This window comes from Populus nigra, chromosome 18, assembly GCF_951802175.1.
Source record: "Populus nigra chromosome 18, ddPopNigr1.1, whole genome shotgun sequence".
NCBI lineage: Eukaryota > Viridiplantae > Streptophyta > Magnoliopsida > Malpighiales > Salicaceae > Populus > Populus nigra.
The window spans coordinates 1,111,653-1,243,700 of record NC_084869.1 but is presented as its reverse complement, the minus strand read 5'-3'; the positions used below and the strand labels follow the sequence as shown (position 1 = coordinate 1,243,700).

Below are 132,048 nucleotides of genomic sequence, written 5' to 3'. Positions count from 1 at the left end.
ACCTCATGCACGTTTTGGACCTACATCAATAATACAACAACGTTAATTTATATTTTAATATAAATCAATTCTCACGTTAAAAAACTGAAATTATTGGGTTTTTTATAGCTTTTTTCAATGCAAACTTAGACCTTATAACAAAAAATAAATAAATAAAAAATTCAATACAAAGGTTATATAATTAAAGAATACCTATCAAATATGATCTTTATACGAACATATATGCATTTTGCTTCAAATATAAGAAAAAAAACTTAATTTCTTTGCTTTTAATAACAAATAATTTTCCAATTAATTAAACTAATCTATAAATCATTGATATATACTTTTGAGAATTATCAAATGTAGGCTAAAATAAACTTTCGGGCCATTATCAAGAGACCATGTCTATATAGCTAGGCTGCATTATCATGGGTATGATTCAGCCTAATTATTTAAGATTTTGACCTCGTGATAAATGCAAACTATGACGGACTCAGAAAAAGAAAATCATGTTGTCTGAAAGTATAAATAACGTATGTGTATGTTGTCTTGATGTATTAATATTCTGTTTTCATCAAATGTGGTGTGCTGGGCAACTGTTGAAGAACAGTGTCTTGATTATTTTTTATATATTGAGGAATTGATTGACAGAAAGCAGGACCCAGAGGCGAAGACAAATATAGAAACGCAGACATGGCTGCTCAAAAGCATTGCAATTTGCAAGTGCATATTCACAAAAGGTTGCGAAGAAGTCCTAGAAAAACTTCAAAGGATTCCTGGCTTTGTCAGAGCAGATGAACTGGGCTATATTAGCACAGTGTGCTGACACTTGCAGAACAAACTCTTTGATGTATGTTAAAATTTTAAAATTTAGATCAGTATGATCTAAATTCTATAGCTTTGTTTGGTTTTTTATCCTCAATCTTTGTTTTTTTTTTTTTTAAATAATTCCCTATTCTTCCTTAAGAGGAACTTTAGTTCACCTTAAAAAAGGTACTAAACTTCACACTAGCTTTGGAACTGATTACTATCTTGATTCTCCTATCAACTGAGCCTGATAGTAATACATGTTTTTCATTGATTAGTGGTGGTAATTAAGAGATTTCCAGGATTGAGATGCATAATGAACAATCTAAATGAACAATCTGAAAGGTCTCTAGATTGAAGATGATAGATAAGATACTATAAGTTTCAATAGTTTTTGATATAGTTAGCAAGATAATTTTCATTTGGTTAAATTTATATATCATCTTTATCATTCTTATTTGAGTTTATAAAAATTGTAATGATAATATACAATTAGTATCAATTAAAATGCATTTTCATATTAAAAGTTAAAAGGAGAGTTGATTTGGTGTATTTTTGATTTTTTTTAAGGATCTAATGAGTCTTTATAGCCCATTATTCTTACCTTTATTTATGGGGAGGAGGACTAAAAAATTATTTTTTTCATATAGCGTTAAAAATTTCTTATTTGTAAAAGAGAGAAAATATTCTTGACTTATCAGAGGAAAATATATTTGACTCAAAAAGAAGTCTAATAAGATTTCTAGAACCACATGTATTTGAGCTCGACGTTTAATTGAGTCCGAGAGTAATGGGTATGACAACTCGTCAGATCCATTTATGTATGGGTTTAATGCTTGGCTAAGCTTAAAGATACTAAGTTTGTCAGCTTACCATACTCATGTATGCTTGAGCTTAGTTTGACAGATCCCAAGAATGGTGTTTAAGCGTAGTGTTTAGTTGAGTTCAAAAATATTAGGTCTGATGGTTCATCAGATCTCATATATGTTTGGGCTTAACATTTAACTTGATCTCAAATTCAGATGCTGAATTTGACAAGTTGCCAGACCCGTATATACTTGAACTCAGTGATTAATTGAATCAAAGAATTTTAGGTTATTACTATGCATATGATTCTTTTAAATAAAAATAAAACAGTCAATTCATCAATATAAAATTTTAATATAAGTGTCACATTAAGGAAGTAAAATATTTCCATAGGAAATCATTGTTCTAAATGATTAATAGAGCCTCTATGTAATTATATTGATAATATCATTAAAATAAAGTGATGTTTGATGATCTAAAGATGCTTCGTCCATTAAGATAATAATAAAAAATGATCAAATTGAAATATTCAAAGTTGAATTTCAAGTGGTCACGTTCAAAGGTATGTGAGCATTAAATCCTCACTTCATGAAGTTCGAATATGAGCATCCATGGACGAATTATAATAGATTTGAGTGAAGGATCAAGTAGATCAAGTTAAATTACTTTTGACACCCAAGCTATAGATCGATTAGCAGAGGTCTTGCGAATTCGTTTATACTGTACAAATTCTGTTTCCAAGTCTACTAGCCACACACACACACACACACACCTTTCAATACTCTTGAGTGTTGAGTGTTTTGCCTAAACAATCATGATGACGGTGATGATTCCAAAATTAAGAAAGTGATATCCATGGAGAATTGCTGCCAATCAAGCAACAAATCGTGTGATGGGCTTTGGATATTTGCTTTATGTTCCCACCACACCATGTAACTAGGCACCTCTGCACATGCTTATTAAATTATGTGTTGCTTTCACTTCCGTTCATTTTGTGGGCATGCGACCGCTCTCTTTCATTCCCTTTCATCGGCGAGAACTTGTTTTCTTTCATTCCTGTTTGTGAATAATTTGCATAAGAGGAGATTGGAACCTTTGAATTGTGTGGCTAGCTGTGTATTGCTGTTCTCCACGTCAGAATTTGTACATTCCTGCTCTATCCAGATAAATTGAAAGGAATTGGTTATAATAATAATAATTAATAAAATTCATTTACTTTCAGGTTGTGAGTTGCTCTCTAATTGAGTAGAAAGCTTTAGCTGATGACAGTGTTAAATGTCTATGATTTTTTTTATTTTCTATCAGATTTATGATTCTCTTCTAGTTTTGTCATTATTATATGGTGAATGCTATTTATTTTTCTATAAATCTGATTTTTCATGTTCATATAGAATATGTTGAGGGTGATTAATATTTTGTTTGTGACAAAGTAATCAAAAGAAAGATTTGGATTCACTTTATATCCTCTGATAATTAATTAATTGATGTTTTTACGAAGCCACTGTCTCCCTCTATCTTTACTCATCTACAATTCGAACTTCATGTGAATACCCACCTGTGGATATGTACATGCATGCAAATCATTTCATCCATATTTAAATTGAGCAAACTTTAAGATTCAATTCAAAGTTTGAGGGCATGGTGTAAGCATAAAATCCAATTTAATCTTTGAAAATAAAATTACAGATATAATATGTTTGCTTAATTAATAATTGAAATAAATTTGTAATCACTGGACTAACAACAATTGGATCAATTATTCGTCACTTTCACTGTATAAATATAGTTGTCACCCTGTAGCAGAAACGTTTTCTACATTGAACAGTATTAGCATGACTTTAAGCATATAGTACATCAATAATAATTAATTGATTGCATATCAATAAAAAAATAATCATGAAAGGATGCAGTAAATAAATACGAATTAACTTAGGTTAAATTACCAAATACATAATAACTTTTCTCTCATACATAATCATACAGGGTTAGTGATGTAATGATAATTGATAAGAAAAGTCACATAGCTAAATTAAGGTGTTTTTGTCATTTAATGATGACTTTGCTTAATTTCTTTTGGGTGGCGAAGATCAATGATTAGAAAGAAAAAAAGTAAAAGAGTTATCTTCCTTAATTTCAGAGATATTCACTCATAGAATGAATGAATCTGAAGAGTTCCAGCTTCTTCACCACTTTACTGGGCAGGACCATCATGATAACGAAACTTCAGGCCACTAAATTTCTTATTGTCCTTATTAAAACCTCTGGTAGGTGTTTATTACTAAATTTCAGACCACTAAAGAAAAAATTGATTATGAATATATCAATTTCAGTGCGGAAGCATTTCACCTTTTGTTTTTGTAGTTGGAACTGCATTTGAATATAATTTAAAAATATATTTAGCTTAAAATATATTAAATATTTGTAAAAAATATTTTTTAAAAATATCATTAATCATAACACCAAACCTGAATATCCAATCCTTGAAATTATATATATATAATTCTTTTTAAGGTGCTAAAATTCTTACATGAATGCACTGAATTGACGTTAGAGATGTGCCTATGAGCTTCACAGAAAAAAAACTTAATCAACGAGTAATCATGTCTGAAGATACACATGATCATCGATCGATCAAACAAAAAAGAAATGTTTATTCGACAAATAACAAGAAGATTTGAAAAAAGAAGAAAAATAATGCACGTAAGATGCAATAAAATTAAAGGCCTTAAAGTTTGGTTTGTTTCTCAATTTACAGCTTCAAACTTTCAATGTTGCAACTGCAGAAACATTACACATTCAATGTCATTGAATTTACACCAACTATATGCTCAATTAGTATTTTCTTGTCTTTAACAATCGACACAGACTTTTGTCGGTGGATTTGAGTGGACCTAATCTTAATAACGGTTGAAAATAGCCTTCCCTAATGACAATTACATCGATCTGTCCATCTCTAGCTGATCTTGAAAAGTTGCCTCACTGCAACAAATAGTCAAATTAGCAATATATATATATATATATATATATATATATATATATATAAAAAAGTATTGTTTCCAACAGTAATATCTCTATTGCTTGAAAATAAAAGGTAATGTTTCCATCGCTGTAAATATTTCTGTTTTTTCATCGCTGGGTTAGTTAAGCTAAATATTTCTGTTTTTTAATTTAAAATTAACATTTCAATCCAATTCTTGTTTTGTTTTTGAAATTAAACCTTTTATTTATATATATATATATATATATATATATATATTATGCATACAATCAAGTTCCTCAAAGAAAAAAAATATCTTTATAAAGTTACTGAGATCATCCACTACCAATTATCAATTCATAAAAGTTTTAGGTCTATATCTTAGTTTTTCATTTATATAAACCAGATTTAAATTTATATTCTACATCTCCAGTTATGATATAATAACCGAATGATATTTTAGTTTTAATTGAACCTATAATCAAAATAATTGTTAACTTATAATGATCTTAATTTATTTCGTGTCATACTCAGTCAATAAAATTTATTATCTTGCAATTTAGCTCGACAAATAAAGCTTTTCACATATATATTTTAGTGGGTTTAATTTTAAAATTAATCATGTTATTTTATAAGAACAAACGAACTAGTTGAATATTTAACATTCAGTATTTTTGTAAAGATTTGTATAAAAAATTATATATATATATATATATATATATATATATATATATATATATATAAAAGGTTAAACTTAGCTAATTAAAAAGATTGTAGATTACAGAAATACACTATTAAAATGTTAGGAAGGGAAAATAAATTATTGAAAAAAAATACTTCTTAATTAACAAATTTGTTGATTTAATTATGCAAGTCCAAGGAATTTCGAATGAATAACAGGCACAACATAAACATAAAAGATGATCTTATGATTGAAAATTATTAATGATATCACATTGCTAACATTGTGACCTAATTAAAGAAAAATATTTGATTAATTCGACAAATTCAAAGAACAAGATTTAACTGAATGGGTCAAAAAAAATATAAGAATTAAATAACCATATTAAAAACACATGAGTGAAAATAAATAATTAATACAAACACAGTAATTAATTTAAGGGTTTTTATCTCGATGGGAAAACTTGCTTGCAAGGTTTTTATCTCACATCATCTAATTTCCTCGCTCCTGTTTAACCGACAGTTCTTTTATCTTTGCTTTAAGGCTTTTTTTTATTTATTTTTTAATGTATAAAGCATGAATGTCTTTCTCATCTAGTAGTTTACTAGATGACAGTTAAATATCAATTAACTGTTGACAATTGCCTTCTTTAATGACAATTTAGAACGGGTTTAAGTTAAGGATTATTTAGACAACGATTCAAATTCTTTATTTAATAAAAAACTCCAATGATAAATAAAATATTTTTATTAATCATACATTATGAAATGAAGATTGCCTAGCTCCACTTAATAAAAGAATTCAAATATAAAATAAAAACTATTCAATGCCTTATTTATAGAAATACATAAATCTCAACCCAATAACTTAATTAAACTGTTAGATAAGATTTCAAGATATAATTTATATTATTCTCTAACACACCCTCTCAAGTGAAAGCTGTTTGGGCTTGAAAATTGCACAAACATACATTACCTTGTGCTTGATTTTTATCAAATAAATAGAGATGGTGATGATGAAATTCGAATTGATGACTGCTTGGTCATCAAGACTCTGATACCATATTAAGGAACTATCTCAATCTAATAGCTTAAACTATTAAATAAAATCCAAAGATATAATTTATATTATTCTCTAATAATTTTGTAAAAAAAAAAAAAACATTCAGCTTTAGCACTGCCACGTGAAAATTACAAATGTCCAGCACAAGCAATCTCTTGAAAAGTTGCTTCACCGCAACAAATACTAAAGTTAGTGACAATATATACAAAAGTGTTTTTGCCAACAGTTCTATCTTTCTTGCTTGAAACGCAAAGGTTATATTTGCATCACTCATATTTGGGTACAGTTAAGCTAAATAATATCTCTGTTTTTTTTAAATAAATTAAAATTAACATTTCAATCCACATTTTTTTAGTATTTTCTGAAATTACTCAAAAAATGTGGATTGAAATGTTAATTTTTAATTAATTTTTTAAAAACAGAAATATACACACACGCACACGTAAATTGGACCCAACGTGAATGAGAAAGGACAAAGATCCTGAATTTACTTTTTTGTGTGTTTATATTAGTTATTTATTTATAACACTTATTTGTTTTTAATTGGATCAATTAATTCATATATTATTTAAATTCCTTTTCAATTAATCACTATGTTTTCTGAATATGTTTAATTAATCAATAGCTAACTTATAGCTAGTAAATCTCAATATTAACTGTGCATGTTGTTTATGTTGAATAATCAAATGTTTTTTTTTTAATTTATGAGATGAGTTTTTTTTTTATTTATTTAAGTTTTATATCACTTAATTAATAAATTATCTTAAGAGATATATTGAAATTGATTTTAAATAAAAGTTCAAGGAAATAAAAACTCTATGATTAAATCATAATTGTTTTTTAATTACTAATCTGGCTTGGTTTTGTTTCAAGATTGATTTATGCTGCATGTGGTTTGTTTTATTAGAAAGATATTTAAACCATTCTTTGCTTGTAAGAAACTACGAACAAGCAGCTGGAAATAAACCATTTTTATGATTTAAAATTAATTTAGTTTTTTTTTTCTTTTCAATTTCTATTAAACAAGACGTGTAAGCACCAACTACTAGTAAAATCTATTTTTTCTAATATATTTTATGAGAAAATTTATTTGATGATATATGTACAACATAAATATAAAGATCATCTCATGATTGAAAATTATTTAATACTAAGGATAAATATTTGGTTAATTGGGAAAATTTAAAGAGCAAGATTTAATTGAACGGATTAAAGATATAAAATCAAATTAAAAACACATAAATAAAAATAAAGAATTTAAGGGTTTTATCTCACATCATCTCTAATTTAATTTCCTCCTATATAACTAACCGACAGTTCTTTTATCTTGCTTTAAGGCCTTTTTTTTCCTAATGTATAAAGCTTGCACGTATCTTTCTCATGAAGTCGTTTACTTTTGATGATAAAACCAAAAGATTATATAGTGAAATCGATCTTTCTGCGAGGGAAATCGATCTTTTTGTGAGGGCTAAAGCTGCCAACCACGAGGCTGACTCTTTTTGTAAAATCCCACCTGACGAAGCAAACGGGAGCGAGATTAACTTGGAACAATCACATAAAGTAAAAGAAAAGGAGAGTCCACAGAAAGGTGAGCAAAAAGAGAGGCCGAGACGATGAGGTTGAAGGAAGTATATATGGCTAGAAAGATCCAATATTGTCCAGAAACAGGAGGACGAAGCAGACATATGATTATTTATTGTTAGAAATCAACTCTGTGATAATTTTAACTTGAACTTTCAATAAAAAATTTACTCCCTAATCTAACTAAAAACTTTTGATGTCTTTAGCTCTCGACAGGTGTAAAAAAGCAACTTATGCCTGCCTCTTTTCTTGGTCATTATTGGGGTAATTATAGTTTCCTCCTAATTAAAGAGGTGAAAAGGTCATACCTTTCTACAATATTTAATTACTTAGCATTAAAAGTTCATCATGAATCACAATTAATTGTACCATATTAATTAATTATGGTTATTTATATGTAGCATAATGATGAATTAATTAATTTGTTTATAAAGTGATGAAATGAATTTTTACACCATATCAAGTCATCTTATTTTAAAATTAAATAAAAATATATAGAAATTATCCCATTGTCTTATTTTACAACTTGATTTATTTTTTTCTGTTAAGCACGTTTGAATCTCAGTAACTATATTTTATTTGATTATTATATAATAACGAAGAGTTACTTTCACTGTATAGTTCAAGGTTAACAATCATCCTAATGAAAAGAAGAAATAAAAAACATAAATTAATACTCTATAAAAAATTTTGGCCATGCACTAACTGTTGCTAGCCTTTCTGAGTAATGCACACAAAATTTTTGACAACTTCAATGGTAAAAATAGGTTTATTAAGTTGTACATGTTGTTTTTCATGTGTTTTTAGATAAAAAAAAATTAAAAATAGACTTTTTTGTCTAGTTTTTCAGCTATTTAAATTGTAAAAACTAAACAAATAAATGACATGTTGTTTGTCACAATAAATAATGAGTCTTTCATTTTAATTTTTTTTAATAAAATAAAAGATTAATAACATGTCATTCATGTCATTCACCTCTTAATAAAAACAATGAAGCAAGGTTAGACGTGTGAGTTTGGCTTTCAAGTTGTGCATGTCTAGCCTTCTACTGGAGGGCAGGTGCTCCTGCTAACCCTTTTACTCTCTCTTTTTTTTTTTCTCTTTTGCACTAAAAAACGTTTGCTATATTGATTCACTTTTTCTTTAGCTTTTACATAGTTCTTAAATAATATTATAAATATTTATTTGAATTTTAATAATATTTTTTAATTATTATGTATCTAACATTAAAATAATAATACTAATAATAAATTATAGATGAAAATTCAATTCAAATTATCATTTTTTTTTGTTTTTAAAATTTTAAATAGAATTTGAATATTATTTTAATAAATTTATGATTTTTTAAGCCTTCAATTACACATTAAATATGAATATAAAATTTTTATTTTTATTTTTATTTTTATTTACTTTAACAATCATAAAATATCTTTTTTAATAGAAACAATGATTTCATTTTAAAATCTTGTGTTCAATAAATAAGAGATACATTAATAATAAAAATTATTTCAGACTTGAAAATTATATGTTTTTTGGTTATTTAAAATGACCTACATTCTTTAAGAAAAAAAATTATTGTTCTATAATTAAATTAAAAAAAATTGAAAAGCTACATGCAACGTGGTATTATATATATATATATATATATATATATATATATATATATAATTTTTAATTTATTTTATTGAACGCATATATTAGCTTTATTTTGCAATGAAAATTTATCCTAATAAAAAATATTCTTCAAAAAATTATATTTTCAGGTTGAATAACCATACTTAAGAAAATTTCTATTTATAAACATACAAAACTTTTATATTCATAATTGTTTTTGGTTCTTTGTGGTGCAGGAGATATACAAAATAGTGACTTGCTAGAGAAAAGGCTTTAATTTTGGATGAAGATGGGTCCAGCTAGCTAGCATGATAGCTGGGGGAACCAAACCATTCTTCTTCTTGCTTTTCTTCCTTTTTTTTCACCATGGCTTTTTCACTTTATTTCATATTCTTCTTTCTTCTTCTTCATTTTTTCACACAATTTCAATAGCGTTTCCAAGCCCATTAACTATTGATCCAGAATGTTTAAAGTAGCAGTTTGAGAATCTATTTGGAATAATATTTTTTAAAATTTTAATTTTTTTGTTTAATTTTTTTATATATATTTTTGAATTTTTTTGATATACTATATAAAAATATAATTTTTTAATATATAATTTTTGAATTGTCTAAATATAAATAGACATAGACTCCTGTATTTGTACCAATGGATTGTTTTATTAGCTGACTTACTTTTTGAGTTGTTTAGTGGATACGTGTTAGACTCCAAAACTTCGATCATAATGATTTTATTCAATCTTTTTTAGTAAAATGATTTTATTAAAAAAAATCAATTTAAAACTTGATTTAGATTAAGTTTTTAATTCCGGTTTCTCATATTAATTCACTAAATTATTGGCCAGAATTTAACAACTACAATTTATTATATCATGAAAAATTAAAATAAAAAAATTTATAAATGGCAAGCACGATATTTATTTATTTTCGAAATTGGGGCCATAAGACAACCTTAAAAAAGTTCAATTGTTATTAGTACAAACAGCATGTGGCTGTGGACGAAGAATCCAATAATTGAACAATGTTCGAAAGTACTTTATGTTTTATAATTTTTTTTTAAAAAAAATACTTTATGTTATGATGCACATATTACGTAATATTATGATGAATCCAAAAACTGAGGGGAGACCTTTAAATAGTTGGACTTATGCCTTTGAACCTAAAATAATCAACAAAATCTAAAAGCTGATATGCCGTTCTTTATGATTACTTCAAAAGGAAGATTAGTAGACTTTACCAAGAATTTTTTTAACATTACGTTAGATATTAGCTAATTGATTCCATGAAGTAATCATGTAATTCGCAATATAACATATGCATGGATCTCATAATCTTCTGTTTAATTTCTAATCTAGCACATGGTTATTAAACCAGTTTATTTGTTGATTTTCGATAAGATTTAATTTACGAGCCAACGAATTAATTCAGGTTAGTTTTAATTTGTTTTAAATAGTTAATATATTGTTTTTTTATTAGATTTAAGTTAAATTGTAAATAAATTTAAATTTTTAATCGGATTATACTAAATTAATTTACTTCTCTATCAGCTTTTGAAGCCGATTCGAGATTAATAAACGGTATTATATCAACTAAACATTAATGAAAGGCTAGCCATCCTTCTTATTAAAAAAAAAAAGAAATAATTTTTTTAAATTCACTTGGTCAAGGTTAAAATCTTTTCTAATTTAACTAGATATTCAATACAAATCAAATTTAAAATCGTAATCTCTCGGGTCAATTCTCTACACCAAACTAGTTTTAAAAACAATGCTTAGTTCTATCAAGGAAGATTAAATATAGTTAGTTGAAGAAAAAGAAGAAAAGCAACCAATATTGGAAAGGACTTTATGTTTTATAATAATAATAATAATAATAATAATAATAAAAACAGTACTTTATGTTATGATGCACATACCACGTAATACCATGATCGATGAATCCTCACGATGTGCGTGGACCTTATAAATAGTTGGACAAATGCCTGCGAACCCTATACTAACAATCAACACAATCTAAAAGATAATACCATTTATTTTTTATTTATTTTTTTTAACATGACATTCCATAGTTAATTGATTCCATGAAGTAATAATGTAATTAGCACTATAACATTTGCATGGATGTCATCATTTTTGTTTTCTAGTTAATATTTTTATTAATCCTGATAGGAATAAGTCTTGGTCATAGTTTAAGTAGATTTATCTATTTTTAAAAAATATATTAAAATATTATTATTTTAATTTTTTTATTTAAAAAAGTTAATGAAATTTTAATAAGATTTCACCTGAGTTGACTGAGTTATAACTAATTTGAGTTTTTAACGAGGTCATGTCATTTTTTGATAAAACTTGAATTAATACGAGCTTTAAATTCTAAAATATCTAGCTCGGCCAATCTAAATTTAATGAGTATCATCTTGCACCCACTGAAATCAAAACCATTGGCTTCCAAATAAATACAAGTAGAAATCCTTCATCCAATTATATTACAAATCATGGGGTCAGTATGGCTGTTTAATCAGTATGGAATTTTGTATGAATCATCTTTAATTAGAAATATAGATTATGATTTAACTTGATTCGAAGTTCGGGTTTAAAACGACCAAGTGTAACAAATGGAGGGACTAAATTCCACCGTTATTGAAGACGAACGCCATGAAATTGGACTCACAAGAAGCGAGCAGCATTCAAATTAACTCGCCATTAATTTTTTATTTTTCTTAAGGAAAGCAAGTACGCATACAAGATCACTCAAATTGTCGTGTTTTACTCTATGGATTCCATAAGCTGTATGTGTTTGCCTTTTGTCATCCATAATATATATAGATTCTTCAATAGCAGAAAAAACTAGTATTAATTGTAGCTAGAATTAGAAGGATATTTTCTTTCTAATTAATGGGCATAAACAATGGAAACCCACCTTGATTTTATCACAATCTCTTCCCATTTCCTAAACCCTCTCTATTGCAAGATGACAAAAGGCAAGAAATTGTAGGAATCAAACAAAATAGAAGAATAGAACAAGCAAAATAAAGTCACTTTACATAACATACCAAAGCACAAATCCCCCCCAGCACCCTCTCTCTCTCTCTCTCCCTCTCCCTCTCCCTCTCCCTCTCTCTCTCTCTCTCTCTCTCTCTCTCTCTCTCTCTCACACACACACACACACACACACACACACGAGACACTAGACGTCCCACAAGCAATGGGCATGCAGTGAATGAATGGGAAGTAGAAGCCAGCTAATTCTTTAGATATGGACTTCACACCAAACTCTATTACTCCCTTTCTCTCTCACACCCCCACCTCCTCACTACTATATTTATACCCATCTTCCTACACACACATAGACACCTCCATTTTCCTTATAAACAAATCCCACTTCTCTTCTTTTCTTCCCCAAAAAAGAAAGAGAAGAAAAACACCCACATTTGTCTACTTACATGCATGTAATTTTGCAGGAGTGCATTAATTAGACCTCAAAGTTTTTAGTTTTACGCAAAAGAGTCCTCGATTGTTTTTTTTATAATAGACCTCCGCGTTCTCACCTGTCTTTCTACCTGGGCGGTCACTCTGCCACGCTAGAGAAATTTCACTAAGCCAAGATGGGTTACGGTAGACTCGGGCGAAAGGAATCCGACCCGGGAGAAGGGTCCAGTAATTCATTTACTATCAACCAACCACAGCACGCCACGTCACAGGTTTCCCCGACGAGAAAAAAGAAAATCATCTTCCTTACCATCTTCTCTGTCGTATTGATAGCCGCCTCCGCCGCCTCCGCCGTGATCCTCCTCGGGGTCCGAGATAAGGCTTCTGGTCAATCCGACCCGAACAGTCTTACTCACCGGAAACCAACCCAGGCTATCTCCAAGACATGCAGCAAGACTCGGTTCCCGGCCCTTTGCGTCAGCTCGCTCCTCGACTTCCCTGGCTCAATGACTGCGTCCGAGTCAGACTTGGTTCACATTTCCTTCAACATGACTCTTCTGCACTTGGATAAAGCTCTATATCTCTCCTCGGGAATCTCCTATGTCAACATGGAGACACATGAACGGTCAGCATTTGATGACTGCCTCGAGCTACTGGAAGACTCCATAGACGCCCTCACTCGGTCCCTCTCCACCGTCTCACCATCCTCCGGCGGTGGTGGATCGCCGGAGGACGTAGTGACGTGGCTGAGCGCAGCGTTGACGAACCAGGACACATGTAGTGAAGGATTCGAAGGAGTTAACGGAACTGTTAAAGATCAGATGACAGAGAAGTTGAGGGATTTGACGGAGCTGGTCAGTAACTGTTTGGCGATATTTTCCGCGACTAATGGAGGCGATTTCTCTGGAGTGCCGATACAGAATAAGAGGAGATTAATGACAGAGGATGGGGACATATCGGAAGAGGACAATTTCCCGAGTTGGTTAGGGAGGAGAGAGAGGAGACTATTAGGCCTGCCTGTATCGGCCATACAAGCCGATATTATCGTATCGGGAGATGGGAGCGGAACGTTCAAGACAATATCGGAGGCGATAAAAAAGGCGCCTGAGCACAGTAATCGGCGGACGATAATTTATGTGAGGGCAGGAAGGTAAGGTTTGGTAAAAAATTAACTACTTTTTAAAAGTTTCAGCGTTATGATTCTGTTTTAACCGTTGCTGTTTCGTGGTAGAAAGACAAAAACACCCCTACAAGTTTGGTGGAATTGACTTCTCTTTTTTAAGAGAAATAATTTTCTACGAGAGTGGTGGTGATTGTATGATTGACTTCATTGGAGCAATCATGAAAATAAAAAAAATTATCATAAAACTATAATTATGTGCATAAAAAGATTATTGATGTGTGTTTTGACCTTTACATGATTTGTTTTCATAAAAAAAGAATTATTTCATTGCTTCATAATGTTTGATCAGTGATTAGATAATTAAGCTCATAAGTATTTGATAATTAATATTTTTTTAAAAAGGGATTTATTCCATTGCTTCATAATGTTTGATCATTGATTTGATTATAATTAAGATTTTCATAATTATCATTTTTTTTTCAAATTACTATAGTCTTTTTGATATCCCTTTTGGGGAGAGTGGGAGTGAGGCATCATCTTTTGATATCCCTTTTGTGCTAGCTAGCCTCTCTGATAGTGGAAATTATTGGTATATTCTCATACTTTAAGCATTTTGAAAAGGTAAAGAGAGAAATATAATTTATTGATGCGTTGATTGTGTTTATGCTAATTCAGATATGTAGAGGACAACTTGAAAGTTGGGAGGAAGAAATGGAATTTGATGTTCATCGGAGATGGGATGGGAAAGACAATAGTTACAGGAGGCAGAAGTGTTTTTAACCACATCACCACATTCCACACAGCATCCTTTGGTAAATTCTATATATTTATTTATTTATTCTCCTTTTAATTACATTAATTAATTTAATATTGTTTTGTTTTAATCACTTCAATTTGTGTCAAAATGATGAGGCAAGGTTTCTTGACTTTTAGCTCAAAAGAGAGATCGTGGGTCAAAAACTTGTTGTCTACGCTGTTTGTGACTGCCCTTTCTTTGCTGCAATAATGCTAGCAGATAGACCACAGCCCCTTTCCTTTTATTCCATTTGATCACATCAGAAAGTAAAAGAAATTGGTGATTTTCAACTTTTGTAGAGCATCAATTGTAGTTAGTCTTGCTTCAAGCTGTTCTTATTTGTTAGCTATAGTCTCTACGATTGACTGCTGAAGCTTCCAAATTGATTTTTTTATGTAGTATGTCACTGTTTTATAACGTGGTGGTGTCGTACATGATATTTTTTTAAAAAATAATTTTTAATTAAAAATATATATTTTTAAATTTATTTAATTTTTTACATCAACCTATTAGAAGCATTGAAAAACATGTAAAAAAATATTAATTTTATGTTATTGATTTAGACCGTGGTAATTAAGAGCAGCCGCCCTAGCAGTTGTTTTGTGTGGATCGTTGATTATCTAAACTGCTCCTCGCACAAACCTGGTTTACTTGGATTCACTCATATATAAAAGAACAATCAAGCTTTGATTTTTTAATTTTTAGTTTTATGTATTATCAAATTACAAATAGATGCTCCCTTCCTATGCATATCCAGCTGCAAAATCATGGACACAATTTATCAAGTATTGTCTGTTTGTTTTAAATATTAATTAAGAGCTCATAAAATATTGTACAAAATTCAAGTGACGGATACAATTTGTACATTAATGGAGGTGGGCCAGGTGCATCACATGATTAACAGGTGGACTCTTGGTAGTGACACTACTGCATGAACCAATCTGCAATAAGATAATGAAAGCAACTAGTAATCACACAGAGTGGTTTCTCACCATTTTCCTCTGTGCTCATATTTACTGTTATGAAATCTACTGTTTTATCGTATTAATCATTGTATGTGTGTGTGTGTGTGTGTGTGTGTGTGTGTGTGTCAATTGTACAGCTGCAACAGGAGCTGGTTTTATTGCTCGTGACATGACATTTGAGAACTGGGCTGGTCCAGCCAAGCATCAAGCTGTGGCTCTTCGAGTTGGTGCAGACCATGCTGTGGTCTATAGGTGCAGCATCATTGGTTACCAAGACACCCTCTACGTGCACTCAAATCGCCAATTCTACAGGGAATGTGACATTTATGGGACTGTAGATTTCATATTCGGCAATGCTGCAGTTGTGTTACAGAACTGTAGCATTTATGCCCGTAAGCCAATGGCCTCCCAGAAAAACACCATCACTGCCCAGAATCGGAAAGACCCGAATCAAAATACTGGCATATCAATCCATGCTTGCAGGATCCTTGCCGCGTCGGACCTCGCACCGTCAAAAGCTACCTTCCCGACATATCTCGGCCGTCCATGGAAGCTGTACTCTAGAACTGTGTACATGTTATCATTCATGGGTGATCACATTCATCCAAGAGGGTGGCTCGAGTGGGACGCATCATTTGCACTGAACACCTTATACTATGGTGAATACATGAATTATGGACCTGGTGCGGCGGTCGGGCAAAGGGTAAAATGGCCCGGGTATCGGGTCATCACATCGACCGTCGAGGCAAATAAATTCACTGTGGCACAGTTTATTTATGGCTCATCTTGGTTACCTTCTACAGGGGTGGCATTTTTAGCTGGACTTTCAGTTTAAAAAACACTTTTTGTACCATATAGCTCGATATAAGTGTTCTTAATTGCCATAAATGGCTATAGGCTTTTCTACTCTGATTGTAATTGTATGCAAGTGTTAATTTTTCTGTACTATTTTTACTCATATATAGTGCAATTACCATAGCAACGATCTACATTAATGTTCCTTCCTTTAGAGTTGCAACTCATTTCAAGTGCTATATATGTAGAAAGCCAAGGACAAAATGCTTTCTCTCTTCTAGCTTTTCAAAATCACGGAATGCTTTGCTTCCATGTGTTTTATTCATTGAGAGGCTCTTCGATTTCAGACTCTTTCAATAAAAGCAAAAGCCAAGGACTAAATGCTTTCTCTCTTTGAACTTGAATATGCAATGTCCAAGCTGCAACTTGTGCAAACATATTTTCGTAATTTTTCTTGGGAGATTCAATTCATTTTGTGCTACACAATATAAGGTAATTTTCCGCTTTGTTTAAATTTGACAATCGTTTTTTTTAATAATTTTAACCTCATATTTAATTGATGTTATGCTACACAATGTGAAGTCGTTTTTATCTTCTTATTAAATCCAAATCGGCCCAATGGGTAATCCTAGGACCCAATATATTCGATGCCTATACCAGTGTGGGTTTCATAAAAAATAAAAGAATTGACCAGTATGATCTAGTAAAAAACCATGGTTGATTAGCAACCCGATCGATCAAATTAAAAACCTATTTATTTTTTTAAATTTTATCAAAATAATATTATTTTGATTATTTAAAAAAATTAGATTAACTTATCTAACTCGTGATCAAGAGTATGCCCATGTTAATCCTTAGATTGGATTTAATAAATATGATTGCAACCATAATTTTCATGATTTTAACCTCAAGTTAAAATTCTAATTTTTAATCATTGGAAAATCCATATAGGTAGGGCATGTTTTCTTAAGTTATGAATTGGAAAATTGAAAAATCACAATATATATAAAAAAATATCATGTTAGTGATGAGTTAATATTTTTATGATTTGAATAAGTCTAATCTTGTAATAAAATGATAACCCAATCAAATATTGGTATGACAATATATTTAAGTTCGGCTATGAACTAAAAAATCATTAAAAATTATTTTTACATGTACTAAAACTAAGAAAAGAAATAGTGACATGAATATTTAATTAATTACTATCCAACCTGTTACATGAACATATTGGATTTTCAGACATGTATTTGACCTTTTGACATTGATTTCATGTGGCTGGCGGGTTGTCGCTTGCTGGTAGCGTTCAACACTTTTTAATACTTGAAGAACGTGAGGCTACGATTTTTTTATTGAACATATATGAGTGTCGGTGGATTTACAAATATCAGTGTCCAATCTTACTGACATTGTTAGTGGCCATCGCTGTTTAGAATTACATCGTAATCATTGTTTTATAAAACTTAAAATTTTTTATTTAAAATTAATTTATTTAAAATTATTTTAATATATTAATTTTAAAAATAATTTTTATCAAAAAAGATTAATTTAGTAGCGTGATTGATTTTGCTAGGTTTTTAATTTAAACAAAATGCTATCATATTATATGAAAATTAGATAGTTCAGAGACAATTTTGAACAAAATTAAAGGCACCGAGAAGAAATAAAACGTAAAATATAAGGACAAAAATAAACTTTTTGCACAAACTTTGAAGATACCACCTGGTTTTTCCACTTTCATCCCCATTTTTCGATTTTGTCTTTGTTCTCAACAAATCAGAGTCAATACCATCATCAATTCGGCCATGAAAGAATTATAAATTGAAGATAGAAAAACAAAACTGATGGAAAAAGTGAAAATAATTATTTCCAGGGAATAGTATTTTCCCCACCACAGTGTTCTTATAATAAAAACAGCTCGAGCAAATCCTCAAAGACAAGACTACCGCTAACAGTACACATATTAGATTGTGTCCTATCGCTCATGAACCACTGCTCCTATTGATCGCAGTACAGGGACATCACGACAAAAAAATTTTTTTGAATTATTATGATATTTTGATCAACTTGTATATACTTTGATAAATTTTACGGATTTTAAAGTTAATAATTATATATCTCTCTAGTGACCCTGCAATTTATAAAACTCGAACTAATAACCTCTAAAAAATAAATTTAAAATCTAATTAGTTAAATTATATTTTTTTTTATTAGAAACAAAAACTCTACATGTATGGGTGTTGAATGCATGCACCGGACAAATGCACACTTTGAAAGTAGGTCAGGTTCAATTCCCTAGCCAGATTTATGTCCCACTTCACTTCCTATATATGTAATGTAATGTAATGTAATGTAATATATATGGTCTAGTAGACTCTAGATCTAGTCCCATCCCATCGAGCTCATCCCTTCGTCAAACGCAGCCACACACCCACTGTCTTGCTACGAGACAATGTGGTTTCTCCATGGCCTGTGTTCTTTGTCTCACCTTTAAAGAATGAAAGAACTTTTCAAACTTGTCCCCTTTTTTTACCCCTGAAGAATAAAATGGGGTCCGTATCGTTGTAGCTTCTGTTTTTTACTCGACTATGGAGAAGAAGAAACGGTTAAAAGGATAATATATTAATGTAGTATTTTTTTAATGTAGAATAAATTTTTTAAAAAATAATATTTTAAATTTTATTATTTATAATATGTATATTTTATATTTATATGGATTATTTTTTAATTTTTTTATATGAAATATTAAAATTTTAAATTTTTTTTTTGTTTTTTTAAGTATTTGGGTTGACCTGTATCAACCCGTGTAACCCAGGATCTGGTTTCTTAACCAGATCAACACCGAATCGGGTTTGATAACTATGTCATAAATAATTGCTTTTCAAATCTTTGTTATGTTAAAGTTAAAATAGTCATCATTGCAACTATATGTTAAAAATTTACATACAAAAATCAATCATGTTTTTAAAAATTTACTTTTCTAAAACAACAACTAAAGTTGTTTTTTTTTTTTTAATTTTTTATTTTTTAAACTGGATCTATAACACTTGACAATAAAGCGAGGTACCTTGATTCTTACATGTTTTTGTCCCTTTCCCCATTTCTTTTTGTCTAATCCAACTCATCTCTGGATTTTGATCCTATGTGTTCAAGAAGTTAGATTTTCCTTTAGAGTATTCGCATCTACCTTCTGATAAAATGCAGACCACAAAGAAAAACATGAGGGGTGTTGGATTGGACAGAAAGCATTGAAGTGAACAATTCTAGTTCTAATTTACTAACGACATGGTACTGAGAGTAGTAGATTTGGGTTCTCTGCTGTTCTGAGTCAACAAACGTACACGGTGCCAGTTGGGTTGGGTTGGGTCGGCTCACTTGAGTTAGGCAGGAAAGGACATGTTCAGGCCACCTTTGATTGGATCGTCGTCTTATCCTTTCAGTCATTCTGATGCCAACCACCAAATGCCAAATTAACCCCTTTTACCGAAACTGGTCCAACTGAGCATTTCATCATGGCAACTATCTGTCAAGAAATTTACTTCAAATATTCCTACTGACTTCCATTATTGACCCACCTCGAAACACCATCTATTTTGCTCCCGCGTACACGGTATATATATATATATATAGTGTATAATTCAACTATCTATATAGATATGATTGGAAGTACGATTATAGTTACTTTTTAAATATATTAAAATAATATTTTTTATTTTAATGATTTAAAAATATCAAAAAAAAATTAATTTAAAGCAAAGAAAAAAATAAAAAAAATTAATTTTTTTTAAAAATACTTTTGAAACGCAAAATTAAATAGAACATAAGAGATTATGATTGTGTGACCTAGATCATTGCATGTTGCAATTCATCAATCCATCATTTTCAACAGTATAATAAGAGATTGTGCATAACTTTCATTCATATACCAGTACTGTTTTCAAAACGGGCAAATGAAAAGTTTTTTAGGGTTTAAATTATATTAGAGTTAAAGGTGCTTAGGGTATTTTAGGGCTTAGAATATTTTAGAGGTTATAGTTTTTTAGGGTTTAGGATTTTTTTAATTAGGGGTTAGAGTTTAGGGTTTTTTAAGGGTTGAGTTTTTTAGGGTTTAGGGTTTTCTTAGTTTATCTAGGTTTATAGGTTTAGGGTTTTTTAGAGTTTTTAGTTTAGGGTGTTTTAAGGTTTAGGTTTTAGGGTTTAGAGTTTAAAGTTTAGGTTATTTTAGGGTTTAGGGTTTAAGTTATTTTAGCATTATAGTATTTTAAGGTTTTATGGTTTAGGTTATTTTAGAGTCAGAGTATTTTAAGGTTTTAAGATTTAGGTTATTTTAGGGTTTAGGGTATTTTATTTTAGGGTTAAGTTTTAGAGTTCAGGGTGTAGGTTATTTTAGGGTTATTTTATTTTAGGGTTAGATTATTTTAAGATTTTAGGGTTTAGGGTATTTTATTATTTTAGGGTTTAGGGTTTAGGTTATTTTAGGGTTAGAGTATTTAGGGTTTAGGGTTTTTTAGGGTTAAGGGTTCTAGGATTTTAGGGTTTAGGGTTTAGGTTATTTTAGGGTTAGAGTATTTTTAAGGGTTTTAGGGTTTAAGATTTAAGAGTTTAGGGTTTTAGAGTTTTTTAGGGTTTAGGTTAAGGGTTTAGGTTATTTAGGGTTTAGGGTTTTAGGGTATTTTAGGGTTTAGGGTTTAATTTATTTTAGGGTTAGAGTATTTTAAGATTTTAGGGTTTAGGGTATTTTATTTTAGGGTTTAGGGTTATTTTAGGGTTAAGGGTTTTAGGGTTTAGGTTATTTTAGGGTTAGAGTATTTAGGGTTTAGGTTATTTTAGGGTTTAGGGTATTTTATTTTAGGGTTTTAGGGTTTTAGGGTTTAGGGTTTAGGGTTTTATGTTATTTTAGGGTTAGGTTATTTAGGGTTTAGGGTATTTTAGGGTTTAATTTATTTTAGGGTTAGAGTATTTTAAGATTTTAGGGTTTAGGGTATTTTATTTTAGGGTTTAGGGTTTAGGTTATTTTAGGGTTAGAGTATTTAGGGTTTAGGGTATTTTATTTTAGGGTTTTAGGGTTTAGGGTTTTATGTTATTTTAGGGTTAGGTTATTTAGGGTTTTAGGGTATTTTAGGGTTTAGGGTTTAATTTATTTTAGGGTTAGAGTATTTTAAGATTTTAGGGTTTAGGGTATTTTATTTTAGGGTTAAGGGTTTTATGGTTTAGGGTTTATGTTATTTTAGGGTTTAGGGTTATTTAAGGGTTAAGGGTTTTAGGGTTTAGGGTTTAAATTATTTTAGGGTTAGAGTATTTAGGGTTTAGGTTATTTTAGGGTTTAGGGTATTTTATTTTAGGGTTTTAGGGTTTAGGATTTAGGGTTTTATGTTATTTTAGGGTTAGGTTATTTAGGGTTTAGGGTTTTAGGTTATTTTAGGGTTTAGGGTTTTATGTTATTTTAGGGTTAGGTTATTTAGGGTTTAGGGTTTTAGGGTATTTTAGGGTTTAGGGTTTAATTTATTTTAGGGTTAGAGTATTTTAAGATTTTAGGGTTTAGGGTATTTTATTTTAGGGTTAAGGGTTTTATGGTTTAGGATTTAGGTTATTTTAGGGTTTAGGGTTATTTTAGGGTTAAGGGTTTAGGTTATTTTAGGGTTAGAGTATTTAGGGTTTAGGATATTTTATTTTAGGGTTTAGGGTTTTATGTTATTTTAGGGTTATGTTATTTAGGGTTTAGGGTTTAATTTATTTTAGGGTTAGAGTATTTTAAGATTTTAGGGTTTAGGGTATTTTATTTTAGGTTATTTTAGGGTTAAGGGTTTTAGGGTTTAGGGTTTAGGTTATTTTAGGGTTAGAGTATTTAGGGTTTAGGTTATTTTAGGGTTTAAGGTATTTTATTTTAGGGTTTTAGAGTTTAGGGTTTAGGGTTTTATGTTATTTTAGGGTTAGGTTATTTAGGGTTTAGGGTTTTATGTTATTTTAGGGTTTAGGGTTTAATTTATTTTAGGGTTAGAGTATTTTAAGATTTTAGGGTTTAGGGTATTTTATTTTAGGGTTAAGGGTTTTATGGTTTAGGGTTTAGGTTATTGTAGGGTTTAGGGTTATTTAAGGGTTAAGGGTTTTAGGGTTTAGGGTTTAAGTTATTTTAGGGTTAGAGTATTTAGGGTTTAGGGTATTTTATTTTAGGGTTTTAGGGTTTAGGATTTAGGGTTTTATGTTATTTTAGGGTTAAGTTATTTAAGGTTTAGGGTTTAGGTTATTTTAGGGTTTTAGGGTTTAGGGTTTAGGTTATTTTAGGGTTAGGGTTTTTTTTATGGTTAAGAGTTTTAGGGGTTTAGGGTTTTGGTTATTTTAGGGTTGGGTTTAGGAGTTTAAGGTTTTTTAGGGTTAAGGGTTTTAGAGGTTTAGGTTGTTTTAGGGTTAGGCTTTTTTATTTATTGTTGTTTTAGGGTTTATGTTATTTTAGTATTTAGGGTTTTTTTAGTTTATGTTGTTTTAGGGTTTAGGGTTTTTTAGGGTTTTGTTTTTTTTTATTTTAGGGTTTAGGGTATTTTTAGGGTTAGGGTTTTAGAGCTTATGGGTTTAAGGTATTTTATGGTGAAGGGGTTTATGATATTTTAGATGTTAGGATTTATTATTTAGAGTTTAAAAAAGGTTAGAGGTTTTTAGGGTTTATGGTATTTGAAGGGTTAGAGTAGTTTTAGGTATTAGGGTATTTTTGTGATTGGAGTTTAAAGTTTTGAGTTTAGTGTTTTAGGATTTAGGTCTCATAGTTTTTTAGAGTTTTAAGTTTAAGGCTGAAAACATTTTAGAGGTTTAAAGTTTTGAGTGTCAGTGTTTTAGGATTTAGGTCTTATAGTTTTTTAGAGTTTTAAGTTTAGAAAATTTTAATTTTTGTTAATAATAATGAGAAGTACAATGTGAATTGATTTTGCCCCTAATTCATAGATTGAAAAGTGCCTTTTAACTTTTAGGCTATGCATGTTGAAAAGGGATTTGAAATTCATAAAACCAATTTTCATCTCAAATTATATCACAAGTGATCTTTTCAATAATATAATATGTAGTTTGGAGTAATCAAATCATGACCGCCAAATAATATCTCAAATGTTGTTGATCTCTGTAGATACATACATCAAGACACTTATCAACCTTCCATGAATGCACTAGTAAAAAGATGCCAAGCATTCTTCACGTACATGAACTTCAAAGAATTTAAATTTACTGCTCAAAAGATGAACAGGAAATATGTGAGAAGTGGAAAGCCAGGGTCTCAAGGGAATCAAACTCAAAAGATGATCGTGTCTTAGAAGATGGTAACATGAAACATTAATGTCCTCTTTTGAGAAATTTGCTAGAGCTAGAAAGAATATCAAGAGATATTAGTTACTAAAGTACCATCAACCATGTCCACAATATTAGTTACTAAGGATTTGGCCTCGAGAAATTGCCACTGGTAGGATTAGTCCCCAAGCTTGTAATAAGAAGGGCAGATGCTAGTTGCAAGGACAAAAGTTTGTAACCCCTTATATACAATAATAACTTTCAAGGATTAAAACAGAGGAAAAATATGCCTTTAGTGGTGCAAAAAGAAGATATTAGACAGCAAGATTACATACATGGAATCACTTGAAACCAGCACTATACTGTATGAAAAGCACTGCTAGTTTTCCTCTCTTTCAAGCATATATGCAAACATCTACATACATGAGGTACTGAAATAGCATCTAATAAGCAAAATAGCAAATGCAATTGTTGAACATGGAATTCAGCTAAGCAAGAATGCAAGATATATAAATAACAAACAAGAATACCATGTGTACAGTGGGAGGATTCATCATTGTACAAGGATCTAGTTTCTCAAGGTCCGCAACCTCCAACAAACCAGAGTACATAACAGTTAGAATGCTAGCATTCTAATAAAGAATCAAGAGAGGGAGAGCTTCAAAATCTAGAAACAGAGAGAGGGACGACCAGTACATCAAAGAAAAGACGGGACAAGAAAAACAGAGAGAACATAGAGTCCGTGAACTTCAAAATCTAATGCAACAGTTAGATAATAGTTTAGCCCTTTTCTGTTTCTACAGTCCTACTATTCAATATAAGAAAAGACAAAACTCTCAGCAAGCAAATCTTATTAACTGAAGTGCTTAAGCATGGAATGGTGTAACAGAACAAAAAAGTGATTTACGAAATCAATTTAGTAAAAAATGCTATTTATGTTAGTAACAATTTTTATGTTTGCTTACACAAAATAACACACTGAAGAGTTGCTCCATCAGCTCTCATCCCCTTGATTCCAGAGCAAGAATTCAAAAAATCAAAGGAAGAGACAAATGCCAACAAACATAACTCCCTACAGCCACACCAACAATGTATCTATAAATAACAATATCAGAAGCATATTATCCATGTGACCTTTCATCTTCAAGAAGTCTGAAAAAATGTAGAGAGAAAAATGCAATAAAGTTGAATGAATTTTATCCGTCAAAACTTAATCATAAGGCTTTTATATAAATCATATATGGCATAGACCTTTTCAATACATATTTTCACATGCAATAGAAAGACTATTAAACAGGATGAACAGATGACACACACCTCACACAATTGATTAATTAGATGAGCAATACTTTCAGCCCTTGTGATTAATCAAATGCTATAAAGTTTGATCTAAACATACAAGTCCCAGCACACCCTACATTAACAAGGAAAAGAAGAGGTAAACTTTGATCTCAACAGCTTTGTAGAGGACTTCAACACAGTAAGCAGTCAACCTTTCAGAAATAATCACATTAGTTTTAGGATGATAGTTTGTAGTTGTGCTAGATGACATGCATGCAAAGAGTAAGGAAATGACAGCATTCTCAACAGAAACATACCATCAATGAAGCGCTCTCTCTTATCATCTATTAGAGATCTGACAAGTTCACTAATATATTAAATCACCTAAAAAAATCATGTATATGTAGAAACTCAATTCTAAATATAAGTCGAAAAGAGAAATATCATATCACATCACATCAGCAAATCAATTTACCATATCCCTGGCCTTATGAGAATGGCAAGTTGATGATTGTTAGATTCTTCATTCCTTAGGTTCTACGAATTTCTCAACAATTTTACTATCAAGCAAAGTATTTATTCATATATAAATAAATAAAATACATGAAAAGAACCCCAAAAAACACATGAAAAAGAAGATGGGCAGAAGATTCAAAATTGATTTTGGATAAATAGCAGTGTTTAGTTATGAAAAATTAAGGACAACTCTTTAAGAAAATAAGACAAGGCAGAAATCACTCCCAAACCACCTGCCTATTCCAATCAAATAAGAATCCCACAATTCAAAGAAGCAGCATGATATTTTTAGCTTAGCTGGGTTTTCTTCAAATAAAATCAGAAGTAAGACTTTAAAGTGAAATCGAAGAGCAAAGGGAAAAGAAACTGACCCCCAAAACCCTGGCCTACGCCAAAGTAGCAATCAACTTTAAAGCAAGGAATGGTGTTACAGAAGTGATTTATGAAATCATTTTACTAAAACAATACAATTTATTTTAGTACCTTTTATGTTTGGATAGACAAAACAACACAATGAATTGTTGCTCCATCAGCTCCCATTCCCTTTATTCCCATAGCAGAAATTCACAATTCAAAGGAAGAGACAAATGCCAATAAACATATTTCTCTATAGCCACACCAACAACAATACAACAATGTTGGTTCAAGAACAACGGCTATGAGTGATAGTTTTACTAGTATGGGCTAGTTACAACAGCATTCAGTGAATCCAAAAGAGAAAAATCATCTTCTTTATTAAAAATCCGATTCTTCTTGCTAAATTAGGAGAACAATTGGTTATTTTTTGAAAATTGTATCCTCTACGACAGGAAAACCAACATGCATGAATAAGACTTTGAAGATTTTGCAATTAATTGTAAAATATTCTGAGGAATCATGATTTGCAATTAATAAAAACAGCAGCTCAATTTTGCATCTACGCTTCAAAAGTCAAACACAAACATTACAGCAAAGAAAACCTATCATGAAACAAAGTGATCTTACCACTTCCATCAAGTTTGAAATTTGATCTCTCTCTTCTGGTTCAAATGACCGTATTTATTGATCTGCTTACGTCTTTTAACGTGCATCAAGAGCACAAGGGAAACGTTAATGGGGAATTCATTTGCCTGCCATGGATAGAGCTTTAAAACACAAAAGAAACAGAAATTCCAGTCAGATTTTTTTGAAAGAACAGGAGAAATCAATTTCAAAATTTAAAACCAATTAAATAGAAAGTGAAATTAAAATCTTGCCAAGAAATAAAATCCAATCAATCAAAAAGTTTAAGAAGGAAATAATAGAAAAACTCACCGTGAAATCTAAAAGATCCAAACTTTAACTCTGAAAATCCTCCAATCCCTTAATAAATTCAAGAAACCATACGTTACAACGAACAGAAAATTAAAGAACACATCAAACAGAGAAACGAGACAAAGCTTACATGAAAATGTCTATAGTATACTTAAAAAAATCACAAAAAGTTAAAGACCCATCAAAGTCTAACCAAAATAAAAGCAAAATCCAGAAAGAAGAAGAATAAATTACATATTTATAGCGAGAGAGGAAGAGATGGGTACTACAGAGAACTTGAATGCATGAAGATTCTCTCTTTGATCGAAATTGAAATTCCATATGATTACAAGAAGAATCAAACCTTCTTACATAGAATTTGAACGGCTAAAAATGTATTATTGCTTCTACTTACTGGGAGAGAGAGAGAGAGAGAGATCTTTCGAGATTGAAAAATGTTGAGATTTAGAGAGAGAGAGAGAGAGAGAGAGAGGTGCTGGATTTATTACGGAGAATTCAAAAAAAAAAAAGACCGTTACATTAACTGAAAGACAGAGAACTTGGTTTTCTCTTGTGTTGATTGGTTTAGGTTTCTCAAACGACGCCGTCTTATATGACCAGACTTGCTGTGTTTTTCTTTGCTAATAATTGAAGGTTGCATCTTGTCGATAGAGGCACTCGGAGATTTAACTTATTGTTTTATCCATTGTTTTTAAACATGATGCTGGGATACACCTGGAACAAGCTTATGATCATATATCAAGTGGGTTGATATTATTAATCCAAGTTAATTAATTTTTTTATTTTATAAAAATAACAGTTTTTTTTTTTAAATAATAGATTTTGATTGGATTTTTTCTAGACTGATCAAATTATGAATTAATTTAAATATTTTATCACATCATACACCATTAATTCTTTTTATTTTTTTTATTGAAATTCAACCTAACATTGATCTAAAATAACAAATCAACCTATTAGGTCAATATTAGTTCAAGTCGAGTTTTTTTTTAAAAAGTGATTTTATCCCTTTATCAGTTACAATTATTCAAATGGTTTATGTGTTAATAATTTGTTTGAGAACACACTCTATTTGTAAATAAATTTAATTGTTATGATATATACAAACAGTTTTTATATTCTCTCTTTTTTATTTATCTAAGTGTGAGAAATAGACATATTTATTCTAAAATTTAAACCCTATTTTCTTTCATTATACAATCAAAAACCCTTTTCATTTTTTATTAAATCGAGACACAAATTAAATTCATTCAATTTTAGAAGAATATTTTCACTTTTATAAGTCTTTAAAGTTTAAACCACACAACTCAATTCATATAACATCATTCATATCAACAAGTTAATCCAATTATAGCATTTAAAAAAAAAATATTTGTCCAATTTGTACCAAATCACCGAAGCAATTGAATAACGATTAACTATTTATTTCAATTGAGTCAAATTTATAAATATATAATATTGTTGAATAGATTATTAATGTGGGAATGATTTTTGATAATTAAAAATAATATAAATTATATTTTTAAGTCTCACCTAACAGCTTAATCTTTTAAATTAGAACTTGATAATTAAATTATCACAAGCTCTTAGTCAACAAAATATTAAATAATAAAATTAAAAAAATATAGAAAAAAAAATAAAAAATAAACTTAATTTAATTTGGGTTAACCGACCAAACTTGTAACTCAGATCATTAGATTAAGATAACTTCATAGAAAATAAATTAAGATAATTATGAAGTTTAATTTATAACCAATTTAATGTTGAAAGATAAAATTAAAAAAATCTAAAAAATTGACTCGAGTCAACTAGATTAACCCACTAAATTCATGATATGACTCATAAGATCAGAATAATTTCATAGAAAGAAAATCAAAATAAATTTTAAATCATAATTCTCAATCAACTAAATATTAAAGGATAAAATTTTAAAAAAAATCAATTCAAAAGACAAAAAATAAAATTTGAGCTAACTAGATTAACCCAATAAACTCTTGATTTAGGTTATAATATCAGGATAATTCGATAAAAAAATTAAAATAAATTATAAAGTTCAATCTTTGTCAAAAAAAAAAAAATTAAATGATAAAATTTAAAATTTAAAAAAAAAACGAAAAAATAATTGTTGAGAAGGGAAAAATGAATTCCCCTTAATTAGTTTACATGCACGCACTAAACAACGCTACAAGTCGATAACTTTGTCTGTCGGATCTATGTGAAAAGGCAAATCTTTTTTTTTTATTGCCAATATTCAGCTACTACTAATTTACTAATTCTTAGTAAACTTTTGCAGTGGCTATAGATTCTCAGAAAAATTGGATTCATGAAGATTGACGGTTGATATTTTTTCCATTCTCTTTCTATGACGTGGAGCTGTTAAATTTTTTTTTTAAAAATACACTTATAACACTTAAAGTGTATTTAAAAATATAGTTATAGTTTCTTTTTAAAATATTTTTGATTTAGAAAAATATTAAAATAATATTTTTTTATTTATAAAAAATTATTTTTAACATTAGTATATCAAAATAATCGAAAAACACCAAAATAATAAATTTATATATTAAAAATAAATTTATCTATTAACTTTGTAGATTTAGGAGTTATTTGAAAACACTTATAAAATGATGTTTCTTGAAAATTAAATTCTATTTTTTTAATATGTTTGGTTCACGTGCTAATTTAAAAAATAATTTTTTTAAAATAAAAAATATTATTTTAATATATTTTCAAATAAAAATCACTTTAAAAAACAACTATTACTATATTCCTAACACCTTCTTAAATTAAAAAGGCCTTCAAATTAAGTTTAGAAGATTATTTTTCTGGTTAATTTTGAATATTTAACTTAATTTTAAATTTTATATTCTTTCTACTATCTAATTTTTCCTTGTAAAGATCCATCTAAAGCTTATTTAAAGAAATGTAATCCCAGTTTGTGAGGCAAACAATTATAGAGAAAATTATTCAATAATAAAGTTACTATTAAAGCTCTTGTCATTGAAACCCTTTTCCCTTTTCTGAAATTATTTTTCCTTGTTCATTAAATCCTGATTAACTTAGGTTTGGCTGTGTAGTATGACCTCATGCCATGAGAGTCCATGCCCAAAGGTAATATAATAAGATAAAATAATAACCCAGTACAACAAATATTTACAAATACAGTAGCTTTTATCTCTTTGAAGCTTTAAGCCACAGTAAATTTTTTCCCATGAACAGCAGCAAAGTGCAAGAAAATATTCAAACAGTACAATGAACTCGAAAATGAAATCAACAAAAACATATTATTTCAGGTAAATTGTCAAAAGCCATTTTCATTCAACACAGGGACAAAGGACAAGCACAAGAGACTGAGGCTTGCTGCACAAGGTCAGATGTATGAACAACATGAAGCAAGTGATGGGGCAATGAGTTCCAGCAACCAATCCAGATTACACAGAACCAAACGCCATTAAAGCATGGATAAAGTTCCATCATTCATTCTCCATGCACGCGCATACTAGCTAATGCAAACAAGTAACATATCTACAAGTTTATCCTGGACTCATGAGGACAGCTTATCAAGCCGACGATCCATGATTAATGATAGAGCTTCAAGAAAGGCAGCCTCACTGCTTCCTGGGAGAACAGCATCATAAGCTTCTTGAACAATCTGCTCAATCACGGATTCCTTCTGCACTGTTTCCCTGCACATGATGCTTCCAATGGCAAAGGGAGTAAGACCTCTCTCTACTCCTTTCTTCAGAAGCATAGTGGAAATGCGGAGGGTGCGGGCACACTCAGGTGGTATATCCCACCCATGAAACTTCAGAAGTGCGATGTCCTGCTCAGCATCCAGAGCTTTGATGTACTCAACAGTGTCAGGAGAGTAAGGCAGTTGAGCTTGAGGCCAGTAAAGCCACTCAAAGGTGCAATCCTCAAACTGCAGGGAAATAAAGCAAATATGAGAAGTAATAGGCATGAATTTGAAAGCACTAAACATAGGTTGAAACAGGAAAGCATGTCAGACAGTACAGATAAGCTTTTATCCAACTGATACTGATGCTCAAAAATATAAAGCAGCCCTGAGACGAAAAATTCAGATAAATTAACGTAGTTTGGAACTCATTCCTTAAGCAGTCAGAAGCACCAAAAAAAGACATGCTTTCATGATAAAAATGGTAGAAGTGCAAGTAAATTGTTATGGAAACTCCTGGAATTTACTTAGGATGACAATTTATGAGAAAAACATGTGACAAGCATATGCCTCATAAGAATCAAAGATAGCTGAAGGCCAGTCATGAGGAAATATCCAACATACACTCATTTCTAAACAAATACTCAATGGTACAGAATGAGGACAGTCATGAGGAAATATCCAACATACACTCATTTCTAAACAAATACTGAATGGTACCGAATGAGGACAGTCAGCACACCATACTTGAAATCTTCTCTCCATAGTTATACACAATTATATTTTTCCTGGTTTTGGATAAAGTTTATTCCTCACCTATTGTGTAGCATATTCAAAAAGATGAGATGCATGCTTTGTGAAATATAAGGGGAAATGGTAGAAGTTTTACTAGGACATATCCAGCACATGTACATTTACTCAAGGGATGCTGCTCAAAAGGAATGGATAGAGAAGACATTAATATAAGAAATTGAGATAGCAGCATTAACACTGCACATCAAGAATAATACAAAGTGGCACAACAGTTAAAAACAACAAGAAGACAAACAGAAGGTAGAACTTACATTTGTAGGCAAGCAGTAACCATGATCAATTGGAATAAGCACAATCTTGCCACGCTCACCATCTTTACTGACCAATATGTTCCCAGCATGCCTATCTGCATTTGCCAATCTAATATCCAACACTGAGATTTTGTGCACCTCAGCTACAGGGAAAGCACAAGGACCCATATCTTCACAATTTCCATTATTCTCTATGAACATCTGCAATGAACCAATTTTGATATTCTTGGAATCAAATTCATAACCATCAGGATGATTGAATCCTCTGTGGAGGCACTTGACCATTGCTGTGGGTGGAACCCCAGCAAAGCCTCTCTCCTCACCAGAAAATGAGTGTGGTCCACTCTTTGGATGATCCAGAATGTAAGCTGCAACTTCCCGCAATGCACCCTGTCCTACTCTAGTGCCTTTCTTCAATCCTTCACCATCAACTGACAAGGGTAGCCCCTGAGGATTATTTACAGCCATTGGCTCCTCATCAATTGGCTTAAAGACAGAAACATATTTCAGACCAGATGAATCTTGCATGAAATAAGCTCCTCCAGATCCCTCAGAAGATCGAATTGGTTCATTGCCCCTCTCCAGCCCATTTAAAGTTGACTTGATTAGCTCTCTGATAACCAATGGCAGTTGAATTTTGGAATTAACAATTAGTGGTTCCAGTAAGAACTGTTGTAATAGTGGTTTCCTCTCTATACCCCTATATCCCATAGATAAAGCACCCTGTTTGTGCTCTCCTACACTGCCAGCTTCCTTATCATTCAAATCTAATGCCTCAACAGACAATTCAAAATCTTTCTCAACAGGTTTTACCCTCACTTTGGCAGATTTCCGAATGAGCAAATGAATCACAGAATCATTACTTTTGCAAATATCAGTAATAAGCCTCTGGTCTTCGAGCTCCTCACCATCACATATCAGTTCTTGTTCAACAAGTTCAAAACATTTCCCTTTCCTAGCTATCTGCTTCTTAACATAGCCTACACTTCTACCCCTATCAACACGAAAGTCACACACTTTGCCACAAACAGTCCTGACAGTTATAGCTTGGAGATCCGAAATCCTGAGCACCAAATGCAGAACTTTTCCATCCGCAACACCATAATCTCTTACTTGTGAATTGCTCCGTGCTAGTTCCCTCCCTTCAAAAACCAATTTTTGCTTCTTCACAAAAAAACCTTTGGAAGCTTGAATCCTCAGCTTCACCGAAGCAATTGAATCCGACTCCATAACTCGCATTGGAATGACTGATCCCCCAACAGAAAGAAATATTACAATAGAGTCACTAGAGCGCAGACCACACAGCCAAGGGAAATTGCAACGAGAATCGAAAGACTCTCCACACATAGGACTAAGAGCTACACTAGCCACCGACATTGTTAGTCCTGTCAATCTAAATCCTAGCTTCTTACACTAATATAAAACTCCAAAATCCTAAATTTTACAATAAACCCCAAATTCATTCCAAAGCTCCTAACCAAGAGCAAGATCCAAGAATAACAATCCCCATTTTCCACAAAAACCCGGGGAGACACACGTCAAAACCCAAAGAAACACAAGAAACAATACTTTCATCAAACTATTCAAGCTAAAGGTTCCAAAGTGTGGACCTATCACCGGATTCTCTTCTTGTGAAAGATCAATACTTTCGTCAATCACTTCAATATAATCCCTGCAAGAAAAAACAATATCTTCAATTAGAAACAGTAAAATTTTATATCCTCATCAAAACCAAAAAAGCCTAACTATTTAGTTCCATTCGAGTATTATTTAATTAAATGAAAAAAAAAGAAATTAAAGAAAAAACCATCAAAAATTGAATATTTATTTTCTCAATTTCCTACATTTTGAACCATAAATCAAACTCATAACCTCAGCAAGACAATAAATTACAAAATAAAACCATAAGTAATTGAATCTTTATTTTCTCAATTTCCTATTTTTGAATCAGAAATCAAGCTAACAACCTAAAACATTCAAATTAAATTAAATTTCTCAAAATCTTATTGAATTTCTTCAATTTTTCTCGGATTTTCTTGGTAACCAAACAGATTACTCAAAACACGATCGTAACATAAGAAATCAAATAAAAACTCTTCTTCTATCTCTAATCCGTCAATTTCCTTCGCATCTTCTCATTTAACAAAAAATAAAACGAATAAACATACAAACATCAAACCAAAATTGATAAAAAAAAATCCAAATTTCATCACCTGAAGAAGCTGAAATCGAAGGTGAAATGACGACGATCAAAAGAAAAGGAAGAGAGGTTTAATTTTTTTTGAATTTTTTTCTCGTCATTTTTTCGATTTTGAAAATTAAATTCTCTCTCTTTTTTCTTTTACTTTCTCTCTGTACTATAGTTCTTTTAAAATGTTTCTAGAGAGATGAACAGTGTTCTACGCTGTGGGATATTTATAGTGATGAAATTCTTGGTGTTTTGTTTTTTTTTAATTTTAATTTGATTATCTGATTTGTCCTCCAAGTAATTGATTAACTACTAATACCCACTTTATGGATTCAAAATGATGAAAGAAAAAAATCATATTTATGTTCACAAAAATATTTTTATTTTGATTAAAAAATATATTTTTTATTTTCACTTTCTTATTGAACAAGTATTGTTAGTTACTCATGTAGTGCTGCTCTAAAATAACATTTGGTTACTTTCATGTGATAACAAAGACCATAAAAATGAATATTACATGTTTAGTTGAAAAAATAGAAGCAAAAATAAAAAAAAATATTATTAAAATAATTTTAGAATAAATTTAAATACTTAGAAAATACAAAAATGAGAGATATATCTGCAGAAATAATATATATTACTTTTTCCTCTAAAATATCATTTTAAAAATATTTTAATTTCAAAATTATTTCACACCTTTTTAAGTAAATAACCTTAATTGTTTTGGGTTATAAAGCAACAACCATCTTCTTCTCTTCTAGATCAAAAATCCTTTCACTTTGCTAAAAGTATTTTTTTTAAAAAAAAATAATTGTTTTAAAAAGTAAATTATTTTTTGATATTTGATAATATCATAAAAAATAAATTAAAAAATACTCTTCAGTGTTTGGTTATGTCATGGAAAATAAGTTAGAAAATAACTTATTAATATTTTTTAAAAAATTTATTAAAATAATGAGGAATAAATCTTACAAATTAAAAAGTTAAAATGAGAATGAAATTAAAAAAATATATGATTTCATAAATTATCTCAAATAAAATAAATAACAATAAAAAAATAGAGATCAAATCTAATAGATAAAAAAATTAAAAGATGATAAAATTAAAATAATAATAATTAAAATTTCATAAATTATTTCAAATAAAATGAGTAACAATCAAAAAAATAAGGATCAAATTTGATAGATAAAAAATTTCAATTAAAAAAAAGCACCATAAAAATGAGAGTTAAAGTTAATATAAAAATCAAATAAAATAAAATTTAAATGGGTTGAATTGAAAAAAAATATTCAAAACAAAATATATAGTAATCAAAAGTTTGAAGACCAAATATGTTATAATCAGTAAATTTTTTTTCTTCTTATTGTTTTTTTAATTAATTTCTTAAATCTTTCTCCCATCATAGTTTTGTGCTTTAACATATTAAGTGCAAATATCAATCAAGAGGTTGAATGTTAGTCTTTAAAACTCTTTTTTTTGCCCCCAGAAGAATCGGTTGGTGGCGTGTTCCATCTTTAATTGTTGAGTTTGGTAGAGAGAATTTTCTTGGCTGGATCAAGAGGTTAAAGAACATGGACACCTAAGAACAAAGATGAATATAAGATCGAGCTAGCCATTCCTTTTTGGGAAAGGGATTTTAGAAGGATTCAGAATGGGGAAAATGTTTCACATAAAAAAATAATATAATTATTTTGCTATATAAATTCACCTAAGAGTCTGGAAAAGCCATTGAAATAACTTGCTGTATTTCATTGACTATGTATTCATTTGAGCATAGTTTTTCCAGAGCTTTATACATTTACCAATTTGACTTGTTTTCGCTAAGGATTTGTATTTTCTGAGGAAATATATATTAAAAATAAAATAATTTTTTTTATATTTTATCATGTCTCACAATCAATTAAAAAAATATAAAAATAAAATATCACTACCAAACATAAATTTCAAAAAAAAAAACAATTTAATTTGTTGTTGCTGCTGGTTACTTAAATTTCTATTATCTGCAAAATATATGAAAGAAGTGATTTTATTCAAGAACTTACTTCACAAATATCTCATCGATGAAATAGGTTTTCTTGAAATTCACATTGAATATTTAAAAATATAAAATTATCCTTTTAGTTATTGATATTTTAATTTATGTCTTAATTTTTTTTAATTTTTAATTTTTTTGATAAAAATTATTTATTTATTTTTGATTTCATCATTCACTCCTATTTTTTTATATATTACTTTTTTTAAATTTGGTTATTATTCTTTTAATTTTTAATTTTTTCTGTTTTTTTATAGAATTATTATTTATTTTCAATTTCAGTCTTCATCCTAATTTATGATTTATTATTTTTCAATTTGATTCTTACTTTTTTTGTTATTTTTTTTTGTTAAATTGATTTTTCTTTTTAATTTCATCCTTGTCAATTAAAAAATAAGCAACTATAGTAGGTCTTTTCTAATTTATTTTTTATTTTTATTTTTTAATTATTATTTTTTTAATCATTTTGTATAATTAATTTTTTTTTCAATTTCATACTTCAACATTTGATTGGTTGAGTTTTTCAGATATGGTGTTTCCAGTCTAATAACTCAGATCATAAATTCATATTTAATGATTTTTTTTTCAATTTCACACTTTAACATTTTGCAACAAAAACAATAGCATAGTTATATCATTAAATACAAGGATATTAATTATTTGGAGAAAAATCAAATGAAACTTTTTTTATTTATGATATTACTAAGAGAGAAACAGAGTTTTCTCCGGATCGAGCTCTTGTAAACATTCCAACGAATGAGAGCTGAGCTTTTTCATTCTAGATATGTCTTGTCTTCACTTCAAACAGGAGCATGCTCTGCTTCAAGATTGTTTGGTCCATGAACTGAGACTAGACTTTCCACATAACCATCCAGATGATAGGAACTGAAATAGGGATTAAGAAAATCATAAATTATCTCATGACTAATCGGATCATAAATCAAGATGTGGCCATCCCTTTTTCCGTTGACGATCACCTTATCTCCCCACGTAAATACTTGATGTAGAGTTCCTAAAAATGGTATGCTTAAGAATTTTGTCCAGCTCTCTTCATTGCCAACGCCTGATCCACTCTCATCTACGACCCAAATATCCATTGTTATGGACGTGGAGCCATCGTAGGGAAACACACAGCAAGCAAGCGAGTCCTTAATCCCACCTGAAACCAGCCTCACCTCTACCAGAGTCGACTGGTTCCAGGGGGGAAAATTAATCCATCTAAACACATACTTAGCCGTATCAAATGCAAGGATAATGTCCCGTAAACCATCCAGGTGCCAATAGAACTCACCCTTCAGAGACACTGCTTGACCACGTGAACAAAAATCATCAGCTAGGATCCTACAATCATATACTAGTCTCCAAGAATCTGTTCTCCAAGAGTACACCAGAGCTCGAAGAACAAAATCGCGTTCTTCCTTCTCATACAGTTGATCATCATCAACAGCATCGAAATTCGGTGAGTGAAAGAGCCGTCCAATTTTCACCAACATGTAATCGTTCATCTTACCATTATGCCCGAACCCATCCATTAAAAGTTGGAAATCCTGCTGAGGATGTTTCACGTATTTGAACTTTCTGGTAGCAGGGTTCCACAAAACATATTCTATTCCATGGTAGTCACAAAGCTTGATGCAGAGCAAACCACCACTAGAACCTATCAGAATAAAAGAAAGGTTAGGAGATATTTGCGGGTTTAAGAAATAATTTCTCATGAAGGTATGATTATACATCAGGGATTGTGGTATGTGTAGAGAATGGAAAGTTGTGGTATCTTTGCGGTGGAGCCATGATAGGGTACTGGAATGTTCCGGCCAACGGAATCCTCGTAATAAGATAGAGGATTTTTGGGTGGAATATTTGTGGAGGTGGGCGGCGATAAACTCAGGGTTTGTGATGAGAGAATACCAGTCTTTTGACACTAATTTGAAACGGAGTAGGGATTTGACAGGTAGTCTCGTAAGAATTTCGGTGATAATCTCTTCGGGGAGGATGGGAACAGAGCCATCAACCTTATTTCCTCCGCTCATGGGGATGGATTTCTTGATGAATTTACAGGAAGAGTAGTCGGCTTAGGGGTTCAACTAATGGAGAGGAGGAGCAAACTAGGTAGGGTTGAAAGGAAAAAGATATTGATGCCAATATATAAGTTTAGTGTTTCAATAAAGGATTTATATATATTAAATATATTGCCGATCTATTTTTTATTTTTTTTTGGATAATGTTATTTCACTCTCCTCTCCTGTTTATCAACCCCACCTCAATTGTTAAATAATAATAAGAACTCTAAACTTAATATAATACTGTTGAAAATGTAATTAATTCAAACTTAAAAGTCAAAAATACAAAATTATATTTTCTTCATACTTTTTATAAGTTAATTAAATTATGTTTGTTTTAATTAGGTAAATATATATAGTTCACCATTCAAAAATATATATATTTGTGGTTACTTTTCAAAGTGTTTTTCGTGACGAAATGCATTAAAATGATATTTTTTTATTTTTTAAAATTTATTTTTAAGATCCACGCATGCAAAACATGCAAAAAAAAATTATTTTTAGCAAAAAAAAATTAAATCTTTTAAAAATACGGTTTGCACCACGTTTTCAAACAGTTTCTAAATAACAATTGGATCCAATAATAAAAATTAATTTACCATTGATATATGGTGCAATCAACATTTAATTTTTTCACTAAAAATTAATTTAATCGTGTTATCTTTTCCTTTCTATATTCTATTCTAGAAAATAAATTTTATTTAATTAAATTTATAAATTTATCTCTTAATTTGCATTTCAAATATTGTTGGTTGTTGATTCTTATGTTTTTGCTATTGATAATCCTTGAGAGGCTACAAGATAAGATTTCTCTTACATACTCAACAGTAACTATATTGTTAATCCATGTGGGTCCCATCTCCGCCCTCAGAGTTTGTCATTGCTGTCTCACCGGAGAGTCTCTCCGTTGTGTAAATCTGCTTGTTCTTTGACCCATCAGTTTGATAAATTGGGTTCTATATTTGTTGCTGTTTGAATTTTGCCCTTCTTGTCTTGCATATTAGCAACTGTAAGTATGAAATGAACAGGATTGTTGATCAAAATCTCATGAGCAACGAGCTAACCTGAAATTCATGAAAGGAGACTATCCTTGCTGATATGGATTTATGCTACAAAGGGGTGGTATTTTGCAGGTAGAAGCATGGATATGCTAGCATTAAATTCAGCTTTTGAGAAAGAGGAACATCTGAGCGGCCACCTAATCCACTATCATCTTGGCCTCCTGAAGAAATTCATTGTTTTATATGAAGTGTTGGTTCCTTGAGTGCCAGATGCAACTGAACCTACTTAGAGCTTCAGACTGAACCGAAAGCCCCCGCTAAAGCATGCCATACTTCACTTCATACATACCAAGTGTTTAAACCCAACGACGCATGGGAATACTTCCTCACTTGAGAAAGATAAAATCCAGCTGATGAGCGCCTGGTCCTTCTGAAACTACTCTTCATACAGTGGGTTTGGATCCAGTAGATTGTGTAATGAGAGAATTGCAGGAGAAAGGGAAGATTTGGAAGAGGAATCTGTAGTGTTTGCCACTAGAGGCTCTGATTCAATAACTAGAGAAGAAACCTTACCAGCTAGTTCAAATACAAAAATCTACACTGATACAAGTCCTTCAACATGCTGGATCATTCTATATATAATTGCTGTTGTTGGGTTTTGCTGCTGAAATTTGGATGGCGGTTTTAGATTGAGAAAATATCACCATTAAAGAAAACACTCAAACACCAAACACATAAATACTTCTCTGCTTCAGGACAGGACAGGTTTAAGAATATGAATATTGTTGGAAAGCTTTGCAACTGATTTGACTTCATTTTCCAGGGCCTTCTGACAGAAATTCATACAATATTATTGCTTACAACAAACATTCTATGTATTCATCATGAGTTACAATTAATTGAATACAGGCCGGGTTTTTTTTTTCTGCGTTACCCTCATCCAAGACCTGTCCCGCTGCGTCTTCTCTTCTCTTGGTACTTCATCCATGCTGTCCGATTGGTGGACTTCTTGCGGGAGAAAAGATTCTAATAGGTATTTCCCTTGCGCTCCGATGCACTGGAAGATTTTCTGTCATTTAATGCCATTGGTATAGAGAAAATGTTAGAAATAAAATGAGAAGCCAAAACACAGTACATAGAACTGAAAAACTCTTAGGGATATTTGACGCAGATAAAAATAATACATGAAGAAAACAAGCACAAGCAGCACATAATTCCGCTGATTAGTGTGATTAGTGTCATTGTACAGAAATTATAATTCAAAGTTTTATTACTAGATTTTTCTTTTTAAATAGTTTTCTGAAATACAAACTAAACAATCTTATTTATACTAACAGTAAGCCTAAGATGAAAAAGGAAAATCTAGGTTTATTACCTCATTATCAAAAGAAACTAGGGATACGAGTAGATCAGAGGAGAGAAGTAACATATTATTACTTTAATTACTTTCGCACCTTGAATAACTGAGAAACCAGAAATTCTTGCTTCTGTAAACAGAAAGTAAGAACATATTATTGTTGATAACAGTAATACGTAAGCCACAAGCAAAGCCCTTGAAGCAGCAATCCGAGGAAGCCTGAGCATTTCGTTACACTCTCAAGATTGTTTGGTGGTCGTGTAGGGATGAACTTTTAGTGCCTCTTACTTATAATGAGTCTTGGCTTCCTGTTTGAAGTTTGAAACCGTGTTTCTGATCATTCAACAGATGACCATTGAGAGATTTTCTATACAAAGAATACCGTCCAGTCATGGATGATGAAACAACCTTTATTTTTCTCATGGTGGACGATGACTTCTTTTCTTTCTGGGATTTAATTAGTAAAAAATAACAAATATTCTAAAAGCAGAAAAAAAAAATTCAGAATAGAAGCTTTATAAATTACTAGGTGGACCTGAAGATTAATCAATCAATTTCTTATTGAAGACTTGATTTATCAAAAATTAAATGTACTTATATTAGAAGACTTGATGCGTGGGAAATGCTTGCAAGAAATTAAGCAGCCTTGCTTTGCTGACCCTGGATGTACTTTCGCAGAATTGGGTATTTCTTTTGTAAAAAGTGCAAATTAGTCCTTCAAGTCTATTGCATGTTATATTTGAGTATGTTATTTTAATTGTTAATCATTGAAAGAGTGTTTTGGAACAGATGTATTTAATTATAAAGTTTTTGAACATAACATAGAGCGTGTTTGACAGTGTGGTTGCGGGTGCTTTTTAAATAACTTTTCGTGCCAAAATGCATGCCAACGATGTTTTTTTATTTTTTAAAAATCATTTTTGATATCAGCACATAAAAACGATCCAAAACATACAAACTATATTAAATTTTAGCAAAAAAAAAAAACAAAAAATTTTCAAATTTTTTGGGAACGCGGCCGCAGCCGCGTTCCCAAACGGTGCCATAATTCAGTAGAAAAAGGTTTAAGCATAGCAATTTGAACCCAAGGCGCTGCTTTACTCGCTCTAGGTTAAAGACTAGCTATTTGACTTGTGTGGGTTATAAATTTTTTTTTTGTAAGAAAATATATATGCAAGGCATTCTCAACGTATATTTATACATAAAAAATTATAACTTTAAATTAAAAAGTATATATATATATATATATATGTTTAAAAATTAAAAAAATCATTAATAAAAAATAAAGATACAAATAAAAAATTAATAAATATATATAAATTTAGATATTTAACATTACAACGTAAAAAATAAATTCCTAGAGCATCTTCAACGTACCAGTTAAAAAGAGAGTCAAAATAAAAAAAACTATATTTTTATTTTTTATTTTATTTTTTATTTTAATCATTTTAATGGTTAAGTTATATGAATACCTAAAATATTTATTCTTGTTTTGAAAAGCTTTTTCTATATTTTTATGTAGAGAAGCTAAAACTAAATGAAATGACATGTATTCGTTTGCAATCTTTTTTTTTTTTGTATTAATAAGATTATGATTGTATTATATAAAAAATAACTAAATTAGTTATATAATTATATTAAAATATAATTGGTTTTTCTAAATAATTTTTACTATTAAAATGTATATAAAAAAAAAATTATATTTACACTACAAAAAAAAATATTTTATCAGTTTAGCTATTTAATAAAGCGGTAGATGCTCTTAGAGCCAAAAGGGTAAGATAAAAGTAAAATTTTCTTAATTAATATGACAACCACAGCTTTGGTCTGGATCTACGTCCCTCTAATGGCTTTCCAAAGTCCATTCATAGTATTGTATGGAATTCTAAATTCAATTCCCAGAGAAGTTCTCTACAGAAATTACCAGCTAATAGGGTGCAGGATTAGGACAACCTCAAAACACTGACTGGGCTCTTTCACTTTCTTGAACTGTCTGGTAGCAGGATTCCACAAACCATAGTCTAACCAGCTGCAATAACTAAATCATCCGGCAAGTCATCTGCATCATAAACTGCTAACCTCTTGGCTTTTTGTTTGCTGCATCAAGATATATAGATTTGATAACAGAAGCTGTGTTCCTTAGTTTTTCAAGCTCATCCTTAACACCCCGTTTCAGTCCTATCTCTTTCGAGGTTCTATAGTTTTCCCAAGATTCTAATAGTAATACTGAACAAAACAGCTTCTATCATTTCATTTGCTGGTTGATTAAATTTTGGGAGATGGAAATCCAAACTATAATTGTTTTTCGTTTTTTTTTAGCGGCAGGGAAATTTTTGCTATAAATGCCTTGACAATTGATTAGCAAGAAATAGCTAACAAGACAAGAAAATGGCGAAGATTGTGCTGAAAGGAACTGGAGCTGTGCAGAGGATGAAGAAGCATACAAATCTTGCATATGAAGGTGGGGGTGATGACGGTTGACTTCAATTGATGACAAAATATGTCACCTATTTATAATGGGACCAACTGCAACAAACTATGAATGTAATATGCTTCTGCGAACATTATTCATCACTGTTATCATGCTAACGTTCTCATGATCTACCATAAAAATGATAATGCATGGCACTGGTTTGTGTTTGCAGTCGTGGAACTATGTGTAAAATGGTGTAGTATTTTAGTATTTTTCGATATAATCATTCAGGTTAACAAAGCTTTGGATTTGTATTTGCAGTCTGACAGCCAGAAGTCCAGCACCTCATATTCAGTTTTGAAAGGATTAGCCAAGAGCTGAATGACTTCAAGCTACCCGGGTGTGATATCCAACCCAAATGCAACCTTATCATAGCTCTACAACTATGAACTTAAAAGCAATATGTCTCTTCAGAAAAAGAAAAATGTGCCAAAATTTTAGCATAAACAGCTCGAAAGTGAAAATCGCATTCTACGACTTTGATCCCAGCTGAATATGAAAATGCTAATCAATTTGACACAAAGCTTACAGCAAAAATAAGAAACGCACAGTACAGACATTATGCATTGAAAGTTGCTGTTACAAAGGGACTGAACCCCAGATTTTATGATTTGAAAAAAAAAATATATATCGAAGCAAAAAGATGCAGAATTTTTTCTACAGCGACATGAATCTATAAATAAAAATTACTTCATAAACTTCTCTGGAAGAACTCCCAAATTCTCTCTTCCATGTAAATTCGGTCATTATGCTGACGGGGCATGTGTCGTTCATCAGGGAAAATTAATAGTTCATAGGGTTTTCCAGCTGCCACGAGTGCATTGACAAGCCTTGCAGTGTGTCTAAAATGCACATTTTCATCAATCATGCCATGCACCAGCAACAACCTCCCTTTTAACTTGTGCACATGATGCATCACAGAGCCGTACTCGTAGCCCTTTGGATTATCAGAAGGCAATCCCATGTACTTCTCAGTGTAAAATGTGTCATATCCATCCCAGGAGGTTACAGGTGCACCAGAGACAGCACAACAGAATACATCAGGGAACCTTGCCAAGATCACAGCTGACATATATCCACCATAACTCCATCCACACAACCCAATGTGGCCAGCTTTTGCCAATCCTTGTTTAATGAGCCATTCTGCTCCTGTAAGCTGATCCTCTGCATCAAAGCGGCCAGGATTTCCTTTCAGAGCACCTTCAAACTTTAGCCCACGGCGAGCACTTCCTCTATTATCCAACTGTCAAGGGAGAAACAAAGAGGGGCTCAGGGTAACGAGCTTTCACTTTAGAAAAAGGTGAGATGTTAATGCGAGGCATGGGCTGGTTTCTATTTTCATCATTATCCATCGAGCAACTAATCTATAAGCTAGTTATAAAATGTCATTACTATGAGATCTCTCCAAATTAACATGCATATACACTAGTAAAAGGACAATTCCCAGTCTTTTTGAAGCTCGACACACGTTAGATTTCTGTGCATGATCATTGAAACAACCACCAATTTCAGATTTGACAGCATTCCATCTCCAAAATTTTGAGGACTGAATGAATTCAACATCTAAGTATGCACCTATGTTAAAACAAATGAATCACAAAAATGTGAGCTTCCATTCAGCAGAATGAGCAGCATTGTTACAAATAGGGAAAAAACTTGATCAGGGATCCGAACAGGCAATCTGTGGGCATAAATGGCAGAATTCAACCATATATGTAATTTTAGGGAAGAAGGTAACAAATATACTCATTAGTATGACTAGACTAGGAATTAAAAACAGTAAAATAAAAATCAAATTACGTATACAGTCAAGATGTCTAAGTTGAAAATACTAACCTTCCACACTAAGATGCCTTGGCTCCGAAGATATTGAGCTCTCATGTCAGCTGTACCTATCCAAGAATCACATACATACTGTACACCGGGGCCTCCATACACACTGATCATGGTTTTGTATGGTGGTGGTCCAAATCTTGTAGGGTCAGGGTCATATAAAGCCCCATACAATATGGTCCCGTCATTTGCTTGTATCTGAACTATCTTTGGAGGCTCAAGTTCCAGCCTTTTATATCTTGGAATGGTAAAAGACTGCTCAAACAGAGGCATAATTTCTCTTCCATCAAACAGGGAGCAGAGAGAAACTCTTGGGGGAGAATCAAGGGAATCATGGATATCAACAAAATTCTGCAAGTGGTGATCAAGGACAACCGAGTGTTTCCCTTTACCGTTTGTTAATCTCACCGGAGCCTGCAAGGGATTGTTTCCAATTGGATACAGTTTAGCACGGTAAAGATGTGATTCCAAAGGCCCATCTAGAGTTGCAGTAAAATATATGATCCCTGCAGCCTCATTTACACCGGCAATTTGCTCAACCATCCATTCACCTTCAGTAATTGGTCCTAAGCATGTCCCATTGGCATCATGCACACACAAATGCCTAAATCCTGACTTTTCACTCGCCCAAATGAATCCTCCAGAATATTTAGTGATTCCTTTGTCCAAAGGAGTGAAGCAGTCATGTAAATTAATCCATGGGAGTTGTTCTTCTGCATATAACACCTCTTTTTTCCCCGTCTTAATATCAAACTTAAGAAGTTTTAATTTTGAATGAGACCTGTTCAAAACTTGAGCTATGAGAACATTTCCATGCATCCAATTGACTCGGGCCAAATATTCATCTTCATTATCTGATTCTTTTGTTCCTCCACATAGAAGATCCATCCAAGTTATAGAATCACCATGAACAGAAACTACCCCAAGGCGAACTTTGACATTTGAAGCTCCAGCAAAGGGATAAGGATGATCTTCCTGTGCTTCTGAACCTACAGAGCTTTTGCCTTGGTGCATAATTCTAAAAAGAGGTATCTCAGATGAATCAACTTGTGTAAATGCAATGAATTTGCTGTCAAGTGACCACCAGTAACCATTCTTCCGGTCCATCTCCTCCTGCAATCAACAAATTAAAAAACCTCCGGTAAAAAGTTTAATTTTACTAAAAAAATAAAAAAACCACAGAATCTAGTAACATTATGAAATCAACCTAGCAACTGAAAAAAAGTAAATTAAATTTTGCTGAAAAGTAAAAGTATTTGCAAACCATCAGTTTCAAGTTAACATATATGTGGAGATGGAAAAACAGGAGTAAGGATGAAGTTCTCACCTGAGCTATATATTCAGCAAGGCCATGAGTCTGTAAAGCAAGAAAAAACAAAAGCACTGTCATATTCAAATCAAAAGACTGGTGCAGAACAAATAAAAATGAAATGAAAAAAAATTCAATTACCAAAACCAAATATTATTATTTTGTTTTTACATTTTTCAATGTTTCTAGCTTATAGTGGTGGCCTTATTTTGAGTTTGAGCATGATGTAAAGCCGTCAAAATAATTCTATTGTAGAGAGGAAGAGAAGAAAACCAAAGCTGGAAAAACTAACAATTTCTATTCTGTCCAAAGATCTGATGGGCCAAATTGCAAAGAAAATAATTAATTAACAATGATAGTGGTGGTTACAGCAGTAGATAGGGGAAAACGCATGAGCAGATCCCACGTGGTTGGAAGTTCAAATTCAAAGCATACATTGAGTGATAATTATTCTGTAATCTCTGTGTATATCAAATTTTAATCACTAAGGCAGTTGAAGAGAAGTTGATCGATTAATTTTAGACAGATCAATGACGCAGTAAATAAAGACTGATGGATACATGTGATCATAATGATATTGGTAACTCGTAAAATCATATATTACTCTTGGACAGAATCTATAGCTCTAATGGCTAACACAAATCACAGATAAAATAAAAAATTATCTGACCTCCAATGAATACAAATAATTGGAAACTTACCACTGTATATCCCTGAGCACCATGTGTTAATTGTTTGGACTCGTTGTACAATAAATTTAGAACATGCAGCTCACTGTCCCTTATATAAGCAAGCATGGTACCATCAGGAGAGACATGTGGATCGATAACAGGGGACAATGCAGAGCTGGGAAGCTTGAGCTCTGGTTTTGAAGAGTGCAGTTCCTGTAAATAAAGCTGTGCATATAGAAAAGGTCCTATCATCAGCACAGCTGAATAATTTTAACTTGCAGCATTGCTTGCAACAGTTGAAACTTTAGTTAAATTTGATAATCACTTTTGATCCATATGCAGTCTATACTATCATACCTAGTTCTAAAATCACCAAGTTAATTGAACTGGCTGGACTGCATTTGATTGTATTTAGAACTGTTATACTACCCTGACTCACAAGGGAATAGAAGAGATAATTCTGGCAATAGGCAATCTAAAAGATCAGAGAAGACCTAGCAAAATGTACAAATATAGTTCCGCTAGCACAGTTAAGTCCAAATACAGTTCCGCTTTGAAAATTTGAGTTCAAGATCACAGAGCAATGACCAAATACAGTTCCGCTAGCACAGTTAAGTCCAATCAGAACACTTCTTCATTCCTTCGAAGTCCAAACCTTAAGGACTGTAAAGTCTATGTTCATTGTACTTTACAGAAAATGTACTAAAATAAAAGGTTCCAACAACCAAAATGCAAATGATTAGAAAGAGGGCATTAACTGTTAAAAAATCATTACTGGAAAATCATACAAAGTGATAAGTAAAAGAGGCGAGGGAACAAACCCCTGCAGGCAGTGGCACCATAATTGCTTTCTTCTTCGAACCTGTCTTCACCCATTCATAACATGTCACTCCCAGCCCACGCTGCCTTAACCTCTCCCTTCGCAACTTCTCTTCCGGTGATATATTACTCTCATCAAGTCCACCATCAGGGGGGCCAAAAAACAATTCTTGCTTGCCACTCTTGAGATCAAAAGCAAAAACCTTCCTACTCAAGGTGTGATCAGGACTAAATAAGTAAGTAAGTAAACTATCATCAGCACTGAAACCTATCGAAGTTGGCGCCTCATATCCAGGCAACGGGGATTGCACTATCTCTTCAATAGGAAAAAGAATACTGTCCTCAACATTTTGTGGGATGGTGTTATCAGTCAAAGGCATATCGTTAATTAATGATCTCAAAATCCTTAATTTCTTGTTCTGGCTCTCGTTCTCATCAACTGATTGCATCACATATGAACTAAAATTCTATAAACTAAATTGCAAGGCAGCATGAACCTAAACCACAAAAAAAAAAAGAAGGAAAAAGAGCAGGAAACCAATCAAATATTATTTTTGCTACTTCAAAATCTATGAAAAATGGAACTAATTAACATAATTTAAGCTTCTGAAACAAATCAGCTTCGATTAAAACCGAAACTTTTACTGAAACAAACCAACATTGGATACAAAGTAAGAGACTTTAGTACTTCTAAATTTTTACCCCCATTTTCTCGTCACTCAAAATGAAACATAAGCAAAACCACTTTAGAATTAGGCAGAATTGATCAAAGTTCCAGTCTTTTTATCATTTTCTATGTATTTTCTCAGAAACCAAACAGAGAAAAGAAAAATAAAAAAATTGAAAGAAACAAATAAAAAAATCAATAGTCCAAATCACCATTACCTGCTAAGAAGCTCCACTGATTGGTCCACTATCAAGAGAAACAATCCAGTGGATCCAATCACATGCTACTAAACTGCACTCAACAAGCTTTTCCCAGTAAGAGGAATGGATTCTACTATTTACCTCAAAAGAGAATTGATTTAATCAGCCATGAAAGTGAGCTCAAAAGAGAGAGAAAGATTTTGATTCGTTGGAAGCATCAAAGTGTAAGTTAGATTGAGAATCTTGAATTCCTAGAGGAATTGGATTCTCCTTGCAAGTTTCAGAGAGACAAATGAGATATGTTAAACGAAAAAACACTGCAATGAATTCTGATAAAATAGTTTTTATGAGGTTGTTACACGCGTTAATAACGGCGCGTTGTGTTTAGATGTTAGGCAATGAATTCTGGTAAAATAGTTTTTATATGTTAAAAAAAAGATGTTTTATTCTTAAAAAAAAATCGATGATTAAACTTGATTAGATAAACTAAATTATTAAAAAAATTAATATTTTATTTTAATTCAAATTAAATTTTAAATTTCTCATATCAACTCATTATAATTATATTGATATGAGTTTAACCACTATACTAATTATTAATATTAAAAAAAACAAGAAAATAGTTGAAGAAATGTGCATGACATAATTTTGGTGGAAGTGATAGTATAATTTTAGGGGGGAAAAGAATAAAAAAATGTTTTATGAGATTGAATCTCACTAGAAAGTAAATTTATCAGCCACATTAAGTCATTAATAAAGTATTTAAAAAGATAATGTATAACTATTTAGTAGGTAGTTTAGAGGTAAAAACTTGAAATAAAAAAATTTATTTTTCCTGTAATTTTAGATTTGAGCCTTGTAGCTATTAATATAATGATCACTGGAGCTTTACATAGCTGAATGTTAAATTTTAAATAAAATTTGGATTGTTTAGCTTTCTAATTAAAAAAAATAGATATGAACTATTTAAATATTTATGCCATATATGGTATAGAAAATAATATTATGAGAATAAATAAGAAAATAATAATATTGTAGGAATAAATAAATAAAATTAAGCAATAATTTTATCAGGCACATATATGGAATGTGGTTTCTCCCTCTTTTACTTTCAATTCTTACATTTTCACTCCCAACTTTTTAGCTTCCAAACACATTGTAAATATCAAGTTTTTGTTTTTTTGAAATGTTATATTTATTTATATTTATATTTAATTTATGTATAAATTTAATCCATCTATGACCTCTCATAATAAATGAATGGATTTTCTCATAATTTTCCATTAAGTTTCCTTTTAAAAAAACTATTTTCTGTATAAAATATTCACATCAACATGGAATGTTAACGGCCATGGACAGACGGATCAATAGATGAATTTCAAACAATCAGAACCCAATTGATAAAATTTCATGTATTAGGATGAGTTTGGGAGTTTGATAGTAAATTAAGGACCAAAACCAAGTGTGTGTCTTTATTTGTTTTTTTTTTAAAAAAAAAAAGACACGACAGACAAACAGAATATTAGGTAAAACCAAAGTGCCAGTGGTGATTCACTGCCCGTACGACACGTGTATGCCTATACGACTATAAAAGTCAAAACGGAGCTTTTTGTTGGAAGATATATAGAATGAGGGCTCCGTTGATGTGGAGTCCTTATCAAATCCTTTACGTGTGCTAAGGGGGGGCTTGATCTTGAATTGACCAATCAAGGGTTGCCAAGTATCATCTTTGATCTTGAAGTCATTGTGTAAAGATTGGACCCACCATGGATAATTGTTTTGTTGCTCATTTATTATTTATTATTTATAGGAACATAAAATAATAAATAATATGCTTTAGACCATTCTCAAGTATAAAACTGACTTGCTAATAAAGATTTTATAATTGACTGCAAGAAAAAATAATTAAATATATTAAAATCTTATATCACATATAATGGGATATTATGAATTCTCTTGAATCACCGATACTGATTTTTTAAATTTGATGTTTGGTAGACAAATATATTTTAGACCATTCTCACCTTCATGTAAATTCTATGAATAAATTATTATTTTTAGTTTTCATATATATTTCTCTTTGTTTTTTTAAAAAATTATTATTTTAATATTAGTTAACCAAGGGTCAAATACGCTGCATAATTTCAATTCCATGCTCCTATCTGATTAATTGAAGCCCAGCCCACAGTGTCTTAGACAAGTCCAGTTCCCAAAAACAGGCCCATATATTCAAAGAGACGAACCGGAGTTTCTTTACTTTTCCAAGCCTACCAATCCTGATTATGGACCAATCCATCTTTAAGTGCAAGCCTATTAAGGCTACGATTTTGATACAAAAATTCAAGGAACAGTTGATATTAAACCCGGGTATACGACCGGATCACACGGGTTAATCCTAATTAATCTAAAAAAATTTAAAAATATTTGAGATTTTAATATTTTATATTAAAAAGTTAAGAAATAATTTATATGAATGTAAGTTAGATATATTGTAAATAATGAAGTTTAAAATAGTATTTTAAAATGTTTTTTTTTATCTCATATTAAAAAGATATTATCTTATTGTTTTAAGCTGAATTATTTAAAAAAAAATATTTATTATTCCATATTAAAAAAACATAACTTTCTTCTTGTAAACATAAAGTATATATATTAATAGGCTTTCAATCTCATACTATAAAAATAAAACTTTCTTCTATTGTTTATACAGTAAACTTTGATAAATGTTAGTAATTAATAAGAAAAAGATGCTAAGCTTATGTGAATAAGATGGGGCTAAGCAAGAGGAAAACATCTTATTGCTCTCATGAAAAAAGTGGACGTGAAAAAAAAAAGGGGGTTTATGCTCAAACCAGAATGACCTAACAAGTTATATAGTTTTCTCCGTACCATAGTTTTCAGACCTCGATGGGATCTTACCTTATTAAGGTCCAAGCTATTGGGTTGTCGAGTCAATCCATGGTTTGTTGGATAAACTTAGGTTAAAACTAAAATGGCTTTGTTTTAGATACAATTAAAGAAAAACAATGTTATTTTGGTTAAAAATTTTCTTGGAGTTAACTTGATTATATCTCACCCGGATTTAAATAAGTCAACCTAGCTGTTCGATGATATTTCAAGTGATATTGGTTTGAACAAATCAATGTTTAAAATGATTTTTTTTAAAAAAAAAACCTACCCAGATCAAGCTCAAGCTCTAAATCAACCAATCATGATTAGCCGGGTTTCATAACAATGTTGTGTAACAATTACTACACAACCTATTGACCCCTGCCGCATGAGGAGTGCCATGATTTCTTGCGAGATAGGCTTGATGGTTAACGACTTGCTTAAGTTGTGCAGTTTAGGTGCGCACAACAAGAGCTCAATTTTCCAAGGCATGAACAAGCCCATCAGGTACGTGTTCAAGGATCCTTGTCTAATTCAAGAAAAATAAACATGGGATCTAAAAGCCTTCTTTCTATATCATACATTAATTTGAAAGAAATTGAACCTGCTTGGAAATTTTATTTCTTGAACATTTATGACAAGCACCACCTTAAACATTTCCGAAACATGTTACCACAAACATTTCTGCTGCTGCAAAACATGATATATTTGGTAAAGTATCACAAAGACAGCTCTATGATTGACAAACCTGCTCCTCCTATCTGACACAGACAAGCATCATTTCAACAATCATGCACAACTTTAACACACACATCAAGTTAAATCTCCACCCCTCCTCCTTTTCTGCCTTTCCAAGCAAACTAGTGGCTGAAGCAGTAGCCATATCTCAAGTAAGATAAGGTGCTGGCAACTAGTTTATGCAACTAAAATCACACTTTGCACCTAATTTCATCCTCTTGGAAACATAATAAAAACCCTCCCTATCCCCTCTTTGGGACATCGAACACTTGAACAAGCATCACTTGCATAGTTGCATTTCGAACAATTGAACAAGTATCACTTGCGTAGTTGCATTTGCATTTTTGCAAAGCTTCCAAGCTGTGCAGAGAGCAAAACCTGAAAACCACAAAGATGAAGCACCATTTTTCAGTCTTTTTATTTCCAGCTATCCTTCTCTTGCTCCACTGCACCCAAACACTATCCCAGACACCTACAGCAGCACCAGCAAAAGCACCTGCTGCAGCCTCTGCACCTCCGCCAGCTGCGACCTCGTCTGCACAAGCCTCCCCGCCAGTTATGGTTCCTGTACAAGTTTCAAAAGGTCCTGTCAATGTCATTAAAATCCTCCAGAAGGCTGGCGGCTTTGCGGTCTTTATCCGCCTTATAAAATCCACTCAAGAGGACATCCAAGTATTCTCCCAGCTCAATGACTCGAGAGATGGCGTCACCATCTTTGCCCCAACCGATGGGGCCTTTTCGGCCATTATCAAATCAGGTGTTCTTAACTCCCTAAGTGATCATCAGAAGATTGAGTTGGTGCAGTTTCATATTATACCAAGAATTCTTACAACTGCTAATTTTCAGACTGTTAGTAACCCTGTAACGACGCTGGCAGGATCTGGTAGTCGTTTCGTTCTTAATGTAATAACCACAGAAAATATGGTGAATGTAACTTCAGGACTTACCAATACAAGCGTATCGGCAATTGTATACACTGATAGCCAGCTTGCTATCTATCAGGTCGACAAGGTGCTCCTTCCTCTAGATATTTTTGCCCCTAAAGCTCTTGCTCCTGCACCAGCACCACCAAAGCCTAAAAAGGATGATGGCGCAGAGAGTCCTCTGGTTCCTGAGGATACTTCCAGTGCCGTAAGCTGCATCCCGCTTGACTCTCTGGTCATCCTTGGAGTTGGTATGGTTGCTGCAGTTTTTACTTTGTGACCATGAAGTTGAGGACAAGGTATCTTGCGATGAGGTCACTTCTTCACCAAAGGTTCATGATTTTGCTCGATAGAATGAATTGTGATGTTCAAGAGGTTGTGCTTTGAATAATTGTCTTCTTCTCTCAAATTTGTTTGTGTTTTTTCAAGTTTGTGAAGAACCTTCCATTTAACTATGGTTTTTCATTGTTTATTCATCATTTTTTTTCTTCCTTTTTCCCTTCTTTTGTGTGTTATTTGGGATGGTAATTTATATTAGAAAAATAAATTCTATGCTTATTGTGCTTTATTTTGTCAAGATTACATTAATTTGGATTCAATTAAGCTTGCTTCAAATTTTAATCTCTAGTGTATTATATGAAAATTGTTACCAATTCCTTCGAAGAAAAATATCAGTACAAATAAAAACTCACCTGTTCAATCTATCTCTTTGATATGGAAAACGCTACCGACCACTTCAAACATATACGTTCTGCATGCATTTTCTACTTACGCGACCGGAACTAATATACAGCAGTATATAATCTGATGTGATCCTAGAAAACATAAGGCTATAGATGTTATGTGAATCAATAATTTAAAACTCAAGATGAAAAATAATGATGTAAAACTCAAACTCAAACTCAATTCATGCTTGGCTGCGTCAGCAAGTTGATCAATGAATCAATAGTAACCAAAGAGGAAGACTGAAGGTGTGTGTGAGGGTTTTAGAGGTAAATGAATGGAATTCATGTGAGAATAGTTCACCGCATGATCCAGTGGTTCTTAAGCAGACGCAAATTTTGGGGCTGTATAGAGAATAATCTTGACTTCTGGAGTTAGTTAATCCGGATGCAGGTTTCCTTTACGCCATTTACAAACTGAGTTCTCTGTTCGAAATAGAGAGGGAAAACAAGATCAGATACGCTAATGCATAGTAGAGATAGTGTACAAGGAAAGTCAGTGTACATTAACATATTGCAATATAGAGAGTGTAAATTGTGGAAGTGATACCGGTATTATTAGGATTTGAGGGACTATGCAGCTTATAAGCTCCAAGTCCCACCTTTTTCTTTAAAAGAAGCCTTTTTAAGATAAAATTCACCTTGAGACCGTAGGGATAATACCTCTTAAGAGGCCAGCCATATATTAGATTTGGGCTAACATCATCATTGACGCACTTTATGGGAATGTAGGCTATGTGCTCTCGACTCCCAAGCCCCTTGACTAGAAGGCTATGATGATACCAGCATTCCATCAGCTAAGAGTCGAGGACATAGGCAGCTCATAAGCTCTAGGTATCACCTCTCTCCTCAAGAGGTGCATTTTCAAAACAAAGCACGCTACGGCCCGAACAGGAGACAATATATCTTGAGGTACCCGCCATGCAGCGGGTTTGAGCCAATACCATCAGTAAGGAAACTGCACAAGATAGAAGATACTGCACAATGCAAGCCATGATCTAAGACATGCTTTAAGGATTAGATACAGTCTTAGTTAAAGGACTTGCTTGGAGCACCGAGTCTGCAGAATTATGTAAATTCTCGTAGAATCTGCAGAAATCCGCGACACAAATTTGCACATATCTGATCTGCCATCTTCCTTCTTCTCTTTGTTGCTAACATTTGGAACATGCTACTCACTTTAAATATGGTAGAGTCATGTTCTTTATAAGAGAAGGACTCTTCAACACAATGTACCTTGCACTCTTCAGGATTTTAAATTTCCCATCACCTTTAGTTCAGCATCACAAAATGCCAGTCAAGTAATCCGAAAGAGAGAAGAAGCATCAGATATTTCAATCAAATAATCATGAAAAAACAGCTTCGACAAGGCCAAACCAATTGTCACATTATCACAATCATCTCGTCGACATCATCTAATAGTTCCAGATCCGATTCTTGAAAGTTGACAGCACCATCTCCAATAACTATCAAATATTTTAAGTTGATGAAGCAGAACATACATTTGAAAAAACATAGTCGCTGCTAAAATCATTAGTTTTGGTTAAAAACACATCCTTCTTAGTTCTATTATTCAATAAATTATCAAACTATAGCCACCTCTGGACTTTGTGAATGTGAGATTATTATCTGAAAGAAAAGAAACACAGAAAAGAAAAAACTTTAAAACATCGAGGACTGTATGCAATGCAAGAGAAGGAAATGGTAAAACAAAGAATTGCAGTTCATCTCCTTTCTGTTCAATAAAACCAGTTTGTATTGGGTCATATAATCTGATAGAAATTAAACTGCAGAAAAATTCTCTCCTTAATAGTAATTTATTCAGGAGTATATATCTGCGAAAAGCTTTGCGTGAGTATCTTTCAATAATTATGGTTCAAATGACCCTATTTCGAAAAGCTTGTTCCAGGGCGCACACCGCTGTATAAGCCTAACTTGTGAGCTATTTCAGTAATAATTATTCCTTAAGCCATGTGTTCATAGGGGTTAAACTCACTTCATGTCCCTGTACCATGTCGATTTGGTTAGATCAACTTCTTAATGAGAAAAAGGATAAAATTATCATCTGCATTGGACCATTTTCAACCTCTTTTTAGTAGGATCAAAACAAGTGTCGACATCTAATTGGCCTGCAATTGGTCAACAGACACCATTCAGTCTAAATGCTTCAATCCATGTGGTGAAGGGGTCAATTATAGCCCTTTTCATGTAGAATGGTTGATCTGATTAAATCGGTACGATACAATGATGTGTGATGATTTTTATCGTGTTCATATTATTTTTCATTTTGATGCTCCGACTCTCTCATTCAATGATAGAAAATGCTCCATCCGAACCAGTAAAAGATGTCTGCAACGAATTCAAGGAATTGATGGCCAAAATTTATGGAATTTTGGAAACAATGATGCATGTGCTGGTGTTTCTTCAAATGGATGCTAGAACTGCCTCAGCAATTATGTCCACCTTTCTAACACAAGTATCCAGTTAGCAATTTCCAGCACAAAATACACAAATTTTAATAGAGCTTGCTCGATACAACATCTGCTGCTTTACAAAAAAACTCTTCGGGCTTGTTTCTCCTCAAACGAATCTGTTATGAGAAATTTCAAAGCTGTTGCTTTTGTGGCTAAGTGAAGATGAACTTAAAACAGCAAGCTATGCTGCCATGACTACTACACAGATTATCTCAAGGAATGTGAAGGTGAATTGGCAAGCAACAAGGCTCACATTATGAAACTTACAACCAGAATCCACCATGCACGCCAGTGCTTAACGTTGCAGATTTGCTCATAACCCATCTTCAACTTGTATCTCCTGATCAGCCATAGCTTAATATACAAAGATATGCAAGCACATAACCTTAATAAGGTTCCATTGATGGTTTTTACAAGCAAGGTTTAATCCTTCTTTGATCTGGCCTGTTCAATCTAAATTATTTTCTAGTATCTCACAAGAAAAATCTGAAAGAAAGGACTTCTGCATATCCCTTTTCTCTAAAATAAACTTTTCCTTATCTTATCAAGCATGCTTCAAATTTTTATTATATCATATATAAAACATGTTAAGTGCTAATTCAAAGAAAAATACAGGTAAAAACACACTTCTTATACATTTTATATATTACATTGCAAAATTTATGATGCAGTAATGCAATGTACCATGCAAAACGTGAGCCAAACTAAGCTTTACCGTTTTGCATTGGAAAAGTTTACGATGGCAAATAAGCTGCACCTTGTCGATCAGATCTTGGCTGCACTTAGGAGTTTGTAACCTCAAGTCTGTCTAGCTCTTGTATTGACATATGTGAATTCAAGCATCTCTCAAATAGAGTTGATCCAAAATGAGCGGATTACCTTTGCTAGAAATGACGTGATTGATACCTTTCTGCTACACTTCTGAATCTTCAACTTCAGTACTTAACACGAAGCTGGGAAATGCCAAGGTTATATCCCTGGAAAGAGAAAAAATTGCAAAGCCTAAAGTTAAAACACTTGAATTGCGGAGTTACATTCTATATTGATCTTACTCAAGTAATAAGATGTAGGTGCAGTGTGCCTGTGCACAATTTACAAAATGAGTATGGAACTCGCTCCTCACTTTAAATACGGTAGAGTCATGTTCTTTATAAGAGAAGGGTTCTTAGACACAAATTCCTTCCACTCTTCAGGATCAATTTTTCCATCACCTTTTAAATCTGCATCACAAAATGTCTGTGGAAAAAAAGGGGGGAAATAGAATAATTAACCAAACAAGAATGAAACAAAGGAATTTGAAACAGCAGAACCAAATTGTACCTTGTCAACAATTGTTTCAACAACATCATCGGACAGCAATAGATCCGATTCATGCAAAAGTGCCAATACCATCTCCTTCAACTGTTTAATAACTTCAGCTCATGAGGTAGAATATACATTCGGAAACACACACACACACTGCTGGTAATCATTATTTCCTTTTTTCATCAAATTCCCCTTAATTATCTCATGGTATAAATTGTCGAATTTAGCCACTTTCTGGAATCATATATTTTTACCAGAAAGAATAAAAAAGCAAACCTTAAAACATGTCTGCAATTATCAGCTTGCTGCGTGTTATGGTATGTAAGAGAAAGAAATGGAAAGAGAAGAATTGCAGAACTCACCTCCTCTCGCTCAATGAAACCAGTTTGCCTTAAATCATATAATCTGAAAGTAACTGCAGGAAACTCCCCCTTGATTAGTAAATTATTAAGGAGCAGGTGCAAAAAACGGTTAAGTGACATGCAGAAAAAAAAGTGTCTTTGTGTCTGAACTCAAGCCCCTACTTGTATATCATCCTAGAGGAACATTAGGCTTACAATGGATCTTGTCTTCAACTGGTGTATTTGGATGAAAGACACCCAAAGATCGAACGAATTCTCCAAACTCAATTACTCCATTGCGCTTGACATCAAATAAATCAAAAATCTGCAGAAGTGAAGCAAAGAGATGCAACTTAGAAAGATGGAAACATGACATTGCTATATTATACGAAAAGGTTGCACTACATACCCTGTCTGCGAAAAGGTTCCTCCTGTTTTTGTTCCTGAAGAGTGCAAGCTGAAGTTCTTCCTGATGAGAAGGAGACATTTAAATGAGATCACACATGGTATTAATGAAGTCATGATTGTAAACATAATTAGATCAACATCCTTGGATTATATACCTTGTGAATAAGCCCATCATCAATGACTGAACTACTTAATTTCTTAAAGAGTTCGTATAAAGCCTCTACTTCGCTAACAGTAACTGCAATAAAAAAAAAATTAGGAACAGGATCTAGCTGAAACTCAAACTAATGATTAGGAAAAGCAGCATTGTTTTCCTTTCTTTTCTTTTCCATGACAACATGACTTTTATGCTTCTTATGCCTTTCAGTGCCAATGGATTTGTCATTGTTGTAGTGACCAACCACACCTAAGGTTGGATTCACAAACCGTTCCATGTACTACTCTCTAACAGACTCAATTTCATTTCTGACAACTAGTTTTAATCTGCAAGATTGTGGGTGATTACAAAAATGTCCTAATATAACACAAAAGGCAACACTTCTCAAAAAATAGCTGGAACACATTGAAGAATAGCTAGGAAGTAAGCAAGGCAGCTTACAACTAGGATGTTGCAACAATGAGCCTCTTGAAAATGCATACTCACAGGGTGTTTCAGCAGCAAGTACCGTTGGCTCCTCGTACCCCGGTGTCTCTTTAGTTCTCTTTGAAGGGTAGCAACCCATGAAGACAACCAGCACCAGTCACTAATAAAATTTCTTGGAAATCAGTGGGCTCATGCCAATTGAACTATTTGAAAACACCAACTGGTAATTTCACAAAGTGTAGAGTGATTGGGGACCGAGCTTGATTATCTGCAGCCTTTTCGCAGCTCAAAACCTCTCTGTACAAGAGGCCAAAAAAAAGGCATCACTATACCAAAAGGTCGTCACGATTGATACCTTAAGAAAATGATTCTGGCATTTCAAAAGCAAACTTTTTTCCTTTCATTTCAGAGAAACTTGGGAGTTCAAGCACTAACTAGGGGTGAACATATCTTAGAGCAATTAAAAAATATTATAATATTAATTGTTTTCCATAAACGACGCAGGAAAACAAAATGTCTTCATTATGTGGGACCACAGGCCTACAACAACAGCATGACCTGATTTGATTTAAGATCTCAAAATCTTTATTTTCTGGTATATTCCTCAGTTTTCTCAGAAACCGAAATGGGGAAGCGATGAATCTGGTCAAAATGTAATTTATCACTGTGTATTTAGTTCAAAAAAAAAACTTTTCTAGCGCTGAATTCAAAAGTTAGGTTATGAAAATCAATTTAGTCAATTCTCTACCAAAAATGAAAATGAAAGATTCTTTCCATGTTTCAAACTTATGAAACCCAGAAATCTCGTCCTTTTTGGTTACTGAGAAAATGTAGAAGTGATAAAGAAACTCTTGACTCTAAAGAAACAACCAAAAGAACTGCATTAACATATAGAAAGTAGAACCTCCTCCCTTCCCTCGATCTCCTCTCACAACAATCAGAAGCAAGATTCAAGAAAACCCAATAAAGAAAACATAGACAACAAAGGAACCAACCAACCAAAATTCCATTATATGCACGCTTGCCATGCAGCCAAAACAATAAATAAGAAGGAAAAACCATACCCTAAAGAAAGATTTCTGCAACGAAAGAGGAAACTATACAAACCTTTTGCGAGTGTCTTGTGTAATCTTGGAAAGTCTGAAAGACAGCACTTTAATCTGTCCTTTCTTCACTGTAAAGTTTTCTTTATAGGAGGAACAGCATAAGATATTCAGGATCTTGTGTTTCTTGTAGCTTTAGCATATAACTTCAACAGCTTCCCTCTCTTTTATGCATGATTCCTGTCTCTGTCAATGCATTTATTGTTTTAGTTTTCACCCATCACTCTCAGGTCCCCAATTTGGATGCATTGCATCTTTAAATTAAGGGAAATAAATAATATCACAACATGATTTTTTTAAAGAAATAAAATAATTGAGATGTGCATGCCAAATTTCCAGGAAAAATAAAATGTGTCCAGCCCCACTGTTCCTAGCCTAGTTATAAACTCTATCACTCTAATGGATCAACCCGGGATTCCGCTAATCTAAAGTTGGACCAGTCTAAATTAAGAAAAAAAACAAAGAGTTTACTAGGTCTAACTTAATTAAAATCTCGAATTCACCTGTAACCCAATTAAGTAGGCGTAAAACTCAGTTAAATACATGCTAATTCTTTTTTATAAAAACTGTATCAGGCTAGGTGATTTAAAAAAAATAGATAAATTTATAACTAAGTGATTTAAAAAATAATTAAATCAATTTAAGTTAATTCTCTTAATATGAATTAGATTTTATGCTGAGAGTGCAGGTGTGATAAAGATGGTTTTTTAAAATATTTTTTATTTTAAAATATTTTAAAATAATATTTTTTTATTATTTTTTAAAATTTATTTTTAATATTCACATTAAAATTCAATAACATGAAAATATAGTAATTAGAAATTAAAAATAATATTTTTTTAAAAAAAGGAGCTTTTTATAACTATAGTTTATAGAGATCTCTACGTACCATACCTGATTTGCAGCCATCGAGAAAAAGCTGTTGACAAGACCTGATCCCGTACAGTATATCAAACTCAAATCACGTTTTTTTCATGAATAAATTTTAATTTAAATCTTTGAAAAATAATATTTATGAAAATATCAAACGCTATTATTATTATTATTATTATTATTATTATTATTATTTGGATGTCTTGAATATCTATCAGCTCGTTTGACTTCAGGGATGGAGTCGGCAGACTGTCATGTTTTCTTGTTCGTCGTATAAAATAATGTAAAGTCAGAACTTTGAATGTTTCCTTACGCCCACTTCTGACTAGATGAGGATGCAGATATCATTCATTATTGGATCATTTCCCCCTTTGCATGAACATTTAGCACTGTTTGTTTGTGCCGCTGTACTTCGCTTTTTAATTTTTTAATTTTTAATTAATTTTTTATTTTTAAATTATTTTAATATATTAATATTAAAAATATATATATATATTATTTTAATGTAATTGAAAATCAATTTTATTACACTGTTAGTCTCCAATGTCACAGCAAAAAGCTACTGATATTTATTTAGAAAAATATTGATAAAATTCAAAAGCATCAGTCACCTCATATTTTTATGTTTGAAAATGTTTTTTAATTGTAAATCATTAAAATAAATATTTTTATTTTTAATATTAGTATATTAAAATTATAAAAAAAAACATCTAAAAAATATTAATTTAAAAAACATTTTATAAAACATGATGAACCATAAAAAATCAAACACTACGGGACTGAAAGTGATGCCTAGATACTTACAGATGATGTGCTCCAGATTGCAGAGGCTAAATACCTATAAATGAATGTATGTATTGTTTTTATTTATTTATTTATTTATTTATTTATTAAGAAGAAATTATCAGTTTGAACCCTTATACATTTCATCCATGCCTTTCTTTTTATTTCGGATGTTAATGATATTATTAAAATTAAGGGAATAAATCTATATCTTTTCTTAAAACTATATAAAACATGTATATTAAAGGGTTAAATTTTATTTCTTTTTTTAAAATATTTTTTTTAAAAAAAAGTTAAACAAATTCAAAACTCAGGATTTTTATAGTGTATGAAAATGATATCTAAAATATAAAAAAAAATCATACAAAAATATAGGTCACCAAGGTTAAAAAAGATTAATACCTCAATAAGTATTTACGATACTTCCATGGAATTTAGAAGTTACGATCTTCTTGTGTTCCATTTATACCTTTGATTTTATTCAATATGTTTATGATTTTATTTAGATAAAAAAATAAAATAAAACTTTAAGCTCTGACTTGTTACTAATTAATTATTGCTTGGACTCCTTCATGTCATCATGAAAAAAAATATTAGAGTCAGTTTTTTAAAATTTAAATACTCCTAACATGATTTATTTTTTCATATGTGATTTATGAAAAATAATATTTAAATCGTGATAGTCCGGAGTCATTTTCTTATCAAATCATGAAAATAAGAACCTTAATCTTTGATCAAATGAACATCACTTATAATAATTTTTATATCAAACCATCATTTATTATATTCGTGATCTAAGAAGATCTTAATTCAAGTCTTAGGATTTCAATTTTGAATTGTCATCCAAATCATGTTATACTAATACATGAGAAAAAAAAAACCTAGTGTATTATTATTATTATTATTTAGCAGCTTTGAAACAAAAGGCAAGAAGGGTATGTATTCCACTCGTGATCTTATCCCGTGTAAGATGTATTTCCACGTCAACTTAGTGTATTCATATGTATAAATTTCTCTAGATATTTTTCAAGATTTTGATAGTGCTTGGAAGTATGATAATAATTGGTTTTTTTAAGTATTTTTTATTTAAAAATATTTTAAAAAAATTCTTTTTAGTATTAACAAATCAAAATAATCCAAAAATATAAAAAAATAATTTTAAATAAAAACAATTTAAATTTTACCAGTTTTCATTTGAAATACAATACCAAACAGGACTTCAACTCAAAAGGTCAAGAAACAGAGCTAGTTTAAGGTGAAGGAAGAATTTGAACAAAACTATAAATAGGATTTTTTAAAATATATAATAAATATTCTATTATTATTATTATTATATTAATAAGTGAGTAAATTCTTTAATTCATTTCATTGATAAATATACTTTATTTATTTTTATAATTTTTTATTCAATGAGGGTTTTGGTTATTAACCTCAAATGACCCTAACCAATAAATCAAGCCTTCTTGATTATCAAACCACCCTATTAGGATTGCTTAGACAAGAATATATATTAAATCAAATAAATTAATAAAGGGACTGTATATGACATCTTCATTACATTATTTAATTTCCAAAGTCTAACTTCTAAAAAAATCCGAAGATCAACATAATAATAATAATAATAATTAAATGAATGACAACAACATTATTAATAGAAAAGGAAACTCAAACGCATCTTGATATGGACATTAATTTCTCAAATAATTATATAAGAGCACGACGGGCTATATATGGAGTGCAGTCTATAAACAAGAACTTGGGTCGTTGTTTAGCTGATTTTATAGCAACATCATAAGCATCTGACTGCCAATTCTATAATCAGCTAGCTGTATGAAAATATATTTGGGATGATGGTTTTAAAAAAATTAATTTTTTTATTTAAAATTAATTTTTTTATTTGTTTTTATTATTTTAATATGCTAATATCTTTCAAATATTTATTTAGCAAGTCAAGTTATGTACTTACAAGAAATCAGTCAATAATACCTCAACATAAGTGTGCAAGAAATTATCAAGAATAAGCTTTTTGAGCTAAAAAAATTATTTCTTTTAGATATAAAAGATCTCCGTCCAAGCTGTACACATGACTTTCATCGAATATAACTTTTTTTAAAAATAGTTTTTTAAAAAATAATTTTTTTAATATATTTTTAAATAAAAAATATTTTAAAAAACAATCGCCTTGCGCACCGTCTAAATCTAGCTAAGCCAAAACATACACATCAAACTGTTTTCTTGCAAGTTTTGTTAGCTGAATTTGGATAGAAATTCGATCAAATTAATCACTAAATTATGTTTGCTTAAACAAAATCAAGTGAAGTTGTGTTCCTTGCACAGCTGGTGTCAACTTGTGGATGCCAAGTTGTTGTCTTATTGAATTAAATAAGAAGATTTCACGATCAAACTGATGCCAACTTTTAAAGATTTCCTTCGAGTTTTTCCATATTTGAAAAGGTTCAGCCACTTTGTGGTTGATCTTTCACATCATTAAAAAAATCATAATTTTTTTATCCTCACCTAATATATATATAGAATGCGCCATCTTGTTTATACAGTTTCCCCTTAATTTTTAGGGGAAAAAAATCAATCGGTTAATCTATCCTTATATTATGAGTTACTTTTCAATAGGGTAAAATAATATTTTCCTTGAACTCTTAAGTTGCATTGAAATATTTGCTTCCGAAAATATTCAAAGATCAAGGATAGCAATAATTAGCGGTTTTCAGATATTTATATTATATCTATTACTTATCAGATAAAATATTTAAAAATTCATATTTTATCTATCAGATCTCCATTATTCAACTTCTATTTATTATTCAATAAAAAAATAAAACAACAATATATATATATATAGAGAGTTAGATTTAGATCGAGTGTGATAACATCCCTAACTTATCTATTATCTATATAGAGTAATTATCTAAAAAAAAATCACTTATTTAGATTTGTATGAGTGATTAGTATCCGCTAAATTTAGATTAAATTGCCTTCATCAAGGATTGAACAACATATTTTATAAATATATAGGGCTCCAATGTGACTTTGTGAAAACTTTGAAGGGCTACGACCCCTTTATGATGCAATGTATAATGTGGATAGGGTTGTTAATTGATCCTTAAAGTTTTACAGTTATAAATTATAGATAAAAAAATATAGGGTTCTCAAACCTAAAATTACTGCCTTTAACTATAAAGAAGATTGGTAAAATTCTCTTAAGAAAATAATCTATTTTTAAAAACAATAAAAATATTTTAATTGGTAAAATTCTAATTAAATTAAAATTTCTAATCTAAATAGAAAAAAACCCAATTACAACAAGAAAAAAAAAACATTAATTTCTAGGCTAAATTTAGATATGTTCCTGAACGCTAATGAAGTTATCTTCACAAGCTTGTTTGAAGTAAGGTTTCAGAAGACTGTAGTGAAATTTTAACTCGATTTAATATTCGAAACAAAAGTTACAACTCCTTTTTTTTCCAAAAAAGTTATTTAACTTGTCCGGACAATATTTCACCATAGTCTCATGCATGGTCTATACCTCTACTTCAAATTATTACGAGTTAGAGCCATGAAATGTACACGATGTTGCCTGCTACTTGCTAGCTAGCAATCAATAATGCCATGAAAAAACCAAGAATAAAGCGAGAAACATGATCAATAGGAGGAGGGGTTCCACCCTAGTGAAAGTTGCTTTCCTGTTCATAGAACAAAACTTGTCTCATCGCTTTTACCGAACCAATGGAGAAGCTTCTTCTCCCCAAAATGATAAGAGTTTTGATCTGAAAATCTCAATTATTAGATGGGATTTATTGTTACTTTATCAAAGTAATGCTTTTTCCCCACATTAAAAGTTGTCAACAACAGAATTCGATAGCTTCTGTTGAGTCACGTTGTTACTTTTTATTCCTTTTCTCATTATGGAATAGTCCATCCCATCAATTCTTAACCCCCCCCCCCCCCCAAAAAAAAAAAAAAAAATTCTAGTAAGAGATGGTTTTACTTTATCTCTTTTACAAAACTTTATTTAGGTTAATTCTAATCCCAATAATATCATTATGGGATTGGTTTATATTTTTTTAAAATTTATTATTTATGAAGTTATTTTAATTTTATAATTTAAATTATAAATTTAATGGGTTAATTCAGATTAATAAAATTAATACTAATAACATCTTAAAAAAAATCAATCCAATCAGCACCAGCTAATTATCTATTATTATCTAAAATAAATCTCATTTATTGTTCCATAAATCTTGTTAAGGACCGAGTTGTCATCCACTCATGCGGATGTGATTCACATGAACAAATGATCTCGAAGAAAAATTGATATCAACAACCCAATTTCAAGGGTACCATTTCTACAATCGGAAACTGTTTGCAGCTGGTTAGAATAAAGCAATTAGAAGATATAGGTGAATCTCTATAAATCAATGCCCTTAGTAAAATCAAAATTTATTAATTAATTAGGATATTATTTAAATTGAAATAATATCTTGGAGTTGGAGTTGCCAACAACACCTAAATAATAGTAACTAAATTAGTATATAGGATTAACTTTATTTGATGCTTAAATCTGCATTTAACTAATTAGATCTCATATTAGAATCATATATGTTAAACTTGGACGGATGAGTTGATATTAAAAATTCATGATTTAGATAATGTTATGAGCTGGCTTTCAAGTTAAATTAAAAATGATACTAATCTTATAAAAATTAATTGAGTACATAATATCTAATCCAAATCTAAGTATAATTTAGAGAGGTTGAATCAATTTAGCATGTTGTATTTTTTTAAAAAAATAGACATTGTTGCTTAGGTTCGATCATAGAAAATTAATAAAGAGAGAATGTTTTTCCACTCCCGGTCTAGATAAGCTATTGGAAAATTTTTTTGAAAAAATTAAATTTTTTTTATTTGCTTTAAATTAATATGTTTTTGATAATTTTAGATCATTTTGATGTTCTAATGTTAAAAATAATTTTTAAAAAATAAAAAATTTATTTTAATATATTTTAAAATAAAAAATACTTTAAAAAGCAACCGCTAATATTTAATACATTTTGGGAATTAATAACTTAAATAATTATTAATTTATCCGTTCACAATGAAAGCTTCAAAATTATTGATATATATATTTGATGGTACCTCAAGGAAAAGATTCACAAAGAAGTCATTTAATAATTTAAACTTACACCTGCAGAGATTAATATATATATTTGATGGTACCTCAAGGAAAAGATTAATTCGATCTTTTCATTCTGATAAAAGCTAGGAATGTAACAATTTATGGTGAAATTAATAAGGGATTCATGGGAATTAAGCTCAATTAGAAGCTAGCTGACATATTGTAACTCTTATTGCTCGCCTATAGTCACAATATTTTATTTTTTATAGGTGCCTATGCCCACATTTTGCGCTTTATCTATCTGACCAGCCTTTGAAATTTGACTTCTAGCGAAAGTAATTGGAGTTCGAATTCGTTTTTTATACGTTACGTGATAGAGAATCAATATTTTATTATTATTATTTGCATTCTACGTGTAATTGTATTATTAAACTTAATCCGGTTTTTTAACTTTAACTTAAGTTGTATTTTAAAAAACCTTGTAAAAATTAATTTAATGTAATGATATTTTATTTTAAAAATATTAGTCATATTTCAATTTAAATCAACTTAAAATATATTATTTTAATATTTTCAAAGATAATAAATAAATTTGGACTTGATAATTTGGACATATAGACCGCAAAGGCAATAAAAAGGACACGTCACCACGCAATCTTGTGCCAGCCAGCGACGTGGCTGTGGAATTATTTTACTGAATTATATTGAGAAGTAATTTTCAACGTTCAAGTTGAACATATCGTCGTCACATTGCGGACAAATCCAAAATGCAGAAACGTTAATGAATCAAATTATCCATATTATTCTAACAACATGTGTCATATGATATTTATTTCCTTGCTAAATCTGTCACAAGGCCCGATAGTCTCTCTATGATAATCATAATTCACAAGTTATCAAAAATAATATAATATAATATTCATAGTATATATATCAGCAATGACATAACCAAGCAGGATAGGTTTTCGTCTCTACATGTTGTTAAGCATCTCAGTATTCTTCAGATTTTTTTATTTTTCACACATGTATTTCTATGGTTTTTTTATATATTTGCATGCTTTTGTTTAACCATAAATTACCTGCCTTAAATCTAATTAAATAATATTTAAAACCCATTAAAAATACAATAAACTACGCGGTTAAAAAATATTATGAACATTAAAATCCTACAAAAAAAAAAGTCCTGGAAAGTGAACATTGTAAAAACGTGAGTTGATTTGATGAATCGATTAAAACTTAATTATTTAACTTTTAACTATGTTTTTTCATTAAAAAATAATTAAAATTCAGGTTGTAATTAAGTTTTGATTGGATGAACTATTTTTTTTTTTAACTTGAATTAATCTAAATCTAGAATAAATGAGATTTTTAGATAGATACAGGTGGGTTTGGATTGAGTTTTAAAACAATGGAGAAAAAAGAAGTGTTGACATTCTAATAGTTAAGGCTAAATCCAAATACTGAGATCCACGGGCTTCCAAAGGGATCCCATTTCATTACTAATTAGGTTTTAAGGTGTCGTGAACCCAAGCCCATATTTTCAACGAAAAAACCTTAAAATCTGCTCGGTCCTCACCGGAACTGTCCAAATATCATCCTGGGTGACCCTAGACTAGTCCCCATATATAACAAAATTCACAATTAGACCCTAAAACTATAATGTTAACCAATTGAGTCCCTTTGATTCCCCATAATCATCAATCGGATCCTTCTGTCAATAAATTTGCTTGAGAATTTTCTCAATCCAGTCACCAACCAATGCAAAAAGTTGGACATATTTTTTTGAAAAAAGATCAAGCTGAGGGTTATTCGTCGATACAAAGGGAGGGACCTATATGAAAACAAAAAACGTTAAGGAATTTAATGGAGAGAAAATTAATTATTTGGGGACTAAGTTGGAGGTCATCCCCATCATCCATCTCTTCCCCCTCACAAAAATATCTATAGCCATAAACCCTACACCAAAAATCTTCATTTCCTTGCCAAAACCTTAAAACCCTAAAAAATGTCTTTCTCTAAACCCACAACTTTCCTAGCCCACCTCAAAACCCTAACCACCAAAACCCCTCTCCACCACCGCCACGCGCCACCATCCCACACCATCTCCGTCCGCTTCCTCTCCTTCTCCTCCCCGGAAGAAGCCGCAGCCGAACGCCGCCGCCGCAAACGCCGTCTCCGCATTGAACCCCCACTCTCTTCCCTCAACAGAAACCAACAACAAACCCAACAAATCACTAGACCCATCCAAAACCCTAATGCCCCAAAACTCCCTGAACCCATTTCCTCTCTTACTGGCAACCGCTTGAATCTTCACAACAAGATTCTAACCCTAATTCGTGAAAATGATCTTGAAGAAGCTGCACTTTATACCCGCCATTCGGTTTATTCAAACTGTAAGCCCACAATTTACACTGTTAATGCTGTGCTAAATGCGCAATTACGCCAATCAAAGTACTCTGATTTGCTTTCTTTGCATAGGTTTATTACTCAGGCTGGCATTGCTGCAAATGTGATCACTCACAATCTATTGTTTCAAACGTATTTAGATTGTAGAAAGCCAGACACGGCGCTAGAATATTATAAACAGATGGTTAATGAGGCTCCTTTGAGCCCTTCACCAACGACTTATAGGATTATGATTAAAGGGTTGGTAGATAATGGGAAGTTAGAGAAGGCTTTGGAGTTGAAAGATGAAATGATTGCGATTAAAGGTTTTTCACCAGATCCGGTTATTTATCATTATTTGATGGTGGGTTGTGTGCGGAGTGGGGATTCAGTTTCGGTTTTTAGGCTTTATGAGGAGCTGAAGGAGAAGATGGGAGGTGAGGTTGTGGGGAATGGAGTTGTGGTTTATGGGGGGTTGATGAAAGGGTATTTTATGAGAGGGATGAAGAAGGAGGCGATGGAGTGTTATGGTGAGTTTTTGAGGGAGAATTTGAGGGGTAAGTGGAGTGCGGTTGCGAATAATTCGGTGCTTGATGCATTGTGTAAGAATGGTGAGTTTGATGAAGCATTGAAGTTGTTTGAGAGCATGTTAAGAGAGCATAACCCGCCAAAGAGTTTGGTTGTGGATTTGGGGAGTTTTAATGTTATGGTTGATGGGTATTGTTTGGAAGGGAGGTATAAGGATGCCATTGAAGTTTTATTGAAAATGGGTGATTATAGGTGCAATCCAGATACTTTGTCATTTAATAATTTGATTGATCAGCTGTGCAGCAATGGAATGCTGGTTGAAGCTGAGACAGTTTATGGAGAGATGGATGGAAAGGGGGTTAAACCAGATGAGTATACTTATGTTCTGTTGATGGATACTTGCATTAAAGAAAATAGAATTGATGATGGGGCGGCTTACTTTAGGAAAATGGTTGAATCAGGGTCGAGGCCAAACTTGGCAGTTTATAATAGATTGGTTGATGAATTGGTTAAAGTGGGGAAGATTGATGAAGCAAAATCATTTTATGATATGATGGTGAAGAAACTCAAGATGGATGATGAGAGCTACAAGTTTATGATGAAGACAATGAGTGATGTCGGGAAATTGGATGAGGTGCTTAAAATGGCTGAAGGAATAATTGATGACGAGGAAGCTGAGTTTAGTGAGGAGCTGCAGGAGTTCGTTAAGGGAGAATTGAGAAAGGACGGGAGAGAAGAAGAGTTAACAAAGCTTTTGGAAGAAAAAGAGAGGCAGAAAGCTGAGGCTAAGGCCAAAGAGGTCGAGGCAGCTGAGGCTTCCAAGAGAAGTGCAAAAGCTGTCATCAACTCTCTAATTTCACCCATTGGAAAAAAGGAAGCTGAGACAGAGTCCGGAGCTAATGAGAATGCCATTGAGGCGACCTTGGCTAACAAAGAGGCACAAGCTGAGAAAGGAGAAAGCGTTGAGCAAGCTACTATTGCAGAGTTTTCTCCCACTGATGTAAACACAAAGGAGGGAGAAAATAAAGGTGATGATTCAGATGAGACTGAAGCTACTATTGCAGAGTCTTCTCCCACTGATGCAAACACAGAGGGGGGAGTAATTAAAGGTGATGATTCAGATGAGACTGAGGCTCAAAGTGATGGTGCAACTGGGCAGCAGGTTGCTCCTTGAAATGGTAAAACTTTTGCGCTTCATCTCACGCACATGAAATAGTTTTGAAGTGTGAGGCTGATCTATTCTTATGTAATTAAACATGTTGGGAAATAACGATGATTTATTTGCCTATCCTTATTGTACTGTCTGCTGTTTCTCAGAGTTTGTAGAGCTGATCCATATTTGGTCGATTTCTCTTTGATCTTTGTGCACAATGAGCGTGTGATTCTTGTTTTTTTTGTCCTTGCTAAACGCAATGAACTTTTAACATCCATCATTTTTTGATACAAATCTCGTAATATTGGGGCTATCAGTTAACAGTTATCATTGATCAGGAATTCTTAAGATGGATGTGTTAAATCTATGGTCCTCGAATCCCAGTACACAGGACGCTCTATAGGAGTAGATTCTTTTAGCTTGCTGAATGATTCAATAGAACAACTTTGTGGTAGCAATTAAAATACGGAGTTACTTGGATTGCTGTCTTTGTCGACATGACATGACATATTCCTCTACAAATGGTGAAGCATTATCCATACGGGAACTGAACAAATAGCAATGATGCTGTCTCTAATTAGATTTGCCCGGTACCGCATCTGATGTAAATGCGGCTCTGTTCTATTACTTTGTTCATATGTTTATTTGGTTAACTAGACCTTGAACACCAAATGGGTAATGAGCAGGAGTTCCGGTAATTCATGCATGCAAACTCTTTGAATCAAATTGATAGTATTCATAACGTAGATCAGCAATCACATAAGTAGCAGGATAAGTTATAAGTATATGTTGTTAAACATCTCTGCATCTATGAAATTTTGAGTAAACAATTGAGTATCATCACAATGGCGAACTATAAAATTCAGCATGACAAATACGAAATACCAACAGCATTTATATCATGTGAGCAATGAAAATCATTGTAGAAAAAAAATAGTGCAGTGGCTTGGAAGCAAGCTAGCTTGATCTCAAAAGCCCCTCAATACGCCTAATTTGTTAGCAGAACGGCTTGTTCTGCCTGTCAATTGTCGTGGTCATTCTCTTCTACTAGACTGAGCTTTTGTGTTACAGATTCCACCACACTTCTTCAGACCTCCTCCTTATACTTTTCTGAAAATATGATAAGCTCATTTTCACACCTCTTAGGTGTGTGTGTGTGTGTGTATATATATATATTATCTTAGCAGTATAGTCTACGATACACAGCAAAGATCCTGTAATTGGCTTCATCCAGTCTAGCTTGAAAGCCTACTTTTTGTACTATCAAGCAAAAGTTGATGGAAGAACAGCTGTTTATTATACAAATTTATCAAAAACTGTAGAGTTTCATCAATTGCATCCATTACAAGATACAAGAAAAGGATGGAAGAAGTAGGTACAACACACAACAGTCTCGAACACACAAACCGTGTAAATGTCTTCAAAATCACTTCGCCTTTAGCTACAAAGGTTAGGTATGCACACTCCTGTTTCTGGACTTTGTTGTTCCTTCCATATCCTCCCGGTAACTCTAAGCTTCAGCTCCTTCCTATCCCCACCAGAGAAGAAAAGTGCCATATTTCGTTGAATTATGAGACCGTCATGACTATCCCTGACCTTCCGGTGGCTATCTCGGACACTTCGCGGGGTACCCTCCCATATAAGTTTCCTGCCATTTCCTCCGACCTCAAGGCTATAGCTATAATTCCGAGCCTCAGCCTCATCACCCATGAAACGGAGGAATGCCATATAAACAGGGGCCATGCCAAGCTGGAAAGCTTCAAAGTGAAGGCAGAAGTATTGACCAAAACAATGGAAGACCTGACCCAAAAAAAAAAAGGACAAGCCATCCAATCAGGTACATAACAGCAAATAAAGAACGTGCAGAATCCATTAGTGAATATTGAATCATAAACTCTATAATAACTATGCAGGTCATGGCTTAATCCAGAAATAGGCAAGTCAAGGTTGCTCAGTCATTTTAGGGGCTGGTAGTCTAGAGAGACAGACTCACATGAACGCATGCCAGAAAATAAAAGGAAGTGAATGTCTCTCATATAGGCTACACAATTACACAAATTGAGTAACCAGATGCAATCAAGCCTGGCCAATGTGCTTATGAATAGATCAAAATTAACAGAACTTCTAGTGGAATAGTTTAAGGGATGAAAATCAAAACATGATTGATTTGGAAATATCTTTACCACCTAGGTTAACAGTTAGTAATGAAATTTCAAATGGCATCCACTATAAAGATTGAAAGATTTCATTTTCCAAGGGAGGCCTAGGATATTTAATAATGCCACCATGTCATGTTATCCATATCACGTTGACAGGTGACAGCCATATATACTTCCTTCCTTTCTTTACTTCTGATAGTTGGGGAATCCACAAGTCATTGCCAAATTGCATGCAGAAGAAAAAGCCTGCAAACTAATTTATTTCACCTAGCTTCGCCAAATCTGTCTAGGTGCTATGATCTGAACATGGTTGGTTGACAGCCAGTGTAAAACTAGTGAAATCTTATATGGCAGGATCTGAATATGGTTTGGGCTACGGTTTAGTTTGGCGGAAATAAGTTGGCTTCAAGTTTAACATGTCAGCATCCCATAGTTAAGAGAAATATTCTATAACCTATTTAACCATGACTTGTGAAATTGTTCATGCAAACCCAGTTTAAAAAATGTAAAAAACAATTGCAGAATTACCGTCAACATCCAAGTGGCATTCTCCACTTCGCGGGGATTAGACTTCACATAGCGATGGTTGAAAGTGCATCCTATGTGCATGTCCACCTTGTGATCATCCCTTAGATGTGCAACCAGGAAAGGGATGTCCCCAACAACAGAGCATTCTGATCCAGCATAGGGGCAATTATATGGTCTGAAGTTGCAAATTGCCTCGTGCTTGAGCTTGCTGTAATATGGAAATATCTCTGGGCACCCCAAGTTGTAATATTTGCAAGGCAGTTCTAGTGACTCAGCCACCTTTTCTAGGGCTAAACATCTAATGTCTCCAAGCTCCTGCCTACATGTGGGGCAGCGATTTTGTACCCTTGTTTTACAGGTGGAACATAGCGTGTGCCCATTGTGACACTGCAAGTAAGAGACGGTTAAAATCCATATATTAATGTAGGTTTGTAGGCATAGTTTAGCAAAACACAGCCATGTTAGCATTCCCCTCCAAGATTAACAAGAGAAAGTTCAGTGTAGAGGCAAGCATACTAAGCAAGACCAAGAAATAAATAAGAAGAATCAGGTAAAAAGTTGACAAGTCAATGATGAAATGCAGCAGGCCAACATTAGGCTGCATACTTCAATATCTCTACCTATATAGCACTGATATACGTCTTATTACCCATTTAATTTGCAGCTTGGCATGAGCCATCATTGCTTCAAAAAATCAAAGTATTATTCCAGAAAAAACTCTCAACATAAAAGAATCACATATGAAGTAAGAAAAAAGAAGTGAAGCTTGATCTCCAGATAACATAACTGAAACGAAATTCTCTTCAATTCCAAAGCAGATATAGTACTTGACAGCTTATGTTGCAATTGATAAGAACCATTAAAGGACAATAAGAAAGCAACAATCTTAACATAGGGAAGTTCAGATATCACTCGAGGCAAAAGAATTAACTTCTGGAAAATGGATCAAGGATCTCACAGAATGGAATCACCTCAGCTTCAGGAATGCTCAAAGAGGATCTCATAGCATTGCAACCCTTGCAAAAGCGTCACTAGAATGCCATCCGTTCAAGTCAAATTCCCTCACACACTCAAATTCAGCACTAATCCATTGAAATCAACTCACCAAAAACCCAAAATTGTTCTCACTAAAACAGCCCAAAAACATATCCAATTCAACCATCATCAACTCTAAAACAACACATCATCACTATGCGCCTGAAATCACCAATGTCCTTAAAACCCAATTATCAAATCCAATAAGATCTAACATACACCTATCAAACATAAAAAACATAAAAAAAAAAGACAGCAAGCAGACAAGACCAGATAAACACAAACCATAAAGTACACATCTTCACAACAAATTAAACACACAAAGAACAAACCTGATGAATTGGTGGGTACATAGAATTGGTACAAACAGGACATTCTAGGAGCTCATGAACACTAGTTGCAGGAGCAATAACTGTAGGACCCCCAACAACATTGGCATTACCATTGCCGTTGCTGTTTACATGGTGAGGCTTTGGTGATGCAAATTGATGAAGGTGATGATGTTGTAAATTATGGCGATGGATCTCATCCTCATCAAGTCCATCTGATGATGACACACATTCAATATTATCAAAATCCATTGAAGTACAAATTTTTACAAAAATAAAAAGAACCCAACAAGCCTAAAATGGCAAAAACTCAATATTTAGACACGAACCCAATTGAAAAAGATCGGATTTTCAATAATGGGTCTTTGGTATCTTTCTTTCTTGTATCTAAAGTTTCAAGCTTTTTTCTGTTTTCTTGAGAAAGTTTTGAGTGAGAGAGAGAGAAATAGAGGCTTGTTTGGTTCCTCAGAATCTCTCTCTCTCTCTCAAAAAAAAAAAAACATTCTTTTCTTGGCTTGTAGTCTCTATCTTGTCTGTTCTCTCTCACTTCCAAGGTTTGTAAGGACAGAGAGAGAGGAGGATGACCGTTGGATTTAAAATGGGACAGTTGGATTTGAGATCAACGGTTGTTAGAGGTTTAATGCTTGTTAAATTTTTTTTAATTACAGTGATTTTGTTGATAAATTGAAAAGGACGTTACTTAACAACATTTTAAGCATATTTTCAATAGGAAAGTTATCCCAAATACATAAAATCCATTTTTTTGGAGAATAACCAGAAGAAAATAACTGTTTAAACAGCTAATTTTTTTCACACTGCAATTAGCTGATTCTGTTTTCCAAACCTATTTTTTCCATAGAGTAAAAATTACTTTTTTGGGTAGTAATTTTCATCACTATTAAAAATGATTGTTGAGGAGACGAGGAAGCAATCAATGTTTGTATCTAATGCAAAGAAGAGTTGATCACATCACCTACCAAAACATGACAATTATAGAAGCTTTCTTTTTAGATGATTAGGTTAAAGATTCAGAAGTAGTCCAAGTTTCTATTTCCATCCTGTAAGTATTTTTTTTTTTCCCTTCAAATTTTGGTTTCAAATTGTTGAAATTACACCATGGATCCCGAAGTGCTAAACAGCCTAAATCAACACCCTGATTCGACATATCTACCTTCCTGTCTACGTGAATTCGGCATCCTCATGATATGATCAGTTTATAAGAATCAAATGCTAAATTTCCAGGCAACAAATTTCCATGACATTCAACAAAATGAATTTTATCAATTTAGCAACAAGTTTTAGAATAAAATAATGCTAACTTCTCACAAAAAGATAATTCATGAAGTTATTAAACCCCATTTAACTTATTGACGTGCTTTAAATTAAACATGATGAGAATTTATAAGAAATAACTCCGTTAAAATTTAATTTGATATTTTTTAAATAGTATTTTTTTTAAAATAGTATTATTTTTTTTAAAAAAAACCTTAAAATAATATTGTTTTAAATTAATTCAGATTAACTTGTTTAATTTATAACCTAAATCAGAGCTAAGTTTAATAAATTTAATTTATTGGATCATTGAAATATGAATCAAATTTTTTCGGTAGATTTTTCTCTCAATAAAAGTAGCATTATTGTTCAAAATGTAACTTCTATATACAATGAAGGAAGGAGTGGAAGAGAAGGGAGACATGACATGATACTGTCAAATTGAGTAAGCAAACAAATGTAAAGGCAGCAACGACAACGAAGGCATGATGCTTAATAAGGCCACATGATTGGTTTTGTTCTTTAAACAAAGTTTTTTTTTCCTTTTCGAACTCTAACAATAATTATTTGGAGCCTATGTAAGGATGTTCTGCTTTCTTCCTTGCAATAGCTTTGGACTCAGCAATAAGTAGACCTACTTTCTTCCAACTTTCACTTTCCCTTTACAAGTTTTGACTCGATAATGCTTGATGTAATAAGAGGATAAAAGGATACAAGCTAAGAAGATGTCACCTAGTCACAGTGTTCAAGCATCAAAAGTTGTTAAAAGAGGTAGTCCCACATGTGGGTTACCTTTTGTCCAGTGGAGCAGCTCTGCCCTATTAAAGGTCATAGAGCCCGAGTGTTGATGAAATTGTGTAAACATTCTTCCTATTGTATGGAGTCCAAGACTCCACGGTGCTAAATGACACCCCAAAATTGCAGGACCAGAGGGGCACAAGATTTGCTGAGAACTTCAGCCAAATCCTATTGCAAGTTCTATGACAGCAGATAGTGCTGGACTCGGGCAAGAAAAATAAAAACAGCTGAAAGTGCCACAGCAATAATTTAATTCTCCCAGAAAATTCATGCTGAAAAATGGGATGGAAGAACTTGATTATCTTTGGCTGACTGATGTAGAATACAGCAGTGATATAAAAAAAATCTGAACTCTCTGGTTGGGAAACTGAGCAATTGTAACGTGTATACAGAACTTAGGTTTATTAAATTAATGCGAGCTTATAATGTACAGGTATGTGATGTGAGGAGGCTACAAACAACATTCACCAGTAAATTACATGCTGGCAACTATCTTAGGAAGCTCTGATTCCACCTCTGGTTCTCCATCAGAACCCTCCACAGTTGCCTACATAAACATCAATTGATTAGACATGAGAACTTTGGAGACAAGGATCATCAATAAAGATTTTTTTTATAAAGATGCATCCAAAGATTAATACACCACCTCAGATGACTTTAATTTGTTTTTTGAAAGATAGTGATCCAACGCACCCCTGCCGTACAGGATTTTGGCTCCGGCTCCACGTTCCTTAGGTCCAATAGCCTCTTTATCAACTACAACAGCATCTATAATATCAGCCCCCCTTCTTACATCAGGAATCTGCACAATTTAGGAGGTAGAATTGCGTTATCTAACTGTTTTCTGAAATACAGAGAATAGATGCATTTCCAGTCAATAAACATCACAATCAAGTTGAAACCAAAAGAGTCCCAGAGCCTTGCTTCTGTTTCTCACAGGACACATTTGGGAAGATTAGGCCCAAGGTCTGGGATATAAATAAAAACGGAGAAAAATCTTAGAAACAATTGACAACAACCAATGCAAAATCCCTATCTCAGAACATGAAATCAAATGACACTATGAACATTGAAGGACCAGTTAGTTGTAATGAACCCTAGAGGTCCACCTCATGGTAAAATACTATTCAAGGAAGATAATGGTTGTCAATCATATATGAGGTACTTCTTCTTTGTAGCTCTTTCTTTTTCCATTTTCCCTCAAGAAAGTTATACTTACCCCACCCTGTGGATGGACTCACTTCCAGTCAAATGCAAAGTTAAAGGCATTTTAACCTGGACCACCTCTGGGCCATTGGCACATGGACGAATCCAATAAATTCAGTTTACAAAGGGTCAATACTAAAAGAAGAAGTTTGGAACTGGAAGAGACTAATATATGATGCTTTAATTATTAGTGTCCATCTTTCAAATATACCGGGACAGGCTTCTTCTCATAAAATAAACTTTCCATCAGAATCAGGAATTGCCCAAAAAAACAGAGAGGGGAGGGATGTCATACCTCATACATGGAATCCATCAAGATGTTCTCTAATATGGACCGCAAGGCCCGAGCCCCAGTATTTTTGGTTATTGCTTTTCTAGCAATTGATCTCAAAGCATGTTCTGTAACATGTAGCTTGACCTGAGGGGGGGAGGGAGAATTGGATGGCTTTAAAACTAAACATGTTTACTGTCCAAGAGAATAAGCAACAAATTCATTAAGAGTACGATGTTTATCCAAGAAAACATCTAAAAGAGCGTGTGGCTTGGAAAAACACTTACACCATTCATTTGGAATAACTTCCTGTATTGCTTCCCGAGGGCATTCTTTGGTTCTGTCAGAACCTATAGAACATTATTTCCAGTTAGGGAGTGACAAAGAAGTCCAAATAAACAATAAGGTTATAAACAATGAGGAAATTCTTCACGAGCATATGTAGACCAAGCGCATCAATTACTTTGTTTCCACCAAACCACCGTAAATGTGGAAAATGGAAAGGGGCAAGTCTAAGCTTATTATCCATGATATCAAACAATTTTCAAACCTCTCCATGATTCCAACAGAAACCTAGCATCATTAAAGAGAACAAACATGTGTTGATTTATTAGACAGGGAACATTTCGACAATATATACCTGGACAAGTTGATCCTCAGTGAGAGCTGATAAACTGACGAGGATAGGAAATCTTCCAACAAATTCAGGTATCAAACCATATGAAACGAGATCACTGCTTTCAGCCTGGCAAAGATTTCAGTTCAAATAATATGCAAGTATCTAAAAGCAGTTAGAAGCAAAGACAAACAGTGGCAGCTGCATAAAAGTCAAAAGGGGGCCATCAAAGCTGTTGCTAATTGAAGACCAGTTTTCACTTACAGTCTCCAATAAAGATGATATCATGGCAGCACTCGTAACACCACCTGTCCTCATGTTTGCACGTACTGGTGCACCAAACCCAATCGATGAATCTTGGCGCCTGCAAGGATGTCATAAATATTTACTTACATTTCCCTTTTCGAAAAAAGGATTCATATTTTACCACATGAAGAGGGAGCAAGGGAGAGAAGATGTATGTATGTAAAACCTTTCAGAAATGGTCTTCTCCAAATCAATAAAGGCACCCCCACATATGAAAAGAATATCCTTTGTGTTGATCTATTAAAAAAATTGATCATAAGAGATTAAGAAAAAATGCAATTGCAGCAGCTGACTTTTCACAGTCACATGAAGACTTGACCGTGTCTATAGTTGTCAGGAAGTTTTAAGAATAGCAAAACATGTCCATGGATATTATTACGTGGATAATTTGCAAACCAGTCAGAAGCATTTGTTACAAACCACATAGTATCTACCTGAATATTGTCTCCCCTAGGATGCTTTCGAGCTTCCTTATCTGGAACATTGACTACCTAGATCAGGGGGGAAAAAAACATGGCTGTAAACATATGATTGGAAAAAAATAACCAAATAGAAGTTAACAATTCAATAAACTAATCTTTCCGTACATAACTAAGGGTACAGATGGATCATCTAGCTATGTCAGTAGCAATGGTAATAGAATTGAGCCAGCAGAGATATGAAGTAATTCATAATCATTCTTCTCCAACAACTTTTGGCAGCACTTACTGTTCCTTCAAGCATTTTCAATAATGCTTGCTGTACACCCTCCCCCGACACATCTCTACTAATGTTAACACTCTCAGCCTGCAAATTTAAAAGACAGGAGATGGAGAGATAATGTTAGAAGGGGAATGCAATTTTTTAAGAAAAGAAATAAAGATGAAAGTAGTGATGGTAAAATGGCGGACATAACCTTTTTTGTGATCTTGTCAACTTCATCAATGTAAATGATGCCTTGCTGAGCAGCTGCCACGTTATAGTCAGCAGCCTGAGATACAAAGAAAAGAAAGGAAAAATTAGGGCTTGTTCATTCACAATAGGCAAGATATTAATTCAGTGTCCAACTTGTGCAGCAGAGCCATGATTATTGGTACAGTGGCCCCACCGAAAATTTGAACAAGCCAAGCAAAAAGAGTTTATAATTATCACATGTCAACTATATCCTAATGTGTATGTGTAAGTTCTGAGAAGAATTTTTAGTTGCAAGGGATCTAAGGACCGTAAACAATGAAATGATTGCTCATATGAAGACTGCTCAATTTTTCCCTCTCCCTATGAAGAAAAAAACCAGTTAATATATGAAAATAAACAGAGTCTCAGTCTCAGGCAAAACCAAAACCATATACCACAACAGCTTATCATATATCCACGCTAAATCAGGAAGACATAAGATACCAGTTCACAAGTTTTGAGAGAATAGGCTACGAATCTAAGACAAGCTATGGAAGCAACAAGTTAATGAATGACAATTAAAATAGCACTGGACCATATATCACGGAGAAGAGCAAGAGCTTTTCCCATGTAGAAAAGTGCCTGAAGCAGAATATAGATAAGATTTGTGAGAACTCACTGTCAGTAGTTTGTATAACATCGACTCCACATCTTCCCCGACATATCCTGCCTGCACATAAAATTTCATGGTAACTTAAAATCAGCTTCCCTAACAAGATTTTCTAACATGCATACATCAGCAACCAATATTCATGTACAATACCGAAGAATTGCAGTAATAAAACATATCAATTAATCATATTCCAATTTATTTTTTCTTAAAAAAAAGGAAGAGGGGAGGGGGGGATCTAAGAAGTGAAACCCAAGTGCAAACATCTTATTTCAGATGCAAAAGCAATATGATCATGTTTGTCCCCCTCAAGAGACGTGGCCATTTGATTTCAAACCATCAACATCATAGTGATTTTTTGCATCTTCACCAATCCATAAAAGTAAATGCCAAGGCAAAATACACAGCAGTACAGGACTAATCTAGATGCGAGTTGGGTAAATGAATTAAATTTTAAAGAAAATCCAATTGAAGGTGAGAGAAAACAATAAGCGACAGAACTAACAGGTCAACAACAATAAAGTAATGAAAATCACCAACTTGCCTGAGTCAAAGTAGTTGCATCTGCAATAACAAAAGGAACATTCACAAACCGCGCCAAGGTTTTGGCAAGTAATGTCTTCCCTGTCCTTGAAATGACATAAGAAACAGTGAAGTGAGAACAGTAACTAACAGTTTCTAAAACAATCAATTTAACAGAAATTCTATTCCACACCACAATTTATATTTAGGATGAAAAAAGACCAAAAGAACGTTGAAGGAAGCAGTACTAATTCTTCTGCAATAAGAGAAGAGCGGGGAAAGAGACCATAGAAGCATCAATTTTTTCTAATGTCCACAGTCAAATCTTTGGCGTAAATTGAAATAAAAATTAAAACATCACAAAGAGTAGCACAAGTAAAACTTTGACACAAGGTTCCATGACCAGACTAATCATCACTAGCTATTCTATCAAAACAAAATCATCAACAACTAGGGACCTTTATCTATGCATGAGGGACCAACATCTGTAACAGATTATCAGTCAATTCAATACAGCATATTAACAGAAGAAGCATCTAAAGAAGAACGCTGGAAAAAAAAATATCATAGCGTAAGGACAACTCTAGAGAGCTAGGCTATTCTTGGGACCTTGTTACTAGTACCATTTAAAAGTAACTACATCATCGAACAATCAGAATAAGGACAACAACAAATTACCTGAACCTGTTGGACCCATTAGAAGAATGTTACTTTTCTCAAGTTCAACTTCCTCCTCGTCCATGGTTTCTGCTTTTTCATTGCCTGAATCTGCATTGCACCTAGCTTCCCAAGTTGTACTAAGCATGTTAAAACAGACAACTCTCACAATAAGCATAATGAATAATAGCATTGCAACTCATGTCTGCACAAAACATGAACTAGCTATCGAATATTGACCCCATGATCCAGTAGACTTTCCAGCAACCTCTGATGAACAAAACAATGTCCCCAAAGAGGATAATCAAGTTTGCTAGCTTATTATATGGTGAAGGGTACGGTGCATTCCATGCCCAATGGACAAGGGAAGTACAGACAAACCATTACTGTGACTGGGAAAGGGAAGAAAGGATTCACCAATGCCACTTCATTTGAGTGAATAGAAATGAAGAAAGACAAGAAAAGGTACCAAAAGAAAGTCACTCAATCGATAATATTAATAACACATGTTGAATACTGTAGTAGTTTGCATGCACACTATGATATTAACCTTATCAGCAGGAAATCCAAGAAAAAAAGAACAAAAAATGGAAAAGGAAAGAAAAAGGGTGTACTTTCATATCGAATAAAAAACCTCTGCTGTAATTACAGTTCAATGCTATTCACCAGCTCTGGAGCTAGGTATGAAACTAAGGCCAAAATATTATGTGGTTTAAAAGATATCAAAAGAAAAACTTTTGCAGCTACAAATACGGTGAACCACCAGTACATTCAGTCAGAGATGAAGTTCCATGGCATGACTGTGATTTGTGTTCAATTGCTTATTAGTAAATCAAAAGCCATTGCATTTTTGAATGGGCAATTAGTGCCTGGCATATGATCAATAGGTTTTCTTTTCAACTTATGCATATGGAAAAGGAAGAAAACAATGGAGCAACATTTACTACTAAGGAATAAAACTGACCAGTTTTTAACAGACTCTAGATGGATCCTCTTGTAGTGATTGTAAACAGCAACAGAGAGCACCTGTTCACGATACAAAATTAGAAAAATGAGTAGAAAGGCAGATAGACAATACTAAAATGAAACAAGATGTCAAGCAAGCAAAACAAAGCATTGTCCATGTGTGGTTGCATACCTAAACTCCTATGAAAAATAAAGAAAGTTCAAAATAAAGACAGTTTTCCTTTCTTCACTTCAAAAAGAAACGACAATTATGAAAACATTATGCTTTTATAGCCATCCTCCAATAAAAGGCCATATAAAAAATTTCCATTAAAGCAATGAAGCATGTCCATTGTTTTGCTATTCTTCAGCATCTAATAATTTAACAAAATATTACATTCAAAACAAGAACTATGAACAATTTAGACAATCTAAAGACAGCCTCTTCCTTCTGAAACTGATTCAAATTATAATGCTGGCCACAATAACCAAAACTATGATGGCACTGATTGGTAAGCTACTTCATCTAAAAGCAAAAATAACTCTAAAAACAATAAGTAGCCAAATGCCAAACCACAATAAAGAAACCCCACCTTCTTAGCTCTCTGTTGCCCAATGACAAACTTATCAAGTGCCTTACAAATGTCCTTTGGCGTTGGAAAGCTACTCCCCAATTTTGATCCACCCCAAGACCCATCCTTTGAACCAGACCCATCTCTACTCCCTACCTTAAAATTCACTCCTCCATCAGTCACCTTTAATTTTGCAACACCATCACCAGGTGGTTCCCACACCTCTGGTGGGTCGCCATAACCAGACCCATCACCACTATTATATCTCACTTTCTGATTCCAATTCCTATCAAAGTCTTTACTTGAATTACCGCTACTTCTCATATTTTCCAACAATTGAGTACCCTTTTCAACAAACTCCCCGCAAAGCGAAACAGGCTTGAAAGAAGTGAAGTGATGAGGAGTATTTGCAAAATGGTCATCCCATTTTGTAGTTTTGCTAGCACATTGAGCACTAGACAAGCGACTTCCCACATGCATGTAATTGAACATAAAGTATCTGAATTGAGAAGCAGTTTCTTTGGTGGGTTTGCCTCTAACTGCAGCAACGGCCATGGTGGTCGAATTTTCCCAGGAAACTGAGGGAAATTTAAGCTAAAGAGAGTGGAAAAGATTTAGTGTTCATGAGTCAGGATTGAAAATTTGCAGATGGATGTTGGATAATTGGGTGTGAATTGAAGTGTGTATGTTTTAGATTTTCAAATTATCAAGCATTTTTGGAGGATTTTGTTGCAAAAGAGAGAAATTAAGGGAAACAGGGCGGGAAAATTAGGGTTTGTAGAGGGGTAAAGATTGGAAATTGAAAGAGGGGTTGTGGATAATTTGGTGTGAATTAAAATGGGTATGTCTTAGATTTTTTGAGTATCTTGTCTCGGTGGAGATTTTTATTTTCACTTTTATTGAGAATTATAGGTGGAGAATTTTTGCAGTAATATAAAGGAATTGAAAGTGGAAATAGAGAATTTTAAGGAAATATCTGGCGAGACCAAAAGTTTCAAGAAAATCCACAGTTTCAACCTTAACAAAGAAAAAAGAAAAATCTTCAAATTCAAGGATAGCGTATAGATTTGGAGATTGGCCCTCTGGGCGTCCGGTTCAACCACCAGAGAATACGCATTGAAAATTGTTATCTTCTGCATTAGAGTACTTGCATACAGCGAACTTCCCTTTACAAATGATGCCTTTGGGCTCTCATGTCTGTGTTTGATGAGCTGCCCTCTCGTTCTTTATACCAGTCGGCCTCATTGTTTTCTCACCAGCATCATTACCGTAAATGGCTTAGCCAAGCAATCCTTGATTACTACCTGCAAGAGTTTTCTTGCTCTTTGACCCCTTTGGATGGCATGGCTTGTGTTTTGGAACAATCCCCTCTCCACTACGGTCAGTGGCCTCACCATTTTCACCTTCATTTCCATGCATAACTTCACGAGGCAATGCTTCGTTACCGTCTGCAAGATTTTTCTTCTTGTTATCACCTTTGGTTGGACACGCCTAGACTTTATGGTATCATTCGCCTCTCCACTGTGGCCAGTGGCTTCAAAGGGAATACCTGATCTTCTTCACCTGAAAGAGCAGTCACCCTATTTCTGAACCCATGCAAGGTTTCGCCAGGCAATCCCTGACTACCACCAGCAAGAGTATTCTTGCTCTTTGCCCCCTTTGGATTGCCTGGCTTATGTTTTGTAACAATCCCCTCTCCACCACGGCCAGTGGCCTCACCAGTCAATGCTTTATCTTTTTCTTCGAAAAGAGCAGCTACCGCATTTACTAAACCCAACAACCTAACAGCATTCTCACCATGATTGACATGCATAACCTCACCAGGCAAAGCCTGATTGCCGCCTGCAAGATTTTTCTTCTTGTACACCGAGCCCTTTGGTCGGCCACACCTGGACCTTATGTTATCATTTGCCTCTCCACTATGGCCTCACCAGGCAATACCTGATCCTCTTCAGCTGAAAGATCAATCACCCTATTTTCTGAACCCATTAGACTAACGATATCCTTGCCATCATTACCATTCATAACTTCACCAGGAAATTCCTGGTAACCACCAGCAGGATTTTTCTTCTCCACTGAGCTCTTTGGTCGGCCAAGTGGCCTAGGCTTTCTAATTTCATTCCCCTCTCCGCTATGGCCTGTGACCTCAATGAACTATAACCTTTCTTCTTCACGTAAAGGAGCAGCCATCCTATTATCTAAAATCACCTGCCTAGTTATGTTGTCAGCATTTTTGTTTCTATCCAAAACATCACCAGGCAATTCCTGCCAATCACCTGTTGGCTTGTTTTTCGAGCCCTTTGGTCGGCCAAGCCTAGGCTTTACAATTTCCTTCCCCTCTCCACTAGCACCGGTGGCTTCACTAGGAAATTTCTTATCCTTTCACCCAAAAGAGCAGCAATCACGTTCCCTAAATCCATCAGCCTAGCTTTGTTGTTCCTCAAGCCCTTCACTGTGCTGCGCTTGTCCTCAGGCTTTATAAGTGAGTTCCTCTCTTCACCACTGTTGGTGTCACTACACAATGCCCTGCCTCCATCAAAAGGAGAAGTTGTCCCATTCTCCAAACCCATCAACCTAAGTACATCATCAGCCCCTTCATTGCTACCCATGATGTCACCGGGAAATTGTTGGATATTACCAGCAAGATCTTTCTGCTTATTCTCTGAGTCCTTTAGTCAACCTTGATTATGCTTAGGGTTTTTTCATTATTGCTTCCAATATTCTCATCAAGCATTGTCCTTGCCCCGTCATTTTTCAAACGCATTGAACCAGTAGTCTTGTTGCCACTATCAGTAACACATTGATATGTCCTCTGCGCACCTGCGAGAGTTGTCCTCTAATTCTCCAAACCCATTGGTCTAGCAGGCATAAACCACTAACAATAGAACCTTTGGTTTCACCGGTAATTTATCGATTCTCACCTGGAACATCTCCATGGTTCCCTTTTCTTTTCTAGTTTTCAAGTAGAAAACTAGAAAGTCTCCTCCCTTCTGTAAGTTTTAGGGCAGTGTTGGTCTGGTGACCTGGTCCAGACTCCAGGCTCCAGAGTCCAAACACCGATTGTTGTCTGAACTGTGAGGTGACCAAACACACACCAATACAATCCTTGGCTATACTTTTCTTTTGGTCAAGACCAAAAGATCAATTTATCCAGGTGACTGGTTCAGTGAACGCTGTTGTAAGGTGAAACAGTAATAGTTTGCTGCATGCATCTGTACAGATCATGTGGCGTGTTTGTTCATATATGTGTGTGTATTTGCGTGCACGCATGACAAATGGTTCCATGGTCTAGTGGTCAGGACATTGGACTCAATACGAGAGAACTCAATACAACCTCCATCAACTTATCCTGATATAACATTCTATTTAGTTTCCTTAAACCATGGAAAAACATTGAAGCAAACCAGAGTAAATGTAAGTTACACAAAAATTCTTGCTGGGAAGGAAAACGCCCTACTATCAATGCAACTTTTGACAACAGCTACTACAAAAGCAGCTTGGAAAAAGAAACAGCATTGAATTGGAAAATGTTTATTTATTTTTGTCTTCTTCCTTCATCTTCTTCTCCCACCTACGTTTCTTGTATGCCAGCAACATTTCTGGCATTTGCTCCATCAGCTTGGCAGTATTCGCCCGTCTCTCCGCAGCAATCCTATCACACTTGTGTCCTTTCATCTTGGTTCTCATTTCCTTCCTTTCGGGATCATATGGCCAGTCTTCTCCTGCGAGGAGGACTTCCTTGCGAAGTCTAGCTCGCCGACGAGCACTAATATGGAGCGGCGTCCATGCCCCCAGCTTCCAGTAACCCCACACACCTTTGGACAGCTCATTCTTGTGCTGTGCCAACTTCTCCTTCCATGGGTACTGGTACTCTGAAACGGCTTTTGCCACAGTTTTCACAGCTTTGCTTGCCATTCTTCAGGTCCTCTAGCTTACTGCCACAAAATAAGAAACATGTGGTACTTAATGGATGTATACATTGCACTAAGATACAGCAATGAAAAAAGGGATAGGACAAAAATTGTGCAACATCCACAAAGGAAGTGAAGTCTCTCTGTTAGTTCCAAGAGCCAGTCCATTCATCAAATCTCAAATCAATACTTGTAATCAAAGATGAAGCTAGTTTTGCCCTCAAGTTTCACTCTCGTCTCAATCAGAAATTTAAAGGAAAAATGCATTTAAGGTAAACAGATATCACTTCATCAAAAAGAAGATTTTTTACTCAGCCTAGAAGCAGCTGTGATGGCAAATGGATTAGTATCACAAAACATCTTACTCTGGAGCCTAGCAACATCCATCCCAGAGTTTCAATCAACAAAGATTAATTTTATTACAGGACGAATGAGAAATTATATCCCCTTGTAACAACAAGAAAGGCTGAATGAGATTTATATTTCCTTGCAGCAACAACTTCTGGAAAGACCCAACTCATTTAGTATCAAGAAATTTGTATCACGTAACATCTAATACAGTTTTACATACTCTACCTAGTTTATTAGTTGTAGCCAAAAGGGCATAACAAGCAAGAATAATGACAACAATCGTCAAAAATAAGATCTTTAATTCATCTATAAGCAGCTGTGCAAACACATGGATTAACCATTCGTTTGCTTTTGGCAAGAGCCAAGTAGCTTCCATCCTAAAATTCCTCTCAGCAATGACTACTTCAAGCAAGAATCTCAAGCTCTACAAAAACTTATTTGTAACTACAAATACTCTTAAAAAATCATCTTCTTTTAAGATTAAGGCATCAATGCCACAAAACTTGAAATACAGCGTGTACCTACTTTTCCTAGGTTACCCGGTTACAGACAAGACTACTTATCACCAATAAAACCCAATACCAAAATCAACACTCTTTCCCATATAAACAATTGAATTAACAAGTTGATTTTGTAATCCTCTCTTTGAAAAATCAAAACTTTATCAATTATACAGCACCCTAAATCAATCCTTACAAAAAATTAATTTCCTTTCCGCTAGATAAGGTTGAAATGAAACCCTTTTAAGTCACTGGCTACATCAATTTCAGAAACCGAAGAAATAAAATCAAAAGAAGCAGCTAAATCGAAGCAGTAAGCAAAAATATGAAGCAAACCCGTTTTAGAGGAGACAAAACTCATGCCAATAAACTCATCAAACATGCAAAACTCAATCAGTAGAAGAAAGGTGAGAGAGAGGCTTACGAGAGAGTAGCTGCAAAGTGAGGGGGTGAGTGATTGGCTTTGTTTTGGAATGTCACACTTCCCTTCTAGTTCCGGTTAGATAGAGCGAAGTGGTCGGGCACATACAACTCCAACAGTAGAAATTGTTATAGGACCGACCCGGATATTGATCCCGCTCAAACATCATGTCATGGGCTAAGCAAGTGGGTTAAACTGTGTCTGTTGTTGTTTTTTTTTCCCCCCAAACAACGTGATTTTATAAAAAGAAATTAAATTAAATTATGTAAGAAAAAAAACCCAAACGATTTTGTTTTTATTTTGAATAAAAAAATTAAAAACCACTTCAAACCTTAATTTTACTGTATCATATAAGTCACAAATTAATAGATAAAATGTGTGTTAGGAAGTGTGTTACTAGTTGCTTTTTAAAGTATTTCTTACTTATAAATATATTAAAATAATATTTTTTTTATTTTTTTAAATTATTTTTGATATTAACATATCAAAACAATCTAAAAATATACAAAAATAATTTTAAATTTAATAAGCTAAGGTTTAAATTTTTGGATCATTTTTAAATTTTAAATATAATTTTAAAATCTAAGATAAATCAAAATCATTTAAATTTGATTGATCATTTTTATAAATAATTTACTTTTGAGACCACGGGTATAAACTATAAACTATAAAATACACAAGACAACGTCTTATTTGTTGCTTCAATTTTATTTTTTATGGAAAAAATATTATGTTTTTTAATAGTTGTGATAATATTAAAAATAAATAAATTTTAATATAAAAAATATTATATATCCTATTACCGAATAAACATGAGCTAGACTGCATCAGAGTGACACAAGCTCAGAAATGAAATTGGGCTCCTTTTTTTAACGGGATAAGCAGTCCCCAACCCATGGATTTTTGCGAGAAATAGCTAAACTTGTCGAGGTTTCACCTGGATGGTCTTCTTCTTCTGTTTTTCCTTTTCCTCATAGAATTATCGTCTTTATTCTTTGATCATGGGATAATGATGGGAAAGAAAAACCTTTAATGAAAGTATGGAACTTGATTGTCAAACAAGTATATTTCATTCTTCAACTTCCTGGATTCAAAGATGTGAATCCCATTACCCAGCTCTCTCTTTTTTCTAATTATATTGATGTGATAATTTTTTTTAATTTTTATCTTAAATTTATCATTTATTAATAAAGATTAAAAGCTAATCAATGCGATTTGTTTAAGTTGAAAAGTAATTATTTTTATTCATGTTAAATAAGCCCGAAACAAGGAGAACCCTGAAGAAAAGAAAAAACTCCGGGATTAATCAAGAGAAAAGAACCTAAAAGCTAAGCTGTTTGCTTGGAAGTTGGAACATTTTTAGCAGCTTCTCCTGTCTAAACTGATGTCTCAAATCTGTAACATTGTACACAAAAACGTGCTAACTGGAAAACTTTGAAGCATCTGAGGATGGAAACTCGAGACATGTGAAGATGTGCGTGTAATTTGTGAGGTTTATAAGACAGGCTGCTGTCCTCAGTCCTCACGCCACATCCTCCCACACTTCTCATTCAAGCAGAAGTAAAATGTTGTTGCTGGCTCATCAGCTGATCTAATCTGTATCTGCTGGAAACAGGCCCTTCCGAAGTTGCAATGGGGACATGTTGCTGCCATCAAGAAGGAAGGGAAATCAGACAAAAAAGATATAAAGATTGAGAAAGAACACCAAGAAACAAAATCTGAGTTAGCCTTCATCTGCACTGCTAAAATTGAATTCTTTCTACACCAATAACTGAATTCCTCGTTTAATTCTCTCCACACCAAGTTAAAACTTTAGGAATCATTCGGAACTGTGGAAATCAAACATCATGGTTTAGTCTGATCTTGGCAAAATACAGACAGTATTTCTCTCATTGCATTGTTAACAGGTACTGCTTAACCTTATAAACTCAACTCAACCCTTGCTATTAATTCTGGGAACTTGGTGCCAACCTAGTTACTTCATTCTAATTCAATTCAAAAACCCCAAAACTGTTCTAAGAAAATGCAGAAACAAAAGGAGATCAACAACAACTAAAACAATATCAAAGTTTCCAAAATGGCAAAATATTATAAAAAATTCCTCCATTCCACAACAACAGATAATACCAAAAACACAAAAAGAAAAAAGACAAAGAAAAGCACCATCAGTTTCAGCACCGCCTGTCTTCATGTCCTCGAGGGTGAAAATAGGTTCAATTTCTTTCTTAGCAAGCTTTTGCTTTCTCTTTATCTTAACCTAATCACAATAGAGCAGTCAGTCACATCATTCAATCAAAAATACAAACCAAGGAAATAAAGAGGCCAAATTAATCTATACTAATTAATAATTTACCCTGCTCTCAATCGAAGCGAAATAGGGACAGGTAGGGCAATAAAATCTAGCTGCTTGCCCCATATTTGGCGTCTCATATCGCAATAGCATCCCACATGTTGGGCAAAATTCCATTTCTTTCTTCCTTGTTCTCTGATACCCTAATTTGACGACTTCTTTCTCCTTTCTTAGAAAAGCCAGAACCTTCAGGCCTGAAAACAAGTATCAACTTAGAAAAACCTAATTTCAAACACTTCCAGTAAATATGAAAATTTCCAAAAGCCAATGTATTTAGGATTAAGATGATAAACTGGCGTATTAAGATAAAATACCTTTTCTAACCAATTAGTTTATATAGTTATCAACGCATGCTACAAATTAAACCATGAATCCAACCCAAGGTCTAAATCAACAGTCTTCATTCAAACATGGGAGAAAAAACAATCGAAACAACAAGCTGATCACACTGGAACAACCCACTATCTCCTTCAAAAAAATCAAAACTTTCAAAACCCAGTAGTTACAATTCAAGCTTAAAAAAAACATCAACTTTATAAATACCTAAATTTTAACCTTCCCTCTAATGGGCCAGCAACAATCTCATAAATCTAGTTACTTTCTAATATGTAAAGGTAAAACGAGTACACTTCAAAGATCAAAAACTGCCTAAATCAATGCTTGTAATCAATACAATAAGCACTTGAAATCAATGCTTGTGGACAAAAATTGAACAACATACAAACGGAACCAAAGTCTCTCAGGTAAAGTTCTGAGAACTAGTCCATTCATCAAATCTCAAATCAATGTTTGTAATCAAAGAAGGAACTATTTCTGCCCTCAACTTTCACTCCCATCCCAAACAATTATTCAAAGAAGCATGCAACTGTAGTAACAATGAGTATCACTTCATAAAAAAAATATCAACTCAGCCAAGGAGCAGCTGTGACAAGATATTGACCAGAGCAATGGACACAGATTGAGGTTAGCCCTCAACTTCATCAACGCAAAAACAGCAAAAAGATCAGAGCTTTACCGGTGATCGCAGATGACGGCCTCGTGCAGCAACCGCGAGGTGCAGTCGGCTGCTGGCGGGCCGAACACGATGGAGATGTGTTCTGGTTGGGTCTTTTTTATGATGGCGAGAGGGATGGTCTGTAGAGAAGGAGGCAGCGTTGATGTTAGTTTTTGTGTTAGCTGGTGGTGGACTCACGGAGACTGTATATGTAACAATCAAAGATGATTGGGAATGGCATTATCGACGTTATAAAAAAAATGAGACTATCAAACTAAGGAAAAAAGGCTATAATTAATAATGCTTCTGCTGCAGAGCTAGACAAAATAGAGTTGGCTGATGGCAAATAGCCTGGCAGTGGCAGGTACAAGTTAGCATAAATGCTTATCCAAATGTTTGATCTCCATTTTCTTCATTCTAGCTCTGATTTTTTTACCACGACAAAACTGAAAAATGAAAAGGAATACTTAAGACAACATATTAAAAGACAAAATGGGATTGATTTTTATGAAACGTACTTAAGAATCATGCTATACATCTCAATTCTCTTAAGAACTTTCAATTGTGACAGAAAGGTTATTACAGATTTTGATCTAAAAAATGGCATTTACTACTTTTTACAAAGATTGTTCAAATTGAATTGTCCCATTAAGTTGAGGATCAAACAAACTTTTTCCTCAAAACTTACACCCTCTTGTCTAACCTATTACTGGCATGAAAACTATAGACTCCATTGTTCCTCACTCACCATCGCCATGCAATCACGACAGAGTCAAGATTCGGACAGCAACACCCTTCGAGCAAGATGAGCTTTTCCAGTTGTTCAATTTGGTAAATTTATTGTCTTCTGCAAATTTAAGTTTTTGCTTGATGATTTGAAATGGGAAAAAATTACATTGCTTCTCTGTTTTTACACTCTCTGTTCTCTCACAATTTACATTCCACAATCCACAGTCTATAAATTAAGTAACACCTTCTCCTAAAAAAATCACCAGCAAGTTTCCAAATAGCCTAAACCAAGAACAGCTTCACAGATCTATAGCAACTCTATCAACTTTTGAAATTTTAATTGATTTAAATCAGCCCAGTTTTTTACTGGAATGAAGTAGAATTACTGGAACGAACTAAACAAAGGATCAAACTCAAGCAATTAAAAGAAATTGTCTATGATGATCGGTGACCATCTGTGTCACACACTCAAGTGAGGAGAGAAAAGGAGGAGAAAGCAAGGAATGGGACAAAGAACAACCGGGGCTAAAAATCCCTTTCCAGCAAGAAAAATTCAATATAAGCAATTAAGTATTACCTGTTGATGAATAATGATTCAGTGAAGACTGAAAAGGATGCCGTTGATGATGGGGAAAAAAAGGAAAGCGCTGTTGATGAAGAGTGAAGACTGGAGAGAAAGCTGTTGAAGTGTTGATGACGGGAAAAAAAGGAGAGTGTTGTTGATGAAGAGGAAGCCGTCGATCTCACGGTGGCTGGTTAATTGTTGAATCATTAATGGCTGAGAGCCTGATATTGAGAGAAAGAGATTAGGGTAAATGTATCTAATTTATTGACTTAACCCTTCTCTCAGTTATCTTTCAAATAAGTTATGCATAAAAGGTTTATTTTATCTTTTTTTTTAATAAGAGATTATATATATATATATATATATATATATATATATATATATATATATATATATATAATAGAGCATCTCCCGGGGGGGCAAACACTAGTTTTCACTAAAACATAAATCAATTACACACATTTCTCTACGTCTACATGAAACAATAGCGTGATTGGGAAAATAGTAATAATTATTTTTTAAAATATTTTTAATTTTAAAATATATTAAAATAACTTTTTTTAAAAAAAATTATTTTTAACATCAATTTATTAAAATAATTTAAAAATATAAAACAAATATTAATTTTAAAAAAATAAAATTTAAATTTAAATTTTTTCAAAAATATTTTTAAAATGTAATATCAAACGTTCAGTGAATTGTGATGGAAATAACTATCTCGTTGACTTATTAACATTTATGTAAATATTTATACACAAGTTTTTATTTTTTTAAAATACCTTTTATTTAAAAATATATTTAAATAATATGTTTTATTTTTAAAATTAGTATTTCAAGACAATTTTAAAACATAAAAAAATAATTTAAAATTTCCTTTTTTAAACCAAATAATTTTAAAAGCACGCACAAACAACTCAAACTCTATAGCAATAAAGTTGGTATGAAATGGAGAATGATATTCTCTTTTTATTTATCTGATGATTAGAATATTATTTAACCAGCTTGTATATTAATTTAGATAAAATCTTATTTCCGGATGATTTTGAAGGACACACCTTTAATATTGATATTATGTATTTAAATATTTTTTCATGGATGCTAATCTTAAAATTTGATTTCAGAAAAACAAAAGAAGAGGTTGGAAATAAATCATTAATCCACATATTAACGTTAAATAATAAAAAAAAGATATCATAATGTAAGTAAAAAACAATTATAGATTTGAGCACTTTAAAATTATTTTTCAAAAAAAAAATCACAGAATTGATCAATTTAACAAAAAGATAGCAAAGAGCTCAGCAGAGCCACGTGTCATCTGATGATCAGATGATTGCGATGGACCCTACCATCGCCTAGGCTCGGCTTTCATCATTGCTCTTCTGCACCAGCCGGGAATCGAACCCGGGTCTGTACCGTGGCAGGGTACTATTCTACCACTAGACCACTGGTGCTTGTTGACTCATTCATACATTTGATTATATAAGAAGTAGAAAACCTTGAAACCTGTGACACAGAGCTGACTTGAGCAAGGTTTCGGGTTAAATGGAAATTAGCTGATAAAACTGGATTGTTATAACTCTATCCACTTCAAGAATTTATTTCTTAAAAAAGTACGGATCCATGTTATTTTATTAAAAATAATTTATTATTTAAATTGACTCCATAATCCAGAATTGAGTATGACAATCTATGAGAAAAATTCAATAACATTCATTTTCTATATATATATATATATATTAGTTTTGTGGGATTTAGAATTTAGATTTGATAAAATAAATATTGCCTTTTTATTTCACAAGTATAGCATATGCTATGCGTCATGCTCAGCTGCCTCCATCTAATGGAGAAATTTTTAGAGCGCTCCAAGAGTAGCCATGGATGCATACTATGAAGAAAAATAGATAATAAAAGAGAAAATCATATCCCCGGGCACAATAAAAATTGATAAAGAATATTTTCATCAAGGCTCAATTTTTTTATTTTATTTCTCTTATTTTTCTCACCCTCTTGTGTCCATCTTTCCTGTGGATTAAATATTTATAGTTATTTCTAAAGCAAGTATTAATTGTGCTGGTGTTTAAAACATCGTTAGCAAAAACCTAGTGATTGAAATGAAATAACAAGAGCAATACTTTTTCTGTCCGACAACCTAAAACTCCTTCCAAAAATAGAGTTTTAAGTAAGTTTATGAGTCAATTACCAACCTTATAAACACCATATGGTCTCCCGAGGGATGATTAATTGAGCTTTTTGGTCTTAATTATTGATGATTAATACTAACTAGACTAGTACTCTTGTTGGGAGTTTAAAGGGTTGTGTTGTCCCCCCCTTGCTAGTGCTCCCCACTATTAAAAAATTGAAGTTATAGATTGATGAGTAAATATTGATTGATTAAAATAATATTGTTTTAATTTTTTAAAAAATAAAGCTATGTTATTTTGAGTTTTTTTAAAAATTAAAATTTATTTTTAACCATGTAATGATAATCTATCATGTTAATTCGAGTCAACTTTAAATTAAACTCGTCTTGTTTCTCTCTGTATTTTTTTATTTTACTTTCAAATGATCATGAAAGATAAAATATAAGAATAAAAAGTATTCTGTATTCAAATCAATGTTATTAAATCCACTAACTCGTAATATAAATTATAAATTCGATGAGTTAATATAGATTAATAAAAATAATATTGTTTTAATTTTTTAAAAAAATTAAAATAATATTATTTTGAGTTTTTTTTAAATAAAATTAAGTTAATTTTTAACCGGTAAAGACAATCTATCAACTTGACCTCACTCGATTCTAAATTAAACTCGCTTTGTTTGACTCAATACTTATTATTTATTATTATTAACTTTCAAAGGGTCATGAAAGCCGAAGTACGATTGTTCATTAAAATGTTGTTTGGTACCACGGAAAAAAGAGACCTTGGAGATGGAAAAGAACACCCACTGCTAAATAGTTGACAAACAATCCATTCCATTATGCCTCCCACTGGATTTTCCAGTGAGATGGTAGATATTAATTAGACTTGGTCATCCTCAAACTTATTGTTTCGAGAGAAAAAAAATCAGGGCACTTTGTTAAAAAATTGTTAAATTTCCTAATTAACCTTAATGCATTATAAGTAAAAAATAAAAATAAAAACTTTAAATAGTATGCACTAAGATTATCAATTCCATTTTTATAGGTATTTTGTCTTTTTAATTGAAATGGAATGTTTCTGTTTCAGAGCATATATATATATATATATATATATATATATATATATATATATATATATATAATTTCATAAAAATAATTCAAATTCAAGGTAAATTAATTATAAATTATGTAATACAAAGACAATATTAAACAAATATAATTTTAAAATTTAAAATATTTTCTAAATAGAATTTTAACTTGAAGTAATTCAACTTAAACCAAATACCGAAATATTATGGAAGTAAAATGTTTTAATACAATAAACATAAATCAAACATCATCTCCATCGTTAACATAAAAATAAAGATCTTGATCTTGTGATGGTATGTAAGGAAAGTTATCAACCAAGCTCATTCTCGTCATCAAAACATATCTCTTCATCCTCTAAAGTCAAAATAAACAAAAGTGCTTCAATAGTCTCTCAATTTATATCATCTTCATCAAGAATGTTAGATTCTTTGCAAATCAATTCATTCAATAAGTCATTATTATAAAGGCTAATGAGATCTAAAACACCCCATGTTTTGCTTAAATTCCTACAAAATATAAACATGAAAAAAACAACATGAATATAAACCATATATATATATATATATATATATATATATATATATATATATATTAGTGATAAATCTAACTTTAAAAAATTAATATCATTGTTAATAAAAATAGTAATAATTATTTTTAATATTATTATTAATATCATTGTTATTGAAAATAGTAATGAAAAAAAGCTTTTTATACCTGAGTGGTTTAATTAATCAAATTGAACCGGGTTCAATTTGATTCAATGGCTTTTCAAGCTCGAAACGGAACATGTGAAATAAAACCAAAACATTTCAGTCGAAATTTATCTAGAACGGATTAAAATTTAAAATGAAATGAAAATTATTCTGTTTTTTGAATTTATATGAAATATTTTGATCATTCTAAACAAAACAAAACAGAATTAATAACCTTATTAATCACTATAATATATATCGGTATGTATGACGGGATGGGCCTTTAAGAAGATCAATTTATAAAGTTTAATATGAATTTAATAGTCAACTTTGATTAAGAGATTAACTTATTATTTTCAAAATCAAAAGACTAACTCACAAAAAAAGTAAAAAAGGAATTAAATTGTAATTTTCTCAAAACAAATTATTATTTCTAAAAAAATTAAACTGATCAAATAAATACCGGGAAATTCCTGAAAATTGAATCATGATTTTGTTTCATCAGGGCATCATATCTGTCTAGAAAAAGATTAATGCAACTTTATATCGATGAGCTAGGAAAGTTCTCCCAGTATGTGTTTGAGAACACTTGGTTTGGACATCAGAAACAAGTGAATGCTGCTTGTGTCCCAGCTGAAGCTTCGTTGTTTCTGTCTTACCATTGAAATAGTCGGGGATATATGCAGAAACATGGATGATCTAGGATTAAGGATGCAGAAAGCACATGAATCATTCTTTAAAATTTGATTTCAGAAAATAAAGAGGTTGGGTATAAATCATTAATCTATCACTTTCTTTTTACAAATGCTGATCTGTACATATTAATATTAAATAATTATAAAAAAGATATCGCAATGTAAGTAAAAAAATTATAAATTTGAGCACTTTAAAATCATTTTTCAAAAAAGAAAAGATTCACGGATCGGATCAATTTATTTTTATCACATAATTTATTTTTTTTAATTAGATGTAAGTAATTTTATTTACTGAAAGCTTACAATAAAAATCACGCAATTTGCCTTTTTGTTGGCAAAGAAATGCAAAAAAAGAACCCAAAAATAGAAAGTAAAGAGCTCAGCAGAGCCACCTGTCATCTGGCAATCAGATGCTTGCGATGGACCCTACCATCGCCGAGGCTCGGCTTTCATCATTGCTCTTCCCTGCACCAGCCGGGAATCGAACCCGGGTCTGTACCGTGGCAGGGTACTATTCTACCACTAGACCACTGGTGCTTGTTGATATTCTTCTGCCTTTTATTCAATAAGAATTTAAAATCTCATGTCTTGTATTTTCAAAACACAATGCATGGAAACCTGTGCCCCAGACCTAACTTAGCAAGTTTTCAAGTTAGCCTACAAATTAATCAGATAAAACTTGATTGTTCTAACTTAGATGCACTTCATGGATTTATGTTTTAAAAAATATAAAATAATTTATTATTTAAGTTGACATGATTGTCTAGAATTGAGTACAACAATTATGTTATTCGTGAAAACAAATGCAATAACATTTATTTTTTAGATATATATAAGTTTTCATGGATGCTAATCTTAAAAATTGATTTCAGAAAATAAAATAATAATACTAATGAGGTTGGATATAAATGATTAATCTATCACTTTTTTTTTCAAATGTTTATCTACAAGTATCAATGTTAAATAATAATAAAAAATATTACAATGCAAGTAAAAAACATTATAAATTTGAGCAATTTAAATTCATTCTCACAAAAAAAAATCACAGAATTGCTCAATTTATTTTTATCACATAGTTAGCCTTTTTTTATTAAATGTAAGTATTTTATTTACTAAAACCTTAGAAAGAAATCACGCAATTTGCCGTTTTGTTGGTAAAGAAATGCAAAAAAAGAACCCAAAAATAGAAAGTAAAGAGCTCAGCAGAGCCACCTGTCATCTGGCAATCAGATGCTTGCGATGGACCCTACCATCGCCGAGGCTCAGCTTTCATCATTGCTCGTCAGTGCACCAGCCGGGAATCGAACCCGGGTCTGTACCGTGGCAGGGTACTATTCTACCACTAGACCACTGGTGCTTGTTAATGCTCTTCTGCCTTTTTCTTATTAAGTATTACAACACATCATGTCTTGTATTTTTCCAACCCGATCCATGGAAACCCGTCGGTAAAACTGAATCGAGCATGACGACTATGTTATTCATGAAAAATATTCAATAACATTCATTTTTCATAAGCTTTAACCATTGATGTAACTCATTGGAAATATACTAAGAACATAACAATGACGGTAGCAAAGAAACAACCATTTGTTCCATGGAGGAAAGACAAAACAAAAAAGAACCTTGATGCCAAAGTTTCCCTCTAAAATGGAGAGAAATTTAAAAGGTTCTAGCATGGAGAGAAGAGTAGCAACGCTTTCACAATTGCCAATAACATTTCCATCCATTACTGTAAAGTTTGTTGGTCGAGAAACATTACAGCTCTAGATGGCAAATGACCTAAACTGCACCATTATGTACATCTACATACAACCTGGAGGAAATAAAACACACAGCCACCGGAAAGCTACTAGTACAAGGTTAATGCTAATTGCACCTTTTCCTAGTACAAAAGATCTGCATCCTATGGACAACTGTGAACTATACACACTTGTGCTCCAGAAGTGACTTCCAATCACTTGTGCTCCAGCATGGTAGAATTTGCAGAAGCGATTGCTCTTGGTGAATTGAAAACTACACAAGCTGTCATCCAGTCAAGATAATCTTCGCCCGAGAATTGGGAAGGAAAAATGTTTAATCTGAACACGAGCTCCAGAACATGTTCAGGCTGAGGGGAATCCCATTTCCTCCATTGAGGTTTTAACTGTTGAAGATTAAAAAGTTATCTTGGAGTAAATCCTGCCTGCACCTGTTGATTCCATTGAAGATCATAATTCAGGTGTAACAATCACAACTACTCAAATATAAAATGACTATGACTGAAACAAATTCTTAGCAGTGATTACATTTTTCCTAGTAGAAAGGACCTAACATTATCAACATGACCGCTTGATCATTGCCTCCAAAGTTTATTTGACTGCTATTAATAAATATAAGAACGAAATAGAATATGATTAATGGCCTACTTTTATTAATCCAAAAATAGTAATTTCGTTAAAATGATGGTTAAGTGACAATACTAATTTCATTTTTTGTTTCTTTTGAAAGTGACCGTGTGATCATTGTTTTTGTTTTTCAGGGGGGGAATTTTAATGTGCAGTAGAGCTTGACATTAAATAGTGCATTTTGGTCTAAATTTTATATCTTAGCAAGCCATGTGGCTTCTGCGCATACACATGCACACACAAAATCAAAGCAACTGCATACAAATGATTGAAAAGTAGACTGTCAATCATGAACAACAGGGTATGTTCAGGCCTTACCCGAGTTGCATATGCTGAGCTTTGAGCCAGAAATTTAACAAACTCTTCCTTCTTTCTCTCGAAACTTTGCCTTGCAGTATCCAATAGTGCTTGTTCTCTCTTTATATCCTCCAGCATTGTTTCCCTTTTCCATTTCATCTCCTTGAGATGCTTCTTGGTGTCAGTGTAGTTGTCGGGTAGGGTTGATGTCACAGAAGATTTTGGGAATCTTACATCCACATCATTCCTGGAGATCATGCAAGTATATAGCAAATATATATCAGATAATGAGAGTGGATTTTTTATTGACCAAAGACATATACTACAATAACAAATCTAAAACACAGAAGATGGGTATGGTAAAAAAAGGTCATCCACTTGTACAGCGCATCGGATATGATGAGAAGTTAAAAAACATATACATATATTTTTCTGCACAGACACACCTGACATCAATCATAAAAAAGAACAAAAAGATTCCATTTAAATCATTTTCAGTCAAAGTGACACCCTTTAAATAATGAGTAAACAGGTTTAGAACTAGTGATGTATTATCATTTAAGAGAACAGGAAAACATCAGAATGAGAGCACCTAAAAGCTACACTATACCAAAGGAAATGAATTCTAAAATGAAAGGATTTGATCTGGAATGATAAGACTCCACAACTTATAAAGATGTAGAAGTATCATGCACACATTGGTGCTCCCATAAATCATCAATTAACCACCTTTTGAACGCCACAAATGATTGTGCCAGACTTTACAGCTAAGATGACATCATTCAATGATATGACATGATCCGGCATGATTGATGGGGAACCAACCAAGAATAATGGAATTAATATCAATTACCTGAGACCTTTTAAGTGATATTTTCAGATATTTATTTTCTTTCCTATATAGTAGTTACTATAGTTCAGTTCTTTGTTTTATTAGTTATCTTTTTAATTTTAGCAAGGACTTCTCCTCCTCCTCCTCTTCTTTTTGTGTGTTTGTGGGTTTGATTAGGGTTGGGCAACAGCTGAGAAACTGAACTTCAGGAACAACCATTATGGATAACTGACAATTGAAAAAGAGAATTTGACAAAGGACTTTTTCTCCTCCTGGTTTTCCTAATGTTTTTCCCTTTTCTTTTCATCTTGCTTTTCTTTTTTGTCCTCTTCAATTTCTTCTATCCTGTCCTATGTCAACAATCCAGAAAACATCCTCAGGCATTTGAGTTCCCTTCATATTACCATGATCTTTGCTGAAGAGAAGGTAAAATATGAAATTCACCATAAGATGAAATTAGTTAAAATTGTCAATTCAGGTAGAACAGCAGAACCACTTACCGATTACCTAGAGAAAAGACACCAGCACCCTTTATCATCCCACCATCCAGAGAAATGGCCCCATCACTTATACAAGGAAGGGAGAACGCCATGTCTTCCCTTGTTTTATAAACTTGCACGTGAGAGAACAGGTTATAAAATAGAGTCTCTCTAAGGCCATGTCCACTGCCTGTGAGAAGAAATAAATTTGTGAATTCCACATTGATCATATTTACAGCAAAGCCAATGAAACCAGGTGGGCACTCCCCATTGGGTAATTTTGGCTTTAGGAGATCAAGTCTCCTTTGTGGGTCATCCACCATGAATTCACCGCAATAGGGCCTGCAAAAGGGAGGACGGGCTGTTTATGGAATTTTTACAGACTACAATACTGGATTGACAAAAGACGACATTCAAGATTCATGCCTTAGATTTTCAAGGCATATGACAAGAAATCGACCATCCAGTTCCTTCCCAATAGAAGCACCAACGGCATGAAAGCCAGAGCCTTTATTTATCTGGCCATCCTTGTCATATGTTTCAAGAGCCTTCACACCTTCATTCGTTTTACAGACAATTGCCAGCATAGTCTCCACACCTAAGTACTCGGAGAAAAGCCTGCATTCATTTTAAACACAAAAAAAGATAAACCAAGCATTGTGCATATTACTAAGGATTAAATTATTAGAAAGCCCTCAACTGAAAAGTAGAGAGGTCATTTTTTTTGAGAAAATAAATCAAGGCAGTATACTTTGGATTGAATCAATCACCGATTATGAAAGAAATCAAGTACCACATCAAAGGATGAAATCAAGGATTTTGAATAACTGAATGTTATAATTTGTTTCCATAATTGTTTGATTATATTCCTATTTACACCTTTTAACAGGTTGATTGTAATTTGTAATGATACATCCTATCAATAAGGTTTCTTATTTTTTTTTATCAATTTTAATGTCATTTAAACTCCCAACTAGTGATAGTTCTCCTGTAATTATGTAGAACCTAAATTCATCGTCTACATCACAGAACAGAAAGAGACTTATCCCAGCATGAAAACTGCAAACGCACAGATTCTTCTGAAATGACGGGTGAAGATTCCATATCATTATACCGAATACTGATATGGGCTATTTTTCAAAATTACACAGTGCTATAAACATTAACCTCAGCTATCGTGATATAAATAGTGCACAATTCACAACCTGACAAAAAAGCATAACAGATAGCAAGCAGATTCCAACTGACCTGCTAAGATTATCATCATCTACCTTGCCAAGTGTAGCAACAACACCAAGTACATCTTTTTTCAATGACAGATGAGAAGTTTGAGTGTCATGGTGCATTTTCAGCTGGCACAAAATACCCGCAGCAGATTTTTCAAGCCGTAGAATTTGTTTGGTCGTTTCCTCCTCACTCGGATTAGAGGAATGGGCATCATTTTCAGTGTTTGGCTGTGTTGAAGAATGATATTTGCCAAGGGTAACTGGGAGGGAAAAACACCTTTAGAGAAATTGTGACATAAAAAGAAAGGATAAATGTATGAAATGTGACAAACAGAGAACCGTACTCTAAAATACTCCAGGATTTAACTTTGAATGAACTCCTTTTCTAAATTAGACAACCTGACCTGAAGTTCAAATTATTCTACTTGTATCCACGATTTTGGAGTTCACATAAACCATAAAATCAAATGAAATGAAATACCATTTCCAGTATCCATTAACCAAACAAAACAAAATTAAAAACCATGAAGAAAACAGAGTACAAGAATGGCAGATCCCAACAAGTGTTAATGTTCAATCTAATATCTTGGACGCGGCATTCACTTGGAAATTGGACTAGTTTTAAAAATGGAAATGATAAATATATGCTCAGATGAACCTTCATCCAATTTAGTAGCATGATTCTGATAAATATGTTTAAGCCTCCTAATCAGTTTCCACTGTTTAAGAAGGATTTTAATAATCCATGATGAGCATGTAGAAAATAAGAAATTAAGAATACCTTGAAGATCAAGAATGGAATCATCTAATTTGTATTTGTTTCTCTTCAGTAACTTAATGTTGTCTTCGTGATGCTTGATTTTCATCCCTAACACATGCAAATCATCTTGAAGTTTCTGCAGAGTTTAGTTTATCACAAAGTGAGTACCTAGAACATTCTCAAATTATAAGTATCAAGAGTGAATGTATATAAGTGAGCTTAAGAAACATAGAGAAGTGTGCATCTTTTTTATGACACCTTCCTTTGTAAGACACATATAAATATATATAGTTACACACACAGACATATAAAAACAGTTGACAGATCCTAACCACAAGTAAAATTGAGCAAAAAGAACATGATGATCAAATGAATGTTTCCAATTCTGTCACGATAGCTAATATGACATTACTGTTTCTCCTACATCAGTATTAGAACTGTTAAATACACTCACATCATGACTCAAAAGACTTCAGAATGATTTCACTACTTCCATAGACAGTTGCAGCAAAGAATATTACAGCATAATTAAATTTTACTTCAGAACCTTAGAATTGTAGATGATGGTTTGTGCTTGTGGAAATACTCCATTTTGCATCTCATCGCTGACAGCCACACTAGTTTCTTTCGGATCCACTTGCATTAACGCAGATGATGATGCATCCTAAAAAGAAGAAAGAAAAAAAGAAGCTGCCTTGGTAAGAATCAAAATACTAATAAGAAAAATTATCTTGTATTGCACACATTGTAAGAAATTAGAGAATAGAACGGTCTGCCCATGAAAAGGCTTGTTTTACTTCAAGGAAAGGTTTTCTTTACATAATGGCTAACCGTGGGGCATTAACATGCATCACTCTAAAGAACAACAGAGGATGGAAGAAAAAAACAACTTTCTCCAATCAAGTAAATAAGAAAAATACAATTCTAGATTAATCCACTGGCACTACTTTCTACGAGGATCTTCAAGCTAGAACAAGAAAATGCCAGAAATTTCTCACTGAACTGATTAAACTTCAGAATGGGGAAGTGTAAAATGATAATATACAATTGACAAATGAAAAAGCTTTAGCTCCATTCAATTTCCCTAAAAGTGCTCTATTTATTTGAAGGTTAAATAAGTTACAAGCCAAGGTAAAAACAATCGTCTGGATTAATTGTATGCCATTCAGGGGATTTACAACATCAAAGAATGCAACATTCTTTCATTGTCTACTCCTCTCATCCCACAAAAACTTCCTTGAGCCTAAATGAATTTACTTGTTCCGAATTTATACATTCTTTTTCCTCCACCCAATAACTCGTCATCTAAGTGTTGTTTCCTGTTAAAAGAAAACAGTAACAGCAAAACCAACTACAAACTCACTTTATAATGCTTTCTTACAACCTCGAACTCAGGTTCAAGTTCCCGCTAGGAAAATTTGTTTTTCCTCCAAAAAAAACATTACTATTGAGAAGCAGGCAATCCCATGCTCATAAATAATTTTTTTAAAAAAAAATCAATCAAGCTAAATTTCACAACAAACTGTTTATTAAAATACCAGCAAGGCCCACATTGCAAAATTTCCACCGAAACACATTCCTAATAAGAAATTCCCACCATCATAACAAAAATCAGCAAGCTCACTGTTAAAATTTCCCTTTAATAATACTACAAATTACAAGCTTTTTCAAGATTCCCGTAAAAGGTTTCTTCTTTTCACTCAAGAAACTCATAAAATAAAATAGACATACAGAGAAGACTAACATGACACAACAAGATTGTCTTTATGACTGTCAAATTTCTTAAAACACCAAAACAAGCCCATGCATGTGTAGAAACCCGAATGGTTTCTGTTTGGTTGCCAAGAAAATGTGGCAAAAAGAAGAAAAAAAAAGACTTGAACTTTACATTGAGAAATAAGAAAGTTCATAATATCATTTAACTTTCTTACATTTTCTTGGGAAAAAAACAGAGAGTTTGAGAAGTGACGCAAACCTGAGGATGGTTGCTGGGTGGAAACATTTTTTTTTTTTCTTCTGAGTTGAACTCTGATGGCTCTGTCACTCTCTCTGTTCTTGTTTCTTTTCTCTCTAGTTTTTATTATTATTATTATTATATTTGAAATCTCTCTCTCTCTTTCTTTCTCTCTCTCTCTCTCTCTAGACTTTCAATCTTTATGAAAACATTTTGGGTTGAAATTATAAAATGTGGTTTATGATTTTATTTTTTAAAAATTATTTTTAATATTAGTATATTAAAATTATTTAAAATTATAAAAAAATATATTAATTTAAAAAATTAAATTTTTTTAAAAATAATTTTGAAATATAAAAGCTAACAAATTAGGCTACCTGTAACAAGACAAGTTTGTTCTTTTTTTAGATTCAAGGAAACTCTACTATCTGAAAAGCATATTTTGTGGATCCAGGTGAGCGAGTAAAATCTCAGGTATTTCAAGCTTTTATAAGAAATACACGCTCTAACTCAAACTCGAAACCTACTATACAAATCTCCCACTTTGTTCTTCATACCCAAATTATAAAATTTATTTTAATAAATAAATAATTTTAATTAAATAATATTTTCATTCCATCTCAATTAATAATTTTTAAAAATGTTCATGCCACCATGATAATAACTTTTAATTGTGCAAATTACAACGTTCCCTTTCAAAATCTATTGTAATTAAAAATAGAATCCTTTTATTTTATTTTTTCGAGAATATACTATATGATGAATTTCTTCATGTCACAAATCAGATTGCATCTATGGAGTATCACCAAACAATCCCTTGTGAAATTTTCAATTTTATCCTATCCTTCAATGAACACTCATTGATTAAGAATTAATTTTATAATTTGAAATTAATTGAATTTTAACCAAAATATAAAAATAAATAATGCTTGAAACGGAAATGTTTAGTTTTTTACTATAGTGAGATAAACAAGCAAAGTTTTGAACTAGACTTGAAAGATACAAGAGGTTTCAAGTTATGAAACTGGGTTCACCAATACACTATAAAACCCTGACACTATACAATATGCTTACCAGCAACATATGAGGGAAGGGAATTCAGATATATAAGATGATCAGGCTTGTTTGTTATCAGCAAAATATCCTATAGGGTCAAATACCTGTTATCTACAAAACACACCATCTATTTCCTATGACGCAGAGACTCCACTGCCTCTACATGATCCATAAGTTTGATATAATTCTTGGATCTCTTCTTCAACTTCTTTAAAGCATTTTCACGCAGTCTGGTCATAAGCTCTATTTGTCTTGTTATATCTTGCAACATTTCCATGCCTGCTTCGAGTTGCATTTGGATTTTCATCCTCTCTGGAGCAGGACTCATCTCATTCTCCAAGGTCCCGACTGGAAAGCAAATTTCAGAATCCCTGAAGAAAACAGATAATTTAAACTTGGTTGAGTTTAACCATACTTGGCCATCCTTTTCCTTTCTTACAACCCTGAATAAAATGCAAATCTTGTAAACTTTTGGATAAAACACATGAAGAGATAACTTATGAATGCACGCTCCTAGACATGCACTCGAGCCCATCAAATTTCATCTAAGTTTTTAGCACTCCTGGTTGGTCCTAATTGATGCGGTGATAGAAGTAGCATTGCAAAAATGTATATAATACAACCAATCCAACCAATCCAAGGAAGAAAAATACAGTTATAAACACAAATTATTAACCAAATACATGTGCATATTTACATGTGGCTGTGAAAGAGAGAAACATACCAGCATCCAAGAGACATAATTCCATTTTCAGTGACTCTGATGATCCCACCGTCTAAAGAAACAGCACCATGTTTGATACAAGCACCGGCTTCATTCATATGTTCTTTGGTGTCATAAACTTGGAGTTCTCCAAAAAGACGATAGAACAAGGTTTCTCGAAGACCATATCCAGATGCTGTGCTTATGTTCATATCTCGGGTATCTATATTAATCATATTGGCAGCATACCCAATGAAACCTGATGGCACGTTCCCACATTGTAATGTAGGATCTTGCAGCTTTAGTTTCCTCTGTGGGTCACCACATTCAAGCTCCCCTGTGTAAGGCCTGTCAAAAAATCTCAAATCATGGGTACTGATTTATCCATTTCTTGTAAAACTAGTTAAAATCACATCATGGTTACCACTTAATACCCATGGGTATGCAAGAGGAATCCCAAGTTTATAAGGTGCAGATCAAGAGGAATCAAAATGCAAGCAACAGCCTATTATACTACCTTATATCCTCCAGGCATATAACAAGAAAATGACCACAAATAGATTTTCCAAAAGCACTCGCAGCTTCCTTGGATCTGCACACAACAGCAAGCATTTGGTCTTCACCCAAGAACTCAGCCAATATCCTGCAAATGATGATGTTAAAAGAAAATATTATACATAAGAAAGTGCTCAAATCTCTTCATCTCATTAACAACAAGATAAAATAGACAGCTACATACCTGCTTAGCTTGTTGGTGCGAACAGTTCCAAGGAGGGCAACCAACCCGAATATACCCTCCATGAAATGGTTTTGTGGAACTTGCGATGACAAATCTCTATAACAATGGCAAAGAATAGATGCTGCAGAATGGTTCCTGCTTTCAATTTGTACCAGAATGTCCTCCTTAGCAAGCACATAGTTTGAATTGTTCAAGGTTGGTTCCATGGAAGCTGGGAGCAAAGCCAACCGCACTGCATCATTGCTTTTGATTAGCAAGGCAAACAAATTTAACACTATTTTACATGGTCATGAAATTGAAGGCACACGCCAAAGTTTGGACAAATATCCAGAGACAACTATTGATCATCCAATTTTTCTTGCACTTGATATTTAATGTATGCTTAATGAAGTGTGAAACTTAATGGAGAAAAACTGTTCAGGTAGTTCCAAACCTTGCAGTCCAGACAAGTACTCCGCAATTTCTGTCTTTTTTTCATTCAGGACTTCTAGTTGCCTTTCAGAATTTCCAATTCGCTCACCATATTTTTCAATGTCATCCACTAGTCCCTGTCAGGAATAGTCCAGGAAAGAAACTGAAAATCTTGACTTGATCTATTTGCTATATAGCAAGCGCTACTTAAAGATACAACTCATAAAATCTCCTGACCTTCATGTTGGACAGGGGTACCCAAAACAAATAAAAGAAACATAGCTGCACATTTACATTGAGAAAAACAGGGTTCCATGCTAATTCTTAAGATTGCATTTGCATCAAAGTTTATACCTTTTCATTATTTTCAATGGGCGTCATTAGGCTTTCAGTATGCTCAAGGGATAATGAGTCCCGAAGCAGTGGGACTTTTCTGCTTGAATATGGTGATAAAATCTCATCACACTCCACTATTGGGGCTTTCATGACTGGAAGTATGACCCTCAGCTGCAGCTCTGAGTAACAGGAGTGAGCAGCAATAAAGCAAAAGCTTCCTTCACTTGGAGGGATTCGAATAGCCGGAATAGTGCAGCGACCATGCCTCAAAGTAAACTGAATAGCATCCTGTAAATTAAATGAATCTGACTTTATAGTTAGTGAATGGCACTGGCCAGCTTTCTCTTCATTATGAATACGAGGATCAACATCACCCTGAGAATCGACAACTTCAAAAACTATATTTTCCAGATCAGATCCTGCTGTAAGAAACTCTGGTAGCTGAAAGGGAAAAATAGTGTAATTAGTTGGGAATTACTACAAGAAGACACATATCAATGACCATAAAAAGCAAAAACTTACATAACTCACCTTTGATGCAATTCTCAGCTCCCTCTTCTCAGTTTGAAGCTCTTGCTTAAAAACAACTTTGTCTTGATAAGAAACAGAGTATGATACTGGAAGAAAGGAAGAAGAATCTAATTAATATTTGCAACATATCAATACAGCTGAAGTACCAGCCAGCCTCATATTGTCAAGTTATTAGTTTTTGCTACAGAAATACAGTATAATGTTTGTCAAAATCCAAGTCAATGAGTTCTTATGCCAGATCATTCAGAATTGTGTCTTAAGGCCAGGAATGCAAATTACCAGAACATGATTTACTAGAAACCAGTGGAGCTAGAGATTGATTGTATTTTACAAGTTTCAAGTGCTTTCTGAAGAAATAATGCCTATAATTTTAGAAACCAGACTACTGAGTTCATATCAGGAAAAGATCAAGGAACACTATTATTGACTGCACAGTTAATCAAAGTTTGAGAAGATAGCATAATATGATTAAAAAAACTAGAAAGTTAGTAGTGATTATATGGTACATATAAAGCATACAACGTTTCTTAAGACAAACATATTCATGCAACTAACAGCATCCCATAGGACAGACAAGAAAATATTTTCATGGCAGTGATAATAAGGTTTAGAAAAAGATCCACACACTTCATCTTTTAACCATTTTTATGTTTGACTTTCTTCTTTTAAAGTCTTTCAGCCTTGTGATAATCTGAAAGAGTTGTACAATGACAGAAAAATAATCAAGGGATTACTAGCTATGTTACAATAACAGCATACCTATTCTTCCAAAACCAGCTGTTACCTTCAAGACACCACTGAGATCAATGCATCCATTCTTGTCCACCTAAAATTGAAAAAGTTCAAACTCTGCACTCATATCACACACAATGCTTAACGCTCAATTCCAACTATTGTTACATTTATGCTTGAGAATTAAGATCTCCAAATGAACCATAAGAATTTGCATGCCATATAAGGTACTGTCTAATGTTTTAGGAGTTATGTATACAGAACTAGGCAGTTCACTTTCTGGTACACAAACTGCAAATATTCATTGAATATGTGAAGATATACCATAATTGCTGGCAGCAGGTGCGTGCTTCATTCAACATCAAAGAAACAGGAAAAAAAAAAATACACCTCTGGTCAAGGAATGCGTCACTACTACTTGAAACAAGTACCCACAGGGAGACCACATTATACTAATGCAATGCCTCTTCATAAAAGTTTGCTTTTCAGTACACCCAGGAAAAAAAAAGACCTGTTAGTAAAAAGAAATTGTCCTCAGAGATGAAGGCTTTCTGTAACCAAATTCATTCACTTGTAAAATGAACAGATGAGAAGCCAGCCAAACCCCCAGCTCTTTATCAGTAGGGATATGTTACGAATTTCCGAGAAGCTTAAATTAAAACATGCATGGGGACTAGCATCACTGATTACTGTGCATATTTATTAAAAAGGTATGAATGAAATCAATTCACCCGCATTGCCACCTTCCAACTGAAGAAGAGCACCGAACAGAAAATGCAAAGATGAAAAGTAGAATGAAATTTTAAAAAGGCTATATCTTCTACGCAAACTAACCTTTTTTTTATCAGTACATGGTCAAATATTATCAAAATCCTCGACTGCATTTGACATAGCTTACACAGATTCAAAACAAAGGCAAATGTAATCTATTTTAAGGCCATGAAATAGACTGTCATCCACAGTTCACTATATGCATGATACTACCCTAAAATATTGCTCCCCCACCCACCCACCCCTTCAAAAAAAAAAAATTACAAAGGCTGTATCTTCTATGCAGACCAACCTTTTTTTATCAACACATGGTCAGATATTATCAATATCCTCCACTGTATTTGGCATTGCTTACACAGAGATTCAAAACAATAGAAAATGTGACATATTTTAAGGCCACGAAATAGACTGTCATTCACAGTTCACTGTATGCATGATACTAACCTAACATGAGCACACCCAAATGTTAACTACACAGCCCAACCATTATTGGAAATCAAGAAAGTCGAGAACCAAACCTTACGCTTTGAACCTTCTTTATCAAGGATATGAAACCCATCCACATTCAACTGAACTTCCAAACCTTTTTTGATGTGGTTACCATGAGCATCAAGCATCTGGAAGGCATAAGTAAAATAAGCATATCAATAAAACCCATAAACAATTAGTCAATGATCTCATTCTCTTTCTGTTCCACTCAGTTTGTGTGCTGAGAATCTTATACATGCCTAACAGATGATTCTGGTATCTATAGTAAGAAATTACTTCGATGCACCATAATGTCAAGTAAATTGGCTTATTTAGTCAAACCATGCTCGGTTCATTAAAATGTGACATCACTATGATCTAGCTAGCAAACATTACACACTGAATTTTTAGTATTAATACTATTTTTCATTCCACATCAAGTACACTTGATAATTTAGTAAGATACAGATTTCATAAAACCTATTACTCAAAGGGGGAAAAAAGAAGCATATAAGAAACATTAAAAGCAAAGGGATAGTAAGATTAAATACATAACAGTTTAATAACGTTTCTTATATTGTAGTCACAGATTTTGCATTGATGAGGAAAGGAAATTTAAATGTCAATGCTCCATTCACCAAGGTGTAAATGAATTTCTACAATCAGACATCAAATCCCTAAGCTTTTATCCTTGTATCACCTGAAGGATCACTGAACTGTATTAGTTCTTTTAGTTCTGTAAATTAGATCCTGCTGCTAAACTTTAAGAAAGTGATAACTGGGTATATAAAGTATCGCAGGAAGCATGGGACTTAAAATGGTTAATGAACAATAACAATTTGGAAGTTGAAAATTCTCAAACGCAATATCTTCAGAAGCTGCAAAAGAGATCAGATTTAAGTATGATTGTTTTTTGTGTGTGATTTTAACTCTAATTACGTTAGAAATAATCCACAACCCAATTTTTAATTTCATCTCAAAATACAGATTTGCAACAGCTCACATAAGCACACGAAGAAACAATGACTTTCCACTTGTTCTTAAATACAAGATGCACCAGATAATTTTAATAACAATTACCTTTAACACAAGTTCTTTCACCACGAAACCTGGAAGCAAGTGTTTTTCCTGTATTGGTGGTTGGCCTGTGATGTGCTGTACTAATCCAGGCATAACTGATACAAAATGAGGAACATAAATGAAGAATCCACTAGAACATCAAGATAGGCAATTAAACATCATGACTGCGCCATTATGAACAACATTGTTACATATGGATCGAAGTACCTTGACACGGAATAGAAACTGAAACCAACCCATCTACAGGGCATATCACCAAAGTGGCTTCATACTCTGGCCGTATTCTATCCAACTTGTCGCTCACAATTAGCACATTCTGAATTTTTTTTAAAAAAATCCAAATAAGGCATGATTGTGTAAGAGGCACATTTTGCCTAAGAAAAAAAAAACAGACACCAACATCTACAAAAGGGCCACGGTTAAAGAATACCTGAACTTTAAGGGCCGATTTATCAGAAGAAAGGCCTTTCTTAAATTTGTCTATTTCAGCAAGCACACCCATGATTGAATCTAGCCTCACAGTTATTTCTGGAACAGATTCAAATGGGATTTGATTGCCGTAGATGTCAAGACACCCAATAGAGAGCGATGGAAATCGTGAACCCACCCTAATTAGATGATTGTTTGCTTATAAGAAGAATGAAAACTTACAAATATTATATATAATAAAAGGATTGGAACAGTAATTCAAAAACCATTTTTTAATGAACTTGAAATGATTTAAAATCAAGTCTTGCAGGTAACTGTAAACAATTAGATCCAAAGAAAATCAATAAGTTAATCATGAAAAGCTACTAACCTCACACATGGTTTTCCCTGTATATCACCCAAAAGCTTCCACTTTCCAACCTCTCGAGATGCCTTGACCATCAATCTTTTTTCATATTTCTTACAATTATTATCACTCTACAGACAATTTTATTGCATTAGAACATGATCAGGAACATAAACTACACTACGACATATGAAAAAAAAATTCATGATTAAGTAGTGCATCACTTACAAGAGTGAATAAAAAAGTGTAAACACCAGCCTCTTTAAATAAGTTAGGAAACTTGCAACCCAGTGAAAAAATATACAAGCCATCAAATCCTTTATGAGAAGAAGGACCTATGCGTGCTGAATATATATGCCCTACATTTTGGCATTCCTCTGCTGATTTTCTGATTTTAACCTCTATAGACATCTCTAAATTAGTTTTGACAATATACTTTTGGTCCAAAATCTTTGAATGACTGGAAGAAACATAACAGCCAGGCCGAACAACTGCCACTATTTCCGTTGGAGGAGCGCATCCAGCTTCAACCGTAGATTCAGCAGGGAATCCCTAAATCATAGAACATAATTATATAGATAGTTACACTTCCATAAACAGAAACCATAATGGAAAAAAATATAAACACCTAGTGATCACTATAAAGATTGAGAAGACATATATACTCAATAGGTTTAAATTCTGAATTTTGTGCCAGCATAAGCTGAGTGGCTTGGCTACTGTATGGAGCTTGATTTTCAAGACATCTATTCAATTTTTCCTACCCTAGCATGCTAAAAGGAGGGAAAAAATGTGAATGGCTACTGCACTTCAAAATAAGCAGAGGAAAAACAGTTAGAATACACTGACCCCATCAATCTCCAACTCTCGACAATTTTTTCTTCCAAGCACTTCAATCGTAGAGGGAGCTTTCTGACTTTGCTTCTGAAGTTGGCAATTCCACTCAGAACTTTCAATAGTTTGGCACTAATACAGTGGATTATGATTCCGAAAATTACTCAATCATACAGAACAGTTAAAAAATATTCATAAAAATGTGCCATGTAGGTGTGTTCAAAGGAAAAGAAACATTAAATGTAAACATGAAACAAACCTTCCCAGAGTCGATCATACTAATAGGTATTGATATAGAGCTGCGAATATCAAATCTGGCAATCTCATCTTTAACTGAAAGCACACAACCATTCTCTTCTGCAATGTCCAGTGGCCTTCCATATCCACATAAACAAATGAACATATATCATGAGAAAAATATCACAACAATAAGATATATATATATATATATATATATATAAGAAATTCTGCAAACAAAATATAAAATACAGCAAACCTGCATATAATCCGAGCATCCCCTATTGAATAGAGACAACAAAAGACAAGTCACGTTCATTGATTTCAACAAAAAGGGCATTGATAGGAAAAAGTCATCTGTTCCATTTAAATTTAAAAAATGTGCAGGCCTCAAGTTCAATGTCATAATGCTGCAAGAAATGTTACTTACCACCAGCATCGCCTTGAACTCCTTCAATCAAAAAATGTTCTAATGTTAGGTAAACATTTTTATTATGGAACCCTGGGCCAGCTCCCTTTAAAATTTTTATTTTCTGACCACGTTTCCAAATTGCTCCCTTCCTCGTCAAAGTATCACGTACTCTCACAACTACAAGTTGAAAAGATAAAAATTATGTGATCAAATAGAATCAGATATAAAAAAAACAATTAAACAACAAAAGTAAGACTTGAATGAACAAATTCTAAACTTAGAAATATTATGTGGTGGACTGCAGATGAGTTAAATATTTATTATCAAATCAAGATGTCAACCAACATGTTTCCCTCCAAAAGATTCGATGTTAATCGGCCCTACCATCAGATGAAATGCCAGGTATTTTGTTTGTGGGGCCAACAACAAGAACTCCATCATCCTCACCAGCACTGACTTCTGTATCATATTGAGAATGCATCTCAAGAATCCAATCTTCATACTCCTTTTCCAGATGTGAAGGACTTAACAATTTACCATTCCTTGAAATGTCAACATTAACTTCTACAACAATGAAATTATTAAATTAATAAGATCTAATGGACTAAACCAACTAAAACTATTTCCATATTTAAAACGGAAAATGAGATAAAAACACAACCTTTTTCTTTCTCAAGCATCTTATGGCTGAAGTTCTTCAAAGCAATTGTAAAAGGATTGCAGTGTGCTAGATCAGTCTGTAAATTGCAGTTTATTTACATTAACAAGGTTCATTGAACTGTCCGCAACTACATTTACATTACAAGGTGTATTTATTGCCTAAACAATATCCCGAAGTGATTGAAGTTGGCTATTAGATGTGTGTGTGTGCTTATCCATTCCTCCAGCTGAAAATTAAAGCATCAACGTGTCACCAAGGTACATGCGTGCACAAGAACACCTAAGAAGCTGTTCAAAAATAGAGCAAACTCCAATTTTCTAAAGAACTAGAGTCAGAAAAGCAAAGGCTAGAATTTACTGTTCAGATGTAATATTTATCTATCCAAAAAACTAGTTTTCCAAATTTATATGAGTTTGGAAAACATATTTTAGAGTTTCTACACAATTTTCCACTACAAATTTTTTCGTTGTCTTTCAAATGAAAAATATTATTATCTTTTCTTTTATATACAAACACTTTTTAGCAATGTAAGAGATTAAAATTATTTTTTAGATAATTTCATATTTGGTTGGTATCATAAATTTAATTTTTATTATAAATCTAATATAAAGATTTTTTTTAGTTAACATTATAACTTTTAATTTGAATAAAATAAAATTAATATTCTACAATTAGATTATCACAAATGACTATATAGATTTGATTTTTTTTATGAAAATATTTGTAATCTTGATGTTTTTTTTTATAGAAAAATTTGTCTTCAACAAATGAACAAGTTTTTCAAGACTGAAAAAGAAATAGTATACTGAACCAATCCTAAGTTTTGCCTTTTGAACTTATTTTTCCTTTTAAAACCGAAGGTAAAGAGTACTGATTTAGATGGCATAAGGAGAACAACGAAAAATCTAAGTGCAGAATACATATTGAATAAGAAATAATTGCTGACTTATTAGCCAAACAACTACTGATGCATTTCTAAGGTGACAGGAAATGTGTTATGATTGTTATTAGCATAGATTTCTCTCTCTCTCTCTCTCTCTCTCTCTCTCTCTCTCTCTCTATATATATATATATATATATATATATATATATATATATATATATATATATATATATTGTAAACTATAAGCTAAAGAAAAGCCACTACTAAACAATTATTTTTATTAGCATATGGAGATTGTGTTTGGTATGTTGAACAATATTGATTGAACTAAACAAATAATTGTCTTATCTTGTATTTCGTGTGCTTTGGACTGAGTAATTTGTCTTATTTTATGTTTGATAGATATTGGATGGGACCCAGTTGACCCGAGGCTAGAATCGGTTCGAGTTTAAGAAAAAATAGAAGGATTGATCCGACCTGACCTTGTCAAAAACTCAGGTCAACCTACGACTAAGTCGGCCTGGGATAAAATACGGGTCAAAAATCCATTAATATTTTTTGAGTTTTTTTTGTCAAAACAAGGTTGATTTGATTCTTTCTTTTTTTAAATTTTGGTCAACTTGGGTTCACCCTCTCGAGCCTTGCCCTAGATCAATCCTCCAAGTCAAGTTTTAAAACTATGATAATAACTATTTTTATCCTTACATTGACTTGGTTCAATGGTCAACCCGACCCATGACCCACGTCTTGCCCTCATTCGACTCCCAAGTAGAATTTTAGAACTATGATAATAACTACTTTTATTCTTACATGTACCTGGGTCAATGTTTAACCCAGCTTGTGACCCGGGCTTTGCCCCAGGTCAACACTCGAGTCGAACTTTAAAATTATGATAATAACTGCTTTTATCATTATGTTGACCAAGGTCAATGGTCAACCCAGCTTCTGACCCAAACCTTGCCTCGGGTCAACCCCCGAGTCGGTTTTTTTAAGCTATAATAATAATAATCACTTTTATCCTTACGTTGACTCAGATTAACCCGAGCTAACCCTTTTGCCAAGAATTGGACAAACTTGTCCTACCCTTTTTAGTGAAACAAATTTATCTACTAGAACAACCTTGGACAGGCTGTCCAAAGGTGCACCAAACATCTTCACAAAAAAAAAATTATCATGTGAAGTCCATCTTTATCCAACACACCAAACACTTACCTTAAAAAACAAATTTGCACAAATTAATGCTCCAAATGAGAAGACATAACAAAGGAAGAGGAATCGATCCAATGAAAGTAATTAGACTCCATACCATGTAAACAACTGCATATTAAACACCAAGCTGTGGCAAATAACATTGTAAACATGTGTGCATGCTGTAGACTTCATCAAGTTCCTTACCTTTGAGGGTGTTGGATTGAAACCAGCATCAGTCTCTGCAAATACAACAGTTTCTGCTGAGTACTGATACTGCAGAAAAAAGTACACAAAATATACAGAGATGCGAAAATTTTTACAAATGTGATATAATAGATGAGAATATTTCCACAAAAAAGAAGAAATACCAATAAAACATTTAACTCTTAAGCAGCATCTCTTCAATATGTGAGCTTTATCTCCTTTTTTCTGCTTGAATTCCATAAAAGGAAGACATGCCTACAATGAAGCAGAATGACTGATATTATGTGCAATAGTCACTGAGATGCAGATCAACCAGTAAAACAAAGGTTGAAGCACCAGAGACTTGTAAAAACAAATGGATGAAACTAGAGCATGAGCATGTGCAGACAGAAAAACAGAACTAGAGCACAAAATATTTTGTATTGTTTAATTCCTCCCTGGAACCTGATTTGCAACTACTTCAATTCCTTTTAATTTGTGTATCAGTGTTTATGCATGCACAAAAGGTAAAATTTAACCGACTCTCATAATCTGCAGTCCCAACAATTGAAATGGAGTGCAAAAGTCAACATCCCCTGGTAGTGTTTCACCTGAGTTCAATATTGAGGGATGCCCCCTTTGAAGTTCCATTAGCGTGTCAATACAGGTTGCTTTCTCAAATCCTAGAAGGAATAATGGGTAGAATGAACAAGACATAACATGCAGCAGAAGGAAATTCTTACATCTAACTACAAATTTCTATAGCATTGGACAGCAGCTCGGCAAACAGTCAACTTTAAGTCTAATTTCTTAGCTTGTAGTTCTCTAGCAGTGTTAGAATCAATAAACAATGAAACCATTACAAACGTTTGATAATATAAGCAATTGTTTAGTTAACCCTATAATCCATACTCCCTAAGCAAATCATGTAACAGAGGTAGATGGGGCAAATAGTAGCTCCAGAAGGAGACAAACCAGAACATCTTCCAAGACTTGTATATTTCAGAGACTTGTCATCATGAACTTTCTGCCTAGATGATCACCATTACTTCATGCTTGAAGCAAACCAGAAGATATTTAGTATGAGCACTTCATTGGCCTAGATTTTTAAGCAAGTTACCTTTACACTACTTGACAAGTCACCAAGTCTAAATAATTCTGGAATTTCATGGTGCTTATTCATGTAAAAGCCAGCAAGTTCCAAGTATTGCAGGAACCATTTGTTAAAATTCTTTATCTAGTAATTGTCATACATATTAAATTTTCAATTCACCTTCTTGTGCTTAGATTTCTTATATCAGGATGGACTACAATCACCTAGTGCATCAATCTTCAAATACAGGAACTATGAACTTCGATGATAATAGAGGATGCTAAACAAATGGGTACTGGAGTTAATTTTGACCCACACTAAGAATCTAAGACTTAAACACTGTATCATTGATATAATGCATGCGCATATCAAAATCCACATGCAGCTTAGCTCTGTAAGTACAGCAACAATAACATAGCATGGTTCTGAGAATGCATAGCAAGCCTTGTTAATTAGTATCGAAGTATTGAAACCTTGACTATATCTTGAACACAGCAGAACTTAGTCTTTTTTTTTTATCAAATACTAAATTTCCCACTTCTAAATATTAAGAGCAGAACCGGTATGATGCACAAAATAGCAGATAGTGGTTCATCTACCAATCAAATTAATTAGGATATATAGAAAGACAGATAACTAACCCAACGAGCATCTGGAAGTAGACGGCCAAGCCTCCGAATAGAGACACGTGTGAAGGTCTCAAAGCTTTCTCCATTTCCACACCCTTGATCTTCCAAATTCTCCAATATCTTTTCAATACTCTCTTTTCCCTTTAACAAGCAAATTCTCAAATCAAAAACTCTATTACAAGAAAGAAAATAAGTTTTGCTAGCTGTTTATGTACCTCAGAAATGGGGAAATAAACACACTTTATACGTGCATTGGCTTCTTGAGACGCCCTTGAACCTGAAATATCACATTCTTAGAAACTCATTCTAGAAATGCTCAAAGCTGGCATATGCTAACAGCTCACATGGCATCACTGGCCACAACTCAAAATAAGAACAAAGGAATTGAAAAGAACATGCAAGCTAAAGAATATGAAAAGAGATGTTCATGATAATACCAGAAATTTAGTTTCATATATTTAACAAAGAGGAACAGTGTGTTTTCACCTGAGCTTCTGGTTGAGGCAACATCCTGTTTGATGGAAAAGCGAAGCTGAAAAACAAACTCTGGACCATTGCAAGAGTGCAAGTTGGTAATTGACACCTCCCCACCATCAATCTCAGCTAAATCAATACCATTAACCTGAACAGCCAGAATGTGGTGCTCTATGTTAAGGGCATTGACCACTCACACAATCAGACAAGTGTAAATCTCAAGCACCTAGGCCTACAGTCATTAACAGAATTAAAAAGTTCGAGTATCCCATATGCTATTCCTGTTTTTGCTTATTCGCCGCTATTATTATTTACTTCTAAGATACATATTTTATTAGAAGATGTAAGAAGCTGCAGATCAGTAGCTCACATCTGCTATATCAACTCCATCAAACGTTTAAGTTCATCAAAATTCACACAAAACGTAACTCTATCCAAAATAAAGGGAAATCTTTTTTCCTTCTTTGAAAATAAATGTAAAGTGCATGCAACATTGTGGTTACTAGGGAAAGTCTAACATATACCAAGGAATTATTCAAAATCAAGAACATCAACATATTCAAAAGCAGGAACAGCAACATATTCAAAAGCAGGAACAGCAACATATAAGACCTGAAATTCAACAGGTCTGGTAGTCTTCCCAGTTTTGGACACCTCATCACACTGCACAGAAACAAAATAATTCAGAAATGTTAAATGTTGGACAGTAGAGAACAAACCATAATAATGCACAAGAAAAGCTTCTATCATCTAGAGAAATCACTGATCTATGGTGCCTATATGAATGATAGTTATGCTATAAAGTCTAGTATACATCCTCTTATTATCCTAACAAATGCAAAATCTATTGTGAAGTATCAACTACTAAACTGTAATGAATGTTGATTAGGTTTGGAATTTAAAAGGAAATGAGTGGGTTTAAATTGCCTTCAAGCATAAATACAAAAAAGAAAGAAAAACTATGAGCTATTTAAATGACATCATAGTTAATTATTTTCCTTGCTGGGGATTGTTCATTCAGCAGTGTGGAATTCATCACTGCACTTTTAAGTAACTGACTCTTTGTACAGCACTAGATAGAGTGACTTAATTTATTTTACATAAAAGAAAAAATATACACACATGCATATTGAGGCGTGCATATGTATAATGCAGCAGGATGAAAGTCAAACTTACTGTTCTAGAGAAACACATTTGATAAGAGCAAATCCATGCAGATAAAGAGAACAATGTTGCAAAACAAATAAGAACACAAAATGCCAATAAAATTAACTAAGAACTAAGTGCAAATTTCACAAGCATGCATCATGCTCTATTGAGGATTATCAGTTCATAAACTTGCACAAACTCAGTAATGTTAGAGCACCAACTTGTGAAGGTAGCAACTTAACATTTAGATTTCAAGCAGTTCTTTTTTCTCTGTGGCCAGCTAGATTTTTACTTAGAATGCCTCAAAAGCTACTAGCAAAACAATATTTGCTGATAAACTTGATGTCATCAAATGACATCATATTTAAACTAATTTTCATCAGAAGTCACCGTGTAAAAATGGTTTAAGTATTCAGTGTGGTTTAACCACAAGATTCTGAAAGTGTAATATTTTCAGTTACTAACTGCAGAAAATAAGGAACACCTTTAAGATTACTCTCTTGAGCAAGGGTTCTTTTAAATCATACATAAAACCTTCATTGCAAATTAAAAGGAAAAAAAAGATAACAATCCTTGTTCCAATTCAGAACAGAAGATATTGGTAAATGACAAAGACATTATACTGACTAGGAACCAAATATTTTCACTGCATAATCATAGAAAAACAAAATTGCATACATTTTCCAACCAAAACTTTGTTACTTCCTCAAGAAAATGACAACCATGAGATATTAGCAACAACACCAATTACAATGACAAAACTCTACTCTTTTGTAATTTGCATATGAGGAGAGTTCTTTTTTTGTTCTTTAATCTTGCAAGCACACCTGAATATAAGGAAAATATATGTCCTTCAGCTTGCATTGGAGTTGAAATCTGTCCAAGTCTCTTACTTTAGGCTCCAATATCTCAACCTGGTAATCAATTAGCAAAATTAAGCAGATGAGCTCACTTTTAATTGCTATTCATAGTACAATTCACATACTACTTCAAGAGGATTTTAACAACACTGCAAGAAGCAACAGATATTCACCTTTGTGAAACTTCCCTGAGGGGATTTTCCAATTTCATCTTCTGAAGGATCCCTCATGCCTCCACTAGTCTAAAAATAAAAGATACAAATAGCCTTAACTGAAATTTGATATATCATAAAACGAAGAAAAAAAAAAGTTTACTTTAAAAGGAAAGAATAAATTGTTCACGGAATTTATTTACCTTCCAAGTTGGTTCAGAACCAGAACTGCGGAGCAGAGCCTCTCTCTCAAGATGTAGAGTAAAGACTTTCCTTGACTCCTTTGTCTTGGAAGATACTAAAGCACGTCTATAATAGGGAAGAAAAATGAGCTGGACCAACATTCAAACTAACATGTTACTACACTGGAGCAACCACACAACAAGATGGTTAGAAGAGGTTATACCTCCCTAAATGCATGGTAGCAATTGGTCCACCATATCCAAACATGCCAAAATAAGGCTGTATTGCAGAAAACAACAACATAAAAAATAGAGCAAAAATAGCAAAGTAAAAGCAAGTTTATTAACTTGAGAACAATCTCTGGTAAGTTTATGATGACAATTTTAAAGCTGTTGCAATACAAAAACAATAATAGCATCCCAGTATAGGAAAGGCAAAGGTATCATTGGACCTTACATAAATCACTGCTCTGCATCTAACGCCATCAATCTTGATTTGCATCGTATATAGATAAAAAGGATTTGTTCAACAGTTGATAAAATTTCAGAGCATTAATGTGCTTTGTACACAAAGCATAACACTACATCAGCACATATTCAACAGTAAAGCAGAAAGTTTGAACTAAAACATACTATCAAATAAGGAGGTTTGACCCCTATTGCTTTTGCCTTGAATGATCTATGCAGTGAGGCTCCCATCTTTCCCCTGAACAAGATAGAGAATAAAAAAGTTCAGGGTCAAAGAAGCAAGAGACAAAATGATAGTCCAGAATACCTAGTTGCCATAATATCTACACAAAACATGTCAAGCAAGGAACAAAAAACACTAAAGGCTGTATATTAAAAATCAATCATTATGTAAACAAAGTAAATATAAATTATACTCCTATGATTTCCATTGGAAAAAATATTTAAATTCTTTCAACATCATGTCTATGTTTAACCATCAATTACAGTTTTCAGAAATGCAAACATATTATAATTTTTTCATTTACTTTCTAAAGAATTCTTTTCTATACTGTTTAGTGAAAATTACATCTACCGAATGCTTGAATCAGAAATGCTGTTCAATCATTTTTCTTCCAGTTTTATTAATTGAGGGATAATCTTTATGGAAAGAAAAATATTTCCACCTTTCTTCAGAGATCTGTCATCCTCTACAACATGCAGTTTTTCAAAGAACATGAAGAAAAGTCCCTCTGAAACAAATTGTTTCAGAACCTGTGATTCATAACCATAAGAAATATTTCTGTTTCTTCTATCCAGGAGATATCATTAAAAAAAACACAGTTTTGATGCCCTTCTAAACTAGTGCACTCCCCATTTGCTATTCCAGATGCACCCAAACTTCCACCTACCCATCAAGAAATAACCTTAACTATGAAGAGAATGAGAAAAGCTGCTGTGACATACCACTTCACTATAGAATTTTCATCACTAGCATCCATTCCAGGACCAGTATCGAAAATTGAAATCTTATCCTTCATAATGTCCACACTGCGAAAGCACTAGATTAATGTAACAACATATCACTAAAGTTTAAAAATAAAACACCACACAGATGCAACTAAAAAACTGTCACACTTGTCCTTTTACATGGTAAATGTCATAGAATAGCTTTCTGTTCAGAAACAGAATTCTCTAATGCTATTGGAAAAACTCCAGAGCAATCACCACAGATACTTTAAACGATGGATTTAACAATGGATTAAAAGGTGGCTTTGCTATCATTTAACTGTCATCACAGAGTAATTCATCAATACTGGTGAAAGCTTTTAAAATGACAACAATACTTTTTGAAAAGATTTAATTAGTAGTCATTTGAGTCCTAACATAATTCCCATACAGAAGCAACTGAGGAGGTGCTTACTCAAATGATGGCATAAATTAAGCAAAAATAAAAATTAATAAATAACAAAATGACATACCTGATCCGTTTCCTCCCATTTTCACCAACAGACCATACTGCTTGCAAGGAATTATCCTAGTAAATGAAAAGCAGAGTCCATGTTCACAACTCAAAAAAACAGTAGCAATAGATCCAATTCATTCTCACAATTATTCCACAAAACTTACAATTAAATCAGCAAGTGCGGTCTCAAAGGTATACTCTTCTGGAAACTCCCTAAGTAATTCGGTATCAGGAGTCAAATCCCACATGTTCTACAAAAGCCAACTTAAATCCATCATCACAAAACTAACCAGAACCCTCCCAACTTTAACCAATTACTTAAATAATCAAAACAAACACCACATACACCACTAACCTCAAAAGTATCGGTAACCTCAGCGGATCCATCCTAATTTCACCAGAAAAAAAAAAAAAAGCAAGCGAATCCATCATTAATTAACCACTAGTTCTTTCTTTCTTAGCAACAAAACAGAAGATGAATTAGCACTTCAATTAAACTACAATGTCACTCACGTGAAGCCGAAGGATGTGGCATTTATGCGGCATGAAAGACTTAAACTTAAGCCTCTGCCTCATTAAATTACCATTTCCATCCTCCACAAACCAACTTTCACTTTCCCAGTTCAAAGTTCTTTTCTTTTTCATCAAAGGTGATGAATCTCTTTGAGCTACAGTATATTCTCGTTTAACCAAACCAATAAAGTCTTGCACCCACATCTCAGGTTTCGGATCAGTCAGTCTCACAATCACAGTCATTCCATTCGGTAACAAAATCTTGAATTTGTAAACCACCCCCCCTTCACTTCCTCCTCCTCCTCCTCCACCTCCACCTCCACCACCACCACCCCCACCCCCACCCCCACCCCCATCATGCGGCACCAATTCCAACTGTCTCTTTCTACTCGGCTTCACTTCCATCTTACCTAACTCTGTCCATAAAAAACAAATCTTTGAGCAAATAACAAAAAATCTGTCCAAGAGAAAGAAAAATTCAAACAAAATCAAGTTTACAAATCATTCCCTCTCTCTCTCTGTTTAAAAATCAATTTGTCCAAAAAATTGAATCTTTAACTATTTTTTACTATATCTACCATGAAACTCAAAAAAATAAATAAACCCGAGACCCAAAATTATCCAAGAAAAAAGAAAATTTGAAAAAAAAATCAAATCTTTTATTTTTATTTACTATATCTAACATGAAATTTAAAAAACAAAAAAACTAGACACACACAAAAAGGCCCATAATTGTCCAGGAAAAGGAAAAATTAAAAAAAAAATCAAACCTTTGACTGTCATTTACTATATCTACCATTAAATTAAATTAAAAAACACAAAAAAACCCCAAAATTGTCCAACAAAAATAAAAATTAAAAAAAATCAAATATTGAAACCTTAAAAAAGCTACTGAAAACCAACCTCTTTCTCTCTGTCTTCGTACGTTTGTAGCGTGACTGATAAGTTAAAGCACATACATGCATACATATATAAACCCACACATCATGCATACATACGTAGAAACTACTAATAAAATCATACACTCATCACACACACATACATGCGTAGAGGGAAGCAGAACGGAACGTTCAAGAAGCTAATAAAATTAACTAAAACAATTCTTTCTTTCTCTCTCTGTATCAACACTCCGTGCTAGTGTTCCTGGAGCTGTAAAGCATCAGCCATCGAGAGAGGTAGAGAAAGCAATGAAGGACGACAACGTTTCTGTTATCTTTAAAGAGTCGAAAAACAGAGAGTCTCTTTGTGCCGTTAAGGCGGGGAGTAGAATTTGGTCAGAGAATTTAGGTTTTTTTAGAGTGAGAAACAGAAAATGCGTGTTAAATAGGAGCTGAAGGGAGTGAGAGAGTAGAGAAGATACTTGTTGTGAGGAAGATGACGAGAAAAGGTTGTGTTTGTTTGAAAAAATTTGAATTTTTTTTTTTTTTGGTTTTTTATTGATTTAATATGTTTATACTGAAATTAAATTTTAAAAAATAAAAAATAAAATTATTATTTTAATGAAAAGTGAAAAGCAACTTTTATCGTGTATGTTAAAAATATTAAAGTGGTGTTTGTTATTGTTATAATAATCATTTTTTAAAAGTATTTTTTAATATATAAAAATAATATTTTTTATTTTAAAAATATATATATAATTAATATCAACGTGTAAAAATAAAAATAAAAATTATTTAAAGGAAAAAGGCATATATTATTTTAAAAAATAAAGCATAATCACTTAAGCAAACACACTCTAAAAGTTGACAGGAAGGAAGGACATATGTTAAGTCAGAAATAGCTAGAGTGCGCCGAAGGTGTGAGCCCCTTTAAGGGGAATGTTTGGCTAGGAGGTATGATATTTTTTTTTTATGGGATCCATATAAAAAATCATGTAATATTTTTTTTATTTATATTAGGTGTTTGGATTAATTTGCGTACACCTTGATTAATTTCTATAGGTCCTGAAGTTAACGATTAGCTAAGTCTCCAGTGGCTATCAATACTGGCAGCTACAGGGCTCGAATCTGAGATCACAAAGGATCAAGCCTTTTGATTCCAAAATCTTATCATTGAACCACTTACTTGATGTTTTTAAAAAAATATGTATTGTTTACTTTCGTGAGATGTGATTTATGCTTTAAAAATATTGTACCTTTGAAAAAAAATCAATTACACCTCCAAGTCAACATACGAACCAGATATCATTAAATAGAAAATATAAGTCCATAAACTATTAATTTTCTCAATAGATTTGATGAAATGTTTGATTACATGGTTATAAAACCATGTCTGGCTTTGTAGATTAATCCATGGACTTGGATCGAACTAGATTTTACTTTGAATTGGTTTATTTTATTTACCAAAATAACACTATTTTAGGAGGTTTTTAAAAATTTTCATAAATCAAATTAACTCCTCGAGTAGCATTTTAAATTATCTAACCCACAAATTACATCTTAGTCCAAATCTACCCTTAGGTGGAGTCTTATAAATTATAACTTATACTGGATTGTTTTTTACTGGTCCATTGTGTAATTTCCTATTAGTTTTTTCATGATATTTTGTAAAATATTTGACGTTATTAGTTTATAAAATAGGAATATTTTTTATGCTACAGTAGAATATTTAAACTTCAGAGTTCAGAGACTCCGCTATCGCAATTCATAGCTTTAGGGACTACTATGAAAATTAGTTCGTATTCGGGTCCTGTTTGGGCTTATGAGACAAAACTGCACTGTGAAGCCACGTGTGAAAAGGAAATTTGGAAAATGGATAAGATGCAAGGCGCACAGTGCGTATGTTAGCAAAGAGGAAATCTTGGGAAAAAGGAAAATTAACCGCCCTTTTCTGAAAAAACTGAACTTGCTTGGCATTCAGGTCCTAGGGATTTGTCTTTGTTTTTTCATCCCAAGTTTGTGTAATAATTATGTGCACTTAGTCATGTCTTGCTCATATTTTTGTGTTGATTTGAAGATGTTTTATATTAATTTAAAAATAATTATCAATAATTACTTCTTAGATGTATTAAGGAACAAAATATATAAATATGAAAAAAATCACATAAAACTCCGTGATTTTCTTATTATTTGATATTTTATATTCATATCTCTTTTATAACGTAAAAGTAATTCAAACCACTTATTTATGTGTGGTATTGTAATTTAGTATGTTTTAATAAAAAAAATTGATTAAAAATATTTTAAAACAATTTTTTATTTTTAATACCAGTACATTAAATTATTTTAAAAAATATTTTTTTAGGATAAACACATGTTAAAAAAAAATCCCCTGTAGCACTCTAACAAGGTAATAAAGCTGAAACATAAAATTGAATGGAAGGACGTTTTTGTTGAGATTTTGTTTAAATTCAAATAAAAAAAAATTCCTAAATCTCCATTTTCTATTTGTTGGTGGTTGCCTTGGAGTTTTCCTTCCCCACTAAGGGAAATTTTCTGTTTTCCAGAGCATCCATGTTCTCCAAAGCTTTTTCTTTTCTTTATTTTTTAGCCTTGGCCTGTCAAATAGGACAAATCCTCGAAAATAAATTTTAAAAAAATAAATATATATTATTTTAATATATTTTTAAATAAAATCATTTTAAAAATAATCTGTATTGAATGTGAAACGTTATTTTAGGGGGTGTTTGACAGTGTGATAGCGATTGTTTTTTAAATAATTTTTTGTACTGAAATGCATATTAATGATTTTTTTTATTTTTAAAAAATTATTTTTAATATCAGCATATTAAAACGATTCAAAATATATAAATTATATTAAATTTTAATTAAAAAAAATAATAAATTTATTAAAAACACGATTTACACTACATTCCCAAATATATTTTTAATCTCAACATAAAAGTTAATGGTGAACTTTAACTAGATTTATCACAGTGAGATTCTCCTTCATTCAAAACATATGATTGATGCTAAAGTTAAACTTATGAATGTTGTGAACGGACAGAGGATAAAGTTGACATTGACATTTGTGGGCTCAGGTCATTTTCAATGTATTAATATTTATGGAAATCTCAAGCCTGTATATTTTTTTATGTTGTTTTTTTAAGTATTTTTTATTTAAAAAATATTTTAAAATTTTAATTTTTAAAAATTATTTTTAACATCAATATATTAAAATAATCTAAAACAACAAAAATAAATAAATTTTTTAAAAACATGCATAACAATGTAAACAAACACCCTTTTAGTCCTAAATTTTATACAATCATTCTCAATTGGATCTATGACCTATATATTTTATCAATCAGGTCTTGCACAATTACCATATTTTCCAATAAGGTTCTAGGAGGTGTTTAGATATATGATAGTGATTGTTTTTAAAATATTTTTTATTTAAAAATATATCATAATAATTTTAAAAAAAATTATTTATAATATCAGCATATACTATAAAAGATTAATTTCAAAACAATTCAAAAATATAAAAAAATTAATTTCAAAATATAATTTTACTTAATTTCCATTTAAAACGCAATACCATACAGGATATCTTTCATCATTTTTTATTGATGTTTTCTAGGGCATCTCTTTCTCCAAGGTGCATCCCTTTTTGTATCATGATTTGTTTTCTTGTTAACCATGCTCTATTAAGAAATTGTCAGGGAAAACCCTAAAAATGTCCCAACTTTGATATTTATAGTAGTTGTTGTTTTTTATAATATTTTTTATTTGTAAATATATTAAAAAATATTTTTTTAAAAAAAATATTTTAATAGTAATACATCAAAACAATCTAAAAATATATACAAAAATAATTTTAAATAAAAAATAAAATTTTATTTAATTCTTATTTAAAACGCAATACTAAATAGGGTATCTTTCATTAATTTTTGATAATGTTTTCTTGGGCATCTCTTTCTAGAAAGCACATGCCTTTTTTTATCGTGACTTGTGATTTTTTTGTTTTTGGTTAACCATGGCCTGCATAGAAATTGTAAGTGAACACCCTAAAAATATCCCCAATCTTGGTAATTGTAGTAATTGTTATTTTTAAAAGTATTTTTTATTTGTAAATATATTAAAATAATTTTTAAAAAATATATTTTTAATATAAATATATCAAAAAATAATAATTTTAAATAAAAAAATTAAATTTATCTAATTCTTATTTACACCAATAACAAAAAGGTATCTTTCATCTATTTTTGTTAATGTTTTCCGGTCATCTCTTTCTCCAAAGTACATGTCTCTTTTTATCGTGATTTGCTTTTTCTTTTTTTAACCATGGCCTTCTAAGAACTAACTTGAAATTAATTTTTTATATATATTTTTAGATCGTTTTGATGTGCTGATATCAAAAATAATTTTTAAAAAATGAAAAAAATATTATTTTAATGCATTTCTGAGCGAAAAACACTTTAAAAAATAATTATTATCATACTCTCAAACACTACCTAAATAATTATGAGAAAATTATATAATTTCTCTCTATCCTATTAAAAATTCATGAATTTACTATAATTTCTCGTTTCACAGCCATTGAAAAAATGTAAGAGATTATGATTTTTTTATATGGTTTAATATGTTGTGCGAGTTTTATATTATTCAAAGAAAATATTTTTAAAAATCATTTTTTATGGGAAAAAAATCATGTAAACTTTACGTGACTACTTAAAGTTTTGTTGGCTAAAAACATAGAAATGTTTTGATTAAGAATTCCTTAATATGATTAAGATAAAAAAAAAAAACAAAAGATTAAGATCCAATCATGGTATCTTTTAAAAATTTTAAACTTTTATAAGGTTAATCAACTTGTTACGAGTGTGTTTGATGTTGCAATAGCAATTGTCTTTTTAAAAAAAAATTATTTGTAAATACATTAAGATAATAAGTTTTTAATTTTTTAAAAATTTATTTTTGACATCAATATTTAAAAACAATTTAAAATATTAAAAAATTAAAATAAATATAATTTTTTTTAATAAATAATATTTTAAACGCAATTCCAAATAAACTCCGCAACTCATGCCACATGCTTTATTCCGGACACAAGCTAATGGTGTAACTTTAACATGGGCTATCATTGTAGATTTCCTTCGTTTCAAACATATAATTGACTAATTGTTAGTGAAGATAGACAAATGAACGTAAACTCTACACCGACATTAACTTTTTGGGGGCTCACATTGGTGGTAATTTTCAAATTAGTCCCTAACTTTGTATAGAACCACTATATTTTATCAATTAGATCCCGGACAATTACTACATTTCTCAACAAGTTTTTTTCATCAATTTGTTAGTGTTTTCCATCTGATGTTGTGTAAAGTTTCATGCATGAAAACGATGTAGTATTGAGAAATTTGAATGAAAAAGCCAATGAATATTCACAAAATCTTTTGAAAAGTTTGGGACCAAATTGATAAAATTTCCAGGGATTTGTCTTTGTTTTTTCATTCCAAGTTTGTGTAATAATTATGTGCACTTAGTCAGGTCTTACTCATACTTTTGTGTTCATTTGATAAAATCCTCTGTAGCACTCTAACGGGGTAATAAAGCTGAAACATAAAATTGAATGGAATTGACGTTTTTGTTGAGATTTTGTTTAAATTCAAATAAAAACAAATTCCTAAATCTCCATTTTTATTTGTTGGTGGTTTGATATTATGGTAGTTTTTATATCTGTGATTTTAAAAAAAATATTTTATAAAAAATATTTTTAGTTGAGGTTAGTTTGGTATTTATAGATGTTTGGTTAAAACTGTGGTTGAATAAAAAATATTTTAATGTGTTTGGTTAAACATACTTTTTCGAATTAAGGTTATAAAATAACTAAAAAAGATATATATATATATATATATATGTATATTAATATTGATGGTTTTTAATTTAAATATTGTAGATTTAACTATCATTATTACATCATTAAATAAATAATATTTTTTATTGCTCCATTAACTTATCTATAATTTCATCGCGTATGAAATTCATCTGATAAGGACTATAGTTTCCATGATTTTTTGAGCATATAACAAAATCAGGTAAAATATCATCAGAAACAAAATTGAAATTGTGATCAAATTCCACAAATGGTATGTTATCATGCATTTTTCTTCTTATTTATGTTGTATTATTAAATAATATTAAACACTAGTTTTTTGAGTAAAATATAATTTAAAAAAATAATTATTTTTACCGGGTCGAACGCATGTCAATGAACAGTGAACATTGTTCACGTGAACAGTGCCACGTGAAATTCACCTAGAATAGACATGAGAAGCAGCTTAGAGCTGCTATGTATGAAACGAAGGCTTAAGTCAAAAATTTATGGGTCGCATCAAACAAT

At 32.5% G+C, this 132,048-nt stretch overlaps 12 protein-coding genes, 2 long non-coding RNA genes, 6 other non-coding genes and 1 pseudogene across 36 annotated transcripts; 3 read left to right on the top strand and 18 right to left on the bottom strand.

Annotated features, from left to right (window-relative positions):
- Window positions 1-12,837: 12,837 nt before the first annotated feature.
- Window positions 12,838-16,812, top strand: LOC133677903 (probable pectinesterase/pectinesterase inhibitor 34). The gene is made up of 3 exons (XM_062100039.1): window positions 12,838-14,089; window positions 14,738-14,874; window positions 15,961-16,812. Exons 1-3 carry the CDS (start codon window positions 13,116-13,118, stop codon window positions 16,656-16,658), a joined length of 1,809 nt encoding a protein of 602 aa, XP_061956023.1. The 5' UTR covers window positions 12,838-13,115; the 3' UTR covers window positions 16,659-16,812.
- A 6,793-nt stretch (window positions 16,813-23,605) lies between these two features.
- On the bottom strand, window positions 23,606-27,624 carry LOC133678216 (uncharacterized). Its single transcript, XR_009835912.1, has 3 exons — window positions 27,212-27,624; window positions 26,978-27,025; window positions 23,606-26,808 (listed from the first exon to the last, which is right to left on the bottom strand). It is a non-coding gene; the product is annotated as an uncharacterized LOC133678216 (long non-coding RNA).
- A 2,618-nt stretch (window positions 27,625-30,242) lies between these two features.
- On the bottom strand, window positions 30,243-34,118 carry LOC133678591 (phosphatidylinositol 4-kinase gamma 4-like). Its single transcript, XM_062100962.1, has 3 exons — window positions 33,931-34,118; window positions 31,718-33,389; window positions 30,243-30,899 (listed from the first exon to the last, which is right to left on the bottom strand). Exons 2-3 carry the CDS (start codon window positions 33,092-33,094, stop codon window positions 30,522-30,524), a joined length of 1,755 nt encoding a protein of 584 aa, XP_061956946.1. The 5' UTR covers window positions 33,095-33,389; window positions 33,931-34,118; the 3' UTR covers window positions 30,243-30,521.
- Window positions 34,119-36,603: 2,485 nt separating this feature from the next.
- On the bottom strand, window positions 36,604-38,060 carry LOC133677854 (putative F-box protein At3g24700). Its single transcript, XM_062099991.1, has one exon. The coding sequence runs from the start codon at window positions 37,965-37,967 to the stop codon at window positions 36,738-36,740; it is 1,230 nt and encodes a 409-aa protein (XP_061955975.1). The 5' UTR covers window positions 37,968-38,060; the 3' UTR covers window positions 36,604-36,737.
- Window positions 38,061-39,680: 1,620 nt separating this feature from the next.
- On the bottom strand, window positions 39,681-40,717 carry LOC133677857 (uncharacterized). The gene is made up of 2 exons (XR_009835851.1): window positions 40,453-40,717; window positions 39,681-40,067 (listed from the first exon to the last, which is right to left on the bottom strand). It is a non-coding gene; the product is annotated as an uncharacterized LOC133677857 (long non-coding RNA).
- Window positions 40,718-43,365: 2,648 nt separating this feature from the next.
- Window positions 43,366-48,642, bottom strand: LOC133678642 (uncharacterized). 3 transcript variants are annotated; one of them, XM_062101041.1, is made up of 6 exons: window positions 48,346-48,642; window positions 47,430-47,957; window positions 46,672-46,866; window positions 45,989-46,018; window positions 44,665-45,774; window positions 43,366-44,071 (listed from the first exon to the last, which is right to left on the bottom strand). In XM_062101041.1, exons 2-6 carry the CDS (start codon window positions 47,907-47,909, stop codon window positions 43,520-43,522), a joined length of 2,367 nt encoding a protein of 788 aa, XP_061957025.1. In that variant the 5' UTR covers window positions 47,910-47,957; window positions 48,346-48,642; the 3' UTR covers window positions 43,366-43,519. The 3 variants fall into 3 exon arrangements, with proteins under 3 accessions (XP_061957025.1, XP_061957026.1, XP_061957027.1); XM_062101042.1 differs by having other exon boundaries at window positions 47,463-47,957; XM_062101043.1 differs by having other exon boundaries at window positions 47,430-47,667.
- Window positions 48,643-52,201: 3,559 nt separating this feature from the next.
- On the top strand, window positions 52,202-53,353 carry LOC133678996 (fasciclin-like arabinogalactan protein 12; annotated as a pseudogene).
- Window positions 53,354-56,683: 3,330 nt separating this feature from the next.
- LOC133678219 (calcineurin B-like protein 4) lies at window positions 56,684-60,192 on the bottom strand. Of its 5 annotated transcripts, none has more exons than XM_062100459.1 (9): window positions 59,818-60,192; window positions 58,726-59,007; window positions 58,283-58,365; window positions 58,129-58,188; window positions 57,936-58,044; window positions 57,741-57,793; window positions 57,394-57,474; window positions 57,197-57,309; window positions 56,684-57,050 (listed from the first exon to the last, which is right to left on the bottom strand). In XM_062100459.1, exons 2-9 carry the CDS (start codon window positions 58,847-58,849, stop codon window positions 56,987-56,989), a joined length of 687 nt encoding a protein of 228 aa, XP_061956443.1. In that variant the 5' UTR covers window positions 58,850-59,007; window positions 59,818-60,192; the 3' UTR covers window positions 56,684-56,986. The 5 variants fall into 5 exon arrangements, with proteins under 5 accessions (XP_061956443.1, XP_061956447.1, XP_061956446.1 ...); XM_062100463.1 differs by having other exon boundaries at window positions 58,771-59,007; window positions 59,818-60,168; XM_062100462.1 differs by lacking the exon at window positions 59,818-60,192 and adding an exon at window positions 59,775-59,797.
- An 8,356-nt stretch (window positions 60,193-68,548) lies between these two features.
- LOC133678782 (pentatricopeptide repeat-containing protein At3g49240, mitochondrial) lies at window positions 68,549-70,869 on the top strand. The gene has a single exon (XM_062101273.1). The coding sequence runs from the start codon at window positions 68,606-68,608 to the stop codon at window positions 70,685-70,687; it is 2,082 nt and encodes a 693-aa protein (XP_061957257.1). The 5' UTR covers window positions 68,549-68,605; the 3' UTR covers window positions 70,688-70,869.
- Window positions 70,870-71,878: 1,009 nt separating this feature from the next.
- On the bottom strand, window positions 71,879-75,256 carry LOC133677932 (E3 ubiquitin-protein ligase SINAT4). Of its 2 annotated transcripts, XM_062100076.1 has the most exons (4): window positions 75,047-75,256; window positions 74,721-74,932; window positions 73,354-73,740; window positions 71,879-72,466 (listed from the first exon to the last, which is right to left on the bottom strand). In XM_062100076.1, the coding sequence occupies exons 2-4, from the start codon at window positions 74,739-74,741 to the stop codon at window positions 72,104-72,106; spliced, it is 771 nt and encodes a 256-aa protein (XP_061956060.1). In that variant the 5' UTR covers window positions 74,742-74,932; window positions 75,047-75,256; the 3' UTR covers window positions 71,879-72,103. The 2 variants fall into 2 exon arrangements, with proteins under 2 accessions (XP_061956060.1, XP_061956059.1); XM_062100075.1 differs by having other exon boundaries at window positions 74,721-75,256.
- Window positions 75,257-77,057: 1,801 nt separating this feature from the next.
- On the bottom strand, window positions 77,058-85,103 carry LOC133677931 (CLP protease regulatory subunit CLPX1, mitochondrial-like). Of its 3 annotated transcripts, none has more exons than XM_062100072.1 (15): window positions 83,447-85,053; window positions 82,873-82,934; window positions 81,930-82,048; window positions 81,270-81,353; window positions 80,739-80,785; window positions 80,082-80,156; window positions 79,895-79,972; window positions 79,621-79,677; window positions 79,353-79,423; window positions 79,145-79,244; window positions 78,905-79,009; window positions 78,552-78,614; window positions 78,289-78,411; window positions 77,434-77,589; window positions 77,058-77,334 (listed from the first exon to the last, which is right to left on the bottom strand). In XM_062100072.1, the coding sequence occupies exons 1-15, from the start codon at window positions 83,978-83,980 to the stop codon at window positions 77,263-77,265; spliced, it is 1,746 nt and encodes a 581-aa protein (XP_061956056.1). In that variant the 5' UTR covers window positions 83,981-85,053; the 3' UTR covers window positions 77,058-77,262. The 3 variants fall into 3 exon arrangements, with proteins under 3 accessions (XP_061956056.1, XP_061956057.1, XP_061956058.1); XM_062100073.1 differs by having other exon boundaries at window positions 81,930-82,030; window positions 83,447-85,052; XM_062100074.1 differs by lacking the exons at window positions 77,058-77,334; window positions 77,434-77,589 and having other exon boundaries at window positions 78,323-78,459; window positions 83,447-85,103.
- A 1,657-nt stretch (window positions 85,104-86,760) lies between these two features.
- On the bottom strand, window positions 86,761-88,770 carry LOC133677933 (uncharacterized). The gene is made up of 2 exons (XM_062100077.1): window positions 88,612-88,770; window positions 86,761-87,360 (listed from the first exon to the last, which is right to left on the bottom strand). Exon 2 carries the CDS (start codon window positions 87,338-87,340, stop codon window positions 86,957-86,959), a length of 384 nt encoding a protein of 127 aa, XP_061956061.1. The 5' UTR covers window positions 87,341-87,360; window positions 88,612-88,770; the 3' UTR covers window positions 86,761-86,956.
- Window positions 88,771-89,822: 1,052 nt separating this feature from the next.
- On the bottom strand, window positions 89,823-93,554 carry LOC133677815 (uncharacterized). Of its 4 annotated transcripts, XM_062099940.1 has the most exons (6): window positions 93,259-93,554; window positions 92,321-92,398; window positions 91,974-92,092; window positions 90,962-91,152; window positions 90,772-90,865; window positions 89,823-90,254 (listed from the first exon to the last, which is right to left on the bottom strand). In XM_062099940.1, the coding sequence occupies exons 4-6, from the start codon at window positions 91,073-91,075 to the stop codon at window positions 90,124-90,126; spliced, it is 339 nt and encodes a 112-aa protein (XP_061955924.1). In that variant the 5' UTR covers window positions 91,076-91,152; window positions 91,974-92,092; window positions 92,321-92,398; window positions 93,259-93,554; the 3' UTR covers window positions 89,823-90,123. The 4 variants fall into 4 exon arrangements, with proteins under 4 accessions (XP_061955924.1, XP_061955922.1, XP_061955923.1 ...); XM_062099938.1 differs by having other exon boundaries at window positions 91,974-92,398; XM_062099939.1 differs by lacking the exon at window positions 92,321-92,398.
- Window positions 93,555-94,537: 983 nt separating this feature from the next.
- LOC133679032 (small nucleolar RNA snoR114) lies at window positions 94,538-94,623 on the bottom strand. Its single transcript, XR_009836095.1, has one exon. It is a non-coding gene; the product is annotated as a small nucleolar RNA snoR114 (small nucleolar RNA).
- A 3-nt stretch (window positions 94,624-94,626) lies between these two features.
- On the bottom strand, window positions 94,627-94,697 carry TRNAG-GCC (transfer RNA glycine (anticodon GCC)). Its single transcript has one exon. It is a non-coding gene; the product is annotated as a tRNA-Gly (tRNA).
- Window positions 94,698-98,240: 3,543 nt separating this feature from the next.
- On the bottom strand, window positions 98,241-98,326 carry LOC133679034 (small nucleolar RNA snoR114). Its single transcript, XR_009836097.1, has one exon. It is a non-coding gene; the product is annotated as a small nucleolar RNA snoR114 (small nucleolar RNA).
- Window positions 98,327-98,331: 5 nt separating this feature from the next.
- Window positions 98,332-98,402, bottom strand: TRNAG-GCC (transfer RNA glycine (anticodon GCC)). The gene has a single exon. It is a non-coding gene; the product is annotated as a tRNA-Gly (tRNA).
- Window positions 98,403-99,060: 658 nt separating this feature from the next.
- LOC133679033 (small nucleolar RNA snoR114) lies at window positions 99,061-99,146 on the bottom strand. Its single transcript, XR_009836096.1, has one exon. It is a non-coding gene; the product is annotated as a small nucleolar RNA snoR114 (small nucleolar RNA).
- A 5-nt stretch (window positions 99,147-99,151) lies between these two features.
- On the bottom strand, window positions 99,152-99,222 carry TRNAG-GCC (transfer RNA glycine (anticodon GCC)). The gene has a single exon. It is a non-coding gene; the product is annotated as a tRNA-Gly (tRNA).
- A 270-nt stretch (window positions 99,223-99,492) lies between these two features.
- On the bottom strand, window positions 99,493-105,953 carry LOC133678384 (protein DEFECTIVE IN MERISTEM SILENCING 3-like). The gene is made up of 8 exons (XM_062100672.1): window positions 105,819-105,953; window positions 104,391-104,507; window positions 103,865-103,979; window positions 103,106-103,343; window positions 102,284-102,475; window positions 101,879-102,199; window positions 100,568-100,793; window positions 99,493-100,053 (listed from the first exon to the last, which is right to left on the bottom strand). Exons 1-8 carry the CDS (start codon window positions 105,843-105,845, stop codon window positions 100,027-100,029), a joined length of 1,263 nt encoding a protein of 420 aa, XP_061956656.1. The 5' UTR covers window positions 105,846-105,953; the 3' UTR covers window positions 99,493-100,026.
- Window positions 105,954-106,726: 773 nt separating this feature from the next.
- On the bottom strand, window positions 106,727-126,127 carry LOC133678225 (structural maintenance of chromosomes flexible hinge domain-containing protein GMI1). Of its 5 annotated transcripts, none has more exons than XM_062100474.1 (37): window positions 125,668-126,127; window positions 124,765-125,174; window positions 124,607-124,639; window positions 124,416-124,502; window positions 124,268-124,323; window positions 123,753-123,836; window positions 122,973-123,045; window positions 122,564-122,619; window positions 122,361-122,466; window positions 122,179-122,247; window positions 121,973-122,059; window positions 120,609-120,659; window positions 120,009-120,144; window positions 119,738-119,799; window positions 119,535-119,663; window positions 117,986-118,076; window positions 117,822-117,856; window positions 115,544-115,619; window positions 115,267-115,446; window positions 114,901-115,059; window positions 114,730-114,751; window positions 114,493-114,607; window positions 114,249-114,323; window positions 113,628-113,951; window positions 113,424-113,530; window positions 113,055-113,232; window positions 112,832-112,940; window positions 112,625-112,719; window positions 111,595-111,693; window positions 110,333-110,399; window positions 109,565-109,659; window positions 109,061-109,483; window positions 108,729-108,843; window positions 108,296-108,527; window positions 108,074-108,199; window positions 107,578-107,904; window positions 106,727-107,224 (listed from the first exon to the last, which is right to left on the bottom strand). In XM_062100474.1, the coding sequence occupies exons 2-37, from the start codon at window positions 125,167-125,169 to the stop codon at window positions 106,981-106,983; spliced, it is 4,728 nt and encodes a 1,575-aa protein (XP_061956458.1). In that variant the 5' UTR covers window positions 125,170-125,174; window positions 125,668-126,127; the 3' UTR covers window positions 106,727-106,980. The 5 variants fall into 5 exon arrangements, with proteins under 5 accessions (XP_061956458.1, XP_061956455.1, XP_061956457.1 ...); XM_062100471.1 differs by having other exon boundaries at window positions 114,249-114,365; window positions 125,668-126,126; XM_062100473.1 differs by having other exon boundaries at window positions 108,296-108,506; window positions 114,249-114,365; window positions 125,668-126,126.
- Window positions 126,128-132,048: the final 5,921 nt, after the last annotated feature.

Bases quoted from the DNA above. Each gene is read 5' to 3' on its own strand.
- LOC133677903 (XM_062100039.1), top strand. From the start codon at position 13,116: ATGGGTTACGGTAGACTCGGGCGAAAGGAATCCGACCCGGGAGAAGGG. The intron at 14,090-14,737 runs GTAAGGTTTGGT...ATGCTAATTCAG, and splicing joins ATTTATGTGAGGGCAGGAAG to ATATGTAGAGGACAACTTGA. The intron at 14,875-15,960 runs GTAAATTCTATA...TCAATTGTACAG, and splicing joins ATTCCACACAGCATCCTTTG to CTGCAACAGGAGCTGGTTTT.
- LOC133678591 (XM_062100962.1), bottom strand. From the start codon at position 33,094: ATGTCGGTGGCTAGTGTAGCTCTTAGTCCTATGTGTGGAGAGTCTTTC. The intron at 30,900-31,717 runs GTAAGTTCTACC...ATTTCCCTGCAG, and splicing joins GTTACTGCTTGCCTACAAAT to TTTGAGGATTGCACCTTTGA.
- LOC133677854 (XM_062099991.1), bottom strand. From the start codon at position 37,967: ATGAGCGGAGGAAATAAGGTTGATGGCTCTGTTCCCATCCTCCCCGAA.
- LOC133678642 (XM_062101041.1), bottom strand. From the start codon at position 47,909: ATGCAATCAGTTGATGAGAACGAGAGCCAGAACAAGAAATTAAGGATT. The intron at 46,019-46,671 runs GTAAGTTTCCAA...CTTGCTTTACAG, and splicing joins GTGCTCAGGGATATACAGTG to ACTCATGGCCTTGCTGAATA. The intron at 45,775-45,988 runs GTGAGAACTTCA...TGTTGATTGCAG, and splicing joins TTGCTGAATATATAGCTCAG to GAGGAGATGGACCGGAAGAA.
- LOC133678219 (XM_062100459.1), bottom strand. From the start codon at position 58,849: ATGGGTTGCTACCCTTCAAAGAGAACTAAAGAGACACCGGGGTACGAG. The intron at 58,366-58,725 runs GTAAGCTGCCTT...TTTTTATTGCAG, and splicing joins ATTGTTGCAACATCCTAGTT to TTACTGTTAGCGAAGTAGAG. The intron at 57,475-57,740 runs GTGAGTTCTGCA...GTTATTAAACAG, and splicing joins GTTTCATTGAGCGAGAGGAG to TTGAAGGAGATGGTATTGGC.
- LOC133678782 (XM_062101273.1), top strand. From the start codon at position 68,606: ATGTCTTTCTCTAAACCCACAACTTTCCTAGCCCACCTCAAAACCCTA.
- LOC133677932 (XM_062100075.1), bottom strand. From the start codon at position 74,969: ATGGATTTTGATAATATTGAATGTGTGTCATCATCAGATGGACTTGAT. The intron at 73,741-74,720 runs GTTTGTTCTTTG...TCTTACTTGCAG, and splicing joins TGTACCCACCAATTCATCAG to TGTCACAATGGGCACACGCT. The intron at 72,467-73,353 runs GTAATTCTGCAA...TTTTTGGGTCAG, and splicing joins ATGCCACTTGGATGTTGACG to GTCTTCCATTGTTTTGGTCA.
- LOC133677931 (XM_062100072.1), bottom strand. From the start codon at position 83,980: ATGGCCGTTGCTGCAGTTAGAGGCAAACCCACCAAAGAAACTGCTTCT. The intron at 79,973-80,081 runs GTTATGTCCGCC...TTAAATTTGCAG, and splicing joins TTGACAAGATCACAAAAAAG to GCTGAGAGTGTTAACATTAG. The intron at 78,412-78,551 runs GTAAGTGTTTTT...TCCCCCCCTCAG, and splicing joins AGTTATTCCAAATGAATGGT to GTCAAGCTACATGTTACAGA.
- LOC133677933 (XM_062100077.1), bottom strand. From the start codon at position 87,340: ATGGCAAGCAAAGCTGTGAAAACTGTGGCAAAAGCCGTTTCAGAGTAC.
- LOC133677815 (XM_062099938.1), bottom strand. From the start codon at position 91,075: ATGGAATTTTGCCCAACATGTGGGATGCTATTGCGATATGAGACGCCA. The intron at 90,866-90,961 runs GTAAATTATTAA...TATTGTGATTAG, and splicing joins TCGCTTCGATTGAGAGCAGG to GTTAAGATAAAGAGAAAGCA. The intron at 90,255-90,771 runs GTGCTTTTCTTT...TCTTGATGGCAG, and splicing joins AGGCGGTGCTGAAACTGATG to CAACATGTCCCCATTGCAAC.
- LOC133678384 (XM_062100672.1), bottom strand. From the start codon at position 105,845: ATGTTTCCACCCAGCAACCATCCTCAG. The intron at 103,344-103,864 runs GTATTCTTAATT...TTTCCCTCCCAG, and splicing joins TTCCATTCTTGATCTTCAAG to TTACCCTTGGCAAATATCAT. The intron at 102,476-103,105 runs GTCAGTTGGAAT...AAATGAATGCAG, and splicing joins GATGATGATAATCTTAGCAG to GCTTTTCTCCGAGTACTTAG.
- LOC133678225 (XM_062100471.1), bottom strand. From the start codon at position 125,169: ATGGAAGTGAAGCCGAGTAGAAAGAGACAGTTGGAATTGGTGCCGCAT. The intron at 124,503-124,606 runs GTTAGTGGTGTA...TGGCTTTTGTAG, and splicing joins AGGTTACCGATACTTTTGAG to AACATGTGGGATTTGACTCC. The intron at 119,800-120,008 runs GTGAAAACACAC...GTGATATTTCAG, and splicing joins TGCCTCAACCAGAAGCTCAG to GTTCAAGGGCGTCTCAAGAA.